Source organism: Populus nigra, chromosome 3 (genome assembly GCF_951802175.1).
Source record: "Populus nigra chromosome 3, ddPopNigr1.1, whole genome shotgun sequence".
Taxonomy (NCBI): Eukaryota; Viridiplantae; Streptophyta; class Magnoliopsida; order Malpighiales; family Salicaceae; genus Populus; species Populus nigra.
This window is the reverse complement of record NC_084854.1, coordinates 2,634,537-2,749,629: the sequence shown is the minus strand read 5'-3', so window position 1 is coordinate 2,749,629 and position 115,093 is coordinate 2,634,537. Positions and strand designations below refer to the sequence as shown.

The 115,093-nt window shown below is 34.3% G+C and overlaps 15 protein-coding genes across 27 annotated transcripts; 6 read left to right on the top strand and 9 right to left on the bottom strand.

The window, feature by feature from the left end:
- Positions 1–7,690: 7,690 nt before the first annotated feature.
- On the top strand, positions 7,691–10,011 carry LOC133689758 (FCS-Like Zinc finger 10-like). Its single transcript, XM_062109775.1, has 3 exons — positions 7,691–7,892; positions 8,375–9,499; positions 9,587–10,011. Exons 2-3 carry the CDS (start codon positions 8,418–8,420, stop codon positions 9,738–9,740), a joined length of 1,236 nt encoding a protein of 411 aa, XP_061965759.1. The 5' UTR covers positions 7,691–7,892; positions 8,375–8,417; the 3' UTR covers positions 9,741–10,011.
- Positions 10,012–11,979: 1,968 nt separating this feature from the next.
- Positions 11,980–14,766, bottom strand: LOC133688314 (pentatricopeptide repeat-containing protein At3g62890-like). The gene has a single exon (XM_062107748.1). The coding sequence runs from the start codon at positions 14,764–14,766 to the stop codon at positions 12,058–12,060; it is 2,709 nt and encodes a 902-aa protein (XP_061963732.1). The 3' UTR covers positions 11,980–12,057.
- A 403-nt stretch (positions 14,767–15,169) lies between these two features.
- Positions 15,170–20,869, bottom strand: LOC133689759 (probable E3 ubiquitin-protein ligase RZFP34). Of its 2 annotated transcripts, XM_062109776.1 has the most exons (12): positions 18,810–20,869; positions 18,130–18,689; positions 17,957–18,044; positions 17,780–17,839; positions 17,638–17,670; positions 17,233–17,310; positions 16,993–17,036; positions 16,628–16,668; positions 16,424–16,506; positions 16,209–16,300; positions 16,000–16,111; positions 15,170–15,871 (listed from the first exon to the last, which is right to left on the bottom strand). In XM_062109776.1, exons 2-12 carry the CDS (start codon positions 18,288–18,290, stop codon positions 15,761–15,763), a joined length of 903 nt encoding a protein of 300 aa, XP_061965760.1. In that variant the 5' UTR covers positions 18,291–18,689; positions 18,810–20,869; the 3' UTR covers positions 15,170–15,760. The 2 variants fall into 2 exon arrangements, with proteins under 2 accessions (XP_061965760.1, XP_061965761.1); XM_062109777.1 differs by having other exon boundaries at positions 18,130–20,869.
- A 7,313-nt stretch (positions 20,870–28,182) lies between these two features.
- LOC133689572 (leucine-rich repeat extensin-like protein 3) lies at positions 28,183–30,650 on the top strand. The gene has a single exon (XM_062109481.1). The coding sequence runs from the start codon at positions 28,598–28,600 to the stop codon at positions 30,239–30,241; it is 1,644 nt and encodes a 547-aa protein (XP_061965465.1). The 5' UTR covers positions 28,183–28,597; the 3' UTR covers positions 30,242–30,650.
- A 1,018-nt stretch (positions 30,651–31,668) lies between these two features.
- On the bottom strand, positions 31,669–39,437 carry LOC133689571 (uncharacterized). Of its 5 annotated transcripts, XM_062109477.1 has the most exons (11): positions 39,262–39,433; positions 39,070–39,149; positions 38,199–38,470; positions 37,201–37,861; positions 36,523–36,722; positions 36,186–36,430; positions 34,776–35,431; positions 34,526–34,687; positions 34,207–34,276; positions 34,014–34,102; positions 31,669–32,234 (listed from the first exon to the last, which is right to left on the bottom strand). In XM_062109477.1, exons 2-8 carry the CDS (start codon positions 39,088–39,090, stop codon positions 34,655–34,657), a joined length of 2,088 nt encoding a protein of 695 aa, XP_061965461.1. In that variant the 5' UTR covers positions 39,091–39,149; positions 39,262–39,433; the 3' UTR covers positions 31,669–32,234; positions 34,014–34,102; positions 34,207–34,276; positions 34,526–34,654. The 5 variants fall into 5 exon arrangements, with proteins under 5 accessions (XP_061965461.1, XP_061965460.1, XP_061965463.1 ...); XM_062109476.1 differs by having other exon boundaries at positions 34,526–35,431; positions 39,262–39,435; XM_062109479.1 differs by lacking the exon at positions 38,199–38,470 and having other exon boundaries at positions 34,526–35,431; positions 39,262–39,437.
- Positions 39,438–42,871: 3,434 nt separating this feature from the next.
- LOC133689274 (molybdate transporter 1-like) lies at positions 42,872–44,605 on the bottom strand. Its single transcript, XM_062109080.1, has one exon. It carries the CDS (start codon positions 44,531–44,533, stop codon positions 43,127–43,129), a length of 1,407 nt encoding a protein of 468 aa, XP_061965064.1. The 5' UTR covers positions 44,534–44,605; the 3' UTR covers positions 42,872–43,126.
- Positions 44,606–50,507: 5,902 nt separating this feature from the next.
- Positions 50,508–52,214, top strand: LOC133688113 (molybdate transporter 1). Its single transcript, XM_062107502.1, has one exon. The coding sequence runs from the start codon at positions 50,604–50,606 to the stop codon at positions 51,975–51,977; it is 1,374 nt and encodes a 457-aa protein (XP_061963486.1). The 5' UTR covers positions 50,508–50,603; the 3' UTR covers positions 51,978–52,214.
- A 3,148-nt stretch (positions 52,215–55,362) lies between these two features.
- LOC133689106 (probable ADP-ribosylation factor GTPase-activating protein AGD14) lies at positions 55,363–61,629 on the bottom strand. Of its 5 annotated transcripts, none has more exons than XM_062108848.1 (14): positions 61,338–61,629; positions 61,206–61,267; positions 61,006–61,093; positions 60,863–60,924; positions 60,560–60,656; positions 59,868–60,347; positions 58,579–59,421; positions 57,917–58,081; positions 57,731–57,838; positions 57,556–57,639; positions 56,829–56,922; positions 56,705–56,750; positions 55,912–56,216; positions 55,363–55,837 (listed from the first exon to the last, which is right to left on the bottom strand). In XM_062108848.1, the coding sequence occupies exons 1-13, from the start codon at positions 61,434–61,436 to the stop codon at positions 56,078–56,080; spliced, it is 2,367 nt and encodes a 788-aa protein (XP_061964832.1). In that variant the 5' UTR covers positions 61,437–61,629; the 3' UTR covers positions 55,363–55,837; positions 55,912–56,077. The 5 variants fall into 5 exon arrangements, with proteins under 5 accessions (XP_061964832.1, XP_061964831.1, XP_061964833.1 ...); XM_062108847.1 differs by having other exon boundaries at positions 55,363–55,814; XM_062108849.1 differs by having other exon boundaries at positions 55,363–55,814; positions 57,571–57,639.
- A 4,489-nt stretch (positions 61,630–66,118) lies between these two features.
- Positions 66,119–73,732, bottom strand: LOC133688569 (uncharacterized). Its single transcript, XM_062108088.1, has 5 exons — positions 73,492–73,732; positions 70,694–73,331; positions 68,750–70,306; positions 67,565–67,820; positions 66,119–67,471 (listed from the first exon to the last, which is right to left on the bottom strand). Exons 2-5 carry the CDS (start codon positions 73,268–73,270, stop codon positions 66,894–66,896), a joined length of 4,968 nt encoding a protein of 1,655 aa, XP_061964072.1. The 5' UTR covers positions 73,271–73,331; positions 73,492–73,732; the 3' UTR covers positions 66,119–66,893.
- A 2,746-nt stretch (positions 73,733–76,478) lies between these two features.
- LOC133688968 (uncharacterized) lies at positions 76,479–79,659 on the top strand. Its single transcript, XM_062108644.1, has 3 exons — positions 76,479–77,315; positions 78,082–78,334; positions 78,975–79,659. Exons 1-3 carry the CDS (start codon positions 76,980–76,982, stop codon positions 79,352–79,354), a joined length of 969 nt encoding a protein of 322 aa, XP_061964628.1. The 5' UTR covers positions 76,479–76,979; the 3' UTR covers positions 79,355–79,659.
- A 3,191-nt stretch (positions 79,660–82,850) lies between these two features.
- Positions 82,851–85,991, bottom strand: LOC133688969 (psbP domain-containing protein 5, chloroplastic). Its single transcript, XM_062108645.1, has 11 exons — positions 85,837–85,991; positions 85,580–85,752; positions 85,292–85,400; positions 84,773–84,822; positions 84,598–84,665; positions 84,408–84,506; positions 83,807–83,866; positions 83,613–83,672; positions 83,474–83,528; positions 83,214–83,263; positions 82,851–83,098 (listed from the first exon to the last, which is right to left on the bottom strand). Exons 1-11 carry the CDS (start codon positions 85,896–85,898, stop codon positions 83,000–83,002), a joined length of 885 nt encoding a protein of 294 aa, XP_061964629.1. The 5' UTR covers positions 85,899–85,991; the 3' UTR covers positions 82,851–82,999.
- Positions 85,992–86,855: 864 nt separating this feature from the next.
- LOC133687977 (polyadenylate-binding protein-interacting protein 5-like) lies at positions 86,856–89,260 on the top strand. Of its 2 annotated transcripts, XM_062107340.1 has the most exons (4): positions 86,856–87,027; positions 87,216–87,259; positions 87,498–87,941; positions 88,750–89,260. In XM_062107340.1, exons 3-4 carry the CDS (start codon positions 87,525–87,527, stop codon positions 88,915–88,917), a joined length of 585 nt encoding a protein of 194 aa, XP_061963324.1. In that variant the 5' UTR covers positions 86,856–87,027; positions 87,216–87,259; positions 87,498–87,524; the 3' UTR covers positions 88,918–89,260. The 2 variants fall into 2 exon arrangements, with proteins under 2 accessions (XP_061963324.1, XP_061963323.1); XM_062107339.1 differs by lacking the exon at positions 87,216–87,259 and having other exon boundaries at positions 86,862–87,027.
- A 2,938-nt stretch (positions 89,261–92,198) lies between these two features.
- Positions 92,199–94,834, top strand: LOC133688901 (uncharacterized). The gene is made up of 3 exons (XM_062108544.1): positions 92,199–92,747; positions 93,260–93,666; positions 94,136–94,834. Exons 1-3 carry the CDS (start codon positions 92,583–92,585, stop codon positions 94,572–94,574), a joined length of 1,011 nt encoding a protein of 336 aa, XP_061964528.1. The 5' UTR covers positions 92,199–92,582; the 3' UTR covers positions 94,575–94,834.
- A 1,053-nt stretch (positions 94,835–95,887) lies between these two features.
- Positions 95,888–102,688, bottom strand: LOC133688633 (uncharacterized). Of its 3 annotated transcripts, none has more exons than XM_062108193.1 (6): positions 102,531–102,678; positions 101,733–101,927; positions 98,379–100,572; positions 98,010–98,130; positions 97,162–97,221; positions 95,888–97,072 (listed from the first exon to the last, which is right to left on the bottom strand). In XM_062108193.1, the coding sequence occupies exons 3-6, from the start codon at positions 100,535–100,537 to the stop codon at positions 96,092–96,094; spliced, it is 3,321 nt and encodes a 1,106-aa protein (XP_061964177.1). In that variant the 5' UTR covers positions 100,538–100,572; positions 101,733–101,927; positions 102,531–102,678; the 3' UTR covers positions 95,888–96,091. The 3 variants fall into 3 exon arrangements, with proteins under 3 accessions (XP_061964177.1, XP_061964178.1, XP_061964176.1); XM_062108194.1 differs by having other exon boundaries at positions 101,733–101,902; XM_062108192.1 differs by lacking the exon at positions 101,733–101,927 and having other exon boundaries at positions 102,531–102,688.
- A 3,566-nt stretch (positions 102,689–106,254) lies between these two features.
- On the bottom strand, positions 106,255–110,235 carry LOC133690148 (E3 ubiquitin-protein ligase At1g63170). The gene is made up of 5 exons (XM_062110359.1): positions 110,036–110,235; positions 108,514–109,331; positions 107,145–107,270; positions 106,774–107,059; positions 106,255–106,640 (listed from the first exon to the last, which is right to left on the bottom strand). Exons 2-5 carry the CDS (start codon positions 109,170–109,172, stop codon positions 106,422–106,424), a joined length of 1,290 nt encoding a protein of 429 aa, XP_061966343.1. The 5' UTR covers positions 109,173–109,331; positions 110,036–110,235; the 3' UTR covers positions 106,255–106,421.
- Between the last annotated feature and the right edge of the window lie 4,858 nt (positions 110,236–115,093).

Below are 115,093 nucleotides of genomic sequence, written 5' to 3'. Positions count from 1 at the left end.
AGTCATTTCAAACAGAGTAGTAAATGCGATGACGTGTCGTCAATTGGATTGTGTTGACAGCATATTAATTAATTGTTTTTACTTTTTAGAAGGTAATTTCCATCCCGGTCAAAATAACACGTTGTTTGTGTTAAAAATTTGAAAAAAATATATATTTTATCTGCAAATAATATGCTTTCACGTGTTTTTATTTATTACTTTTTTAAAAATAAAAATAAAAAACTAGCAAAAGTGGCGCATCACTTTAATTTGATGATTTGAGAAATCAAAATAGAAAATCAAGGATCGAGCTGAATTTAATCAATAGTTTAGATATCATTTTATCAATAAACTTGTTTTTCTGTGAAATATTGCTTGGAATCACGCCATAAATAATAAAAAAAATAAGCATGCACAACAAGTAATTATACAAGAGAGAAGTTTTCTTGTGTATGAACTGTTTTACAGTATGGTAAAAATAATTTTTGACTGCTTAGGTGTTGTGAATGAATTAAATTGCTCATGGGATATCCAGTGTTTAATTAGATTCATTTAAAAAAAACATAGTTTTTTTTTTAAAAAAATAGTAACATATACAAAAGGTAGATAAACTAAATTATTATATCACTAAAACACATAATCTAAATTATTTATTATGCGTATATTACTGCTTTATATAATTATATATACAAGGTACAAGTTTAGTATTGTGATATTTTTATGGTTACATTGTTAATTTTTTTAAAAAAAATATAATTTATAGTTATTTATCAAATCTAAATTTTAAAAATAAAAACTTATTTAAAATAATAACAGTTCGAACAACACCGTACCGCAGCCTCGAACAAACCCTCAAGAAATTGTACTAGAATGCAAGTTGCATCACCATTTTCTTACCCCCTGACCATCCAGTGTAAGCCACGTAGGTCCAAAGACATTTGGTGGCATCGCCACGAAAAAAGAGAGAGGAGCAATTTCCTAGCACGGAGAAAAGGTAAAGCAAACCGTCGATGACCGGTCCATTTCAAGGGAATCTTCAGCTAACACCCGTTGGATTTTACCGGGATGCGAGAGCGAGACACACACGTGCCAGTTAATCTCCGCGCACCCCCAGAATCATGAAAAGCTGAGTCACGGAATACGACAAAAAAGGACAGTGCCTCAAAGTTTAAAAGGGTTAAGGGAAATGCATCAAATGATAACTTCTAGTTAGATTTTAACTCTGGTTAGGTTAACTAATCTTGATGGTGTGGCAGGGAAGATACCCATACCAGGCTCCTCTGCGCTCATGCTCACGGTCCAAAATGGACTCGGAGTCGGCGACCATCACCCATGACTAACAGTAAAAAAAAACAGAAAGTAAAATTACCAATCTCTACTTGATGGAATTGACAGTAACCTTTGTTTTAAAATAAGAAACAAGAAATGAGTAATTCTAGTTTTATTAAAAAATAGCTCTCCCTGATTTTTAATATTGATAAATGGTAAAATATTTGCACGCACCGTTTTTGGACACCATAACTAATTCACCATTATTTTGAATACTTGATTATCATCTAAATAAAAAGTTTTATAAATAAGTTTAATTAATCTCGGTTTAGTGATTCATCAGTCTATATCAAGTTTTATATCAAAGTAAATTGAAAATTAATCTAATTAAATCCAATAGACTCTAAAGATCGGTCCAATTTAAATGAAAACTAATTTAAATTATAATTATTTATAATTTTGTAAGTAATATCATATCATATGACTTGGATCGGGTAATAAATCGGGCTGGAGTCGTCAACACGTATCACATGTATCAGATATTTCAAGGAATAATTTTGGTATTGTTTTCTAGTTGAATAATTAAGCAATCATTTTCGATGAAATTAGAACTCGCTTGCTGGACGGCGGGTTTGGTTTGGACCTTAGCCCTCTTCTCGATCCTGAAAGAAAGGAGAGGACGCGAATGATGTTGATGACTTACACTGCTAGTTATGTTTTAACTCTAGTTAAGTTAATCAACCTTGATGACGTGGCACTCGAAAGGGACCAACCAATTATGTTGTTGCAGCTAGCTGACGGCGTTAACTGTCCAGCGTCCTGGTTTGGAAATATTACTACGAGGTCTAGCGGATTGTTTTGCTCGGCGAGCGGAGCGCTTCTTGTCCGTCTGTTGAACCCAGTTGACTATATTGCCCTGCATTGATGTCTACCTTTCGGTGCTATAAATGCTAAATATTGATAGACAAGTCATGGACTTTTGTTGGATAAAAAATTTGGAGGAAAGTGATGGAAAACGAACTGAATTGGTTGTATCTAATTCTTGTCGCATTGTTTTTTATAGATTATTAATTTATGGATGTGCTGTGCAGTATGAAATGTAGTTTCTCAATTTAATAGTGATTAATGAACAAAACTTAATTGACAAAAAATTAGTATTTGTTCAAGTCAACGAAAACACATACCAATCATTTAACACAGATCACCAATTAGATCTTTTCTTGATAGAGTTCTAGCATAGTTGACCCTTCGGTGATTTTTTTAAAAAAATATTGGATCCTGTAAAACGATTTATTAATAATTTGATTTTGATTGTTAGAAACGTAAATTCTATAACTTGGTAATCATTTTTTAATTTCAATATATAATAGTTTGTGATGGTTGGTGAACAAAGCATACTATCTCAAAAAAAAAACTTGATAAGAAAATCAAGATTATTTATAAAATAAGAAAAAAAAAATCATTTGATGCAAACATACAATTCATATCTACCTATTTTGTAACTCCACCCCACTAGCAAGATATTGTCTGATTTGACCCACGGGCCTCACGGATTTGTTTTTGGCAAGCCATGCACGACCTCAAAACATATTTTACTAGTCAATGTAAGTATGCTCATATAAAACCCTCTCTCAAGTCCTCACCCCCCGATATGAAATATTACAATTCATCCCTTTAAGGAGCTCGACGACTCCGTCGGCACCATTGAACAACCAGTGAGCTAGGCTCTAATACCAAATGTAACACCCCGCCCCACTAGCAAGATATTGTTCGCTTTGGCCCACGGGTCTCACAGATTTGTTCTTGGCAGCCATGTATAGGCCTAAAACGAGTCCTACTGGTCAAGGTAAGCATACTCATATAAGGCCCTCCCACAAGTCCTCACCCACCGATGTGAGATATTACATGTTTTATATAAGAGTTTAGATAGTTAATAAACTAGTTAATTGGTTTGCGCTACGTCGTAGATTTGATCCCATTTTTTTAGATATAATAAATAATATTAAGAGTGTTATAATTATTTGATAGTTTAATTAAACGCGTGAAAACATGTAAATCTTAAAACCATTTGGCTTGACCACTTGCTTTGATCGAGTTTCTAATCAGATCACGTTATACCTAATCAATATGAATCAGTTGACTTCACGGATTTAAAAGCAACTTGAACGGGTGATAAGAGCATGACTTAGCTTATATATAAAAAAACATCAGGATGGATATATTATTTTAGGTATCGAGACAAAAACATGTTGGATGAACTTTGTCATCCCATGACTTGGTTCATGAAATCAATTGGGTTGAATTGAAAAAAATAAATAAAATATTTTTTTAAATTATTATCGATATTAATTAAAAAAACAAAGTAATGTGGGATAACAATCATGCCCTTAAAGTCAAGCTTTAAGAGTTAAATAAAAAAATACCTCAGATCCAAATTAAAGTGTTGTTTTACTTTCAAGGGCGTTATAATAATTAATTTTTCAAAAATATATAAAAAGATAGCAGTAACCTCTATCAATTATAAAATGGCTAATCCACAACAATCAAAGGATGACATGTATAAAAGTTTCCGTAGGAAAAAACAATAAATTTACCGTTTCAATTCATAGTAATTGACATGAGCAAATTTTTTGAACCTGAGTTAAAATTTTAAATTTGCAACTTATAAAATTACAGACCCTGGTTGAATTAAGAAGTTCAATTATCAACTAATTTAATGTCAAGTGATGAAATTGAAAGAAAAAAATCCCAAGCTAAAAAAACTTACCAGAAAGAAAAAAACAGCAATAAAAAACTAGCGTTAGGTGTGAATTTAAAAACTAGCGTAAAACATGTAAAAAACTAGCGTAAAACATGAAAGAATAAAAAAAATGAAGGGGTTGAAATAGAAAAATAAAATAAATTTAAAAACTATCTCAAGTAAAAAATTAAAATTAAAATAACAAAGATCATATCCGACAAGCTGAAAGATTAAATGGGGATAAAATTGAAAATAAAATCAAACACGAGAAGTTGACTACAACAAAAACAAACAGGTTAAAAAAGAGGGATGAAATCAAAAGAAAAATAACTTAAATGAATGATCTTTAAATTTGGAGGGTTAGGTGTGAATTTTAAGGAGAAAAGAAAAAAAAAAGGGAGAAATAAAAGATCACCAACATCGCACCGGAGATCTATTAACTGCATGCGCCACACGAGGAGGAAGAGGAGGCCAAAACAAATTAAATGACATAGTGGAGTGATAGTTTTGACCATTGAGGTTAGTCATATTTATTGTCCAAAAGCTTTTTTATTTTTTTTATTTATGAAAATACCACATTGCCTCAATAATCAAAAGATTATTATGAAAAAAACCATTATAGATTGACAAATGAGCCCCTTTGGTTAAGCTTTTGAAAAATTGATTATTATAGTAAGAGAGTCATTATGCAACCAAAAACATGAAATATAAAAAAACTCTTAGACCATAATTTTTTTTGTTTTTAAGGGCAATAAAGTGATTTTATTGCATAAAAAATCAATAAAAAGACTGATATGATCATAAAAAATTATAGAATAAAAAATAAACCAATTGAAAATATTATTTTACCATTTAAAAAACAATTTATCATGATTTTTCAGAGCAAAATCATCAATTCATTATTATAATCCACGGTAAATCAAAGCATACATTCAAAGCACCGGAGATCTATTAACTGCATGCGCCACATGGGAAGAAAGGGGGGCCAAAACAAATTAAATGACATAGTGGAGTGATAATTTTGACTATTAAGGTTAGTAACATTTATCGTCCAAAAGCTTTTTTATTTTTCTTATTTATGAAAATATCACATTGCCTTAACAATCAAAAGATTATGATGAAAAAATCATTGGAGATTGACAAATGAGCCCCTTTGGTTAAGCTTTTGAAAAATTGATTATTATAGTAAGAGAGTTATTATGCAACCAAAAACATGAAACATAAAAAAAATCTTAGACCATAATTTTTTTTTTGTTTTCAAGGGCAATAAAGTGATTTTATTGTATAAAAATAATAAAAAGACTGATATGATCATAAAAAATTATAGAATAACAAATAAACCAATTAAAAATATCATTTTACCCTTTAAAAAACAATTTATCATGATTTTTCATAGCAAAATCATCAATTTATTATTATAATCCACGGTAAATCAAAACATATATTCAACCCCCCTCCTTTTAATATATAAAATCAACACATGAAAAAGGTTCAAACTAGACAAGCTATGATGCGAGTTTTAAAACATGTATAATACTTGACAAGACATGATAATAAATTATGTCAAATTAATCTAAAATTTTACAACAACATGAATTAATATGATATAATTTACTCGAAACTATATATAAATAAAAAAATAAATAAATTTGACTGATCTCGAAAGGCTATGTTCTCGCACAAGTAAGAACACCTCTTAAATGAAAAAACAATATAATTTCACAGTTTATAAATCTTACCAAAAAATTTATATTAACAAAATAAATACAATAATTTCGATAAAAATCCCTGGAAGAGAAAAAAAACAATTTAAATTAAGCGACAAAGGTGTCAATATTGAGCTGAGTTGACCAAAACTTAACTATTATCATTCCATTATTCAAAATATGCAGAGTGAAAAACAAGTCTTGTCCACTCGTCGAAGACAAGTGTTATTCTTCCATCAACAACAAGATTCGGAGGGTAGATCAGTCACGAGATTTCAACTACTGTACCATTTCCACACCTATACTGCCTAGTTAACTCAGCCCAACTAACCGCAGTTAATTGCCGTTACCGTCTGTCAGTTTTCATAAAGATAGCAAGTCAGCCTTGTCGTCTAGTGACGAGTTGCCCAAGAAGGGTAAACATGTAACTGAACTATTTTCCTTTGCAATGTCTCCTTCTTGTTGTTACTTCAGCATATATTCCCTCCAATAGCTTCCTTCCAACGATACTCAGGGCACCCTCATGATCTACCCACGCCTGATCACCACAGTAAAAAAAACATTTAACCATCACCTTTCCTTGTTTATATTTCCTGCCTCACTTCAATCAATTTCTTCTCCTAAAAGCTTACATGTGTGTTTTTTTTAAATATATAATAGAATTATATATACTTAATATAAAATATTATATATTTTATCCTGTATATATCTATAGAATCAGCGACAACAAAATTTAAAATACTTTTTATAAATAAGTTAATCAAACATGAATATATTATATTTATAAAAAAATATAATTATCTAAACTATATTTCATAGAATTATTTTTCACGTTGTTTTCCTTCTTTCCTTGAAAAGAAAAGGAATATATATACGTATTAGATTCAATCCCAGATTTACATCAAGGAACTAGAAGTGTGTGATCCATCTTTACATAAAGGCAAGAATAGTTAATGGTTGTAAAACATGACTCTATCGTGCACTTAATTTAATTATTTTTATAAAAAATATTAAAACATTGTTATTTTAATAATAATAAAAAAAATGGATTGAGAGCTAGACAAGTAATGATTCAAATTAATATTTATTTGTTTTTATATTTTAAAAGTATTTTTAAATAAGTTTAAACTTTTTTTATTTACTTTAAATTAATATATTTTTGGTGTTTTTAGATAATTTAAGAAATAATTAAAAAAATAAAAAAATATTATTTTAACATGTTTATAACTAAAAAATACTTTAAAAAACAACCATTATTTCAAATAATTTCTTAACCATGTTAATACATCAACCCAAATTTATTTTTAACTTAATAATTTTTTTTTTAATTTAAACTTTTTTAAAATCTTGTATAATTAGGTTCTGAACCGGAGATTATCGTATCAATCTGGGTTTTATGACTATACTTAAAAGTATTTGAATCATTAACCAAAACCAATACGAATGCCCGTTCACAACACTAATTACTCCTACTTTTTTAAAGTCAAAGACTGTCAAAAGCTTAATCACAAATCAATTCATGGAATCATTACAGTGAGAAAAAGGTATTAATTTATTCAACGAGGCATTCATAGTGACACGAAAAAAGGAAACAAAATGGGGTAAAAATGGTGCAGAAGTGGCAAAATATGACAGGTAAAAAAACAAAAAAAAAGTGTATAACTACGAACTGGAAAAGCAGTTGGTAGGGCAGGAGAGCCAGAGGATGGCAGAGAGAAAGAAATCTGGGGGCTAATACAGTATTTGCATACATATGGAAGAGAGAGAAAATAATATATATATATATATATATATATATATATATATATATTTTAGAGAGAATGTAATGGTGTACGAAAGTATTTGATTGGAGGATGGAGATTTTTTTAAAATATTTTTTATTTTTTAATATCAATGTATTAAAATATAAAAAATTAATTTAAAATATTTTTTTCTAAAAAAAACACGGTTGTAACGGAAAAAACACTGCATAAATAAGTGGAATGGAGTATTTTAGAAGCTCACTCAGCTTTGCTGATTTTGAGGCCTGAGAGAGAGAGAGAGAGAGAGATAAAGGAGTGTTGTGCAAGTTTCAATAGTATACAAATGAACACCCCTAGAAATTGACAAAAACCTATATTTTTCTGTTCACCGCTCTGTGTCTTTTCTTTAAAACATCACCTGTCTGTGGTTTATAGAGGAAGAAAAGGAGAGCTCAGGTGTGCTTTCTCTTCAGGGCTTTGAACATGATGATGATGCGTTGTGTTTTCCTTTTCTTGTTTAAGTTTTAATGTTCATTTGGACAAAGTTGATTTCATGATCATGTCCTTGTGCACTGCTGGGAGGTTTTTAACGCGTTGATGAGGTTTTTTCCATCTGGGTTCCCTTTCTTTGAGTGGTTTTGATCGTGGGAGCAGAGTTTTGCTTAGAATATGCTGTATAATCTTCAATGTGGGATTTTGTTATTCTTAGTCTTCTGTTTTGGCAATTGTTGATGTGGTTATTTTGGGATTTTTGAGGTTTCATTTACTAGAAAGATCTTTCCTTTTGATGTCCATGGAAGTTTTTTTTTCCTTTACACCCTCAATGCAGCTTATTAAATGATTTCTTGTTGATTCAATTACATAATAAATTTCATGATGATTGTAATTTGGTTATGAATATAGTCGTAATTGCTAGAAATCTGTTTTTCTTGGTGCAGATAAAGTGGGGATTTTGGTGTTTCCAAGAAGGGTTTTGAGGTGATGTTGAGGAAGAGAACCAGGTCGCTCCAGAAAGATCAACAAATGGGTCAGTTGACAATGTCTGATTCTGGTTCCGAGTCACATTTCCAGTCTGATAACATGGGGCACAATAACAAAGCTAACTCCTTTTTCACTGTCCCTGGCCTGTTTGTTGGGTCAAGTCTTAAGGGTTTATCAGATTGTGATTCTGTTAGGAGTCCAACATCTCCTCTAGATTTTAGGATGTTTTCGAATATAGGAAATCCCAGTAAGTCCCCCAGGTCATCTCATGGCGGGCAACGGAAGAGCTGGGATTGTAATAAAGTAGGTTTGAGCATTGTAGATTCACTTGATGATGATGGGAAAGGATCCGGCAAGGTCCTCCGATCATCGGAGAGTAAGAACATTCTTTTTGGACCCCGAGTACGAAGTAAAACCCCAAACTTTCAATCCCGTACTGATTCTTTTCAAGCACCGAAGTCTTTGCCAAGAAATTTTGCAATTTTCCCTCGTACCCCTACCAAATCTCCCCTTCTAAAGGGCAGCTCTGATGTTCTTTTTGAAATTGGAGAAGATCCATCAGATTCAGAGCCCTTTGGAAAGATCCGGTCATGTTCATTGGACTCTTGCAGGTCATTTTCATCCCTGTCTCGGTTGGCTGGCCAGAACTCAAAAGCAAGTTCTGGGAATTTTTGCTTCGATAACGTAACTACCCGAGGCGAATGTCCTCAATTATTTGGAGGAAGCCCAAATTCAAACAACTTTTCGAACACAAATTTGACTTTTACCCCAATGTCGGTTAACTCTGGCAACGGATTCATCGGTTCTCTCTCTGCAAGTGAGATTGAGCTTTCTGAGGATTATACATGTGTGATTTCACATGGTCCCAACCCGAAAACAACTCATATTTACGGTGACTGCATTTTGGAATGTCAATCTAATGACTTGAGTAATTTTGGCAAGAACGAAGCAAAGGAGATTGGATTGCCCCAGGTTGTTACTTGCTCAAAAATCCCAGGTTCATTTCCCTCCAAAGTTTTCTTGAGCTTCTGTTACTATTGCAACAAGAAATTGGATGAGGGAAAAGACATTTACATATACAGGTTTGTGCCAGTTATCTGTAAGCCTTTTTTATTCTGCCATTTCTAATCACTGAAGGATGTTGATTGGGTCGAATTAATTTCATGCAGAGGCGAGAAAGCATTCTGCAGTTTGAGTTGCCGTTCAGAGGAGATCATGATCGATGAAGAGTTGGAGAATACCACCCATAAATCTTCCGAGTGTGTTCTCATGTCAGGCGAAGGGGAGGGGCTTTTCGAAACTGGCATCATTGATGCTCCATGATGCCCATGATCAGTGAAACTAATGCGGAGGTAGACGCCCCTGATCATCTGTTTTCAAAGAGCTGTTTATGTGCATCTCTTAGCAGCCATGGATGATCGTTTTGTACATTGTTCCCTTCGATGTTTGTGTTTCACCATTCATGGCCATAACCAATGGCTCTCATTTGGCTAGTTGTTGCTTTCCATAATCCAGGCTTGTATTGCCTTACAATTCATGTAAAACTGTTGCAGCTGATTTTTATAGCTGCTCGATTTGATTCTTCCTTCTTTAACCTCCATTGCAGCACAAGTTATCGTCTAAGCCTGCAAGCTCAACAAGTTTTTGACTGAATATATAAGATTCTACGTATTATATACTGCATATTATTTCCATAGTCGATTGCATACACTATTTAGCATTACTGCTGTTTGGTTATGACGGAGAGGCTGCATCTCAGATCTTTTGATAGGAGGACACTAATGCCAATTGCACCGTGGAAGTGCGCATCAAGATTCGCCAGTACTCTTCACAAGAGGAGTGCCCACCTTGGAAAAGATGAGGTACTAGATCTGTTGTGATCCCATATTACAAAAGTTTCCCCAGGCTTCTGATGTAAGCTTTCATGGCTATGTGATTTGACGTTCTCCACAAATCTGAAGTTCATTTTGAATAGTTCTTGCTTGGCAACTAGTTATGTCCAAAAGCAATGGGGGGACCTCTCACTGTTACGAGATGTTTCTCGTGATTCCTGTTGGTCTCCCATGGTTTTATTTAGCAAGGAATTTTATCTTGAAATTGAAGGTTGGAGACGTGGACTACGATCGAGAGGTTTGAGCGGGTTATGGGTAGTAGTGTTTGTTTTTTGAAGAGATATTTTTAAATATATTATAATAATATATATTTTTTAAAAAATATTTTTAATATCAATATACATAAAATAAAAAAAATTAATTTTAAAATTAAAAAAATTAAAATTTAATTAAATACCCTTTGGAACTTGGGCTGGGGAGTGTAGTCAATGATATTTTTTTTATTTTTTTAAAATTATTTTGTATTCAAATGTGTTTTCTAGCAATATTATCTAAATTAGAAATACTAATACTAATATACTTTTATATTATATATTAACATATCCTGATATATTATTTCCCATGTAAATATATTAGTAATTTATTATTTTTTAATAATATTATATTTTAAAGTGTTTTATTAATATTATTGTTTATATATATATACAAGAATAATGAAGTATTGTATCATTTTAATTTTTTGTTTTTTCATGGAAAGTGTTTTTTAATTTCTTAAACCGAAAACATTTTTCTTTATTTAAAGCTTTTGTTTTTTTTTTACTAGAAAGTGAATCTCCCGGACATATTTTCAACGGTATAGCACCAAACAGGAAAAAACCAGGAAAAAAAAAACTTTCTAACAAACGAACAAGCAAATTCCAGGCATCCAAATGCAATGGTGCTGGAATTGTGGACAGTGTAAGCTCCATCACCTAACCCTTCATTGCTGCATAAGAACGGAGAATAGAGCTGACAGTGACATAGTAAAAGATTAAGTGTTCTATGAGGAAGCCCTAACTTCCATGTGCTGCTATTACTGTGGTCCACCAAGACAATTACAGAAGACAATCTACAGGATTTCCTTTCGGCGATTCCTCACTTTCCATACAATGTCGAGTCGGGCAGCTCCCAACGCTTCATTTATTATTTTTTCCTACTTCTATGTTACTTTGACCGCAGTCACTTGTAATACTTGGGGAAGAAGGGAGCTACATTCTGATTTAGAGCTTTCTGCAAATTCCCCACAAACGATAAGTAATCTTTACCATGTATAATCAAGTCCTCTGCTTCATCAGGCAATGCCTTGTCTTCTCCGAGTTCAAGGTTTTAGGAATTCTTTGGCAAACTCATGAAATCCATGATATAGAAATTTAGTAGAGTTAGAATTATTTTGCATGAACTTTACCACCTTATTAGAGATAAAAAGACATGTCTTTTCTCTACTGCCTCCGATGTATTATGGTATCAGAAAGTACAAGAAAGCGTCTTAACTCGATAATGGCACGGCTCCTACCCAGGCGATCTCTACTTTTTTGAGCTTTAGAAAAGCAACTTCTCTTAAATTCCCCCGTCTCTTGTCAATTTTGATTCAGTTGAATGGCGAGCAACCAGACTATCTCTCTACCTCAAACCTGTCATTTTTAACTACGAGTATGCTTCAATCCTCTCTCTTTTTTTTTTGTAACAAAGTATAATTCAATTTTAGATCTTTCTGAAATTACGAGTGTGCAATTTGTGTTTATAATTTACAACAGATCACAGACTTCCTGTCACCAGTAATCTTTACAGGAGCAATGTCCATCCGTGAATCTATGAAATCTATAATTATCCCTAATAACTATTTCTCTATCATAGGCCTGGGATATGAGTTTCATAACCGAGTGACAATCTCTACACATTCGAACACTATTCACAACCCGGATTGGAGAGTTTTCTTGGTTGTTTATAAGACCAAATGCGACGGCCAATCTTTCGCTATGTTGAGATGTGGTATCTGATAGTTCCTGTTTCACGAGTAATCTTCTCTCTATGTCTTGTAACAGGCAGAGAACGTCTGCAGATACAAGGTTTGAGGCGACAAATTCATGAACTACTCCATTTTGTTCTATGATAGCGAAACCTGCTTGCTTCGGTACTCCCGTCTCATGTAGCTTTGTTCTCACCTTGCTCACATCATCCCATCTGCCTGCATCTGCATATATATTCGAAAGAAGTACATGAGCACCATCATTTGTAGGGTCTTTCTCTATGAGCTGTTTAAATGCATGCTCTGCTAATTCCACATTGTGGTGACTTCTGCATGCTCTTATTAAGGAACTCCATATAGAGACATCTGGTTCTATTGGCATTCTTTCAATGAACTTGACTGTTTCTTCCAAGTGTCCAACTCGACCCAGGAGATCAACCATACAGCCATAATGATGAATCGTTGGAATGATATTATAGAAACTTCTCATTTTGTTGAAATATTTGTAGCCTTCATCAACTAAACCTCCATGGCTACAAGCAGCTAGAAGAGCTATGAAAGTGACATGATCTGGTTTTACTCCTCTTTCCTCCATTTCCAAGTATAGATCTATTGCTTCCAGGGCTTGCCCCTCCATGGCATATGCTGCTATCATTGCAGTCCAAACAAATACGTTCTTCTCAATTATTTGAGTAAAGATCTCATAGGCCATTTCAACACACCCACATTTCCCATACATGTCAATCAAGGCAGTTCCCAACATAGCATCTATACCAATTTCATTCTTCTCTATGTACACATTAACCCAGATGCCATGATTCAGGGCTCCAACTTTAGCACAAGATGAAAGCAAACTGATCAAAGTTGTCTTGTCAGGTTTTACATTTGAACTCTGCATCTTGCAGAAAATCTCAAATGATTCATTAACCAGACCATGTTTTACATAAGAATTGACCATAGTGTTACAAGAAACTATATCCTTCTCTGGAATCTTATTGAAGAAGTCTCTTGCCTTATCAACACCTCCACTTCGGCAAAAGCCATCCAACATTGAATTCCATGATGCTGCACTTTTACAAGGCAACTGCTCAAATGTTCTGAGAGCTTCATCAAGTTTCCCACATTTTGCATACAAGTCCAACAGGGCATTCCCAAGAAACCCATCCACAATCATTCCATATGTCACGATAAAGGCATGGACAGATCTTCCTAAATCAAAGTCTTCTAAATGAACACAGGCTGAAAGTACTGTCACAAGAGCAACCTCATCCGGGATCACATTTTCAAACCTCATTTGTTGAAACAACTCTAAACTTTCACAATAATACCCACCTTGAACATAACCAGACATCATCGTGGTCCACGATACCAAGCTTCTCTCATTCATCTTGTCAAACAGTTGCCTAGCCTTATCAATCTTATTAGACTTCACATACCCACTAACCAAAGTAGTCCACAGAACAACATCAACCTCGGATTCATCACATCTACTCAAAAGACCATGCGCTTCGTCCATTTTCCCACACTTAGAATACATGTCTACTAAACAATTCAACAAACTCCCTCTAATCCATAGCTTATTATCAACAATGTAAAGATGCAATCTTTTTCCCATTTCCAAATCCTTCAATTTAGCACATGTTGAAACCAAGCTAACCATTGTTATCTCATCTGGTAAAACCCCACTAACCAACATTTCATCAAATAAATCCAACGCTTCCCTATACATTCCCTTCAAAACATAACAAGAAATCATGGTATTCCAACTAATAACATCTCTGTGGGTCATTTTCTCAAACAGCTGGCATACTTCCTTCAATTTCCCACACTTTGAGTACAAACCCATCAAATTGTTGTTCAAAGACTTATTTCTTCCAAACCCACGTTTCAAAATTCTCCCATGAACTTCACTTCCCAATTTAACATCGAAATTCTTACAACAAGCATGAATCAAGAAGTGAAAAGTGGAAATATCTAACAACACACCTTGAGTTACCATGTGATAATAACCCACCAAAACTTCTTGTGGACAACCTTCTTTAAGCTTGTTTTCTAAAAGGGTATTCCAAATTATGGATTCTGGTTCATGGGAATAGCTTAAAATCTGATGCGCACAATCAAGATTATTGACAGAGAGTAAAAAGGCAAGAACTTGACTCGTTATTTCAGGGTCATGGATGAGATTTGCGGTGATCAAATGGGCATGAATTGGTGAAAATTCTCTAATATTTGAACAAGATTTTAACAAATTTATGATCCAATGTGGTCTTAAAACTGAGTGGGATGTTTTGGGATTTAGCGTTGGTGGCTTGTGTATAGAGGGAGAGAGAGATGAGAAGAAGATATTTGGAAGAGTTAGTGCTGTGGCCATGGTTTGATGGAAGACGTTGCTTCCCTCCTTTTTTTGAACGATATTGTTGATATTGGATTGTGCTATTGAATTTACAGTTATGGCCCATTTAAGTGTGAAGCAAAGAGCACCAAGCCCATAATAATAGGTCTGGGCTCTCATAATTACGCTGGGCTATAACGTTTAATTTGTTGTTGTTATTATTTTATAAAATGGTATCTTTAGCATTATGCGAGTTTCAGACAGGATCTATTATTTTTAATTTCCAAGACTAGATGAATAAATAAATGGAAAAATCTTACTATATTCAAGACAGAACCCGTGACATCCTATAAATTATAACTAGATTTTATTAATTAATATATCACGCCCAATTATATCATCATTCTACCCTCCATTTAAACAACTATAAGAAATCACTAATTTTATCTTGTTTCTCTCCTCTCTTCTTGGAACCTCTCAATTTTTCAAAAAAAGAAACATATCCGAACATGAGCTATGAGGCGATGATATAGGGCGATGACGTGGCATGCTAGTAAATGAAACAAACCAGTAATTTGCAGGATACCACATAAAATATCTCTGATACGTAGATGAAACCTCTCAGTGAAAATGGCAATGAAAATCACAGGCAAACCGCTTTCCATTTTCATGCAAGTTGGAAGCGGAAGATGATACCGGAGCCTATTTCAGCTGTACACACGATACTTTCAGGCGCAACACTCTCACACCATCACAACAATCCCACACGAGACAACTATCTACTATCTGCTTGCTGCACCGGACCATGATGATCTACAGCACCTTCCGACACGACATAACTACGACCCTTTCATTTTCCCTATAAACATCTGCTAACAAAATACAAGGAAGAGGACACTTTATTCGCATGACCACCACTTTGACTGGTGGTTTCTTGAGCACGTCATTCAATTGGGGGAGGATAAAAGGAAGACAAAATGATCAGGAAAGCGAACGGGGAAAGAAAAGCGAAAACACAAGCCCTCCACAGGATCTCAGATCCTTCCACATCCATGGATATATATATATATATACATATACATGGATCGAGATGCAATTTTATTGCTTTCAGCATATAAGTCTTCATCATCACCGTTGTTTGTTTTTCTAGCTGCGTTGTCCTTGCAGCCACTTCTCAGCTTCTTGTTTGACGAGTATTATAGGACTTGCAGTTCATGCATTTCTGAGCTACTACATGGAATTGCACTTCTGAGGACTTTCCACAATCATTGCAAAGGATCCAAACCTGCAGAACAGTAATATCACCAGTATTAGTAAATTTAGCAAACAGTAAGCCGGGGGGGAGTCACCTTAGGAAAATCTGACAATCAAAGCCTCAGATCTCAGCACATGATTTTAATGGGTTCTACTAACCATTTTATTCAGGTAAGATTCTGGCATTGGTGTGGCTGCAATTTCCATGTCGAATTTCTCCCATACCTTAGACATATCACAAACTGACTTCGAGCAAAGAGGGCAAGCATATCTGTAACAGTAACAAGTAAAAATATTGTGTGAATTTCCAAACGGTTAAAGAAACACACTAGATACCCACTGGAAAAGGCTGCTGGAAGGAAACTCACTGATAATGATCCCTCATTTCCTTTAAGCAGCTCTTGTGAATGGTGTGTCCACATGGCAAGACAGTCACATCATATCTCGACTCAAATAAAAACTGCAAACCATTTGAAACACAACATCAGCTAGGCCCCAGTCACTATAGACCCAAAAAAAAATGATTCTCAATCACAAGGAACAAACCATAACACAGAATAAAAGTTATAATCTATATCCAAACCTCAAAGCACACAGGGCAGTCATGATGCATCGCGCCCTCTACACAGGGGTGGCTATTCTTCAGAAGATTCGAGTAGCAGCAGCCTTCATGGTTGATAGTACACCAAGAATACAGGAAAACGTCATCAAGTTAGTTGAGTTGTAAGCACCCATACAATTCCAATCTAAAACTAGAACTAGTAATGACAGGAGAATTGTAGCTTACCACATTTGTAACAATGGAAGAAATTCTCAGGTCCTCCAATTCTGCCAAAGCACACAGTACATGCCAGTCAGATAAACATAATTAAATCGAGCTAGAGAGAGAGGCAAAAATGTACAAGCAGAGAAGCATAGTTACATAAGTGAGGTTAGTGAAAGAATGAAAAGATGTGTGAAGGATATGACTATCTGAAAATTACTGAGCTTTCAGGTGATACGGACCTTTTCCTTTTATTATCAAGGAAAGTCCTCAATGAAGTTAGATAATTTAATCAATAGTTTAGTGAAATAAACTTGGTCAGAAGCTCCCAGCATTATTATCTCATCAATATGTTCAAAAGGAAAACCAAACAGCATAAACAAGTATACCTGCAAATCCCACAGCCATCACAATGATACTGTTTCTTAGATGTCTGCAACAGAAGCAAACAAATTTGATTTGAGTTAGCAAGTTCATCTCAACAACTTACGAGACAGAAAAGATATGCAGAATCCTATAACAAGCACAATCTCATTATAGCACACTATACTGAAAGCTGGATGCTGCCAAATTAATCCCTTCATTTCATGGTTAACCAAGCTACTAAGGATGTGACGTTAACCACTTACATCATCATCAAACAGCTTGCAAGTCTCACAGAAGTACTTTCCCATGCACACACCACAGTTGATACAAACTTGTTGAACCTAGCCATCACAGAAAACAAGTGAAACATGAGTTGAGTAGCCAAATGCTAATTAATAGCACAGGATGAAAACATAGAATAAAAAGAACTGCCTTAACTTCAGGTTTAGGGAAATTTTTTATCTATTAACTACTATAGCAATAACATAAAGCATGACTATCCAATTTTGACTTCTAAGGTTTCCTATCATCAGCCTTTGTTCCTCTTCCTAGATTTTCTCAATTTAACAGTGACATTTACAAGTTGCAAGCTTGGGATCAGAGGTCAGAATTGGTCTGCTAATGAGAAAAACTTGATGCAACACCAATAATACAAAAACTTAACTCACCTCTTGTTCAGTGCCACAAAGCGAGCATATCACCTGAAAAAACACAAAAGGAGCGCTTTAGCAGATTAAATGGTAATATAACAATGAAGATTTACTGCAAGAAGTCACAACGGCATGATCAAAGAGAAAGGAACATGGCTACCTGTTTGACTTCATGGCGTGGCATGTCATGTCTATGCTTCTGATCAACATTGATATTGTTCTGCCCACCAAATATAACAGATCAGCACGTGTTCAAAATCACCAAAACATATTGAGCAAATTATCAGCTCGAGCAACATGATCAAATACATAGCAATTTTAAATAAAAAAAACTCACCTTCGCCTCGTTATGACAATGACGGCAATCAAATACTTCGTTACAGCAAGGTGCTCTGATGCGGCACCTTCTCCGATAGTGCAGGCATCTGATGACAGAGCACGTCATATTAAGCAAGTATAATGGCAAAAAACTATTAAACTTTGCTAGGCAAACAGGGAACAGACCCATACCCATATTCCATTAATCCTTTATCTAGTATTTGAGGAGTTTCCACATTCATTGATTCTTCTGAGAAGATGAAATCTTCATTAAAATGCTGTGAGCATGAGCCCATCTGTTGAAATAGTCTGAATTCTTGAGGATCAAAACTCTTAATATCTACTTCTGCCATGGCAATATCTTCAGGCAATAATAACAACTATTGAGAAGTTGGCAAATAAACCTGGAACACCTGCGCATTGAAACAAATTTAGAAAAGATTCTAAAACTTCAGAAGGCATATTTAGCACCCGATCAAGCCACCAAACACCCCATGAGCTTTCTTGTACACGTCTGCAGATCAATTGAAATCAGCAACAACATAATCCAACTAACGCTGAACAGCTCCAAAGTCCAATCACCAATACTCCAAGAGAAGAATCATCAAAACAAGAAGATATATAAGTACAACTACAATGCAGCATTCAGGAACTCCAGAGCCTTCAGCCATTAGTAAGAATAGCATTGCATGACCACTCGATTCCTTGAAGAAGTCCCAGAACCAAAGTCCAGTTACTCTGGACATGGCAACCTATGGTAAAAGCAATACATCACACAATCAAACGTGTTCTGAAAAGGAAAAAAAAGACGGGGAAACAGTGAGAGAGTGAAGAAATGGGTTATTTTGATTGTCCATCAAGGACAGGCCTACCTCAAATAGCAACTCTGAAACCCAGTCTCCTCTGAGAATTGAACTTACCAAAACTTAAAAAGAAATTCTATCATCAGCACATCAGAGGTTTCCCTCTTGTCAAAGAAAGCCCATTTGAATCTCAGCCGCTCCCTCTCTATCTAAATCATGACCAGGAGAATTATAACTTTAGGGGACAAACCATGAAGGAAACTTGCTCCTCTAATTACCAATTTCCCCAGACAAAATAGCACGCCTTTCTCCAGACTAAGGTCACTGACACTCCCAGGTCCAAGGTATAAACAAGGTTGAAAAATAGGAGAAACAAATTATCAATTCCTATTGCCCATGTTTCCATAGATGATAAATGAAACAGGGAAACAATCACTAACTTCTTCTGTAAACAATCTCGAATTCTGTTGGATGAAAAGAGAGTAGATGTGGAAGTTCTGAGCATGGTGGCTGGTGAAAGGATGACATGACAGACCTAGCTCTAACTGTGGAAGGAAGATTCACTGGTGAAACCATAATCATTATTTCAGTTATTAAGTGTTTCAACCCCCTGCTTCATTGTATGTTTATGTTTAGAAACACGAGAAACAAACAAGTAGCTCTTTGTGCTTAGCTTACATCCCCAACGCTGGTCAAGATGGCATTGTCCACGAAGAACAGAGTATAAAAAGACCTAACTTTATGCAGGTACCTACCAAACTTGAGCACATGAACACCTGCAATTTCGGGCATATCCTGCAGAAAATCCCTAAATATAATGCCACCCCAACCCTTCACTGCACAACTTCAGGATTACAGAAAGGACCCTAATATACACCGACTTCTCCACCCTCAAGATTTCTGAACTCCACTCACATCATTCCTGTAAAACTCCCGAGTAACAAAATGCTAAAAAATAGCAGAAATTACAAAAGAGCCAACACTGTTCTAAGCTACATCCCTCCAACAAAATCTTGGAAAGTTAGTCCTATGTTTAGTTAGATATCTTCCAAAAAAGGGAGAACATGATATGAAAAATCCATTTCTTTTCTTTTCCATCAAAATTTGAATCAGTTCACGGCAACCTCAATCTAACACCAAACTATAGACCTAAACTACCTTAAAAACAGTTAAATAAGAATGCCACATACCCCCATACAGAAGTCAGAACCTCTCTAAGTTAGAAACTCTCCCCGGGACTTCCGCCTTAAGAATCTTTAGTTTTGTACGTGTAACATTAGTAATCACAAACAGCTCATCGGACAGTTCATTTCACGTTAATTCAAAGGGAGCTCTGAAATCCGCAGAACAGTTGACGAATAATCCACGGAAAAACAATAAATTTCCGCCGATTTTTAACATCCACTTCTGTGGATTCAAGGTCTCCCTAACGAAAAAAATATAAAATTCCACAAGCACTTCCTTTCTCAAAATTCAATAGACAACTACACCTATCTAACCACCAACATCCTCAAGCAAAAAATACATTTCACATAAAAAATACAAACAACAAACATCACCATGCATCATTTAAGCAAAATAATAGACGAGCAATAAAATCACAAAACTTTTTCTACGTGATTAACATCACATAAGGACACGTCACAATACACAGACAAAAAAAAATGAAAAACAAATTCTAACATTAAAACCTCACGTTTCCCGGTAACCTCAAACATTAAACGTAATCACATTTTCCGTTTCTTGCACTCAATTTTCTTAGAAACCAGACAAAACTTAAATTACGTCTATATGATTATTTTAGCACGTACCTCACAAAAATTAAGCTACGATATAAACAAACAGGATTAAAAGAGAATATTATCAAATTGAGTGAAATTTTTAATCAGAAAAACGAACTTTCACCGCCGATCCGAAGTTTCGGTGGTTTTAACGGTAAGATTCGATTGTTGTTCTCGGAGCTCCGTTCAAAAATCTCCTTAAATCTCGTGTTATTTCTTAGAGAGTGTGCGTGATGAGGAGAGAATATGAGAGAGATTTGAACCGGAGTCTGGTTTTTATAGGGCGAGAAATTCGGGTTATGAGAGGAGAGATTCGAGAGAGCTCGAAATTTTTTGAAAGTGAAAGCTGTGTCCCTCTGGTTCTTCTTTTATTGACTGTTGACAGGCAAGGGCACAGAATTACGTAAACAACCCTTGATACTCTAAAATATCTTGCATTTTTTGATCTGATAAAGTGGCTGGGTTATGGTACAACTGCATCTACGCAAATATATTCCTTGCTCGCCTTGATCATTATTGACTTTATCTATGGGATCATCAGTAATCATTGTTGACCTGTGCTGATAAAAAAATAAGAAAAAAAATATGTTTATGGACATTTGGATTTGATATTTAGGGCTGTATGGAAAAGTATAAAAAATATAATAAAATAATGTTTTTTAATTTTAAAAATTTTAATTTTAATTTTAACATCAAAACGATCAAAATATATTAAAAATTTAATTTAAAACAAAATAAATTCAAAAACACAATTATACTGTGATAACAAAAGAACTTAATAAATGAGTAAATCATCATCAAGGGGTTTCTTTAATAGCATTATTTTGCTGGGAGGGCGTTACATTTTATCTTGATGCATTTTAAAAATATATTTTTTATTTTTTGAAGGTTTTGATATATCAATGTTATAAATAAAAAAACAATTTTAATATATTTTAAAATGAAAAATATTTTTTAAAAGTACAGATATATAGGTAAATAAAATTGTTGAGTCATTATTTTAAAAGAACAAAAGGATATTGAGTTTATTTTATGGTTATACCTTACAATTACGTAATTATGATGAATCTTTTTAATAGTTTATTTGAATTATTAGGAAAAAGACCTTCGTTTAAATGCCATTCATTGCTAATAATGACTGTGTATTTTGTGAGATGGCAACAAATTAATGGTTTGTGAGTTGTTACTTCATGTATAACGAACCCTCTAATACTATTTTCAAAAACATGCCAATCATTGTTACACGATTATTAAAAGCCTGTTTTTTTTAAAAAAATATTTTTTTAATTTTTATTTTTGTGATTTTAAATTATTTTAATATATTAATATTAAAAATAAAAATAAAAATAAATTATTTTAATATATTTTTAAATTAAAAATATTTTAAAAATTAAATGCTAAAACGATATTAAACCAACTATAAATGAAGAAGGCTACGGTACTTACAGTGAGCATGCTCCATAGAAGTTTTCTCCGAACAGATAAGGCGGTCACGTGTAAAATAGGTCCTTTTCGGAGAAGAGAAAGGTATGATCATCTTGTGAAGTGAAATCAACGGTCGGCGTGTGAGACAAGGATAGACCTTAGCGTGATGTGATCATAGCTCTCTCTCTTTTGGAGACAAGTCAAAGCCCATCCCCTGTCACCGAGTTTGTCTTAAATCTTTTATGGTTGACACGTGTTCGGTCGGCGGGCAGACTGGGTCAGGATTTAGGCTAGGATGACGTGGATAGATTAGACTGGTATTAACAAAATATCTTTGACTATCTGTCACGTGAATTGCAAAATTGGAGAAAATGGCATCATGCTTATCCCTAAACCAAAAAAATAAAATAAAATGAATTTGATAGGTATCCTTGAATGTTAAAGGATAGATTTTCGTGCCTGAAAAATTTATACAGACTACGAGTACATGATGTGGAGGGTAAGATCTTGTAAATCCAAGCCAAAGCGGATTGAACATACGTGGAAATGTTAGTCACGTGATAATAGCAGGATACTCACCGTATTTTGAAGTAATATTTAAGTACATTGTATATTATTTTCATGGTTGGTGAGAAAAATAACTAAAATATCTAAGATATTCGTTAAAACTGATTTAAAATGAATTTTTAAAATAAATTATATTTAAAAAAATAGTATTTAAAACCAATAAATTAAGTTGAGAAAACAAATTAAAAAACACAGACTATTTATAATCAAATTGAATCAAACAACTCATTTTTTTTTATCTAAAATATAATCAAAACTTTAATGAAAAAGGTAAAAAAAAAAACTCTTCCTGACTTATTTAATTTTAACAAATATAAAGCCAAATCAATTAATCAGATATTATTTTAATTTGATTCGGTTCAATCCATAGTTTGAAGAAAAATATTGTTGAAACCAAATTATTTGAATCAGTGCTCACTCCTATCCACGTTCGCTGTTGTTTTTTAAAATTTGAAGTCTGTATATTTTTTTATATATATAAAGATTTGTTCAGGGCCCGCTAAAAGAGAGACTAATTCGTCCTGATGCATATAAACCAGTGAAAAAATTAATATACTACGTAGTTATTAGATAGATAGGCGATAGTTTTTAATATTATAATAGTTATTAATTTAAACCATGTAATTAGTTTAGATAGAGGGTTAAGACTTTTCAACTGCAATATGCTGGTTACACATGTGTTTATATATATATATATATATATATATAAACAAACTAGCTAATATAAGATGTTTTTTTAATTAAAATGATAATATTTAAAAAATAAATAAATTAAAAGTTGAATTTTAAAATAATCAAATAAAATCAACCATGTTAATGAATCAACTCAAGTCTTTGAACATGTAGAGTGAATTTTTTCCTTCTTCTAGTTGATCTATAACTAAACCAATTCAGGTATCCAATCAGCTGATTACAAGTCAATCTATCGTGTTAGCCTGGTTTTACAACTAATATAATGTTTTTGAAGGGCATTAAGGTGTTTACCGTCTGGAAACCACCGCGCCCGGTGGAGATAATGACATTGTTTTCTTTTAAATCCGTGTACGTGGCAAATGTGTGACCGAAAGCTTGATACATCAGTCTCAAATTATTGCACAAAAATCAGTGCTAATTATTAAGCTAATCATTCTCCTCGACCATTCAAGTTTTTAAACACGGGAGTAAATGATACGTGGCATTAGATGTCATCATCGAAACCTTCAACACTGGCCTTGACCCATAATTAAGCAATGGTACGTGGCACCATGCTTGTTGTCGAGAAAACGTTAACCTTAATCACGAGCAATTAATTGATCACGTTCAATGCACGAATTAGTTTCGGGTGCATGCTACAATGTTGTTTTGTGCAAAAAGTTTTTACGGGGATAAAGCTGTAATTATTGAATATTTATAACAATAAAATTATAAAAAACAATTAATAGAAAGAGAATTATTTTATTTTTGTAATAAAACTAAATATAATTTTCTCTCTCTTATATTACAGGTACCTATTAGTTATAGTTTTACCACTATAAATTTTTTCATCATACATTGATCGAGAGCTCAAAAGATATTTTTCAATCCAAGAATATATTATCCTTGTAATATGCGAGGAGAGAATTGAGAAAAAAAAACATCGAAAACATAATATAATTGATTACAATATCACTAATATAATAAAAATAATTTTGATAAAATAAATTCAATAATATTAAGCAAGATCACCAACATTAATCCGGGTTATATAATTCTAAAACCTCTTATAATTCAACACGTGGTTGTTGGAAGCTTAGGTATAAATATATTGGTTAAGGTATTATTTGAGATTGTGATGCATGATATTTTTTAAAATATTTTTAATTTAAAAATATATTAAAATATTTATTTCTTTACAGTGTTCACATGTTAAAACAAATAAAGAATACTACAAATATTAATTTAAAACTTTAAAAATTTAGAAAAATCAGTCTAACCACGCTGTAAATTATCACCAAACCAATTATCACTTGTTATTGCTCTTGCTTCTTGTTTTTTTTTTTTTGAACTTCCTTTTAATTTTCATCTCGAGCCTTTCCATTTTTTTATTCATCTCAAAAGTTTTTTTTTTCTTCTAATTCTGTGGGCATATGCATCCATGTGATGAAATTAAAATTTTGAATTAATAATATCTAACGATGACAATGTTACGGGTACATGGATTTGACACGTAAAAGCGAGCTCCTTGCCACTGCTGATGTTTTTGGCAACTTGTTTGTCCCGTTGCCTTAGATGGGTGTTTGAGAAATAAAAGCCACGTGTCATACTTTTAATGGCGAGGCATTTAAAGAATCCAGCAGCGTTTTACAGTAACGAACAGCATTGTAGTTCAATGAAAAAGAATCTGCGGTGCTGAAAAAACGAAGAGGCAGGAGGCAAGTAATAAATATTAATCTTGTGCAGGACAAGCATTCAATTTGAAGACGAAGAGTTGTAGCAGTTCACCTGTCAATTTGACAGAGAGGAGACCGGCCGGCGGAGGAGTGGCCACCCCATGTATTGTCCGTGAACCAATGTCTTTAACTCGATCGCTGGTGTATGACTTTGCCCTCTGCGTCGATAATTATGATCCATAACTGTCTCTCGGACATTGATTTAACCTTTTTTTTTTAGATCAATTTTTGTTGTGATCACAATTTATATAAAAAATTCATTTTTTTAATATTAAAAACTATTTTTGAGTCTAAAAATATTCATACATTGCCTTGCATGTTTTTAAATTCCAATTTAAGTTTAAATTTGTTTTAATGTCAAAGAGTTGCACTTCATTCTTGTATTTAAATTTTTAACATGAGATGATATTTTAACAAAATATTAAAGTTTTAATATAGTTTTTAAATCTAATTTAGCTTATCAAATAAACCTAGTGCCCCGTCAATCCGAGGTATGGCTAGAGCTGAGTTTGCTCCTGAACCTCTCAAAGAGATGTTTCACTTGAAACTTGCCTCATGATTGTTTTTTTAAACAACATTCATATTTTTATAAAAAATCTAAAATAATATCATTTAATTAAAAAACTCAATACATTTGAATCCACTTTTTAATTTTAATTTGTGAGTTGATATTTCCATCTACAAACTCAGGTCTTATATCAGGTCATGAAACAAGCTAGGTCTTGTAATTATGAATTACAATGATAAAGTTATTAATAATTCGAATTTGATTAATTTTTTTATCTAATAAAATTAAGCATAAAATGATAGTGAATTTATATAAGTTTAAAATTGAAATAAAATCTTAATTAAAATGATATATTAAAGAGTGATACAAAGTTATTTTTAAAGAATCGTCATTTTTAAAGGCTCTTTCAATGACTTAAACTTCCACCTTAATTCTTCATTTGCATATACCAATTACTCCATCCTTAATCATATACTCAACCAAAATCTGAATCTAACGAAGACAAATGGGCTTCTCATCTTATACTTATTAGCAGACAGGCCCAGCCCACATTATGGTGAAGACAAGTCCAAGTCGACGACGTATTGTAGCCAATTATTGGGCCACGAACACAATTCGCTAGGCTCATGGCCTCACTCACACAAATATGCGATATCCCAAAGCCCAAAACTCTAACTGATTCACTGAGCCCAAGACCAAGAGGAAGAGAATTGATTGGATGGTCACGAGCGATGCGGTGAACCCGGAGCAGAATGGGGGGTGTCCCTTGCCGGTCTGCCCCCTGTGCCGCTCTGCCTATACATAGGATAGGCGCCGACGGTTCAGCCCTGAGAGACGTTAAAGCTTTTGGGCCCACACCTCACATGTCTATGTCGCTCGCATACTTTGTCATTTTCTTGGATCCCCACCACTGCTATCCCTTCAAATGTTACGTCACCGATATTTTTCTCAGGTGGGGTAGTGCTCAGGCCTGCAAGTTAGCCGGTGCCCCTCGCGTTGTCCAGGAGCCTGATGACCTCACGATTCGTTATTATGGTTAACATCCTTTATTTATTTATTTTAATTGTAGCAATGATCTGTTACCGGGAAATAATGTTTTGACCTTTAAAAATGTCACTTGAGGGATTGGTTTTATGATTTAAGAGGTATGATCCAATTTTGATTGAAACAGGTTCCCCCATGGATATATGTTGTTTTTTTTTTTCATGTTGGTGTAATTTGTAAATTAACGAAAAAAATAAAATTTTTAATCTATGTAGAAAAAAACACTTCTTAATTGTCTATAAATATAAGTTTTTATTATGTAATAAATTAAGTAAAAATTATAATAGATGAGCTCGAGTACCTGATGAAATATTAAATTAAAATTAAATTTTTTTGTTTAAATCTAACTATATTTAATTTTGTTTAATAAAAATTCAGTTACTCAAAATTTATCTTATATTGCTTTATTTTACTCGTGCCGATAAATTCAGAAATAAATATAATAAAAAGAGATTAATTTTAAGTTTCGGGTACATAAAATATAATTTTAAAAATTATCAAAACCCAATAAATAAATAAAATAAATGAAATGAGCTACAAATTCTGACACATTTTTCTCGTCAAAACGGCACTCCTATATCTAATCAGCAGCTTAACACAGAAAGAGAGGGTTAAATAAGAGGTTGAACTGGTAGATGAGGGGAGGAAGAAGCGGCAACTGCCCATAAAAGAAGTTGTCCGGCAAATGCTGCTGTACTAACTGACTCGTCTGACCGAGAAATTGTAGCCTTACAAATACTAGAAGACTTGCTTGCTTCTATGTTCTATCAATTCATATGCCTACCCCTCTAATTTAAGAGCCTATATAGAGTAGGGCCTACAACCCCTCTCCTAAATTTGGTCCCTCTTGAAAGGAATATATATATACACACACACACACATTAAAAACTGTTCACAAATGCGATGATTGTTTGAATTCCAATTTTAGGGTTCGAAACAAAGTTCATATGTGGATAGGATAATGTTGTGAAGGAAAAATGTGATGCTTGTTTGAAGTCCTGTTATGGGGTTAGTGACTAATGTGTGTTTGTTAATGCATTATATTATATGAAAAATATTTACTTATTTAAAAATATATTAAAATAATATTTTTTCAAGTTTTTTTTAATATTAATACATTAAAATTATTAAAAATATCTAAAAACATTAATTTAATATCTTTTCATAAAACATCTTGATACACAATATTATTTTTTTTGGTTTAACGTGGATGTCCAGGCTAACTTGCGCGCACCTCAACTATTATTTTCATAAAACATCTTGATGCATAGTATTATTAAATAGTTTGTTATGTGTTTAGTAGTACAATAAATGTACTTTTGTAAAAAAAAATTCAATAAAAAATAATATTTTTTTAATATATATATTTTTTATTTTTAACATTAACATAATAAAACCATATAAAAAGAGTGAATTTAATATTTTTTTAAAGTAAAAGAGCATTTTAAAACACAAATTAAACCGCATAAACAAACGTATTATTTGAACTAAAATATTGTTAGGTGAAGCAATATAGTTAAATCATCCATCCTTTTAATAAGTGGATGGAAGAAAAAATTAATCTAACGCGTACCAATATTAAAATTAATTCCCAAAAACAGTGTTTAATTTGGGACGACTATTTCAAGGTGAGACATTTACCATGGTGGGTCTTGAATCCTTTTAATATATAACAACCGACAGCAAGATATCATACTCGCAAATTTCAAGAAAAGAACCTCCTCAGAGTCATTACCTGTAAGAGCACCAACCTGTTAGGCTGTTAGTTTTCGTGGGGTTTTTAGTCATGGCCAGAAAATAGAGCCGAGTCATCGTGAGAAAGAAGCACCAAGAAATTTGTTATTAAAACTAGGAAGGAAGCTTGTTCATTCATTCATACCTCACACTGGCCTCTCTCTTGTGACTAGCTAGTAGTGTTTATTGTTCCCGCTGCCTTCAAAAGCACTCTCAAATCTATACAAAATCTCCCCCCTCAAAATCTCTTCCTCCATTGCCACCTCTCTTGCCCTTTGTCTCTCTAAATCTTGAAGAAATAATAATAAAAAAAACTAGAAGAGACAGAGACAGAGAGAGGATCCCGTTTTATATTAAAGAAAAAGATCCATACATGTTCACTGGTGTCTGATGAAGGCAAAGACTCACATTCTTCCATTCTTTGCCACCCTCACTCTCATTTGCCTGACCACTGCCCAAAACCACTCTTTTTCTAGCAATGCTGGCCCTAGAGACTTACAAACAATACATATTAAGCAGAGCCAAAGACAGCTTTTACATTACAGAGAGGAACTTGATATAGAAGATGAGTACCTGATGTTACCAGCTTGCCTCAAATTCGACAACCCTAGACTCAGAAGTGCCTACATTGCACTCCAAGCATGGAAACTAGCCATCATCTCGGACCCATTGAACCTCACATCCAACTGGGTGGGATCCGACGTTTGCAACTACACTGGTGTCTTCTGTGCCACATCTCTCGACAATTCGTCGATTCAAACCGTTGCTGGGATTGATCTAAATCATGGCGACATGGCAGGGCACTTGGTTGCAGAGCTCGGACTCCTGACGGACATTGCCTTGTTTCACGTTAACTCCAACAGATTCTGTGGGAAAGTACCAAAATCTTTCGAGAAACTAAAACTACTCCACGAGCTGGATCTAAGCAACAATCGTTTTGCGGGCAGGTTTCCTTACGTTGTTCTTGATCTTCCAAAGCTCAAGTATCTTGATCTTCGATTTAATGAGTTTGAAGGTGATTTGCCGAAAGAACTGTTTGACAAGGATCTCGACGCGATATTCATAAACCACAACAGGTTTGCTCTTGAATTACCTGATAATTTTGGTAACTCGCCGGTTTCTGTTATTGTTCTTGCAAATAATAAATTCCACGGGTGTTTTCCGACAAGTTTGGTTAACATGTCTAAGACCCTAAATGAAGTGATTCTCATGAACAATGGCTTGCGCTCGTGTTTACCTAGGGAGATAGGATTGCTTAAGAAGGTGACAGTTTTTGATGCGAGTAATAACAAACTCTTCGGTTCTTTGCCTGACAACATCGGAGAAATGGAGGGTCTAGAACTGCTAAATGTGGCACATAATATGCTGTCAGGAAATATCCCTGGTAGCGTGTGTTTGCTTCCACATCTGAAGAACTTTAGTTATGCTTATAACTTCTTCACTGGTGAACCACCAGCGTGTTTGGATTTGGAAAATTTTGATGATGGCAGGAATTGTTTGAGGAACAGGCCCAAACAGAGATCAACATTGCAATGTAAAGTGTTCTTGTCTAGGCCAGTTAAGTGTGAGGATTTTAAATGTCACAAGTTCGATCCTTCTCCACCGCCCCCACCTGTTACTTCACCCCCACCCCCACCTTCACCAGCTCCTCCATCAGCATTACCCTCACCACCCCCTCCATCATCAATGCCGCCGCCACCCCCAATACATCCGCCTCCCCCCTTCTACTCCCCACCACCCCCGCCAAACCCACCTCCACCACCTCCACTACCTCCTATTTATCAATCACCCCCTCCGCCACCCCCTCCAAATTCATCACCACCACCTCCCTCATGTGCAGAATCCCCTCCACCTCCATCACCTCCACCATGCCATGAGCAACCGCCTCCACCATCACCTCCAGTTCAATACTTGCCGCCTCCACCTCCTCCAGTTTATAATTCACCGCCTCCACCAACTCCAGTGTATAATGGTCCATTGCCACCTATTAGTGGAATACCTTACGCATCACCACCACCTCCACCGCTCTACTAAATTGATGATTCTTTTTAGATATTTCTCCTTTCACCAGCCCTGGAAGATCACAATTACTTGCCTTGTATTCTTGGTAACAAGGGGATGAGACCGGACCCATTTTATAGCAATCATCCAAGAATTGTTTCACATAATTGCATGTAGCAGAATTCAAGTTTAAAAGACATTTGGAGATAGAAAAGAACAGAAGGAAAAGAAGTGTGCAAGAAGATCAAGTTTCCTTGTATTTTTATAATTGAATTGCCATGCTTGTTTTTGAGTAGTTAATAAGATGAATGATGTAGAGAGAAACAGTAGGTTTGCAGGGATTGTAATTACATGTATGAGATTCATCTTAGCTATTTATATGTGCTTTCCAATGGAAAGATCTGATGTCTACTTCAATGTCATTGTTTATTCTGTTCTTATATTTCTAGCTTCTGGTCACCTACGTTTTCAGTACACAGCAACCTCATCTCCCTGGGGTTTCTGCTTCCCTCTACTTCTAAACTCATTCATGATTCACCATATGGTGAAAGGAGCAAGAAAAACCTTGCCAGTCGCCACCTTATAGTTTCAGGTTCAGTTCCAGTCAAATAATACATGCAAATATCTTTTCATGCTAATTTGGCTAATCAAATGAGTGCAATAGATTTCAGGTTCACTCTTTGAAACGTAAAAACTAATCCAATGATAATCAAAGCTTCCTCAGAGTCTTCTATTTTCACCGCTATATCACTTGAAAGTTGCGGTTTGGGTTTCTAGCTACAGTAGCACATTTTCACTTAAAATTTAGATATACTACATGAGTTGTATTAGCTATAAGATGAAAGCAAAACCATGAAAAGCTACCATAACATGACAAGAATGATACCTAAGAAGATTTCTGTGGGTACACTAAAATCTTAGATTTGGTCCTACTGTATATACATTTCTCAATAGCTCCAGTCATATCTTCTCCATCAACCTAGAAGATGTTCCCTTTCAATGATGCGTATGGGATTCTCTGTTTTACAATTGTATCTTCCATTCCACCTTCCCAAAAGTTACTGTTGCCTTTTGTTTTTGGTGGTTCGTGGCTTAAAACGCTTAAAGGTGTGGAAATCATGCCAATAACTCATCGAGCTACCCATGATAAGATCCTTTCATCTAATTATCACAAGATATACATGTGAGACCCTTTTTCATATGAAAATCTGGAAAGATGAGAAAGGTCTCTATCGTCTGTGGCCAACACATTCATCACGGGAATTTTAAAAACTCACTCTCTAATCTGCCTACTGGTCTTCCATGCTTACTATGTTCTAGCAAGACAATTAATGAAACACCTGCCAGGTAATATAACACAAGAAGCAATGGCCCTAATCTAATAACTGTCCCGTGTTGCTACTGTCTGTTCGCATTCACAACTCATGATCTAAAGTGGGGTCTTTGATGGTTGAGCAAGCTTTAGCCACAACATTTTAGACCAGCTTAAATTTCCGTGACATCAACATGAAGCAGTTTTTCAAGTAATGACATGGTTGCCAGACAAGGTAACAGTTATGCTACAACGATAATTTGTGCAGTGAAATGGAGAAACTAAATAGTTAGTCCTAGAAATAACCTGACTTACTTTACAGCCACAACATCTTAGACCACCTTTAAATCTCCATGGCACCAACACGAAACAGTTTTTCAAATAATGACATGGTTGCCAGATAAGATAACAGTTCTGCTCCAATGATCATTTGTGCAGTGAAATAGAGAAACTACAAAGGAAGTCCTTGCAAAAACCTGACTTGCATCCTGTCGTTACTTTTTTGCAAGTACCTTGTTGTTTCAAGGAATCTGGAAATTACAAGGATCAATTTGAAGAGAGAATAAAGTGTACACTAGATTTGTAGTTCATGTGGCCTTCCTAAAAAGCAACATGTCACGAGAAAATATACAGTTGAACTAACAGTTTAGTAAGGATATCACCTAAGATTAGATTTCTTATCCACATCAGCACATGATCCTGGGGTAACACCTCCTGGAGAAACAAAATTATTTCTTTTTATATCTGGGTCTGAATCTGAAGCAGGAAAGACTGAAAGAATAAATGATCCATACTAAGAAATATTGAAATAAGATCCTTATGGCTGGTAACTTCATCTATGTCCATCTTATTACACTTGAAGAACCATTTAAGATTTTAATGCATTACACCAACAGAAAATCTTGTTCCCTAGTTGCCCAGTCATGAAAACAGTAACATGACTCTTACCCCTTTTTTTGGCAAGTAGAATGTGCTTTCTCCCAAAATTAATCCCATTAACAAAAAACTAAAGGAGGAGGGTGTTTTACCATACGGTCCATACCCCTCCTCACATCACAATATTAACCGGAATAGTTTTTTTTTTTAATTTTATTTTTAATATATGTTTTCTTTTTTAAATTTCAATTTCATTCTTCAACATTAAATTTACCGGGGATTGGGCTTTGTACTTTTTTCAATTTACTTTTATGAGGTTATCTTGAACTTATGACTTGAACCACGGGTTTCACAGGTTGACTCGATTGACTCAAGTATTTTTTTCTTTTTTCTAATTGACTTTTTTTTCTTCTCAATTTCTTTCTTCAACATTAAGTTGATTGAGAATTAGACTTCGTGATTTATTTCAGTCTTCTTTCTATGAGGTTATCTCCATCTCATAACTCAGGTTAATCTTGGTTGACTCGAGTTGTCTTTTGTATGTTTTTCTAATCGATTTTTTTTTCAATTAGGTTGATTAAGAATTGAACTTCATAATTTGTTTTAATTTGCTTTCTACTGAGTTATCCCGATCTCATTATCCGGGTCATGAATTTGATAGGATAACCCAGGTTGACTTTGATAATTTTTTTGGAATTTTTTTAATTGATTTTTTTTTAATTTCATCCTTTAACATTGAGTTTATTGAAAATTAAGCTTTGTAATTTGTTTTAATTTTCTTTCTATAGGGTTATCATGATTTCATGATTTGATATGCAAATTGACAAGTTAACCCAAGTTGACCCGGATCAATCCAATATCTTGTCATCTCATTGTTTATTAAAAAATCTCATCTTAAATATTTATTTTGGGTCAAACTACGTTTTTATCTGTCATTTGAGTCGCCTTTAGACCCGTCAACGCGGTCAACACGATCGAGTCACATTGAATCAATTCTCACATTGTTTAATTTTTTTTTTCTACTAAAAAAAACATTAGCAATGCTTCGAATTTTTTTTTATATTAAAAATTTTTTGATCAGACCCACAATGTAGTGCAAGCCAAATGATACAATACCAACTAAAAATCTTGCACCTTCTCACCTTAAGAAAGCCCTTAGATTTGTTTTCAAGATTAAAAGGGTGATTGGGATCGTGGTTGGACCGTGGTTTTGAAAAATTTTGATTTTTTTTTAGCTTCAAATTATTATTATTTTTTGTATTTTTAAATTGTTTTAATGTGTTGATGTTAAAAATAATTTTTTTAAAAAAAACTTTATTTTGATATATTTTCAAGCGAAAAACACTTTGAAAAACAGCTTCTACCGGAAATCATAATATTTTTGAAACATCTTTGGTAACGGCATCCGCATTAAAAACTTTTGTCCATATTTGTCTTTTAAGGTCAGCTTTTCCTGTTCATTTTTTATGTATGAAAATGAAAAGGGGGAGAAACACCCAATTTATTAATTATTGAAGAATTTGTATCTCCCTTGATTTTCCTTCTTCTAGAACCTATCGATTATGCAGAATAAAAAAGAAAAATCACACTACAATCACACACACACACAGAACTTACTAGCTAAAGATGACTCCACTTTATTTTGCTTGTTTTCCGGCAAGATTTGCTTATATCAAACCATGAAACAGGGCGTCAACACAGGCCATCTGTGAGACAAATGCAGTTAGAAACGATGAGAGACAAAAAAATGTTATCAAGACAGAAAACTAAGACATCATGCATCATATGAATATGCCTGTAGAGCTATTACCTTCTGCCAACTCACAGGTAAATATCCAACACTAAAACCAGGCAACCATGGATCCCACATAATACATTCCCTAAATCAGAGAGACGAAAAATGTTAGCTTGATGGAAAAACAAACAAATTCATAAACAAAGAATTATTCAGGGGCCAAACTCATCAAGACAGAACAATGAACAGGTTCAACAGCTGAACTCAACAAAATCTGAATTAACATAACTATTTCTCTTTTCCTATTGTTTTCGGTTTCTTTTTTTCTTCCCTGGCTATCAAAGTAATATACTAAGAATGTTCAATGATTAGTATTTAAGGAAATAAAATGTACCTTCACAGGCAAAAACCCTGTGTTTCATGAATGCAAGTTTTGAACTTGCCAAAGCAAGCCGGTGCAAGTTCTGACTTGTTCTGAAGTTAGCTTGCCAGCAGATCAAAGGACATAACTTCATGTTCTCATTTAAAACCTTGGCCAAATGGAAAAGCCTTCAAGCTGGAAAAAAAGGAAAAAAAAGTGCCCTATCACCTTTCCAGTAGCTCAATCAATGAAGATGTGGGAAAAGCAGAAGACTATCTCCTACTTGAGAGTTCATTTCAGGTGGTGATGGCTGGAGTAACCCATTATTAGACAACTCTTCCAAACCTTTGATATCCTGTTGCAAGCGGCTAACACGCAAAATCGCATGCTCAAGAACCAGAGGATCATCGGGGGGGTTCTGCAGAAGGGTAAGCAAGGCCTGGCGATAAACTTGAGATGCCAATAATGGCCTTGCAACCTGTCGATTTTTACATAAAATTGCCACCTTGATGACATGCTTACAGAGATTTCCCTGTCTTGACCAGGGACAGTCACAGAGGGCGAACTCAGAACCAGGGTTCCAAATTGTATATGCCAGACTTCTATTGGTCTGGGAGATCACTTTCGCAAGCTGTAGATTTTGTTCATCCAATATCACATCGACATCAGGGATGTGCAGGGCCTGATACCAAGCATTAGTTAAGAAAGACTTGTCCCTTACATTTGTGAAATACCCAGTCTCTGCACTGTATTGATTTAACCAATATAACGAGTGGAATTCAGTTGTCAAAGTGTGGATCAACCAGTCAATTCTTGTATAGGAATTAGCATATTGCTGATCGAAAAGCTTGGATTTCAACCTTAAGTGGTAGGATTCAATTGCAGCCAGGGGCTCCGCACTGGCTACAGGGAGAGACCTTATGCTATTAATCCACAACTCTGCAACACAAGAAGGCAGGTTAAAACAAGCATCTAATATTAAAAGTTACAGCTATGAATTGTTTTGAATGAATAATACAGGCTTTTAATTTCATCTTCAGTAGCTATATGGAGGAGCTGAATGACAATGAACATGACGCTGTTATAGAATGAATCAGTGCAGAAGTTATCACTTCTCCGTTATTTGCATATTTAAATAGCTGATGTTTTACATCAAGGTCATTGTATAATAGCTGTTTGCTAATATACATGTTATTTCTAAATCTTCCACTTTTTTCTTCTATTATATCCCCACTTATACATAATGAATAATTTAGCCAAACTAGCTATCATTTGCAAACCAAGTTAGAATTTATTAATAACTACATCATAAGATGTCATATGAATAACGTGTCACATTTGGAAGACTTACATAAGAACAATGTTCTGTGTTGTTCTTCAATATGCAGCTGTTATTTCAATCATGGTTAAAAATCTTTCTTTCCAATATTCCTTTTTTCTACGTGTAATTGCCTCCCATTTTTTAGCACCAAATGAATAAATAAAGAAAATCCCTATTTCATTACAGAAATTATTATGAGATCAAAGTTGGGAATAAATATTATCCTATTTCAACAATGCATGTTTACATGTGAAATTAGATGGTTGAAATATAACATGGCAAAAAAAATTACATTATAAAGATTCCTCCAAGAAACAAGGAGAAGGCTTTTATTCTCAGACAAGTAGAATAATGCATAAGAGAAACATATACCTATATATGGCAACCATCTCCTCTTGAAATAATCCATAAAGATACATTGGTCAACATATACTTGCATGAACTCTTCAACTGCATTATCAGCATTTGGCCCACTTCTTGTAGAATACAAAATCCAACCCAAGTGCTTAAACATCTCTCGCTGGACATCAATGTTGCAGCATTTCTTTAAAAGACTTCTCATCCAAGCACGGCGAACATGCCAAGCACATAATAGGAACCGGCATTGGAAAGCCTCTCTGCATTTAAAAAACCACGAAGGAATTTAGATTCCCCATTGAAAGTTAGGGTCAAGTAGAAGAAATTGACAGTCCCTGCCAAAAAAATTTACCTTATGAAAGAAATATCAAAAGAAGGATCATCCACTAAAAAGGCATTAGGCCTCCATCTTGGGTCCTTGCTTCGGATTCTTTCAGCCAAAGAGCCAATCCATTTGTGGATATCTTGAGTAACAAATGAGGAGGCAACGATCCAAGCAACCGGAATTGCATTTTGAGACGAGTCAAAAACCAGTAAAGTACACAGGGGATACTGCAATGGAGAAAATTACCATTGAATTGCTATTGAATTAATACCTATAACACCTTTTCATATTCCACAGTATAGCAATTCAATTCTTCCTCAACTTTTAGCCCAAATAATTTCTAATCATGATGTTTGGTCCATTTAAATGATCTAATCCACACTATATTGATGAATTTGAAGGTCACAAGTATAAAATAAAGGCCCTTGAACAATTGTGTTCCTTGAATTGTGGTCTTGGAAGGAAGAATTTGGAGACTTAGAGCTTTAGGATTTTTACATAAAACTGCTGCTCTCAAGACTGGATTTTGGTTGCAAGCCCAAGCCTAGAATGATCCAAATTTTTGCAATCATAAGATATTTGATGCTAAAATGTGTCAACCACCAATATTTACGAAGAAAATTTCTGAATCCTTGAAATTTTTGCATGCCAGCGGCTTAACACATGACCATGAAGAATCAAAGAGTTCTTAAATGAACAAATTACCTTAAGTTTCTTCAAGCCAAATGTAGAATGAGAAGCTACCGAACCACTATGTCCATAACGGATCATCTGCTGCAGCTGCCAATCTGTCTGTATCCCCAGAATAAAAGGTTCTGTGCTTGACATATCTTGGAAGAAAAAAACATGCTTCTGGTGGCGCTGCACCCACATCTTTACACTGAATTCATCATCTGCATGCAATTTGTAAGATGAATTACGAACAATCCTCTCCATGTTGCGAACATCATTCCGAGTGAGCAAATCATCTCGGTTGAGGGGGCCACCATGCCCCTGCACCACCTCTGCATGATGCTGGATTATATTGTCCAAAGATATTCCAATATATAGCAAAGACATCACTTTCTGGCGCAATTCTTCTGAAATCCTTGGAGCATACATAGCTCTTGTCCCCACAGCATCCACATCAAGTATCCCATGACATGGGGCCCCTGTTTTATCTACATGTTTTCTCTGATTATATATGATAAGAGCAAGGAAGGGGCGAGTGTATAAGCGTTTTACAGTGAAATGGCAAAGGCAACCTCTCATCATGTGACGCCTCCCGGGTCTGCTTCCCTTCCCAGTCGCAGGTTTGGTGTGAGAACCATCCCCCATAGTGGACTCACTATCTCGATAATCTTCAGGACCATATGAACACCAATATCTGAAAGATAACTTTCATAATGCATTACTTGGATTAAACTACAAGGGATCTTCAAGACATGCATCAATTCCCGGTGACATAATTAACTTTTATCATTTAAAATATTCTCTTTGAATGTTTGTCCATTTAGTGGTAAATAAACATTCATTTTGCGAAACATTCACCTTTAAAACAGACAAAAAGAGCCATCCTTTAAGGAGCTCTTGGCAGAGAGCACATTTCAGAGAACAAAAACCAAGAACAATCATTTACACACTGGCGTTCATAATTCATTCGTCATAAAACCCAAAAAAGAAGAAGGTGCCTTGTATAGCACTGCACGAATTTATGAACATACAGTGTATATTCAAGATAGCCATCGACCCTTGGTTTGCTGATGCTCCCTTCAGATCTCTTCCTTCTAGACTCAATTCGAAAGCTAGCAGGACATTCTGCATTTGAAGATTCTCCTTTTACAAAATCATCCACTCTAGCAAAAGGGATTAGGGCAATATCATCGCCACCTTGTCGACCACCTTCTACTTTCTCCCACTTTATATGAGCAGCAGAAAACTCTGCACAAGGAGGATCTTGTACTGGAAGACTAAGAATGTCCTCCATTCTTGGCATCTGTCAATTTAAGACCCCCAAAAAAAGTAAAAAAAAAAAAAAAAAACACATTACGTTGCAGTAAATCCAATTCAAGGATCACTACACACTGTACAGCCCTTTTCTTTCACATTCTCACAAACACTTTGCAATGAAAAATATTTATTTTTCTTCTTTTTTCTATAAAAGAAGTTATTTTATTGATCAAAAGCAACAAGAAGGACCTAACCCCACTACAAAAGCAAGAATCATTATCAGATTACATAAGCAGTCTAATGAAGGATTAAGATTACACGTGCATGGTGGTGGCCTAGTGGTAAGAGCTTGGAACTAAGGAGTTTGCTCCCTCTTAGGTCTCAGGTTCAAACCCTATGGCTGCTCATATGATGGCCACTGGAGGCTTACATGGTCGTTAACTTCAGGGCCCGTGGGATTAGTCGAGGTGCGCGCAAGCTGGCCCGGACACCCACGATAATCAAAAAAAAAAAAAAAAAAAAAAAAAGATTACACGTGCATGGAGTTAAGTACACTATTTTCATTGAATAAACAAAATACAAATCAACAAATGAGAATTAGAGTGAAAACAAATACAGAAAAATCAAAGGTGTAGTCAAAATCACCTTTGGTTCATGGCCCTTCATGCTCTTTTTAAAGCTTGAAATGAAACTAAGCTTTAGCTCACTGTTAATCTATTATGTCTCTGCAAATGGATAAAGTCCATTGCTTTAAGATAAGAGAAGCACTAACAAGAGGAACTTGAAAGACCCAGAAAGCAGAATTGGAAGAGGAAGTGAGATAGTAAAGCAAATTACCTCTCAAAGCCTTGGTTTTCCTTACAATTCCAGGAGCTCTCCCTCCTCCTCTGAATCTCTCCCTCTCCCTCTCTATTAGTGTTTGTACTTTGTACAGTGAAAGCTTTTGTAATGATTGAACAAGATGTCAGCAAACGACATGATGTTCACTCGTATGCATGGCATGTTCATGTAGCCAAAAAAAGAAGGAAGACGAAAGACGAGCCGTCTATACGTCAGGGTTGAGACGACTTCAAAGACTTGTTTTGTTTTGTTCTATCCTGGACAACAATCTCATCTATTTAGATTTGTCCAACGTACGAAATTCACATAACATCAAGCACTTAATCAACACTTTGTTGTAGGAGTTTGTGCATGTCATGGTGTGATGCAAATAAAAATATAATTATCGTTTTATATCATAAAAATACAATAAGTTATTAATCTTCATCCAGTACATAACATGATTTATAAATTGAATGAATTAACTTATATTAATTTGAAATAATATCATTTTAAGATTCTTTTAAAATAATTAAACTAAATTTTAATTAAATCATATATTAATCCATCAAATTAATTAGGTGAATATTCATCTAATTTAGAAAGTGTTTTGACGATTGTTTTTTAAAATATTTTTTTAAAAAATATTAAAATAATATATATTTTTTATTTTTTAAAATTATTTTTTACATCAAATCATTAAACCTGTTAAGAAAATAAAATAAGAATTTCAAAATTTTAGAAAATACAGTCGTGTTTCTAAACAACACATTGAATTGAAACATGAGCATATGCCAGCAACATACTTTTCCTTTTGTTATTAATAATTTTTTCCTCTGTGCTAACACTTTGCGCTGTTTAGAAAAAAAGATTGTAAAGTAAAGGGATAAATTACAAAAACTCTAAACGACGTGGTATAAATACGGTGCATGTGTGCACTATTCATCTTCTCGTATTTTATGGTAGATTTATTATTCAAAAAAAAAATTTGGTTATTAAACTTTTATTTTGAACAATAATATCCTTTAGGGCACAATTAAAAAATAATTAAATCAAATTTATTGATTAATGATATAATTAAAAGATAAAAGTAAAAAAAGCACCACAACAGGTGATGCTTTCAAAATTATCACAAAAAAATTTCTGTAATTTTAAAACTTTACAAATTATACATGTTTGATCCCTTAATAGTTTTTTAATTTTATTTTTTAGTTCATGGTTTGAGATAAAAGAAAGAGAACATCGAATTTTAACGGTAATGAGAAAAAATCGATGTAAACATCGATTTTAAGCCACCAAAATAGTTGATATTGGTGTCAAAATATTTTATTTAGTGAGAGGAGTTCAACTTATGTGTTTTTTCATTTTGAAATTACCTTAAAAACCAAATATAAGCTCTAGAAGAGTTTTTGTTTCAAGTTAATTTTAGATCTTTGTTTTTTTTTGTTTTGTTTTTTAGGGGCATTTATGGGTTTTCAATGTGTTTAGATTCCTTTCTAGGTGTTTTTGTTCAAATTTTGGTCGAAATAATTTGGAATAAAAAAGCATAAACCTTGTTTTTTCAGCCAACACAATAATCGTAATCTAGAAAATATTAGGCGATATGTTGGCTTGAATTTTTTTTCAAAAAGTATTGGGGCGGACGACATGTTTTCCGCCACAATTGATTTTGTTTCTAAAAAAACATGCCTTTTCTAAATTGGTCACGCTCTAGCCTGACCTCTTTTTTTTTTTAATTTTGTTTATTTAAAAAAAAATCATGTTAGTTTTTAAATGTTTTTTTAAATAACCTTTTAATTTATTTTGAAATTAATCCCTCTTTTCTTAGATTTTTAATTTTTTGTATTTAGTTTTTTTTAAATTGTGATTTTTTTGTAAAATATTTTTGTATGTATTTAATTTTTGAAGAAATTATTCTAATTCATTTATATTTTTTTATGTTGTATATAATTGAACTTTATTTTTAAAGATGAAAAATATTTATTTTTAAATAATATATCTAATAAGTGAAACTTTGTTGTGTATTTTTTTCATATGATTTTATGTGTGTATTTTTTCTATTATCATTTAATTAAATAAAAAAATAATTTTAATAAACCAATTTATTGAATATAATCAGGTCAATGAACCATATTACAATATCAAATATCTTGATTTACATCCGTCTTCTAACTCATATATATATATATATATATAGTTATTGTTAATGATTTTTTTTCTATTTATTAATACAAACAATTATTAATTTATTTAATTAGATGTGTTAATAATTTTTTTAATTTACATATAATGTTATTTATGTAAAACAACATATTGCAAATACTTATATATTTAATTTTTTGATTGAAAAAAAATATCAGCCCGTGATAAAGCGGGAATCAAATATCTTATATAGTGGCTTGAAGACCATTGTGTCATTGATGGATAGTTTTTAGGTAATTTTTGTGGCTCTATTTAGCCGTCATAGACTGATAGGTGATGTATTATCATCTGTGTGTAATGAAAGTGAAAACTTTCTGCAGTCACTATCCTCGGAAAAGACCCATGGACAATCATTATCCTGTATCCTAAGGATTGAAACTGCAAGTCTTGCTATAGTTTATTAAAATAAGTAATAATTAAAATTATATTCTTATATAGTTCCAGGATATTTTCAGTATAATCATATCAATCTGGATAGAAAAACTTGAGATAAAAACATATTAAAAAAATTGACTATTTTATAAGAATATAATAAATATATTTAGAAATATAAAAGCATATCAAAGACTTAACCAGTTATATAAAAATAAATTGAATCATTTCTTCAAAAAATAATTAAAAATTTTATTTTTTTATGCACATTTTTGTTTGCCATCAATGCTAAGATAATTGAATATTATTATTTAACTCCTCTCCTTGAAACTTTCATCCTGAACTATAATATTATCTGTGGTGCAATTGGATCAAATTCTTTTGGATGTAAAAAAAATATCAATTATTGTTAATGTATTTTTAATAATAAAAATTTATTTGATATGATATGGTTCACTTAGTAGGTTTAATTAAAGACAACTCAGATAACAAATAAAAATATAATTGAATTTAAAAAATTCAAGATTTTATTTTTAAAAAAATATTAAAATAATAACATATAAGATTAACTTAAATCAACTCAGATTAACTTTTGAAATCTATTTTTTAGTTCATAAGATTTTGATAAATTTATAAAAAATCAAATAAAAAAATTATTAAATCTAATTTTCAATCAACCTGATATCAAAAAATAAAATTAAAAAGAGATTATTAAAAAAATAAACCAACTTATAAAATATAAATTACAAGACTTGAATAGCATCATAAAATAAAATATAAATTTATATAAATTATAAAACTCAATGATGAGCTATCAATGCACTAACTAGCATCATTACAGGAAGGCAAGGGCAAGTGTGCCAGTAACAATAACTAAAGGAGGGTGTACTGGGAAATGATATCATGCATGCTCTCATATTTTGTTATTCAAGTGGGTTTTTTTTAATAATTTTGGTAACTTTGAAGGATATTTTGGATTTTCCGGTGATGTTCAGTATCAGAGAAGAGAGCGAACCACTGAAGGTGGGAGGGAGGATCATCTGACTCGTAAAGATATGTCAAATCAGCATAATTTTAGAGTATAAGCTACTGCCTGCTGCGCATTACAATTTGATATCAATATATTAAAACTGAAGGATGGAGAAGAGAATATCGTCACCCTTTTCAATGGAGGCACTGAACTTGATGAAATATTCTAATTAGTTGCCTGCTCCAAGAGGTTCAGTTCAGGCACGAACAAGAGCATTTCCAATTAGGGAGAGGAGTCCAATATGAAAACTGCAGAACTGAAACACTGAGTTACACGCATCTATACAGCAGGACATGGCTGCTCTTTTCGCCAGTTTCTCAAATGAAGAAGCACATGCGCAATCATTCCACAAACAAAGCCAAGTGATGCGCTTGAACCCACCAGTGAAACCGCAGCGCATATAAGCATCACAAAGGATTCCTCCTTTGTGTTCATGTCCCTTGAAGCCAAAGCCAACTCAATTCCAGCAAATAACAGCAACACCCCCAAGACCCCAACAGGAAATTGTTTCAAAACCATCACTAAAGAACTTCCTAAAACCAAACCCAGTAGCATTTTTGCTGCCCCGAGAAGTGCCACACACCCTCCACTCCTGCCGCCGAACTTGTACTGCCCAGCCAGTCCACCTGCGCCATGGCAGCATGGCATGGCGCCGAACCAACACCCCACTATGTTCATCATCCCTACAGATACCGAAACGGAGGAGGCCGAGAAATCCTTTCCCGGAAACAGATCGGATGACAACTTGCACACAGCAATAACAGAATTTAGAACTGATAGAGGGAGCTGGGGAATTGTACCCTTGATAAAACCTTGTTTCCAAGCATGCTTAGAAATCTTCACAACTTCAATGGAAGATGGTCCAAACTTAAAACCCTTCACCACTCCAGGCCTTCTTATAAATGCCAAAATCACACCCAACAAGAAAACCATAAAAGCAGAAGGAAGTGAGGCTACAATCTGCCTCGGCCCCTTCCTCATAGGCCTTTCTCTACCATCCAAATTAATGTCATCGCCATCTCTTTCACTACCCTCCTCACCAGCACCATTGACAACAATAACAAAACAAGCACAAACAATAGCCAGAACCAAACCATCTACACCTAACCACTGCCTATCACCACTAGACTTTGACTTGGAAAAATCTTGTACTTTCCTGATATACTTGACCGCAGTCATGGCAAATGATAACCCTTGTGAAAGCTGAATTCCTCTAACAACGGGTAGTGGGATTAGCTTATAAACAAGCTGCATCAAACCCGTGACACCTAAAAGTAACAAAATCCCACCAGTACATATCCCTGCTGCCATGATTTCTGGCACACCAAATTCTGCACTATTTGATATAGCCACAGCAGCTATCGATTTCATTGGCTGGACTGGCATTGGCACACCATAGATTGCCCCGGTAAGAATGTTGTATATGCCAGTGAATATTAATGTTGTCCCTAAATTAAGATCAACGGATAATGTTAAGGCCAGTACTATTGGTATGTACGTACCTAAATCCCCCATGGCACCATTAAGCTCTGCCCATATTTTGGATCGAAAGACAAGGTTGTCTCTCACTTTGAAGACCACATTCGATAGAAACCTTGATCTGGGTGCTTGAGCTTGGATGTCTTGAAGAGGTATTTGGTTGACGGAGGACTCCATTGTTTGTAATTGCAAGGCTGCAGTGATCATCTCTAATGTGCTGTTTTATAGGCTATACTAGTAAGCTGAACTGTAACGAAAGTCAAATACAGGAATGCAACAGCGACCTTTTGCATCTTGATTGGCCGTTAAAAAGTGAGAGAAATATGCCGCCAGTAGTGACTTAAAGGCATCTTCCCTCCTTGTCTCCTCCTCTTATTTTCACCTCTAGTCAAATTGATCCCTCTATAATATATTGTTCCAAATTAAGCCCTCCACTGTAAATTAAAAGCGATTATAAACCCTCCACGATGGACCTCTATTGATTAAGTTGATAAATGGCACCAGATATGAAAATAAAATTAAGAATAAATAACAATTATTTTCACAAAAAGAATCAATAAATATAATATTTTATACACAGTGCATGGCTGAGTTTGAAAAAGACGTAACTTAGCTAGAATGCTGCGAATTCGTTGGTATTTACTTCGTATTCCCATCTAGTTAGCATGTTGGATTTGAAAGCAACACAGCACATGGTTTAGAAGATTTGCAAAAGTGAGTCTACCCAAATGCATAAATGATCTCATAAGATGCTGGTCGAGCTGCCAATATCGACGCTGGAGGTTGTGGGCTATGAGGTTTTGGTTACACTTGGTTTGATGGAACTGATCTGTGTTACAGCTCCTATAGTTTTAAAACTGCGGGATAATATTCAAATCATAAGCTGAAAGGTTAGTTAGTCTGCATTAATTTATTTTTTAAAAGAATTAAAATGATATCATTTTAGTAAAAAATATTAAAAAATATTAACAATTTTTTTAGCGGATTTTATCCAGATCGACCAGTTAACACAGTTTTTGATTGATTTAGATCACGTTAATCTTTTTTTTTTATCATAATCTTGAATCAGTCCAAATCTCGATTCAGTCGAGTCTCGAATTAACTCACTAAGCTATGTCGATCATAGGTCATTCATATACATATATATTTTGATGATAATAATAATAGAAAATTTAGATTAATAATATGTTTGATTGAAAATAAATTTTAAATATGTTTATACAAACATTATAATGAATGATTTTATGAATAAATCAAGAAGAAGTTCAAGAAAGAATCATAATAAAGACTTAGAAAATAAATATTAATTTTAGTGATTTATGTAAATCTTATATCTGATCTTAATAGCATAAAATTAAAATAAATACACATGCTTTACTATACATATATTTAAAATGATTGATACAAAATTAAAAACGATTCTAAAACTCCATTTAGGTTAAAATTAATAAATATAAAATTATGTATAAACTAATTGATCGTTTGACTTGATTAAATTTTTTTGATTGACTGTTTGTTGATCTATAATGAATATCTGGAAATTCTAATTTATTACTTGAGGTTTTATGTTAATTTTAAAAAATTAATTAAGGACTTTCATATAGTCTAAAGGCTTTTAATCTATAATTCCATCCAAATTATACCAGAAAAGGACATCATTTTTGCTAAATGATTCTAACAAAATATTTTAATTAGAAAATTAGAATAGTTTATTAATAAAATAGATATAAAAATAATTTGAATGTAAAATTGATGATATCTTTGATGATTTTTAATATATTTAATGTCTGCTTAAAAAAATCACAGAAGTGCAGTCACCATACATCTATCCAATATAAAACCTGGTTGATTCGTTCTCGCAGATAAAACCCTCCTCAGCCAGGACCGCCTCCTTTTCTCTGACATTGACGGAATTCCTTGAAGAATATGCCTCGGGTCGTCATTTTTGTTAGCCCACCCGTCTAATCAATTTAATTTCCTTGAAAAAAATTAAAATAATTTCCTTGAAAGCGGCTTGCTTTTAAAGAACTTTACTTTCGTTGCAAGATTAGAGCATCTTGATTTGTTATTTGTTTAATCGAGTAACATGCTAAGCTAAGAAAATATAATGATCAGAATATTACTCTTGTAAAATTCAGATTTATTCGATAAATTGACTCAGTAAAACTTGAATTAATTTAAATTAAAAAGATAAAAATATTATTATCTAATGATCCGGTCAAAACAAACTCTCAATTAATTATTTTTTTAAAATGTGGTTTTAGTCAAAATACCATAATTTTGATACTTCAAAAAAAATATTGGAGTCGACTGTGCCGCCCATGACTCAAGTCGACTTCTTCAATAATTTGTGATCTAGAAGGAATTCCTTCAAGAACATGCCTTGAGTTGTCATTTCTGTTCCACTTTGGCAATCAATCCATGTAATCAATTTAGTGCATGAATGATATTGTATTTTCAATTGTATTTTAGTGAGTTTTAATTAATATAATTTTTAGTATTTTTTTAATGATTTTTACCTTTTAATTTTAAAAATTTTATAAACAATTTTAAAAAATATATTTTGATATATTTTTAAATTAAAAATATTTAAAAAATATTATTAATAAAGAGTCACTAATTCCCTTGAAAGCAGCTTACTTTAATGAACGTTTCTTTAGTAGCAAGATTTAGAGCATTTTGAGATGTTTTGGGATCGGGTTAAAGCATAGGTCATCCATGACTATATTAATTTGTATATTCATTTGATTTCTTTTCTAGAATTTATCAAATTATCCTTTTACTATATTAATTTGATTTAATCTATTCATATATTATTTTTTTATTTATTATGTTTATTAACTATATTATATTTTCTTAGCTCAATACATCTCAGTTAAATACTTAATAAATCACAACTATTTTAATATTCCTGTTAGCTTTGTTATCACATGTCATAAAATAATCATAATTTGTTATTTTTTTAATCGAGCAACATATTAAGCTAAGAAAATATAATGGTCAAAATAATATAAGGATCGTTGTTGTGAAACCCGGCTCAGCCTGTCGGGTTGATCCAGGACTCGACTAACCTAAAATATAAATTGATTTGTATTAAAGAAAAAAAAAATATGTTAACCCGGTTAAAATCTCGAGTTGACTCGCTGACCCAGTTAAAAAAATCGCTTTGCTCCTCTTATTTTTTAAATTATAACTTTTCATTCCTTTAATATTTTAAATTTTTAATTGTGGTGCAAAACTTTGTTTTTTTTTTAAATCTTAGTCTTTGGTTTGAAAGAAAAGAGAAAAAGTCACAAGATTTTAACGGTAGATAGAGAAAGTTTCGATTGACACCGATTTAGCCCATGAAAATGGTTAATATTGGTATCAATGGGTTCCATTCTATGAGGGGAGTCTCACCTAGATGTTCTTTCGCCTTTCTTATTGACTAAAATGATAGATCTAAGTTTTTTAAAAAAATTATTGTGGGTTGATTTTTGGTTTATGGATTGATTTTTGAGTTATTTGAGGTCATATATGGATTTATCAATGTGTAAAAGGTGTTTTTAGTAAAAAAAAAAGAATTAAAAAATAAATTTCTAGGTCAAAAAACCATAAACCTTGATTTTTCGACCACCATTATTGCTGAAATCCGGGGAAAAGAGGCAACACATTGCCTAACTTTATTGTTTTTCAAAGATTTTTGGGCTAGATGACATGTCATCCGCCCCATTTTCAAATAAAAAAAATTAAGGATCCGGGAAGGCAAGCTTACCTTTGTTGGTTCGCGCACATGCCTTTCTCAAAATGGGCTAGACATGCGGGTTTGGCTTGCCAAGCCCAACAACACTTAACCTCTTTCTTCTTTTTCCTTTTTTTTTTCTATTTTTTTGAGTTGATGCTTGATTTGAAAAAATAAAATCTTATTTTATTGATTCAAACCAATTACAACTTTAAGGATCTAATTTCAAACTAAAACAAATATTCAACTTATTTTTTCTATGAAATAACATGTATATCTCATCTTCCCGACTCGATCTTTGGTCGGGGTAAATATATTTATTATTATTTATTAGAATATATAATTTTTGATTTTTTTATTGAACACACATGTAAACTTTAACAATGACAACACCTTTTTTGCATTGAGAAAACAAAATGCTCCATCTCGTAGCGTAGCGCGGAGAAACACACTATTAGTGATCAATATAGTACAAGGACCACTATTGTAAAACCATGATTTTCCCGGTGAGCCAACCCACGACTCGGCTAGCCCATAACCCAATCGACTTGGGGTCTGGATTGTTCTTGGTTAAAGAAAAAAGAAAAAAAAACTTGATTGACTCAGGCAAAACCATCTTTAACCTATTGATATTTTTCTTGTCAAAACAATATTGTCTTGATCATTTAAAAAATATTTTTTTGGGTGAACCCTCCAAACCCGTGACCCGAGCTTTGTTCCGGGTCAACCATCTGGTTGATTTTCACAACTATGATAAATACAAATTAAACCAAATAGATGTGTTTGGTTTTGTGTTATAACCTACTTTTCAAGTGATTTTAGTTTACTTTTCCCCTGTTCTGATGTCAAAAATTAAAATTTTAAAAAATATTATTTTAATATATTTTCAATTAAAAAATACTTTACACTATAATACCAAACACACACGTAATATAAAGACAATTTGGTGTTTTAACTTTCACATAATATAAAGACAATTTGGTGTTTTAACTTTCTTTTTATATATGTGTGTGTGTTATGTGACAATCATAAATGTTTGATAAAGAAATTAATATATTTAAAGGCATGATAGATTATAAAAAAATATATATTTGGACCTCCTATTAGTGGTGAAAGATATTTCTCTCTGATAGAAAATATAGTGATAAAGACATAGATACATAGAAGATAAGATAGATAAAAAAATAAAGATAAAATTATATTTGATAGTGATATATAAGACAAAATGATTGTCTCTGTATCATGTTTGGTTATAGTAGACAAAACATAATAAAATATATTTTATTCTTAACATATATTGTTATCAAACTTATATGTTTTAAAAAATAATTAGATTTATTTTTACTCTATTTTATAGTGAGTGTTAAAATTAATAATATTATAATAATCTTAGTTATAAAATTAGGATTGACTTGATGGGTTAACTTGGGGTCTGGATCGGTCTGAGTTAAAGAAAAAATAGAGGAAAAATTAACTTGACCTGACCAAGTCAAAAATCCAGGTCAACCCAGGATAAAACACATGTTAAAAACCTATTAATTTTTTTGGAAAAAAATTGGTCAAGACAAGGTTGTTGTGATTTTTTTTTTTAAAAAATTGGGTTCGCTGGGTTGACCCTCCTAGTTCGTGACCCAAACCTTTTCTCGTATCGACTCCCAAGTTGAGTTTTAAACAATAATAATAATTACTTTTATCCATTCGTTGACTCAGTCAAACCATATTGACCCTCTTGACTTGTGACCTAGGTCTTGTCCTGGTTAAACCTCAAGTCAGATTTTAAAACTATGATAATAACAATTTTTATCCTTACATTGATCCAAGTCAACCCTCTTGATTCGTGATTCGGGCCTTACCCCAGGTTGACCCCTGAATTAATTTTTAAAACTATGATAATAACCATTTTTATTTTATGTTGATTTTCCTAACATGTGACTCAAATTTTATCCTAGGTCAACCCCGAGTCAGATATGAAAACTATAATAATAACCATTTTTATTTTTATATTGACATGAGTCAATGGTCAACAACACTCATGACCTAGGTCTTATCCTAGGTTGACTTTCGAGTCAGGTTTTTAAATTATAATAATAACTACTTTTAATTTTATATTAACCCGGATCATCTCGACACGTGACCCTATCCTCGACTAGTGATCTAGATTTTACTCCAGATTAACCCCTAAGTTGAATTTTTAACACTATAATAATAACAATTTTATCCTAACATGTCTTAACTAAATAATTTTGAAATTATTTTTTTATAAAATTATTTTTAAAATAAAAAATATCATTTTTATAGATTTATCATTTATCCTTTTTACCTATTTTGAAAAGTAAAAAAAATTACCTTCAAAATTATTCTAAAAGCAAATATATTTTTATATTCTTATTTCTGTCTTTTTCAATTAAATATATTTTTCTCTCTACTGTTACTCGTGAATATAACCGAAGGCTACAGAGGGTCAAATAATGCAATTGCTTTATAGCCATTAAACCAATATCAAAACGAAAAGCCAGATTTCAATACAGAGACCTTGCAAATACACAAGAAACAACAATGGAGTCCCCAAGTTACCACATGCCTCTTCGTGATACACCAACTCAAGCACCCAGATCAAGATTTCCATCAAATATAGTCCACAAAGTGAGAGACAACCTTGTCTTTCGATCCAAATGGGCAGAACTTAATGGTGCCATGGGGGATCTAGGTACGTACATACCAATCGTACTGGCCTTAACATTATCCGTTGACCTTAATTTAGGGACAACATTAATATTCACTGGCATATACAACATTGTTACTGGGGCAATCTATGGTGTTCCAATGCCAGTCCAGCCAATGAAATCGATAGCAGCTGTGGCTATATCAAATAGTGCAGAATTTGGCGTGCCCGAAATTATGGCAGCAGGATTATGTACTGGTGGGATTTTGTTCCTTTTAGGTGTTACAGGTTTGATGCAGCTTGTTTATAAGTTGATTCCATTGTCTGTTGTTAGGGGAATTCAGCTTTCACAAGGGTTATCATTTGCCATGTCTGCTGTGAAGTATATTAGGAAAGTACAAGACTTTTCCAAGTCAAAGTCTGGTGGTGATAGGCACTGGTTAGGGTTAGATGGTCTGGTTCTGGCTATTGTTTGTGCTTGTTTTGTTATTGTTGTTAACGGTGCTGGTGAGGAGGGTAGTGAAGGAGAGGGTGATGACATTGATTTAGGTGGTGGAGAGAGGCCTAGGAAGAGGGGGCTGAAGCAAATGGTAGCCTTACTTCCTTCTGCTTTTATGGTTTTCTTGTTGGGTGTGATTTTGGCATTTATAAGAAGGCCTGGAGTGGTGCATGATTTTAAGTTTGGACCATCTTCTATCGAGGCAGTGAAAATTTCTAAGCATGCTTGGAAAGAAGGGTTTGTCAAGGGTACAATTCCTCAGCTCCCTCTATCAGTATTAAATTCTGTTATTGCTGTGTGCAACTTGTCATCTGATCTGTTTCCAGGAAAGGATTTCTCGGCATCCTCGGTTTCAGTGTCTGTAGGGCTGATGAATTTAGTGGGATGTTGGTTTGGTGCCATGCCATGTTGCCATGGTGCAGGAGGACTGGCTGGGCAGTACAAGTTTGGAGGTAGGAGTGGAGGTTGTGTGGCACTACTTGGAGCAGCCAAATTGGTTTTGGGTTTGGTTTTAGGAAGTTCTTTAGTGATGGTTTTGAACCAATTCCCTGTAGCAGTCCTAGGGGTGTTGCTATTGTTTGCTGGAATTGAGTTGGCTATGGCCTCAAGAGACATGAATACGAAGGAGGAAGCTTTTGTGATGCTTATATGCACTGCGGTTTCAATAATGGGTTCAAGTGCAGCACTTGGCTTTTTGTGTGGGATTGCTGTGCATCTGCTTCTTAAAGTTAGAAACTGGCATAACAACCAGCCATGTTCAACAGTTTAGTGTAATGGAATTCCATGGCAATCTCAAGATCCATGAGTGAGTTTTGTGAATAGTTAAAAATGTACTGGAGTATTAGTTCCCCAACTGGTTTGAGATTGTTGTCGATTGGAGTATTGGATTTCCTACCTATGCTATGTCAATATCTTTTATTTTGTGAATTATCAGTAACACCTTTTTACTCTCTTGTATTGCAGTACTTACTGTCTAACTTGAAATAATGTACATAGATGTTACGCATTGGATGTCTGTTGTAAAATAGCCAAATGGTTCACTGAGTCATTCTTGATCACATTTGTTAGATCCTTGCCGTTATAGCCAAACTGTGATTGATGCCCGCTGCGCTTTGTCTTCCACCAGATTTTAGGACAGGCACAAGCTGAAAGAAGCTTCTAACTCCTTGTGTTATAGATCTCACACGATTTCATGTTTTTTTCTTCGTTGTATTTCTTAATTACGAACATCTGAAAGGAGCCTGGCCCAGTGGAGTATATAAACCATAACATCAACCTGTAAGATATGACAACATTCACCTGGTGATCAGAAAAGAAACAAAGAGAGAGATCAATAACGATGACTATGGATAAATTCCATGATTCCAGCTATCTAACTTCGTCCTAAATGGTCAGTTACCCATCTCTTCAAGGGGAGGAAGGTAGATTTTTGTCCTGAAAACTTTAAGAGGCTATAACCGAATTACAAACTTTTTATCTATCCAAATGGATTTCCTCCCCTTTAAGGGAGCGAACTTGGGAAGCTGGGGAGCAAGTATCTGCTGATTAGTTTTCGAGTCATATTCAATGATCTAGAACGGACTCCTCCAAATCCGAAGTCACCGATCTTGGGAAATTCTTATACTTTGATCCAAGTATTGAAGCTCACAACACGCTTTATGAGCTAGTCGGGAAAGGGCTTTACTACTTATCCCATTTCTGAGATTTTTAGAGTATGTTTGATGTAATTGTGTTTTTTATTTGAAAATATATTAAAATAATATATATTTTTATTTTTTTAAAATTATTTTTGATATCAGTATATTAAAATAATCTAAAAATATTAAAAAATATTAATTTAAAACAAATAAAATAAAATAATTTTTTTTAAAAAAATAACAAACAGGACGAATACACAGTTCATTTGAATTTGGACATATTCTAAAAGAAAAACTGGACTTATTACTTGAAATGTATATACAGAGAAACTCTCTGACTTAGAAAGGACGCAGCTACATGATAAAGAATATGACTCAAGGGGTTAAGTGAGATGGTGATTGGATGAAGGTGCTGTTGAGGCTCAAGGCTGAGGGAGATGGTGAAGAGAGGAGATGCTGGGAGTAGGGGGAGCGGCTGCGCAGAGAGGGGCAGAGGGTTGTGTGTAAAAGAGACAAGGGAGAGAGGGGCTAGGGTTTAATTTCAGGATTTATACTGAGTTTACATATATTGTCGTTTTGATTCGGTTCGGTTTTTCCTGAATTGATCCGAAGACAGCAAGTGCGGAAGAATGCGAAGAGCTTCAACAGAAAAACATGTCTTTATATGCTTGTGTTCCTTTGTCATTAGATTGATGTTTTGCTCCTCGACAAACCTCATCCTCTGCAGCAGAAAAATCTTGGTGATCTTCTGCTTCCACTCTTTCTTTATCTCTCAAGTTAAATCCAGTTTTTTGCTAGAATTATTATATATTAATGAAAAACAAACAAGGAGCTCTGGGGTTCAAGAGAATATAGCAATGCCATGTTGAATGTTAAACACACTTCTTGACTGGCAATGGTGCTTTGAGCCTTCCATCAAAGTTATTTCTCAAATGGACAAAGATTTAAGACTAGAAGAGTCAGCATTGCATTTCCACTCAAGTTTCTATAAGCCTACAACCATTGATTGAATAAAATACGAAGTTCATCTAGGTTACACAACGTTTATTGGACTCCATCAGAACTGGATTTCTGCATTCTGATAATAAAACAAGTTACACTGATTTTGCAGGCCAGGTTGCTTGAGCTGACAAAAATAATTCTGAGAATCACTCCGAACAACCTGAGTGTACTGTCAAAGATCTCAATCACAAGAATCTTCGCAAGAAGTGACAAGTTTTGGGCATCAGACAGTGCAGAGCTGCTTCCTAATATACCCATCCACAATCAGTTTCCAAGACAGAAAACGAAAAGCATATATCATCAGACATGAAGACAAAGGAGGATTCCTTTGTGATGCTCGTATGAACTGCTGTTCGTTCAAGTGCAGCACTTCGCTTTCTATGGATTTTTTTATTAAAAAAATAGCATTTTTTTTTTATAAAAAAAACTGGCAATATAACACATAAAAAGAAATAACATGATATGTACATGTTGCAATTAAAAAACATGTCATCCAAACCTATTGTTATTAAAAAAGTGATATTCCAAAAAAATTTATAAAATAAGTTACATAAATTACATTAGATAGTTGGGATAAAAAAAAAAAAAAAAGAGATTGCATTGGCATACATCATTGATACTATTAAAAAATCTCAATAAAATAAATTTATCGTCACTAAAAAGAACCACCAATTATGACTAGTGTGTGCCACACTTGACGCCCAAAAAATGTATATACTCTTAATAATGGAGTGTGCCACATTCCCATCATTGCTGGTGACTTTCTTGGTGGCATTTGATTCATCTTGTTGAAATCTTTCTGATGGTATCGCTAGTGCCATAATCAGAGTTTTGATATGTTTCTGAGTTTTTTTTTTATCTCTCCTCATTGTAATTTATGAAGAGAAATGAGAGATAAAAAAAATAAAAATAAAAGAAAGAGATTTCGAAGACATAATAAAGCTCTGATTATAATACCGCTAATATTATTAGAAAGATTTTAATAAGACAAATTCAATAACATCAAAAAAATGATCAAAGGTGATCATAATGGACCATATTTGTTGTTCAAAGATATTGAGTGGTGCTAAAAACAAGTGAGCCACCGGATAACAAATATAACTCACTCAAGTCATTGATAATGATATTTCTTGATGTCATTGAATTCATCTCGTCCAGATTTTTTTAATGACATTAATGATGTCATAATTAAAGTTTCAATATGAGAATTTTTTTTTTATTAATTTTTTTTCTCTTTCCTCTTTTTATCATAATTTGTGCATCTCATAATTTTTTTTGAATTGTTGCATTTTTAAAATAACAAGTTTGAATGTCAAGATTTCTTATTGAGATATATATAAATTATGTTATTTTACCTTTTATATTTTTCAAACTATGTTAATTTAGTATTTTTTTTAAAGAAATTGTGCTAATAAGCAAAAATACCCCTTTCTACGAGGGATTGCTGTGCTGGTGCTACTAAGAAGCTTGCTTAAAGACCAGCCATGCTAAACATTATAGCTTCATGGAACTCAATGGCAATCTCAAGATCCATGAGTGAGTTCTGTGAATTATTGAAAGTGCATTGGAATATTAGATCCCTGACTAGTTTGGGATTAAGGCTTTACTATCAGTTATACCTTTTCACTCGTATTCTACTTTTTATTTTCTAACTTCAAATAACACAAGATGTTCCACATCAGATATTTTTTAGAACATAGCCAAATGATTCACTAAGACATTCTTGTTCACATTTGTTAGATCCTTGCCATTATAGCCAAAATGCGATTGATGGCTGCTCTCCGTTTGTCTTCAACGAATCCTATGACAATCACAGGCTGAAAGAGGCTTCTAACTCCTTGTGTTATAGATCAGAAGTAGATTGCAGGAACTACTACGATTTCATGTTTTTCCTTGGTTGTATTTCTTAATTAACTAATATCTGAAAGGAGCTCGCTTCAGTAGAGTATATAGACCATATCATCAACCTGTAGGAGATGGCAGCATTCACCTGGTGAGCAGAAATGAAACAAGAGATCGGTTAATGATGATGACTAAGATAAATACATGATTCTGGAAATGTACCTTAGTCCAAAATGGTCAGTTCTATGCTCTTTTGTAGCTGTTTATGATCATCCTCTTGGCCAGAGGTGCAGAAGACGATGTCATACAGCCAGTTTGTTCCCATTTGATCTTCAACAGCAGGGAAGGTAGATTTTTGTCCTGAAAACTTTTGAACTTTGAACCTTTTCTATCCAAATGGATTTCCTCCCTTTAAACGAAGAGAATTTGAGGAGGTTGGGAGCAAGTATCCACCGGTTGGTTGTTGAGCCATATTCAAAGACCCAAAAGGAACTCCCTCACTGCCAAAGTCGCAAGGCCCATGTGGTCTGAAACAATATTCATAAGAGCATCAATTATTTCTATTCCATGTGAGAGGATTTATCATCATTTGCAATAGAACTTAATCATGCATGTATAAAGAGAGCAGACAAAGCATTATGCTTGTTATCTATGCATAAGCAAAATACTGTTTTGGATGTCTTTGATGTGGAAAATGCGTATGTGATTGCCATGGCCACCCCATATTTTCAATGAAGAGGGTGCCTTGTAGGATAATCTTTTGAATAACATCATCGCGCTTTATAAAGACCATGAAACTTTGAAACAGTTTATGAATCCTGTTTCTCGCTGACTTTTGACTCCCCCCCTCCCATCCTACCAGTCATTTGGGAAGTTAGTTCTTCAAGAGCCAATAAGCAAATGAACCCAAATGACATGGTGAAATCTGGTGAACTGAATAATAAAGATGACAAAATGGTGAAAAGAAAGTATTTTGATAGAAAATGACAAGACTGAGGAGATCAGAGAATGTTACCTGGAATGAGGCAAATTCGTGTCTGCTTGTTGTCCCATGTATCCACCTAAGATATAGCAATCGAATATGAGCACCAGATGGGTGTTAATTATCAGTAATTGAAGATACACAGAAGTGAATTTACCATAAGGCATGGCTGATGCAAAGGACAGGGAATGTGGAGGCATTGCAGAAGTATGCACTGGGAGAGTACCATGCAAATTTCCCATGGAAGGAAACTACATCAAAAGAGTGTATTTTTAGAAATTTTCACAAGAGGCTTATGCTTTCATTACAAAATTGAGCTCGGGAGAAACAAAAAGGCTCTGTGACAGCTCTGAACAAGAACAAAAACATTGCTTGCAGTGGATATGTTTTCTAACCTTGCAACAGACCTTGATGTTGATGATAGAACACATCCAGGTTCATAGCATGGCTACAAATATTATTCTATGCAAATTGCTTCTTGTATATGTTATAAGTATTGGTGAATTCATCATGATCGAAGAACTAATATTAGGATATACAACTCCATTGTTGACTCACGACATGTGAAATTTAATTGCATTTCCGTTGGCTTCTTGAACCATATTTTTCAATCTGCAAACTTGTTTTAATGCTAATCAAAGAAAAACTCGAGGACCCCATTACTTGGCCCTGGTGTGAGTTAGATACACATCGAAAGTGTACAAAGACACATGATATGTCCAAGTCATGGAGATTGGAGAAGAACTCAAAAAGGCCTATATAACCGCAGTTTGATCTTATAAAGGTATGCAAGATAGCAAGAGCTAAATATAAACATAGCAGAAAAGAGAAAAGGTAGGATAAGGGTAAAGCATGATAAATATCAGTTTGAGTGTTGTACATACTGATAGGGGTTGTACCGAAGTGGTGTCGCCGTTAAGATCAAATGGGTTTGTTGATTTTGCTATGTTGGGAAATGCTGGCACAGGCTTTGAGAGAACCCAATAAAGGTCATCAGCATCTATTTGTTCCACTTAGGCAAAATCAATCAATACAATTATGATTTGGTGAATAACATACCATTGCATTAGGATAATACTGCATGTTGAATCCCATGCCATAAGGTGGACAAATTTGACAACCTGGTATTGGGTCTGGAGCTGGTGAATAAGTTCCAGTAAAAAGGTCCTGCAGAAAATTTAATAGATACCATTAGAAGAATTTGAGAAACAGGAGATACTGACACCATGTAAGCAAGCCAGTCACCGCTGGAAGTTCCTTTCTTCCACTAGACTTTGTTTCTGATGGAAGAGGCTGGGATTGAGCTTCGGAATTGGATTCTTGGGCTGGTTTTGAGACATCTTGAGAAAGGTATTCACCAAGGAAATCTGGAGATCCCTGAGAAATATGAACATTTGATGAAGTCCACAGCTGAAAATTTGAAGAACAAGCAAAAAAGTCAAAAAATAAATATACTTGACATTACCATCCCCACATAGGCATATATGCATGATGTATGTGAGACATAGAAAAATAGGACATTTTTTTTAAGAAGAGAACATAACAAACTTAAAACAATAAAATGGATAGAGAAAAAATAAAATACGGCAACCATTTTAATTGCACTCGTATTAATTATCAATTATCTGAGCCAAATTTTGGAGTCGTTATTTAATTGAACAACGGATCTGGAAAATGATCATCAGAGGTGGCCTGTGGGGACGAAGGCGAAGTTACAGTTTACATATTTGAGACACAGAAGTTCATCTGTGGATACTCCAGAACAGTCTTATATCTTTTGAATAGATTTTTTAAAATAAAAATGAAGAAGAAGAAGAAGAAAAAGAAAAAAAAACGTTGGACTCTGGAATAACATGGCTCTAGATGTTCCTCAAAATCCTAAACTCAAGATCAAGTCCAAAACTAACCTGATCATTTACCACTCCAGCTGGTGTATTAGTAGCCTGTTGTCCAGCAGAGCTACTATCAACAGGCTGTTGTTGCTGCATGGTGGATATCTGTTGCCCGTCAAGAACCTCGAAAGTTGAGTCACGACTGTTAAGTGCAGCTAGTGGAGGAACTCCATTAGAAGGTTGTGCTGGCAAAGAATTATTTGAAGGTATTGTGGATGCATCAACAGCATCAACTAGTGTTACTATCTCCTCAACATGCACAGCTGGGCTGATCCCAGATGCAGTTGATGTCTGCACCACAGGTGCAGCTGGTGAAATACTTCCCACAGGCATTGTGCCTCCAGACACAGCTGTAGAAGCACCAGCGCTACAGGGAAGTGCTGACATCTGCTCCACAGGTACAGTTTGTGAAACACTTGCAGCAGGCATGTTCCCTCCAGATGCAATTGCAGAAGCAACAGCACTACTTTGTAATGTTAACATCTGCCCCGAAGGCCCAGCTGCTGAAGCACCACTACTCATGATTATATTTTCTCCAGATGCAGCTGATGATGGATTATCATTGATTGGTATTTCAGAAGCATTGTCAGAAGGAATTACTGAGGGAGCCAACTCCATCAGTAAAAATTCCAAAGTATTTTGTTTTGGGGCTGGAAGTGCGTTCTTCTTTCCAGAGGAGTCATGCGAGGAGCAGTTGCCACCTTCACTGGACAGAAGATTCTCCTGAGCAGGAAGTGCTGCGGTAGCATCAGAGGACTTGGAATTGGAATTTAAATCAACCGAGCTTTCTGAATTGTGACTTATCTGTTGCATAGGATTCCCATCAGCAGATTCCATGGGGCCAGAAGAATGGGGCATCTGCAATGAGGAACGCTATGAATTTCATAGGACTAGAAAGTACATAGTCTGCAAGAACTGACAGTAAATATCCAATTGTGATTTGCTGAAATTACAAAATACAAGTTTGTAAAACTTCAACTTATGCACGAATTTTGATATATAATTGTTTCTAGAGCATGTGGAATTTCATGATCATTTCACCAGCATTACTTGTCTTTGGAAATAAACCTTCAATAGAGAAGGTGAGAAAATCCATATAAGTTAAATGATGACAGTCTAACAACAATTGCAACGCTGCATATTTCATCTCAACAAGTTCTGCCAGTGCAGCTTGCATGTTGTATATGCCACCTTACCTCATTCCCCCGAAGAATTGACCGGAATGGTTTAATAAAGATTCTGGTACATAAGTAAGCATACTCAGCCATTCTATAGTTACCGGATCACTTTAGAAATTACCACACCTGATTGTGCGCAGAACCATCTGCATCCTTCATGTTCGGTGCTTTAGAATGCTCACCAACCTGTAGAGGTGGAATATTCCCCCCTAGAATATGTTTGAGAGGGCGTACCACAGGGGCATGGGACCCTGACTGGTGCATGTCCTTTTGAATGTCAGATAACTTGTTCCCAAACCTGGACTCTCTGTGAGCAAACGGGTGGACACCAGACTGCCTGCTACTTCGTATTCCATCATCTCGAAACCTGTCATCAACAACCTCAAAGCGAACAGGACTTTTCATAAAACCTCCATATCTTGAATTTTCTTGGGAATAACGAGGACTTCTTCTTTCATCATAATAATATTTGATTGTCTTGTCATCAGCTCTTCCACTAAAACCAGATCTTTCACTCCGCCCATGTCTATCTTCATAGTTTGGACTTCTAGATCCACCAGAATATAAAACAGCCCACCTGTTCTCACCAGAGTCCTCCTTGTCATTCTGCATAATAGCAACAAGAACCTTTGACAAATTACAGTAAATTTAATTGGATCACACTCCAGACTTGCTGCTATTCCCAAGATTCCAGTTCATGTGGTCCAAATTATTCAATTCACTGTTTTTAACATTACATTCCGATAAACGTTGACCAAAATTTTGCAAGACAAGAAATTGTTTATCTGTAATCAGTATCTATCTTTAGAGAGATTTACCAATCTCAGCCGTGGGAGTTTCTCGTGACTTTTCTCACCAGTGTATCTTCTATCCACATAAACATGCTTGATAAAATCTCGAACCTTTTGTTGATTACTAGAAGCAAAAAGTTAAATTATCAGAACACATTACTAAAAAATTCCCCGCTACCAAAAAAAAAAAAGGAATTCCCATTTCCAAGCACAGTCACACCCATGAATGTGCAATCTTGTGCTTTCCTTCCACAGTAAGGATCACACAATCATGTCACTCGTAAACAAGCCTAGCACTTCTCTTAAACATAAGCATATCGCCATAACCACCTGCTATCAGGAAGCTGATTGCGCTGCGGATTCCACTCCTTCAAAAAAATTTGTCTCGCTCTCTATCAAAAACATAGAGGAAAAAATTAGCAAAATTTACTGAGATCGTTAGCTATCAAGTAGTATTCAATTTCATGCACAACCTCATTCCCTCCTGCTTGAAGAGCACTAACTTCTTCCGCGTTAAATTTCGCCATCGAAATTGATTTAACTCTATGCGTAAATTCCCGACTAGAAAAATTAATCAAAATTAATTCATATCTCATACTTAAATAACACAAAATTCAATACATTAAAAAATTAAGAAAAAGATTAAAAAAAAGCAAAATAAAAATATACTTACTGAATTCCACTACAATTTTTGCAAACAAAGGTGAAGAAAGTTGTGCAGACATATTGTGGTCCCTAAAAAAAACAAAAAACAAATAAATAAATAAATAAAAAGACGATTTCAATTAGAGAGGAGGGAAATTACCAAGCTATTGCAATTAACGCAACGAATATTCTCAGGAATTTTAAGAAGACCGCGAATTATCTTCCCAATTCTCTCCTCTTCTTTGTTTTTCTTCGTCATTTTCTTTTTCTGATCGTGAAACGGCACTGGATGATTAAGCAAGAAGGGATGATTGATTGAAACCGAAGCGTCGAGAGAATGTGAGAGAATTTGAAGAAGAGAAAACCTAGAAATGGAAATTGGTGATGGGAAAACATAAGAGAAAATTAGTGGAGAGAAATTTGTGGAGGGAAAATAGCCGAGAGAGACGCTTTGGTCGCTGGTTTCTATGGCCGTTGAGAGTTTTTGCGGATTTAAATTTAAAATTCGTGGGTTTGGTCTTAATGGGCCAGATAGGGATGGGAATTAGGTCCGATATAGCGAATAACAGTCTTAGCCCACAACAGGTGAATATGTAATTAAATGCAATTTTATGGTTATTTTCTTTCTTTCTCTCTGTTCACGAGTCGCCATTTCGTTTAATCTGTAATTTTTGGTCATAAAAATTTTAAATGTTATCCAAGATAGAGAAATATTTCAGAAATTATTTTATTTCTAACCAAAATAAATAATTAAAAAAAAACGAGGTCGTTTTAGTTGTAAAAATTGTTTTTTGTAATATTTAATTAAACGTGGAGGAGGTTTCTCCAAATATTCCAATATAGTAGAAAATATATTTTTGTCCATTTCAAGATATCTGAAATTCTCATAATTCACCCTTTTATTGTATACAAAATGTTTCAGATATGAAATCATATAAAGCTGGGCCCACCGTGCTAACAGCCGTCTTTGTACAACCACCAGGTCTCCTCATACTATGACATACTTTTGTTTATACCTTGCCCTTCATCTTTCTTTTATTCATTTTTTTTTTCTTTCAATCCTAATTTGCTATTGTTTTGTTGTTTTAGCTGGGTTGTTATTAAATTCTATTGATTCATTAAGTCAATTTGGGTAAAAATAGATTGAAAAACAAGTTTTTTTTTTTATAAAAACAAAATATAAGTTTTTTTTTTTTACTACTATAATATCTGAAATCTTGGCAAATTAGACAACGCGTCGTCTCCCTCAACATGTGATGTGTCGCTTGATTTTTTTTTCTAATTCTTTTTTAAATCAATGATTTTTTCATATGGTTTTTTTCTCTAAATGTTTTTTATATTTATATTAATACTCGTTCTCTCTTTTATTTTGTTAAGAAGATATCTTTTAAAAGACGATTTTTTTTGTTATGCATTTAAATTTTGATGATTTTTTCTAATTCATCTATAATTTTTTTTTTTATCTTTTGTACTAATGAACTTTATAATAAAAAAAAATATTTTCAACAAATATTTCTAATATATGCATCCTTGCATAGTATTTTTTTTTCTTTTATTTTATTCAGTCAATTTAATTTTTGTCTTTATTTCTATTATTGTTTGCTTGAATAAAAAAATTATTTTAAAAAATAAACTTAGCAAACACAACTGGGTAAATGTCCCATCTTTTGAGATTAAATATTTTGATCTACATATGTCTATCAATTTTTCTATTTTTATTTCTAGTTATCGTTTATGGTTTTTTTTTTCATTTATTAACATATATAGTTCTTGATTTATCTGATTACTTGTAAGTATAAATTTTTTTATTCTCACTTGAGTTTATTTTAACTACAAAAAGGTGAAAAAGTCTATGTATATAATTTTTTTATTTGAAAAAAAAATATCTGACCTGCAGCAAAACATGTGTTAAATATATAGTAAAAACTAAAGGGTGTGGGGAAACCATTGTCCACCTACACTCATTGCAATGTGGATTACAATAGTAATCCACAGTGTTTTGCTTTTTTTTTTTTATTTGTTTTATTGAATTTTTGTTTCAAATTTATTTTTATCAATTTCATCTTTAAATATATGAGTGGTCGAGAATTTGACTTCATAATTTGTTTCCTTTTACTTTGTATTTCTATAAGGTTAATGTGGTTTGCAGGTTTGTCAAGCAACTCGGGTTTTCCTGGTTTACGAGTTTGGCGAGGTATCTTTCTTTTTTTAATTGAATTTAACTTTTTTATAGTTTATTTTTTCTCATATAGTTAAAAAAAAATAGTATTCTAGAAAAGTTATGTTATTAAACTTATAAAGTAACCAAAATTAAATGGTGTAGGGAAATCATTGTTCATCCATATCTATTGCATTGTGGATTACAGTGTTTTGCTTCTTCTTCTTTTTTTGTTATGATTTTTTTTTGTCATTTTCATCTTTAAATATGGGGGTGGTTAAGAATTTTGTTTCATAATTTATTTCTTTTTATTTTGTCTTTCTATAAGATTAGCGTGGTTTATGTATTTATTACGGTAATCCAGGTTGCCCCAATTTACTGGTTTGGTGGGGCGTTTTTTTTTTATTGAACTTGACTTTTTTTTATTATCTATTTTTTTTTCTCATATGGTTTTTTTAAAATAGTTTTAGAGAAAAGTCATGTCATTAAATTTTATAAAATTCATGGACCTATTCACAAGTTTGATTGGTTGACCTAGTTCGTGGGTTTGGCGAGTTTAACTTTTTTTTTGTTTTTTATTTTATTTTTGATATTAGGTTAATTGTGAATTCAATTTTATAATTAGTTTCATTTTATTTTCTATGAGGTTATCGTAGTCTAAAAAAATCTAGGTATTAGGTTAGTGTTTGATTTTACTATTGTCTATTTTTGTTATCATATAGTTAAACAAAAAATAGTTTCAAAAGGAAAAATTATAATCTTAATGGCATCCATAACTCAATTTACAGGTTTGACGTGCTAGCTCAAGTTACTCGATTTATAAGTTTGACGAGTTTACCCACTAACAAAATATGTTTTTGTTTGTCCTTTAATTATTTTTACTTATTTTTTTATTTCATCATCAATATTAAATTGGTTAAAAAATAAACTACATAATTTATTTTTGTTTGCTTTCTATAAGGTTATCATTGTCTCAAATAAGTGTTTATTTTCAGGTCGTTGTTTGATTTTATGAATTTCTATTTTTATCATAAAATAAAATAAAATAAAAATAATTTATAAAAAAATTATTAAACCCAATAGATCTGACCCGGGTTACAAGAGGACTGAGGTCAAACCAATATGTCATTGTCTCAATATTTTTTAAAAAATTGTCGTCTTGAATGAAATTTTTTTTAAAAGCTAAGTCATGTTTTACTTACCATCAAGGTTATATTTGAACCTATAAAATCAATTTCATTTAAGTCAGGCTAGCTCTCACAAAGTTTAATTCAAAACTCAAGTTAAACTGAGAGCTAAATTGTAAGGTTTCAAAATTAATCTGTTTCATCAGCTTTGATAACAATAAAAAAAAATCTTTGTACTTTTAACATTTATTTTTATATTTTTTTAAAAAATTAATCTGATCCATGACAGAACACGAGTCCATTAACTAGGTTTTTTTTTATTATTATTAACATGGATGTCTGGACCAGCTTGCACACACCATATAAGCCTACAATGGCCTTGAGATTTGTGAGACTCGAACTGATGACTTATAGGAAGCAAATTTAGGATCCAACTAGTTTTTATTCTATAGGATATTGGGAGTGCATTGAAACATCCTGATATGCTACAAATAATCTCCAAAGCTACTACAACACTGTTAGTTATACTTTAAATTCAATTTTCCTCGAGTAAAAACTAGAAATAACAGCAAATTGGATCAAAATAACCATCCCAATTTCCGGTTTTTGTGTTTGATTTATTAGTTTGCTTTATTTAAATGAAAGCCTGGTTGAGGTTAGTGGTTGAAGGCAGTAAGATTCGACTTACTAACCAGCCTCATGTCCATCAGAGAAGCAAGATGGAAACAGAAATAAAAGCAGGAGAGTAGTCTCATTAACGATTCACGTCAAGCATATGCGGCATGTACTGTCCTTAATGGCAATGAGCTTGTCAAACATGGGATCAATCACAGTCAACAACATAGAACAGAGATTATTGATCCAATCAGACTTTACAGCAGGCGTACAAAATCCTCATTGATGTTCGTGGAAGAAGTACAAAAGTTTCAAATCAAAATTATCCTGATCCGAGTATCAAGCGACCATAGAATGGGACGGATCACAAAGACTTTCCACGAAACTAATGGGAAAAATAACCAGGCCAAGTTTCATATAGATGATGTCCATGCATGCTTGGAATTCACTTAAACCCTTGGAGGCGTGAGGAGGCGGTCCTTGCCAGAGAGCCTCGTGCCAACCTTGAATCACAAAACGCACTCTTCTCCTTTATCAGAGAAACAATAGCAAAGTCTGGAGTCTGGAATTGCTAAACTTCAGAATTTACAAATTGCAACTAAAACAACAACAATCAAAGAATTTTGCATGGTGAAGACAGACTTTGAATATGTGAAAGCAGCAACAAGTGACTGAGCTGACAGGCATTACTATACCCCCACCCACGACGGATCACCATATCCTCAGAAAAACATTTCAATTGCAGAACATTTCTATATCACCATCAGATGTCGCAACCACACTACCAAAAGGAAACTCGCAATCATGACTCCACCAACAAAACACTCTTGTCCGTCACATTATAAAATATCAAAGTGCACTTGAAACAAGTCTATGACACTGTTAAGTTTAGCTGTTCAAACACATATTTACAACACATTTTCTGTCAGCTATATTTTTAGGTTTCTCTGTTGGCTTTCAGGCCATATACAAAATAGTTATTTGAGTTGGTTTCTTTCCCATGAAAAGACGCACATGACTAGAGGAGAGTGACCGCCGAGGTGAAGAGCCCATGAACTTCTGCGTGTTTATTTATTGCTTAAATAACAAAATATTAACAAGAACATGAAAGGCCACAAACTTTCCAACTCTCTCTGTTACTCAAGGAATCTAACTAAATATTGACAAGGATTTGAAACAATGATCCAGAAATAAATTATACACCTCTAATGAATCTCTATAAAAGATTATAAGAAATTACTTACAGAATTTTTCCTCCTCTACTTTCATGGATAACGCATTCTGTTGATACATATCAATCTAGTGAATGCTCCAATATTGAATCAGATGGGAACTTGTAAGTCGAATCCAGGGGTGTCGTATTATTTCGGCCAACTGCTACTTTGTTATCATGGTTAAGGAAAAAAAACAAAAAGAAAAGGAAACAAAAATCTGTACAAAGATCCACAGCCAAAACTCCACACACCCCTTTACCAGCAGGATCTGTGCAGGTAAACCAGCTACCACGAATAAAAAAAAGAGTGGGTAAAAGACCTGGAAAGTTGCTAACCAAAACTGCCAGATTGATGAAAGGTTAATGCGGCAGAGGCAAACAAAAAAAAAAACCTTTCTCCCCTCTAAATGTCACAGCACTCCTGTTAGAAACCCACTGGAGAGGCTAATGACAAAAAGTCACTGCCACTGATAAAAGAAACACCAGACTGTTCCAGCAAAAACAATGTGAAGTCTATAACTGAATTCTTTGGATTCAGAGGATGCAGACTGCAAGCTGAAGGGGCTGGCAAATTCGTATCAACTCATATGTGGTTTTTTCATTCTACCCATCACCATTTACGTCCTCAGAAGAAGCTTTTATCGCCTCAGCATTCATTAGAGCAACCACAGCCTTGTGAATTGCAAGATCTGCCCTGTAAAGCAATCTTTGTGCCCTTTCTCTCTTGATATTAGCCATATTGAGTGCATGCTTAGCTGCACCAGAAGCATCACGCAACCTGAATTCATCAAGATCTGAACCATTTAACTGTTCAAGGCCATGTCTCACATTAAAATCTATCTGGTGATGCTGCCGACTAGGCCAGTCAGAGAAACTTGCATTCCACCGATGAAATCCATTTCCCTGATCCATCATTCTCTGGTTATATAAAGCAGCCATCTGAGTACCATAGGGAGACACACAGGTCCCAAGTTTCTTTGACTTGGTCCTGCGAAGTTTCTGGAGATGATTTCTATCATACCTATCACCTGTCATTGAGAAATATCCAGGGGCACAAGCATCTTGTGGTGAGAAGAACCTGGGTGATATCCGAGGCAATGGGGAATCATCAAAAGATTCATTGATATGTACTGGATATATAGTCTTTTCATCTCCAGAAGCAAAGCCATTTATTCTTCTTCCTAGGAAAACAAATATAATATGATTAAGGTGAAAGTTGAGAAGCACATTAAGGAATGGAAATGGAGAAAATATCAATGGGTAAAAAAAGTTACCATAAGGATGAAAGCCATCATGATCTCCTGCAAAAGCATTGCTTTTTCCAGCAACTGAAAATTTCCTGTGTGACCTTTGTTTTGATCCCTTGTTAGGCACTTCCAAACCCCGAGGTTTCAAACAGAAAGCATACATGGGTGGCTTGTCTTCGAGTGCAACCTTCCCATGGCATCCACTAGGGAGGCTTGTGCTGCTTCTTTCCCTTGCTTGCTCCCACTCCCGCAATTGCTGCTGATACCTTTCCCAGAGTGGTGGCTGCATAAAAAGCATAGTTGCACATCTTGTCATGCCAAAAAATATGTTTAACAGAAAACATATCAGCATATAAATGGCGCATACAAGAACACAGCATATTAAAAGATAAACCAAGTTTGACAAAGTTACATGCTGGACCATAAGATTAGAGAACTGCCTGGTCAAATTGAAGTAAAATGATACATTTTTTATTCCATTAATACAGATGTGAATAGTGGTCATGCAACAGTTGGTCATTGAATAATTCAACAGAAGACTAAACTCTCAGTCCATTAATACAGATGTGAATGGTGGAAACAATAGGTTCCTCTCTGTGCACGTTACAGTTTTATCTTTCCCTTTGAAACTCTCTCCGGGCTCATTTATCCCAGCTGTTTTTTTTTCTAGACCCTATATCATAGGTATATATGCTGCTTCATCAATATTTAGCTCCTTTCCTAAGCTAATATGTAACTTGACTGGGATTATTTAATCAAGACAAATGAGCTGAGATTTTTTACTAGACCATAAATCATAGGTCCATATGCTGCTTCATCAATATTTAGCTCCTGATTTAAGCTAACATGTAACTTGACTAGGATTATTTATCAAGAAACTTGTCCTTCATCTAATTCTTACTCATCTGTTTCAATGAGTACTTGAACAACCAAACTATAGCTCCAAAGGCTCCTTTAGACCAAACTTGTCTTGTTTCCTCCCTTTTAAATTCATACAAGCATGACTTTTCTTCATATCTTGGATTTATAAAATATAATGCTTTATTGTTAACAACCTCAAGATCATGCTTATTTCATCAGAACCAAATACTTAAACTTCTACCAAGAAAACAGGCAAATCTTCATAACCTTATGCTGAACCAAAAATTATGTCAACCAGAGCTCAAACACAAAAAAAAATAACAGAAAATAAACAGCAATTTCAGAAGTTACCTGGAGATGACGGATCAGAGGCATTCTCTTCCTCTGCCTCTTATGCTGCCAATATTCATGGATGATTTTGATGGCTCCTGTGGGCCCAATTCCAGCCATAAGTTTCATTATTTCATCAGATGTAAACTGGTCCCGCTGTTGAGAATATGCAGCCTTCTCAAACATGTCCATCGCCTTCTCAAAAATTTCTTCTGAAATCTGCCGTGAACTACTGTTGACTTCTGAAGAACTTCGATTTTTCAGCATCCACTTTTCATCATCACTATCCATATCATATAGCACCCTTGATGGATTCAAAGCCAACTCCACATCTGTTTCAAGCTGCCGAAAGTACTTAAAACCCCGGAAAAATGGTGCTTCTATTCCATTATCATCATTTTCCTCTATCAGGCAGACCCCAGGAATAGGAATGTTTTTAAATGATGCAGCTCGCATGTTCCGATTGTAGCATTCTTCATGCATCTCTTTAAAAAGAACCCACTGACTCCTATCAGGAAATTCCAATGTCCATTCTTTTCCTCCTTTCCACATCATAGCATGTGTAAACCGATTTGTTGACCCAGTTTGCAGAAACTGATGTGCCTTGTATGAATACTTTGTAGTTCCTGAAAGCTTAATACCAAGCCTCCACTCATTATGATCGAAAAGCTCTAGTACAACCTGCACCCCACATTCTCTCCATCCTTTGTCGCCATTTGTAATCAACACATTTGCATCACAAGACAACAACTCTAAGTTTCTTTCAGAACCCCTGGAAATGTCTGAAGTCCTCTTCTCAGTGGCTGTCCTGATTCGTTTATGTGAAAACCCTTTCTGCTGTTGTCCTCTATTCCTCGGGCTGTAATCAAAACCTCCTAAAGGCAATGCATAAGAAACATGTGTCCGTGGCTTCTTAGGTCCATTACCAAAATTGTTTTGAAGAAAGTCAGTCCTTCCATCAGACCACCCAAAAGATGCAGAACTACTTCTATTTCGATACCAGGTACTTCTGCGAGCAGTAGGGTTTGGGCTGGGAATAATGCCACCATTCATATTCCATGACAGATCAGAGGACCGTTGAACACTGCGTAATTCCTTATTAACATGCTGGTTCAAATTAACTGATGGAATTTCAACCGTAATACCCTTCAGAAGAGTACTAGAACCAGGATCAGTCTCATCAACTGTTTGTGACTCTGGTTTAGCACGAGATATGCATCCATCAAAGTCAGCACCCATCAACAAAGCTTTAAAATCATTACCAGGAGTACCATCTAAATATTCTTTGGAGCAGTCCTCTACACTAGAACAGCTGTCAGCCAGCAAACCACTCGATTTTTCTGGATGCTCTATTGAATCGTGATCCAGAAAGTTAATGTGCATCATACTATGTTCCATAAGCATCTTCAGATGCAAACCCAAAAAGAAAGTAGGAGCAGCAGTAAAAGAAAGCGCAAATGAAGGTAAATATCTGTGATTTTTATCAGACTTAGAAGAAGACAGATTAGAATTAACACAAGTAGATTCTCTGGAGAACCCCACGAGACCGATGCTCTGTCTAGACCTCCTATGCAAGACCTGTTCAACAGTAAATATCATGGCAGTTAATAACAATCCTAAAAGAAAAAAAAAACACCGTGCAGCCATTCAGAATTGCAGTGCAAAGGATTGCACAGCTGTCCCAAACAAGGGTAACTATGCTGCAGCAATTGGTCTCATCAGATTAATGATTACAATAATCAAAACAAAAATGAACATAAAATAATGTAAGAGGACAAAAAAAAGCCACACGATTTGTACATTAAGAAATGGAAAAAAAGCAGGCACGTATGTAGAGAATAAGAGAAAACACAGAGGGAAAAACATCACGAAAAGGAATTTATTTTCCAAGGAAAAATCTGGAAGCAAAAGTAAAAGCTGCAAGTCATCTTCAAAAGCATATTTAACTATGTAAGGTTAAAGTACCTTATTTAAGGTGGCATCACTGCAGGCCCAAGGACTAAGGAGCTGATTCATTCCACATTGCAAGGCCTTCACATTATCATAAGTGCATTCAGACAGAGGTAATTGCCTAGAAAGCAAGCAATGCTTTTTGAGCTTATGGTCCAGGTATATCCACTTTGAATTCTCTACTTCAGAGAAGTTGTAGAATGCAAAGGCAAACTGCTTTCTGAAATCTTGAATGCAAGAGAATTTGAACCTGATTGAAGTTATTGGCAACTGGAAGCCAGCACATTTCCCCTGCTGCTCATTAGGTTGATAAAATATTGTCAAGACCAGGAAAACAAAAGCTACAGCCTCTTTCAAGCAACCTTCAAACAGGAGAAACCTCAATCCAACCCCATTATCGACAAAAAGCATCTCTAAATGAATCCTTGGCCATGTAGTCATAAGCATACCATACTGAAGCAGTGCCATAGCATGGATCAACCAAACAATTTCTGAGCCAAATGAGTAGTGAAGGGGGACAGAAGGCAATAGGAAGCTTAACTTGAACCTGAACCATCTTGGTTCTATGGCAGAAATATTTAATCTCAACAACCCTGCTTTATTAGTTGACCATAAAGGATCAAAAGCATCCAACATATCCAAATCCTCATCAGGATTCAATCTTCCAAGAGAAGTATCGTGCTCTTCCAAAGCCTCAGAATTAACAGTATGACGCACCAGAGATCTAACAGATTCTGCTACACTAGCAGAAATATGAACACCCTTGGATTCATGACGCAACACATTGCTTGTCTCGCGGAACCGCTTCCTGTAATAAACAATAGGGAGCTTACTACCTTTGGGGTAAACAGGCTTCTCCATCACAGGCAAACCACTCCTTCCATCAGTGGCGACACTCTCTGATGAAGCAGAATTACTACATAACTTAACTCTATCCCTGTTTAGGGAAGACAGTGGTGTCCTAGTAGAAGATAGATAAGAAGTTTTCTGTTTCTTCAAGGCACAAAGAGGAGAAGATTTGACTCTATGAGTAGATCGAGCCAACCACGAGATGATAGGCTCTGAGTCCATATAAGCCCCTTCATAGCTATCATCCTCTGTCATCAGGTCCCTCTTTTCTTTTCTAGACATCAGTTTTTCCTTTCCCCCATTGGAGCACTTGTTTCTTGTCACTGACCTTTTCCTTCTAGTCTTAGCTGGAACTTCACAAGGGAGAAGCAAGAGTTTAAATCTTTCATTTTGGAGATTAATCCATTCCTCATCCCGGTCATCATATTTTACATGATGAAGCTTCCTATCTTTGTCATAGTCACCAACAAGACCATGATACCAACTCTGGTCCAAAGGCCAAAAGACCTTTATTCTCCGGTTGAGAACCCAATGTGCATCCAAGTCCCCAGATAAAATTTCATAATAATGGCGCCGTTTCCTCGTGTTACCCTTCTCTTTGTTCTGTTTCCTAGGTCGTAATACTCTACCATCAGTATCAACAGATGATGATTCAGATCCAGAGACATAGCTAGACTCACAAGCAGCAAATTCTTGGAAACCATCTTTAGATGGTGAGGCTGAGGCTTTGCTGTTTGAAGAAAAACCCGTGCAGCTTGGATCAAATCGTGATGATAGCATCATTGCTGCATTCTCTTCAAGATTCTCCTCATCCTCATCGTGCAAAACATCACTGATCTTTATAGAAGCATCAACTGATGGGTCAGCCTCCTTGGTTCTTTTCTTGTTAGACACCATATCCTTTTTTTTCCTACTCCGCTTCCTCAGTGACTTTTTCAGAGATGAATCCCCATTATTAACAACGAAAGGGCAATTGTCAGACTTCTTCAACGATGAATCTCTTTTTGTAGCAACTGAATGACCATCATGCCCGTCTTCTTCCTTCAAATGCCTACTTGCATCCAATTCACCATTTCTATTTTCTTTCAAATCATCAGAACCTTTCTTCTGTTTAGCCTTTGAATGCTCAACCTGCTTAGCTTTACCTTCACCAGTTAACTTGCTAGCCTGATCCACATCACCCACTACACTAACCAATATCACCACTGCCTTCGACTCCTGACTGCCATTCTCAACCCCTTTACCCTCATCTTCACCAGTTAACTTATCAGCCTGGTCAGCATTGCCCACTTCCCTGCCAAACCCTCTTGCCAGCTTGCCCCCTTCACTACCATTGTCCACCTTCCTTCGCCCCACAAAACCCCGTTTTCGCCTAGGAATTTTAACAGCCCCGTCTTCCAAGGGTAACAAAGCACCACTAAACCCATTACTATCAGCCAGTCTCTGAATCAACCCAGTCCTCGGGTCCTTCAAACCTAAACTCAAACTCCCATTATACACTTCCTTTAAACTCTTACTATAGCTACTGTTAACACTCTTAAAACTACTAATGCAAACCTCCTTTCTACTCTTCTTGTTTTTATGTCCCTTCTCATCATCACCTATACCACCACCCTTCCGCTTCAAATTATTACTATTTTGATACCATTTTGAATTTTTAGTTTCATAGAGACTCTTGAGATCCAAGGATCTCGACTTCTTAGGAATTCCCACTCCATGAGACTTTCCTACTCTATTTTCCATCAATCCAAACACCAAAAACCAAAACCCCTTATTTTCAAATCCCAATCATGCATTTTCAGATCTGTAAAAAAAACAAAAACCACACCAAATGACCAAAATTACCCTCTAAATTACCAAAATTCAAGCATTAGCACATCAAACAAAACAATCAAGGCCTTATTATCACGAACTAACCCAGAATTGACCAAATAACATCCAAAGGCACAAAATCAAAAAGGTACCTGGATTGAAATACTGCGAGAATTCGATTTCTCGAGAGAAATATGAAGATCACGTGCATGGAACATGGATCAGTATGTGAATCTATGAATTGCGAATTAAAACCCTAACCGAATTGTTGAATTTAGTCACTAATTTTTCGATAATTTGAGGGATTTGTTTTTTGGTTAACGTGGGAAACAGAGAGGAGCTAGGGTTTCTTTAGGTTTCACGAGAAGAGGGGTTTTGATTCGAAAATAAAAAGAAAATAAAATTAAAATAGTGACAAGAATAGAAAATATTTCCAGTCCTTTCGATTATGCTACGTGGAATAATGCGAAACGTCAGATACTAAACCCTCAATTATTTATCATCCGTACGATTAATAAATAAAATCGGCGGTGAAGATGAGCTGTTTGACACGTGGAGAGGTAGGATTTTAAATTGGTGAGAGAGGAGCGGTAGTTAAGCGGCTCGGTTTTTGCTAGATTTGTATATTTTCGCAAGATAAAACTAATAGCTTTAATTTACTATTCCTTTTATCTGTTTGTCAACTATTCTTCGTGTCTTTTATATAAGCTTATTTATTTATTTTTGTATTTTAAAAATATTTTTAATGTATTAATATCAAAAATAAATTTTAAAAATAAAAAAATATTATTAATCAAAGACACTTTAAAAAGTATTCCTTAACACAGTATAAACTCAAAATATCGAGAACGCCATCAGGATTTTTTTTTTATTTATGAGGCGCCATTAAGGAAACTAGAGAGCTAACGCAAAGGAGAAAATAGGTGGATGTGTACTCTCCTCTCGCTTAATTGGAGTGAAGCGTGGATTTGATGGAGGAAGAGCTTGAAGCCTTGATTGGATAGAAGAGGTTGAGGCTGGAAGAGCCAGATACGTGGATTATGTATTCCGGGAAAATAAGTGGAATGCTTTTGCTTATACGTGGATTAGAAATAAAGGTTGTTAGTTCTGTTGCGGTTCAAGTTTTGCTTCTCCGAAGTTTAGATCTTTCCTGTTAGAACAATTTTCCTATAATTTAATTTTAATTTTAAATTAAATAAAAAATTAGATCGAAAAATTTTAAAATTAACCCATAAACTGAGTTTAATAACAACAACAAACAACTTTCTATAATCCAGACATGTTTTATTTTTATTTTTACGTTTAGTTTTATTTTTTTATTTGAGCTGTAACGCATCACGACCTTATTTATATACTAGTTTCTTACCAGCTAAAGAAAACAACACACAATTCGTCCACCATGATTATTTATTTTGTTCAGCTGCCACAATAATTCCGGTGTTAATTATCACTGATAATGCTGGTGACGTTTCAAGACATTGTATTGAATACTTACTTGAAGCAATAACTTGACAAAAGGATGCAACTATAAAACTCGGTACTTATTACGTGTGTGATTTTGTTTATTTTTATATTTTTAAAGTATTTTTAAAAATTTAAATTTTTTTAAATTAATATTTTTTAGTGTTTTAAAATTATTTTGATATGTTGATATTAATAATATTTTTTAAAATATAAAAAAATATTATTTTAATATATTTTCAAGTGAAAAATATTTTCAAAAATAATCGTAATTATATTTTTAAATATAAAATAGTGTGGATATGTTCCATGATAAATGGATATTAAACTATTTTATAAAAAAAAGCATAAAAATTGTACATCCAGAGGGAGAAAAAATGAAAGAAAAGATGACAAGGATTTAGAAATGAATGACAACAAACCCAAGGGATTAAAAGCACCTTGGTATTTTGAAAACTAACAGAAAAGAAACAAGCTAGTAACTGTTCTTTAAAACGACGACGTGATTATTTTTCTTAATTACTTATCACCGTTAAAATTAAATACTTCCACTTTAAAAAGCTCATTTTCTCTCTCTTAGATGTACTAAAAACTAGAAAATCACTCTCGCGCATTACGTGGGAAACACTAACAATTAACAAACGTAACATGGGCATCAAACTCTAAATATAAATTTAAGGTTTATCTTATTGGGCAGAAATGGAGCGCATAAATTCAGTTCAAGAAAACAAAATACAATGATAGATTATAAACATTATTTATAATTAAGAAGGAGTCGATATTAATATTCAAAAAGAAAAAATATCATAAATTAGGTATTAAATAAAATTTAAAAAGAAAAAAAAATAGATGAAAAAGAGCATATCTAATATTTAAAAAATATAGATAATAAGCAGGGATTATATAATATACAGTAACCGATTTTATTAAAAAAATATCTCGACATTAAAGTTTTATTGCCTTTTTTTATAGGATTTTGTGTTATATAGATATGAATTTCTTTATATTATTGATTTTTTAAAATAATAAACATTTTTGTTTTATAAAATCCTTGAATAAATGCAAGTGTTGACGAATCAGCATCGTTTAAATACGTGCCTTTGAACAGATGAATATTTTTATCATAAATACATAGAAAAGAATATCCAAAATTCAATAAAATGACCTTCTAAGGAGTTTTTGAAAATAATTTTCTTAGTCGACATTCTGAGTGTAATTTCTCATTTTGCTCGTTTTTCCCCCTATAATCCTGGCTATGGAAACCGTTATAAAGAGTGTTTAGCTCAAGTTAAATTTATAATTAAATCAAATAAAAATAATAAATATTAAATTGATAAAATTTCATGGCACAACCAGATTTTCAATAACATGATTGATCTAATTAAATATATATATTTTTAAAGATAATAAAACAATATTGTTTTAATAAAAATAATTAATTAATTTGATCCAATCATCCACTCATTAATCAAATGATTCAATAATCTAGATAATTTCTTGGCCCGTTACTGTAAAAAAATAACAGGAGTAAAGTAATTATTTTCCTACCATATCTACTATATTTTTCGTCAAATCCCCAGCACGACGCCGTTCTCTCAAACTACTAACTGTAAATAAAAGATTTATCAAGGGCAAGCGTTCCGAAAAAATAAACTCTATAAATTCCACCCTTCCTCTCGTCCTCCTTCCTCTCATAACGTTATCTAATAAAGCCACTACAGCAGCGACAAGCCCTACCTCCTCTCTTTCCTTTCACATGCAAATCAAATATCCGTTCAAACCCTAATTCAAAATATTCTCTCACCGCCACCGCCGCCGCCGCCGCCGCCGCCGCTCATTTTCCGCCATATCCGCCTCTCATCGGAACTTTATCTCTCTCGATTTCCACAAAGAAACCCTAATTTTTGTATAACAATTGCCACGAAAACCGAAGTTTAATTTTAACGATTTGGTTTTTTAATCGATTTGTCGATAAGTATAAATTATCACTTAATAATTTTGTTTTTTTTTGTTAAATCTTAATTTTACATTTTATCTTGTAATTTATCTGATCTTTCATTTATTGAAACCCTAGGAATTTGTCGTCGTCGTCGTTCTTTGTCCATACGATTTTCACAAATTTCGAGTTTAGTCCCTGAAATTTCTGCGAATTTACAGTTTTGTCCCTAAGTTGGTAATCATGGCGGGTGGAGGAAGCAGGAGAGATGAGGGATCGTTGGTGATTAACAGCACGAACGTGTTTGCTGCGCTTGAGACATTGAGGAAGAAGAAGAAATCTGATAAGGAGCGTGTAGGTTCGAAGAGTGGGAAAGGGGGTTCTAAGAGTGGGAAAGAGCAGCAATCGAAGGAGCCTGATCCGGAAGTTTTTTGGGCCCCGGCAAAACTTACTGCTAAATCTTGGGCTGATGTTGACGACGAAGATGACGATGATTATTATGCTACGACGGCACCGCCTCCATCTGTTTGGGGGTCCTCGGACCAGCAGCAGAGTGAGGAGAAATCTGCCCATGTAGAGGTGAGAGGATGGATTTAAATGTCTTATGTATGTACACGTGTGGGTAATTATTGGTTTGGATTCAAGGGTTCTTGATAATTTGAATGGTGATTATTATGGCGTGGATGATAGATTGATATGCATCCTTGGCACGATTTTATTATGCTTAGGAGTTGTATGCTACATGTGATTGATTTATGTGCTTTATTGATAGGGAGTTGCTATTAGTTTTGTTAATCCAATCCCATTTGCTATATTAGTCTGCGAGTCTGTTAGTTTTATTTGCAATGCTCAAGTTTTTTGTTGTAATGATAGGATTTTTGATTGTGTGTTGTACATACCATGTGATTACATGGTGATCCTGGCATGGTAATTACATATGGGCTGTTATGATTTTCTTTCCAAATTGGCTGGGTTCTATGTTACTATTTTATTTTTTTACTTTTTGAAAGGAATAGAAAAGGTACATCTGCAGAGAAAAAAAATTAAGACATGAATGCTCTGTGGAAGACTAGCCATTATATCCTAAAATATGATTTCAACCTGAGGCTGGAGAGGAGTTGCAGAAAATTAATGGGAAGGCTGAATTATTGTGACAGCGCAAACCCTGGATCATTTTTTTATACTTGTGTCGCACTTGAACTGTTTTTGTTTTAAAATCTTGATAGGTTACTATTTATTTGTCTTCCACAATCCCCATAGAACGGAAAGAACTTTGCAAATGGTTTATGAAAACTTCAACATTTGCTGGCATGCACTGATTGCTTTTTTTTTTTGTGGGTTGCAGGAAAGTGAGAGTGAAGAAGATATTTTGGATGAAGGTGATGATGATGTAGAGGAAGAACATGACCATGAACCAGAGGCAGTACACCCTGAGCCAGTGGCGAAGAAGACCCCTGAAGTTCCTCTGCCACCCAAGGAGACAGAAAGACAACTTTCTAAGAAGGAAAGAAAGAAGAAGGAACTTGCAGAGCTTGAGGCCCTTCTTGCGGATTTTGGAGTTGCTCAGAAAGATAGCAATGGCCAAGATGAGTCACTTGGTAATTCCATTTATATGACAAAAGCCCAAAAGTTTGTCCGTGGTGCCGATCACGGATGTTTAATTGGCATAGAAGTTTAAAATCAGTTGATGCATTATGTTTCTTTAGATAATAGCAATGACCTAGACAAGCACATGAAACTTGTTGTTACGTGCCAAAGCTTTATCTTCCAAGGTTTCTGGTTGTTTGCATGCTAAAAGTGTTTATTCAACGCTCTCTTATAGTTTGAGCATTATACTTTACTCATTCATTGATAGTATTCTTTGCTTCAATAATACATGTTGTAGTTGAAACTTGGATAGTTGGATCATATTTGCTCTAGACAAGTCAAAATGTACATTCTAACCACTTAATGCATCGTCAGGTTTGCTGCAATTTAGCTGATAATCAATGTGCCCATGCGCACTGCTTCCATGTCCCTCATGCTTAACTTTTGGTTTCAAATTGTTTCATAATTTTACCCTTCTACTTTGTATTGGTATAGAGAGGTATTTTTGTTGTTTCTTCCAGTTTTTGCTAGGACCACGGAAGTGTAAAGTGCAGTTGTTCCCTATTATTTTGTAGCCAGATGTTTAGCCTTAAATACGCGTCTGGTGTTGAATCTCCTCTGAGAAAGAGTTCTTTTTACTTGCATCTGCAGATGCTGCACAGGAGAAGAAAGATGGGGAGACTCATGAAGAGGGAGATAAGAAGGAAAATGTCGCTGGAGAGTCCAAAAACGCCAAGAAGAAGAAAAAGAAGGACAAGTCAGCAAAGGAGCCCCAAGATCAGCCCACCAATTCAGAAGCCAATAACAGGCCAGAAGAAGCTGCTGGAGCGGAGCATGCGGAGGAGGATGCTTCTGCTGTTGACATGAAAGAACGACTAAAGAGGATGGCATCTGCAAAGAAGAAGAAGTCTAGTAAAGAGATGGATGGGGGTGCCAAAGCTGCTGCTCAAGAGGCTGCTGCAAGAAGTGCAAGGCTAGCTGCAGCCAAGAAGAAAGAGAAGAATCATTACAACCAGCAGCCAGTGCGGTAAAATGCCCATTTCATTTGGCACACATATATGGACATGTGTTTCTTGTTGTTCATATACCAATGCAAAATAAACAGTGGGCACTAGGCTCTGGCTTCGTGAAAGGTGACTTTCTAGTTGTATTGCTTTGGACAGCAAAAAAAAAAAAAAAAAGCATCCTCTTTGGCGTTTTGGATCTTATCTTTGCTCTGATGTCATGGAAAACATAGTTTTGGCAGTTTTGTTAATTGAAATTCTTCACTGGACGGGTAGTTGAACTTGAATTCTGTGTAATGCAGCCCTTTGAAATCTAAGTCTTTTCTTGTTGATGGATGAGCGCAAAGTGATTTACGGCTTATTTAAAAGTATGAAAATATATGTTGAAAAGAGCATAGGCTTATGGTGGTGAGATAAACTTGATATTTGCTAATTTGCTCTCTGCAAGCTGCATTTGGTACTTTCTGTGATACATTTTTGCTTCCTTCACTGGGGGTATGTATGCATTTGTCAAAACTTGGAAGGCTGGATCAGGTTCAGGTTGCTGGTGGGAGGTCTGGTAGAATGTTGGACTGTGTTGCTGCTCTGATGCAAATGAGATTCAGGCAAAGTTGGGTTGAAAAGAGAATAAGCTTGCTGCGTGAACTTTACTAAAACTCAAGATGGCTTTTGCTTTACCTTGTCCAGCATCTAAAATTGGCACATATGCTTCTGATACCATGCATACAATCCAAGCGTGGTCAATAGCAGCAATAAGTTATACGCCAAGTTCAATGGTATTTATGGAGTATCAAGGTGAAGTTCATGATACAATGGTAATGCTATTTTATTTATTTATTTATTATTATTATTATCATCACTTAGTAAAGTAATTATTAAATTACAAAAAGATAGTTTTTTCCATGCAATAAGTGAAACTACTTAAAAAATATTGCATTTTTATTTATTACGGAGTGGTAACAAAGTATTTTTGAATTGTATTATGATACTAATAATCATGAAATTATTAGTTAAATTATTAATCAATAAAACAAATTATTATAATACGATATAAAAAATATTTAATATTCTATATCTTAAAAGCACTATAATTATATCATAATATAATTATAACATCTTCAAATCGTCAAAGGTTTTCATCTATCATTGTCAATATCCAATCTTTTGTTTTGGTTGGAAATTGAAAGCTTGTGCTCTCGCAACAAAAGAAAATTAAAAACTTAGCATATTTTAAAAGAAAATATGTGCACAGAAAAATAGAACACGGGAGGATTATTGACAATATTGAAATTCTCTCTTTCGTTCTTTCATTCAAATTACTTAGAAAACAGATTTTAGAGTTAATCTTTAATTTGCCCTTGTCTTCATCTATATTTTCATTTTCTAAAAGCGGGTTTTGATTATTTTTTGGTTTATTTTAGGATTGGGATGCCTAGTCAGTCTGCATGGTGATTTATTTGGTGATTTTGAGATTGTACAGTGATAATAATTTATTTTTAACATTAGAACAATTTAAAATCATAATAAAATAATTTAAACAAAAATTTTTAAATTTTTTTTGAAAACATTAATTACCACAAAAGCAGTATAGAAGTTTCTTGGGCCCCATCAAAAGAGTTACCATTCTGCCAAGAAACTGCTTAAAAGAAGATGATGAGCTTAAAATTTAACAGCCCGTTTCTCGGGATTCCGGTTATTGCCCCGTTAAATGGTCGGAACCGTCCCAATTCTCTGTATTCGGGAAGAGGGCAGTTATCGAAAAGAGGTTTTCGGAAATGTATTTGTGTGAAAAAACATAGTGATTGGGTTGCTCAAGCTATTAGGCTCTTGCATTTTTGTGGAAAGGATGTAGAGTTAGTAAGGAATGCAAACGGGTAGGGGGTGGAGTGTGTGAAAGAGTCGTTTGTGCAAAGTAAGGCTCTGTGTGGAAAGGTTTGAAATCCAAAAGGTGCTCTAACATTTGAAAATGGTGATGTTGCAGCTCAAGTGAGTAACTATCCTCTTGTAGTTAAATATTTCTCATGCAGTAGTTGCGCTCTGTTTTCTTTAGTTTGTTCCTGGTTTTTACACATAATTATATTGACGTTGATCTTTCCGATTTCAGGTGAGGCTTAAGCGAGAGCATTTAAATGTAGCAAAATTTGAGCCCGAGTATGGACTGGATCCAATGCTAGACTTAGTTTTGGTTGGATCGGAGTGGCAATTGAAGATTCAAAGCTGTGCCAGCAATTGACAGGACAAACTGATCCCACGTTCCATAGAACAAGATGCCCTCTCACCAACTGAGGTCACATGTGAGTTTTTTCATCCACTCTGTCAACCACTACAGATGAGCTTGTACGTATCAGAACGTCCATGGTTGAAAGGTCTAGATACTGTAATTGTGAATGGATGGATCATATACATCTCACATGTTCTCCGTTTCGTGTATTATTAACTAGTAAGGTAGGAAGAGATCAAGAATAGCTAGCGCGTGCACATCATATCTGTTATCCAGGGTCTTGTTTGCTGTTGCAAGTTGTGGATTGAAATGTTTTCTCGAGGCAATCTAGTGTTAGTTTTCCTTTCACACAGGCTGCTGGGGTATTCGAGAGTCAATTGGCAGAGTCCATATCGGAGGGTGATGGCTAGCTTGCATTTAAGAAGCTTGCAACTGCAACACTAGAACAATTGATGCCAAGAATAGAAGGGAAGGGAGAGTTTGGCCACGCCGGATGGAGGCTAGTCTACGCCCCGGATTCCTAGTTTACTTTCTGTTGATCCTACAATTAATCCTCTTAAATCTCTGGCCAGTATTATTTCATTTGGTTCAGAGGTTGAGGCTCAGCTTGGGAAACGTCTTCAGGTTATCTCAGTCCTTCTCTTACCCCCCCCCCCCCTACTTATATATTAAAAAAGCTTTTCAATAATCTCTTTTGGATTGCTATTCGATCATGTAATAAGTAATAATGAGAATGAAAGAGGCTCAAAAAGGTTACCTGTTCATTTAGATGTGGTTTTGAGATGCCCCAGCTTGGTCCTTTATTAATGGCCATCTAATATCTAAAAGTCATCTAAAGCATTCGTCTTGTTCTTTCTACTTTTTTCAGGCCTCCGTTGTAAGGCAGATGAAGGCCTCTGAAATGGCTACGCAATGGACCCTGCTCTACCATCTTACCAGCCGTTTGCGAGTGCTCCTGCAATCTGCTGCTTCCAAACGGCTCCTTTTTGAATATTATGTTAAACAGTTAATAAAAAATCAATGAAATCAAATCTAGGCACGATCGAGATTCTTGACAGACACATGTTCTTGGGCTGTCGATATCAGTTCTGTCGAAAGACTTGAAACAACTGACGTGCATGAATGGCATGTATATGGCTATTTTCTGGAGCAACGATGCCCTCCCCCCCCGGATGAAATTCCATGGTGTTTTACGATGCTTATCAATAGCAACCTCTAGTATAGCATCCGACTGAATGTCACATAATCATTCCTCCCGGGACAGAGGAACCTATTTAGTTGGTGACATTAACCCCACAGAGATAACAAAACCCAGTTTGTGATTATGAATTCAACAAAATCATGCAACGAAAGAATAATACAGATGACTAAATTTTCCCTGAAACTTTACACTTATTGAATTGACAAGAAAAAAGGAGTGAGATATTATAAATGAATAAGATGAAAGCTTGTCACCAAAATCTCCATGGATCCTTGTATGGAGGTACATAGTCCCCTGTGGGAGGGAGAAGGCGGAACGAGGCCACAGTTTTTTCCAAGTAAGGCCCCATCTGCAGCACAGGAAATGATATCTTGTTTAGGCTTAATTCAATGAATAAAACAATACAGGCATGTATCTGCAGAATGACGAGTTCAACTCAATACAGACACAAGAGAGCTGTATACCTTGTCCCACTGCTTGCTTAGAGTTGAAGCACTTAGAGAGTACAAATACCCTGCAATTGAGTTGAACTGTAAGTTCGGAAAAAAAGTAGAACCACGAAATATACTCCAGATTTCAAACAAGAAGAAGAAATGACGTGGATACAGGTTCTCCTGGTGAATAGTCATCAGTTGACATTTAGTGTTATTGAGCGGAGAAAAGAAACTAGTATTGGAATATATTTTCATGCAACTGTTTGCTTTAAAAAAAAGAGGCTCCCTACCATCTCGTTCAGCTGTTGAAGCAATGTAGCGTCGGAAAAGATTTGATTCTTGAGCCTACAAATTCCCATGCAAACTATCAACAACAGAGAGCTGTAGCAGATATTTCAAAAGAATCCTGCTAAGGAAGGGAGAACTTACATTTTTGGTGGGTGACTTGCGTACAATATATTCATAAAACCAGTACGGCTCACCATCAATCTGGAAAAAAAATGCCACATAACTCGTGCAGCTATACAAGATAAAACATAAATGGAAATACAGGAATATATGTTTCTGTATGTAGCATTCCCAATATGGAATTCTACAAAATACAAAAAGGTTTCAAAATTTACTTCATTAGCATGTGCATCAAGAATTGAACTCTCAGACAAACGTTGAGTTGAAGTGACTCGCTGCAAAAGAAATAATGAAGCATGTTAAACCAGCATTACTTCATTCAAGGAGTTAAGCTTTCAGAAGAAATGGAGTCCAAGAAGCACAAAGAGAGGTCATGGCCAGTCCCGTCCACGATGACAAGGCTTCTCAGATAACAACCCTGTTCACCAAGAAAGCCTCTCTATAGGATTCAACAGAAATCTTGTGTTGGCTCTATCATCTATGATCCGACAAACCTCTACAGATACAATTTTTTGCCATTTGTTTTCTGCAAAAACATCTACGGACCCATGTTTGCAGTGCAATGAATTTCTAAGGTTGCTAGGACAATGGAAATTATTTTGTAGAACTCAGTTTCGCACAAATGCAGGTCTTGTGTGAGATTTGAGAAGATGATTCTTATTATAAGAAAAATTTATTATTTAATATAAGATTCAAACTTATGTTTTAATTCTGCACCTATTCTGTTTTTGTCACAGTGGTCCGGAAAATCCATCAGATATGTATGTCAAACTGAGGACCTCTTAAATCGTAGTAAGAGATGCTAAGACATATTACCAGTGAAGACTTGTCAGACAAAACAGAATCAGCAACATCTTTTGCAGCCCAGGTACTCTTGTCTTTAGATTTTACAAACTGAAGATTTGGAGGACCTATCTGAATCAAAGTAATAAAATCATAATCCTTGAAAAAAACAACCTCATCAGACATTCCATCTAGCTAGAATAAGGTCAAATGGAATTGTTACCGAAACAGAGAGGATGAGGTTATCGATGATGTCAACGCGCTCGGACACAATGCGCAGGCGTGCATCAGCTGTATCAAGTTCAAAACAATATAAGCACGAATAAATGTGTTTTTTAAAAGGGCATGTAATAGTTCATGTTCTCTCATCCCTCATATAGCAAATTAACTGAACTTACGGGACAGTGGTGCAGCTGATGAGTAGCGTTCAGGTTTTCTGGATTCCACCCTTTAATAAGCAAATCACTAATAAAGTTATGTTCCCATAATTTCCAAGGACACACCATAGCAATAAAGAGAAGCAAAATTGCAGACAGAACACCAAATAAATGTAGTCGTAAGACTTGTCAACATTTCGAACACATTTGAATTATGGAATTACTGTTAAAGAGAGAAACCCAATTAAAATGGCTCCCTCTCAGAGTGAACTTGGTAGCAAAACCGTTCGCCGGGGAACATTTTTCTAGATTGTCCAATTTTTTCAGGTATATGAATGTCTATGGATGCTCAAATCCTTTATTAATATATTCCAATTCACATTTGCCTCCAGCAACATAATCATCCAATTCATGAAAAAATACTTCTTCACTTGGAATTGCAGTCAAAACACACAGATAAAAGAAAACATATTAAACAACACGCAGACCTAATGCACTGCTTCAGACTATACTGAATAGCACTTGGATTCAAACACCTACCATTTGAAGAGGAACTTCTTAGATGGCAATTCCGCTGGATATGAATAAGTATAGGCGTTTATTTCATCAACCACTGAAGTCATTTTCAGATCTTCCTCAGCAAGTATCCCTATAAAGAACTAGAAAAATCAGTGAAATTCAAGCATTTTCAAGGTATTATATATGTCTCACAAGTCCAAAGCAAGCACAACAAGAAAGGCAGTGTATCAGCTCTTTCTACACCACTCAAATCATAAAATCAATCATCTCAAACAAAAAGATTAAGGTTTCATTGAAGCTCAAGCTCACCTGAAGATGGAAAGGCAATGGATAATGAAGAAGAGAGACCAAAAAGCACCAAGTCCCTTCTACAAAACCCATTTTGTAAACTGGGATCTGAAGAAGAACAAGCACATGAACATGCCATAATCTTCTCTTTTAATTTACATTTCTTCTGGCTTAACAAGATTCTACTTTGGTTCCTGAAATGAAAACCACATCAAAGCATGGCCCATGTTAAAGAACCAAAGAAAAAGACATGGATGGTGTAGAATTGAGAACAGTACCTAAAGAAAGGATTGTGGTGATGGGCTGTGAAGGGTGAAGGAGAACAAAGAGCCATTGCCATTGCCGTGGTCTCTTCCTTCTTCCACTATTATGAGCTTACCTCATCCACTTCACATTTCAGTTTCCTCTTTATAAACTGGAAAGTTAACTGTAAACCAGTCCTCCAATTGTGAAAAATACTTTTCAGTATAGAAACTATAAGAGTACGCAATTTTAAACCCAACTATTACTGAAATGACAATCTAGTCCTCAAGATGTTACAATGCTAAGGAAAAATCACAGATTTCATGAACCCAACATATAATTGCATATAATCTCATTGAAATCCAAATATTTTTGTGGTAAAAAGTATTATTTAAAATTATTTAGCATTTTTTTTCCTTCAAAAATTATTTTTAAAAAAAATAAAAAATATCGGGTTCTATATTGATTTATCAATAATTTACTTAGATTAAAATATATCATATTATTTTTTTGATAAAAATTATAAAAATAAGTAAATATTTTTTAACTTTATGTTCTTTTGAACCCAAAATCTATAGCATCTTTATAGATTATATTACGAATATTATTCTAATTTAATATTTGTTCCAAGATTTTCAATGTGTAAATTATCTACAAATAGGAGATTTAATCACATTAGCATTTGAAATTGATTTACTTTCTTTAATAGGAATCAACAAAGCCTATCATTCATAGATTGAGAGTAAATTGACGGAATATAAACAATGGATTTGATTGGTAGGCTAGTGATAGTTAAAAGGTCAAAAACAACTAATTTTTAGTTTTAAGGATTCAATTGAGATACATCCAATACTTTAGTAACCAATTCGTAGTTAGCCCTAAATTAAGTGGCGAAACACTGAATTACTAAATTAACCAATCAAAGCGCTCTTCATTTAGCTAATTTACTCGATAAAACGACACCCTTTCCTCTCTGCCGCTAAACAACTGATGGCGTTTAAAAGGTATAAACCTTGCAACGGTTACAAAATAACGGAAGCTAAACGGACCTCAAAATGTCATCTATAACGGCAGTATCTGAAAAAATTAAAACCTTTATTAAGAAGGAGCTCGCTGATTCTTCTCTCAATCATTTCTCTCTTTCTCTTTCATCTCAAAACAAAAAATTAGGGTTTCTTTGCTTCCAAGATACTTTCCAATTTTGCTTCCGCGATCGATTATTCCAGGTAAACTATCTAAAAAATATATCCTTAATCATTGTGGTTGACATCAAGATCATCAATTCGATATTTTTCTTGCTGAACTCCGCTTAGTTTTGTTCTTTCTTAATTTTGATTTTTTTATTTATTTCTAAAGGTATTTTTATTTGTGTAGATGTTTTATTTGTATTTATTTTTTTATTTAATTGATTTAGGTAAAAAGTAGTTGAAATTCGCTTATTCAAGAAGAATTGATTAGGTATGGTTGTTAGTTATCTATTTTAATTGTCGTTGTGATCCTTAATTTTTATTTTATTTATTTTTTTGAACGAGATCCTTCTTGTTTTGTTTTCTTTCTTTATGGAAAGATTTTATGAGCTCTTTTTTTGTGATGTACCGTATTTGACGGTAAGGGCTTTGTTTCATTTTTTTTAGGTTTTGAATCAAGCAGTAATTTCTTGATAATGGCGGGTTTTTTTATTTGTTGTTATGAACAGTTGTGATTTGCATACTGAACTAAGGAAATGAAGCCCGGAGGATTCTCTACTTTGAACCCATATGCAGCAGCGTATATTCCTCTTTCTAAAAGGGATTCAGCTGATAGAATTGAAAATCCAGGATGGACTGTGCAGGGTGGGAATCCAAATGTGTGGTATGGGTCTGCCAAGCATAATGCACAGATTAGGCAAAATGATAAAGGACCGATTTCTGTTCCTGAAATTTCTATGCTGAAGAGTCAGTCTGGGTATGGTTCTTATGGCTCGTCATCACAGAATTCATATGAGATGACAGGGAAGCAGATTGTGGATGAAGAATTTGAAATGGACTTGGAATATCTTCGGATCAATTTTCCTGGCATATCTGATGAGTCCCTCACTGGTGTCTATATGGCTAACAAAGGTGACATAGATGCTGCTATTGACATGTTAAACCAACTTGAGGTAAATTTTCTTACAAACTGTTTCGTGGTATACAGATTTGTTTATAGGCATAAAAACTGAAGAGGAATAGGACGAGGCCAATTTAATGTGTTAAATTTGTGTTTTGTGTGTGCTATGAGCCATTTTGTGATGCTTTAATTCCTTTTGTTGCTGTTCTTTCTTGTTCTTTATCTTTTGTCATGTGGCATTATATTTTGGTTAACTCTAGACTTCTTTTCCTTTTTTCCTCTCTCTTCTGTTCTAACTTCTAATGTCAGTTCTTGGTTGTAATTTTTGCAAGAATTATTTGATTTGTTATGATTTTAGATTGTTCACAAGTTTAGCTTGCTTTCTTCACTATTTCATAAATGTGAGTTGATAAAATACACGATTTGCTTTATGTGCAAAGTTAGTGGGATTATCTTATATGCAATTGCTTTTCTCGGCTTACATTTCTGAATTCTGAGTGAAGGATTTCAAAATGTCTAGTCTGCATGTTCATTAACTTGAGGGGTTGTCCCTTGTTTTGGTGAATGCACATTTACATATACAGAATCTCTTGTAAATTGGTCTAAATTCGTTGAATTTTGCATATTTATTTTGGTGTGCTGTTTTGATCATTGAGAGTTAAGTGGTGAACTACAAGGCAGCTTTTGGCCTGTGCTATATAACCTGCTGATAATGTGATTTTTTGACAATTCCAGTATGCTGAAAAAGAACATAGTAGAAATTGCATTTTGGATCAGTATTTTGGTTTTCTAAATTTGATTCCTACCTCATTTCATCTTTCCACTTTTTGGGTCATCCTAATATGTTGGTTCTCATGCAGTTTGACACTCTTGAGTCTTCTGGAAACCTTCCAGACACCTTGGATATTGGGGATGTTTATGAACCCGGGCCTTCAGCTGAGGCTTCATCTGTGAAACCGAAGACTGTTGTGGATGAAGCCAGTGCCTCATCTGGCTCCTCGGCCCCAGACACAGCGGTTGCCACCTGATTAACTTGTGATCTGTTCAGTTGTTTTCTTTGGCCTTTCTTTTTGGTTTTCTGAAAGAAAAGTATATGATTAGGGCATCTTTCTTTTGAGATGGGAGACATGCATTTAACATAATGGCTTGGTTGTGGGTGTATAGTCCTCAGATAGGTGCTTCTTCCAAATATCCCCTTTTTTGTCTCCGGGTTCTGCTATAAATTGAAGGCCCCTTGAGCGGTTTCACAAATTACAGGTTTCTGGAATTGAAGTGATAAATGCTTCTTGACAATATCTGTTATTTTGAATTAGTATGCTATATGGTGTAAAGATCACCCTGATGTCAAAATGGTTTGGGGTTGCATGTAAAGCTTGATTATATGATGGTTTGGCAGCTTTTCATACTGTTCAAGTTATACTGTTACGACTTACGACCACCCCCCCCCCCCCCCCATTAGAGTACATTTTTAAGAGAGGTTGATACCCCTTTCGTTTCAAAAAATGCCGGGTGAGTCTTTTTAATGAATTTTGCTAGCAATTGAAACGAAGGAGATGTTTGTTGTTTCATTGGATTGCTTGTTCATGGAGGAAGTCAACAGGATCTTCTCATTGACAAGGAGAAATGATGTTCATTTGATTTATCCGGTGAACTTGCTTTGTGAATACTGGAGTCTTTTTGGGCATGAAAAAAAGAAGAGCGGAGTTATTCATCAGATGGTCAAGACCGACCTGCTCCGATCACTGTTGGTGGCTACTATGGAATTGCAAGGATAGTGAGGATAATAATATCTTGTTTTTACGGGGTCTGGTTATGCTTCTTAAAAAATTGATTTTTTTTTTAAAAAAATTATTATTGTTATATATATTTTTTTATTGTTTTAATATGCTAATTTAAAATAAAAGGTATTTTAAAAAGCAACGGAGATTACCTCAAATTTGCCAATGCCAGTTTTAAGAGTTGCCAAAGGTTGAGGACATAGAGGTCCCATCTGTTTCTGGTGTCGTGAGCTTGGGCCTGCTTTCAATTATTTTACTGCAAGTGAGGTAAGAACTAGTATGATTTAACCAGCGATTGAACTGATAGTTAAAATTGGTGATGAGCATTGCTAAAACACCCAAACAAATTCGGTACCAAATAGATCACCACCTAATCATAAAATCAACTTTTCTCCATGTTTGCTTGGATTTTAAATTTATTTCTTATTTTAAAATCATGAAAAAAAAGAAGAGTGGACTTAGTCATCTGATGTGATGTTATGTTTCTCATTATTTTATTTTTCTAGAGATCCATACGAGAGCACCGAGAGTTTATATGGTATTATAGTGATTGTTGTTTTAAAAATGTTTTTTATTTTGAAATATATTAAAATATTTTTTTATAAAAATTGTTTTTGATATTAACAAATATCTAAAAACACTAAAAAAATTATTTTAAAAAATAAAAACATAATTGTTTTTTGTAAAAATACTTTTCAACCGGAAAAATAAATGGGATCTTGATCTAAAACAAATTGAAATTCAACCGGGTTTATAAGTTAGGATATAAATTGAAAAAAAAAAGAGAATGATAATTTGTTTCTTAATCTAAAATTTAGATAATGGTTATCTACTTAAAATTGAATATTAAAAAAAGATTATACTGCTTCAAAACAATAATTGTGATTAGATTAAGAAAATAGTTAAAATTTCCAATATTAGAAAGACACAAGTTTAGTTGATAAACTACTCCTGCTTAATATTATATCAAGTAATTAAATTTAAACAAGAAGGGTTTGGAAGAAAAGAGGTGGAAGGTGCTGTTTATCAACCATGAAAAAATTGCAAGCAATGTCTAAAATACATAAATTATATATTTTACTTCATGTAAATTCACCAACTTTCAACTTTGGCTCCTATACATTATTATTTTTTTCCAAAAATTACTCCATGGATTATAAGAATTTCAGTATGGCCCTTAATCTTTAAATAGCTATGGCAGCTTCTCTCTCTTTTTTTTCAATAATTACTCTATTAATCGTTAAATATATTTAATTCCACATTGGTATATTTGACAACTATTTAAAGATGATAATTTGGATATATATCATTTAGTATCGTAGACCATTACAATAAACTTATAATAAGCTTATTGTAAAGGGAAAAAAATGGAGAGAGTTGCATTCATACATATATATAGAACATGCTATAATATTTCAAAAAACTCTAAAATAACTCAAAAAATAAAAAAGTCATACCACAATTAGTTGCCTTTAGCTATTTGATGAAAAAGGACCTAATTGAATTTTTTTTGAAAGATCTAAGATTGATGCTAGAAAATCTTAACTCTAAGAATTGAAGCAGGAATTATGGAATCAACAAGGACTAGAATATATTTTAGACTATCAAAAAAGGAGGGTAAGGAGAATTTGTTTTGGATAAATTTGGCGATTAACACCCAAAACATAATTAAATACCAAAATAACACAAGACAATCCATTTCTCATCAATAAATCAATATAATGTCTACTAGATATCTAATTCATTGTAAATTAATTTAATTTCAAGAAAATACTAAATTCATGAACTTATCAACAATTCAATAAAACATCTAATTTATCATAATTCAATTATATTTATGTTCTATTGCATAAACATGTATATATTTAACTATATTATTAGTCGATTCTAACAATATATACAAGATCTCTAATTTGATAACTTAACCTAAATTAAACACAACACATAATTAATTGAAATAATTAATTCATTATTAATTCAACTTATTTTCATATTTAACTATATCAAATAAAATCTAATTGAATGTATTTTTAATTAATTTATCATTGATTTACAAACCCTAAATTCACTAGAAATCCTAAATTCAATCTAAATAATTATTTGATTTCAACCAAATTAAATATAAACTAATAGCAATATAGTATGTTTACCTTACTGATAGAACTATAAGAATGGCTGGGGCAATGATGGTGGCTGTAGAATAAATGATGGATTTTCAATACAAAAACATTAAAGGATGCTTAGAGACTATGATGTATTTGATTTTTAATTGATTTAAAGGCAAAATCTAAGTGTTTGACGGGATTTTTAAGAAAAAAATGTTTTTCAGTGTTAGAATAATAATATTATATGTTTAATTTAATCTTTAATTTAAATTTTAATTAATATCCCACTTCAAAAATACAACAAAATTACATGTAATTTCACTTGTTCTTATTTTTTTGTTCAAGCGGTATCATTCCGTTAAATTACGAAGTTTATTGTGCTAATTAAGACCAAACACCGAAACATGCACGACCGTCTTTCATTACAGATGTTCCGTTACTTTCGGTTATTAAAATCCTCCATGACCATCAGACACAAGACACGGTCCAAAGACCTTTCCCAAAAAGATTCAGCTTCTTCTTCTCTGTACCCACAAAGACACAAATCTAAAATCTTGCTACACATTTTCTCTTATTGTCAAATAATTTGACAATGCTGTTGTTAATATAGTTCAAAGACAGATTTCTTTGGTTTTTTTCTCTTTTTTTTTGGAGAAGAAGTAGTTTAGATGGATATACAGTTTGATTAAAGGAATGGTTTTGGTGATCTGGGCATGGGGTAAAAAGATCGGTGATTAGACCTAGTAGGTGATATAGGTAGATTCTTGGATTGTTTTGGAGAAAAGATTGTTGGGTTATTGAAAGAAGAAAATGGGGGTTGATTACCATAACATATTGAAGGTTAACAGGAATGCAACAGATGATGATCTAAAGAAGGCATATAGAAGATTGGCAATGAAATGGCATCCTGATAAGAACCCCGCTACCAAGAAAGAAGCTGAAGCCAAATTCAAGGAGATCTCCGAGGCTTATGAGGCATGTTTGATTTTTCTTTCCCTTGAAATTCTATTTTGTACTATTTATTGTGCTTTTTAAAAAAAACCTGGGATCTTTTTACTTTGTGTTTATCTGGAATGCAATGTGAAATTTAGGATTCATGGTTACTGTTGTGGAATGGTAAGAGAGAAGAATCAAATACATACATGCATATGTATGAATGCATGTATGTATGTTTAAATCCAAATCTTTTCAGATTTATACATTATGTATTTTCTTGTTATCGCGTGCTGTATTCCAAAGAAACGGACTCAAAAAAGAAATGTACTGGAAGAGAAGAATCAAAATATGCATTTGCTTGTTAAATTTTTTTGCCAAGATAAGTACTTGATAATTTCATTTACTTGGGAAATTGTTGCATTGACTTTTGTGTTTATTGCATTGGATTGCTTTTGGACTGATGATAATAAAGAAAAAAAATTCAAGTCAAGGACAGTGAATTACTATCTGTGGTTACGTTGCCTGGGATTTTGATATATTTGTGAATTCAGGTCTTGAGTGACCCACAAAAAAGAGAAATTTATGACCAGTGTGGTGAAGAAGGATTAAAAGACGCACCACCATCTGGCGGTGGTGGCTTCCCTTTCGGAAATGGTAGTGGTGGTGGGTCAAATGGTTTCAATCCTAGGAAGGCAGAGGATATCTTTGCAGAAATCTTTGGAAGCAGTCCTTTTGGATTTGGATCAACAGGACCTGGTAAATCCATGAGGTTCCAGTCGGATGGAGGGTTGTTTGGTGGATTTAGCAGTAGTGATACTCCTTTTCGAACATTCAGTGAGGGGACCGCGCCAAGGAAACCACCACCAGTAGAGAGCAAATTGCCTTGCAGCCTCGAGGAACTGTATACTGGATCAACAAGGAAAATGAAGATATCAAGAACTGTAGTTGATGCCCATGGGTATGTTTATTTATTTCTCTAACCAAACACATTCAGTTTCCCTCCTTTTCTTTCCATTTGGTGTCTTGATATGTAGTTCAAAATCAACTTCTTTGACCTGGTGGATGAATCATATTCCTTGTGTGCTAATGGTTGTGGATAGTGTGATGATTGATTAATTACTTGGTTAGGAGCCTTGCCAAAACCTTTGACCACTGTTTACATACAATTATCTGCAAATTCTTCTACCATGAAAAACGTTGTCATGATTTGCCTCATTTACATGAAAAGATTGCTTGATCAGATTATTCTATATGCCTCTGTAGATTCCGAACTTCTTGATTACTCAAACTTGCTTTATGCTCATACTACCTCTAAGTCTTTATATGCTGCTGATGTTGTGTCTTTTTCACACACGAATCCCCATTATAGAACTAGAATTGCAACAACCTTTTTTTTTCTGATTGTAATTGAATATGAAACTCCGCAGGCGACAAGTGCAAGAAACAGAGATATTAACCATTGATGTGAAGCCAGGGTGGAAGAAGGGAACAAAGATTACATTCCCAGATAAAGGAAATGAACGGCAGAATCAGCTTCCAGCAGATCTTGTGTTTATAATTGATGAGAAACCTCAGACCACATACAAGAGAGATGGAAATGATCTTACTATCAACCATAAGGTGACCCTAGCCGAAGCACTAGGAGGGACAACAGTAAACCTCACCACACTTGACAGCCGGAATCTATCAATTCCTGTACATGATATAGTGAGCCCTGGCTATGAGCTTGTTGTGGCCATGGAAGGTATGCCAATAGCAAAGGAGCCAGGTAATTGGGGCGATTTGAGGATCAAATTTGAAGTGAAGTTCCCAACAAGATTAGCACCAGAACAACGAGCAGGACTCAAGCGTGTATTAGGGGGTTAAAGATTGATCAAATTTATATATCTAGTAGCCATTATGTTGAGCTAAATGCTGAAGCCAATGCTGTTTCCATTTCAACGGGTTGTCTTTTTGCTCTCCTTGTATTTATAGACCCTTTAAATCAGCACCTATAGGAACCCAGTAGAAGTACTGTAATTATTACGGTCCTTTTCAGTCATTACTGGCTGGTCCACGCAACTGATTTTCTGTATTTATTTATTTATTTATTTATGACAGAAGAAGGGGTATACCTACATGTATCATATTGTTTCTCCTTGTATTCCTTCACTAGACGACCGCGTTATGTATTTTTCTTTTGCACTTTTGCCTTTCCTTTTTGTGTTTGCATATCCTTCTGCTGGGTGATTCTCTTCCAACAAGGAGGAGGACAACGTGGTCCCAATATAATGTTGGTGTTTATGATTTTAATCTTTAATGTGGGAAAACTCTTAGTATCGTCCTAAGCTTTCCTAGAAGGCTAGCAGTTTCGTTGTTGCTCCTTCTTTGTTTACCACAACAGTCTTAATGGAATCTTTCAGAAAAAAGCATGGGTTATGCTTCTGCACCACCATCTCCTACTTTAAGCATCTCCTTCAAGTGCAGTGATAATCTTATGTCGACGTAAACCAAATTCAGTTCTGAAAGATTAGGGAGAATTATGGACGTTGATCATCCTTTACAGTCAACGTTTACTAAACAGTTCACTTCCCAGATATCCACCAGGGATCTAACTCATCTTCTCATGCTAGGTTTTCGTGGGTTCTCAAGATCTATATTATTGCAGAGCCATGAAAAACTTTTTTTGGCAGAAGATGAAAACAGCAAAATACAAGAGCAGCAAAAACCATGGTTTCTATTGATTGACCAAAAAGATGAAGAGAGCAGTTCTAAAATAGCCATTTATCAAACACGATGTGCCTCCTTTGACTTAGCCAGAAGCCCCTTATCGCTTCCACTGAAGAGAAAATCATGCATGTGGTTGCTTCTTGGCATAGAGAGGAGAGAAGAGCAAGGAAATTTCAGTCTACCACTGTTTCCTAAGTTTGTTTCATCTGGAAAGCACCAGTAGTAATTGTAGTCTACATATATTTTATAACCAGAGAAGACTAATACATACGCCTTCGATCAGCGAGAGGGGAAGAGGGAGAGCATGACGGGCTGAAACATAAAATTTCCACAGAAGATACAGAAAGAATCTGGAATCTCCTTATCATAATCAGACATTATCAGCATGAAACATCTGGATTCATTAACTTTTCTGTTCCAGAGCAAGTTCGTTTTTAAAAAAGCTAAACCCCATAATTACATGAGAATCATTTTTGTGATGGAGCTCAAGGAGCCAATATGTGAGGCTCTTCAATTGATCTAATTAACGGCTAATATCTGCAAGGGTAGCATTCTAACTTTAATTTGCCCTAGAAAATTTAACTACAATAGCGACGAATAAAAGAAAATTGTGGTTAAAAAACCATAGAGACGGATAACAGAATGAGAAACGCTAACATTTACAATACAAGAAATCAAAAGCCTCTACTTTTAGGGGCATCTCTGCGCCAAGCCTGCCCGGGTGAACCATACGCTTGCCCTCCACTAGATTGATAGGCAGGATGGCCATGGGGAACAGGCTGAGGAGCCACCCAGGCGCCTTGCTGCAAAGAGGGGGCAAGATTTTGTTGACCATGCATCATATTCACTTGAGGCATGGCTGGAGATGTTCCTAATGGTGCCATTGTCTGATGTGCCGTTTGCTGCGCCATGTGGGCTCTTAGAACAGGCTGCTGCACACCATGCACATGGGTTGACTGAGGGTGTGTACGATGATGTTGGGTTTCTTCAGGGTGCCACTCTGGCATATCATCATCGTCATCGTCATCATCATTCCATGGCTGCATTGGTGGAACATTAGTTTTAGGTTGGCCATATCTGTGTACAAGCTCCCTCAAATCTACGGGACGAGATGGGGTCTGGGGATATGGTGAATTGAGAGGGGGCATTCCCGATCCCCTACTTGGATTTTGGTTTGAAAACTGCGACCTTGATACCATAGAGTTACTAGAAAAGTTGAACTCAGGTAAATCATCCTCATCCCGGCCAGCTGGTGGGCCAAACCCAGGAGGCACATCATCATCGTCTTCATCAGGTTGGGGGTTGGGATAGGCTCCGCTACGAGGAGGCAGGGGATGTTTTGATGCAATATTCACATTCATATTAGTGTCCTTTTCTTGGTGCTTCCTAGAAGTGAAGTGTTGTTGCTTTTTTGAGCTGTGTTTATGGTGTGATGCAGAGGTGGGTGATATTGTTGACGTTATTTGAGCTTTTCTCCATACAATAACACCAATTAGACCATTATCAACAGCATTAAGGGCCTCAAGTTGGTCCTTTGGGAGGACCTTGATGAGCCTTTCACGTGTCTTTAAATGAGGTGGGCATAAATAAAGTTCCACTCCATGAGCAGGCTCAGCAAAACCCACTCTCTCATCCAAAACATAGGAATCCGCCACCTGCAGCAGGCAATTTCAGCCACAACTTTACAACTGAGAAAACCAGCTGAAGAGTGATCAAAGGCAACAGAACTTTTCACGTTTCTTACCTCTCTCAGACTTTCCCTCTCACTTTCCGTGGACCCCTCCTTGCAAACGAAGTGCACGACCTGCAAGAGCAAGAGACAATTTATTTAGCAACATGAGAAAGTAAACGAGGCCTTTTCAAGTTAAGCTAGAATAAAAAAAGATATATATAGATGCTCCCTATGGCATCAGATTTCATGGGCAAAAGGGGGTGCCAGACACTGACAAGATTCAACCATGCTGTGGCTATATCAAATTCAGTAGTTAATGGACTCCAAATATATTTTATGTTCCATCAATATATCCCGAGTACAAGAGTATTATGGATCTGCTAAGATTTCTGGGAAGATCTCCTAACCAAGCAATGGCATCCGTTAAATGAATATTCCAGGATGATTTAGCATCTTTGCACTCTTTCCTTTGGAAAAGGGAAAGAAAAGCTTATCCCTGTTCGTTCTCATCCAGCAGGCAACAAATGAAAGCAACTATCTTTTAAGCATAGTTTTACTGAGAAACGCTAAAAACTAAACTAGTTATTGTTTGCTGGAGACTTGAGAACCAACGGCAAGTGGCGTTTCACTGATTCTGCAACTTTTTTGCCCATATTATTTGTCCCAGTAACTAACTTTATTCGGCAATTGAAAAATCAAATAATAGGAGGTAAAATTTTGGTTATTCCTTTATATAAACTTTTATCAAGCCATCCAATCAAACAAATTCTTATTAAGATGTCGTTCACCACAAATGTAACGGCCAAATGCTGCAGAAACAGTTGAGTGGGATTAATAAGCAGGGATAGAAAAATATCCCCCTTTTCTGGACAAAAGTAGCATAACTGAAATTTAGTACAGCAAAAAGAAACTTGAGATACCATAACAGCACGACTTCGGGACATCGGAAGCTCCTGGAGGAACTTCTCAAATGCATCAAGTCTGACTCTCCCTTTGACCTCAACGAAGCCAGACCACTCTTTTGCAGATGTTTTGTCACCACTGCAGCAAGAAAATCAGATCAGCAAAAAGTAACAAGCTTCACAATGACCACCACATAATTCATTAGAAACACTACCCATCCAGTGTAATGCATGCTTGGACAGCGGGAAATTACAGGTTTTATTTCGTATGTAGTGACCCCATAAAATATGATGAGAGACAATTTCAATGCTATATCTGTATCACAAGCAAAAGTTTAATAGGCAACTGCATATATGCTATTAATGCTAGGTTACAAAAACACAAACCTTTTAAAGATGCCAATAACCGAGGCCATGATGGAAATACTCAGCTGAAGTAAGCCTTCCCAGACATGTTCCCCCTTGGATAAACCAACAGAGGGTGTCGTTTCTGATTCTACATGAATGTTGACGGATTTCCCATTAGCTTCAGGTGATGTGTTAGTTACCTCGACATTATCAGATTTTTCTGCAGTGCTGCCAACCAGATCCTTTGCAGTTGCAGCAGGAGACTTAGCTTCTGACACATCCTGTGAGCCATCATTGTTGGAGCTGGGTGTTGCTTTTCCCGCATCCAAGGGTAAATTTTCAAATGGTGGTTCAGAATCAAGGGATTCCATGAATTCATCTAGAGAGACAATTGGAGGAAGAAAGTCCGCATCCTTCAATACATCATCCACCATAAGTCCTTGCATCAAATCGGTCCCTTCACTTGAAGGAATTGTAAGCGTATATGAACCCTTCTTGTCTTCTAAATTTCTCTTGTCATCAGCAGCATTCACTTTGTCTTTCATTTGATCAGATTTGGAAAGCGGAGAGGCTTCCTTCTCTTCTGATTTTGGTGGCGTCTGCGTAAATGAACTTGACCCAACAGCAACCTCCATTGTGACACTATCTTGTTCAACTTCAACTTGAAACTCACCCTTGTGAGTTTTCTTCACCAAACGTCTGATATCAACATCTGAATCAGGCAAAACCACCATTTGAGCAAGCTCCTCTGCTTTTGCCATCCGCCATTCTGAAAGCTCCTTGGATGCAAGTTCCTCCGCGGTCATAGAGCAGAGCCGCCCTGGAGTAATCTCTCCTGACATAACTTTTTCTCTCAGTTCCGGATTACTACGATCCTTCAAATTGAACAATAGAGACCTGCCCTTCTCCTTGTACTTCTTGTTCACTCCTCCAAATAACTTGAAGAGTTCTGCTTCAATTTCAGAAGCCAAAAATTGGGGATCCTGGATTAGTTTTCCAATATCTTTGCTGATATGCTTCTGGCCTTGCTGTGTTTCAGCAGTTTCAATCTCCTTTTTCTCTGCCATCTCTGCATCAGGTTCCAATACCCAGGACAATCCATTTCCCTGCAACAAATCATCTTTTACAAAAAAGCTGTCACTAAATGAAACATCCTCATCACGGAAAATGACACTGGATTGTAATCCCTGTCCATCATGGTTTGAGGTCTGTGTTGAATAACCAGCATTTCCATTAGTGTTCGAAGTTTCCTGAGATGTCTTTGGGCCATCAGAATGGTTTTGGGTAAAAGAATCGTCCTTAGTGGGCAAGGATTCCTTGGGCTCATCAGACATATGGTCAACAGTACCAGCAGCACCAGGGGTTTGTACCATAGGTTGAGTCTCTTCGTGTTTCTGTGCTTGAGCACTTGCAGCCTCACCTTCAGAGTTCTTTCCAGAACTTAAGGTTTTATCCTTCTGTTGAGAAACCAGAGCCAGTGCATCTGCTAGTGATTGCCTTAGCTTGGACCTCACAGAATCAGTCTCGTTGCGAGCCCTTGAAAATGGCAGCATCTGTCCAGTTTGATTTTTCTGAACTGGTGATTGCTGTGGTCCAGCTTTACTAGAAGCTGGCCTCTTAGATGGTGCTTGAGGACGATTTGTCCCAGAAGTATTTGGTGCTGGAGTTGGCAGCAACCACGGCCTATGTTCCATTTGCGCTACCCGCTTGGGAGGCATTGATAACTTCTGTGACATAGAATTGTTGGATGAAGGTTCCATTGGGGCCTTTCGCTTGCTCAATAGTGATGGCTGCTGTGATCCAGAAGAATGAAACATGGTATCCATGTCTCCCAGTTGCCTCTTAGGTAAGAATTTCTCAGGTATCAAATTGTATGCGCGTGGTTCCATATGTCTTGTTTGCATATTTGGTACAGAGAAATTCTTCAAAGCATTGTTATTAGACATAGGCTCTGACAACTGTACTTGGTTGCTTGATATTGACATCTGCTGTGATAGTGCGTCAGTTGAACTTTGTCCCAGTCCCATCCGTCCCATTTGCATGTCCGGCATGGACATCTGTTGTAATGCAGGATCATGTATTCTGGATTCCATCAACCCCATTTGCATTGATGAGTCCAACTTGTTTGAAATGTGTTCCAGCTGACCCATTTGGATGCTCTGTACTGATAATTGCTGTGATACTAGATTGTTGGACATGCTAGGAAATCAGCATAAAAGGAGTGCAAAAGTCACTGCAATACAAAGCAGTCACTATTAGTTCCTCAACTTAAGACTGATAAAAGTCAATGTTACATGTCTAGATCATTCAGAATAGAGACATCAAGGTTCCAAGAAAAAAAGATCACGTGAAATATTTAGATCTACATCTTTTTACTACAATAAAATGTCACTCCAACAGGCACGAGTGCCAATAACCTACATGACTTGTTTTTGGACGGTAAGCTGCAAGGAATCTTCAAATGTGTTTTCATCACTTGGTGGTGGAATGCCATTGCAAATAATTACTCTTATGAAAAGTACATGATTCAGAGAATCAGAGTCATGTATAATGGCATCCCACAGTAACAAGGAAAACGGAGTAATTTTGTTTGGAATTCTCAGAAGAGAAACATGGATTTTGAAGATGATTTCTTGAAAAAATTAGCATTTTAAATGTCACAAAAATCCTTTTCAATTAAATATCAACTTTTAATCTCAAAAGCATTGCCATCTCTAAAATCAGTACTGACACATTTTACATAATTTACCAAGATTTCTTGTCTGAGTGAGCTCTCAGAACCAATTAGACTTCATCCAACTTTTTAGCTGATGAAATTATATTTCTTAAATGAACAGGTGTTGAACAGGAAGTCAGTCATCTGGCACGATAACTCTTTTTTGAAGGTTACAACTAATGAAATTTTTACACAAATGACATTCTGTACTCTATATTCTTTGCCATAGCACACAGCAATGGCTGGTTTGAAATAAAATTAATAATCCAAAGCTCTACGTCGATTGGCCACAATAAGAGGATTACAAGGAACCACTATAGCTAGTAAAAACGATCAGAAATTCAAGTAAAATACAGCTTTCCTTTGAAAATTTTCCAGCTTTAAACCTCTCCTTTTATTTATTTGAAATTTATCAGCAATGCTGAAGTGATTTAATTTTACACAAAGATGACTGCAATGATTCATTTCATCTTTTGATCACCACACATGGCTTGTTCATTCATATCAAAGAGATTGTGCGAATGTACAGCTATTAGACACACAACGACAGCATGTAAGCCGCATGCACAAGCACATGCCCATTTATCGACTACCAAATTTCCACAAGTATCAATTATTTATAGAGATAAAACTGCAAAAACCCAAAGAAATGTATTGAAATATAGATGAATCCATACAAAATGAGAAGCCATCGCCAAGTGCAAATCCCATCTAAGCAGGGTTCCAAGAGGGTGTGTTCTTGATACAGTCTCAACCTTCAGCACTTTTGCATGAAGTGGCTGCTCTCAAGACTTCACCCATGAACTTGCAAAACACACTTAGAATTGGCATCCCAGTGATTTTACCACTGCACCGCACAATGATTCCCATATCTTACAAACATGATAAAAAAAATCCACCAATCAAAAAAAGAAAAAAACTTTCCATATAATGGGCAAGTTCAAGGTAATTTTTTATAAGAGGAGATGCCACCCACAAGTTATAAAACCGCATGCAACATATTTGTTACGGTTACACTATAAAATTAGTCTCATTAAATAAAAAAAGGAAAGAAATCAGTACCAGAAAATCACATATCGACGAAAGAAACAAAAAGCTCAGTAAACTCTTATTATATCGAAATACCCTCAAAAAACAGCAAATTTCAATTCTAGTTAAACAATTATACAGAAACATTCAACATCAGAAAACCAAAAAAAAACTAATTAAAAATCTAATTAACTGTCTCAAATTTTCCAATCAGGTCAAAGGAATGAAGTAATCAACAAATTCGATTGGTAATCCCTAATTAAATTCACGCATCCACACAAAAAAAAGCAATCAAACTCGAATCAAGCTAATAACACATTTCTACAGTATACTCAAAACCCTAATTTCACATCAAAAGGCACCGATTCGCCTCTCGTGAAGCATAAAACGCATGCAAAGGGGGTATTGATTTCCGCTAATAGTGATGCAGCGGTAGTGAGTTCTACCTGATAAGAGAATCGCGCGAACTCAGTGAGTCAGAGAGAGAGACGGCAATATATAGAGAGAAAGGCTTTGGCTTTTAACTATAGAGAAAGAGAGAGAGATGAATAGAAACCCTAGAAAGCTAATCTGAAGAAGATAAATACGGAAGGCAATGAGTTTTGTAGTGACTTTTTATATTTTTTCTAGAAAGAGCTTAGGATGACACGTGGATTTTTCTATGTGATATAATGAGACCTCCTTAGAGCAACTCCAAGGGGTCTACTAAATTGGAAAAAGCGAAAAATTAATAAATATTATTTTAATTTTTTTATGTTTGTTTTATGTGTTTAAAAAGAAGTACTTAAATAAAATATCAAAAAATATTATTATTATATATTTTTTAAAAAAATAAAATCAATAAAATAAAGCTAATAAAAAAATAAATTGTACTTATACTATTTAAAATATTATTTTATCAATTTAACATAATATCTTTTCTTGAAAATGCTCATATTCACGTGATAATGACCTTCATTTCTTTTGGTGAATTATATTGATTGCATTGGTTTTTATTGAAATTATATTGATTACTGTTGTTTTTTTTTAATTGTGTAAGCCTACCATTATTTTTTAAAAAAATATATATATTATAAAAAAGAAAGTACTTTCACAATATTCTTTATCAACAAAAAAAAAACAGGAGAAAGTAATTATTGAAATAGTATTTTGTTTTATTTTTATTTTTATTAAATTTCAATTTTATGTTTTAATGTTTTATTTATTGAAGATTCAGTTCTTGTAAATTTTTTTCAATCTACTTTAACAAGGTTGTCTTGGACACATTATTTGTACCGTGGATTTGATAAATAGTTGACATGGTTTTTTTTTTTTTATTGTGTTTTTTTTTCAATATCATCATTCAACATTATATTAATTGAAAATTAGACTTTATAATTTCATTATACTTTATTTTTATGAGGTTATCTTCATCTCATGACTTAGATCACGATTTTAATAGATTAACCATGGTTGACTAAAGTTGTTTTTTTGTGTATTTTTTTAGTAAGTATTTTTTTCAATTTCATTTTCAATGCTCGGTTGATTGTGAATTGGATTTCATGATTTGTTTTAATTTTTTTTCTATTGGGTTGTCCTAATCTCATGACCCGCGTCGCAAGTTTGACAGGTTGACTCAGGTTATTTTTTTTGTTTTTTTAATTGATTTTTACAATTTCATCATTCAATATTGGGTTTTTTGAAATTTTGCTTCATAATTTGTTTTGATTTGTTTCTACATAGTTATCATGGTCCCATAACTCATTATGTGAATTGGTAAGTTGATCTAAGTCGATTCAATATGTTGTCTTTTTAATATTTATACAAAAAAAATCTCATCTTAAATATTTAATTTTAGTTAAACTATATTTTCATTGATCATCCAGGTTGTTTTTTGACCAACCAAGGAGATTGAATCACATCATATCAATCTAAATGGTTTAAATTTTTTTATATTAAAAGAACATTAGCAACACTTATATATTTTTTATATTAAAAATATTAATCTGACCCGCAATATAATTCAGACCAATGATATAGTAACTTAATATCTTAAATAAACAATTGTCTTAAGACAAATAAAAAAACAATTTAAAATAAAGAGAATTGTAATAATATTTTTAAATGGATCCCATATAAAAATATTTAGCTCGTTAAATCACTTGGGTCATCCAAAATAGTGGCCAGGCTCACCTAGTAGAGTCTCTTTACAGGTAAGGGTACGAAACAATTTTAATTTACAAATCAATAATTATAATTTAATTAACACTAAAAAAAATAAAAGAGTAGGGGAATATATGTTACCATTCTTTACAAAGTATTATTCACTATAATAGTTTTTTTTCTTTTTCTTATTCTTTTTTTTTTATTTTATTTTCAATTTCACTTCTAACTTTTAATGTTAGGTTTATTGGGGATTGAACTTTTATACTTTTTTTAATTTATTTTTGATGAGGTTATTTTAGGTTCATAATCTAAACCATGAATTTAATAAGTTAACTTAATTAAGTAGATTTTTTATCCCTTTTTTTAACTGATTTTTTTTCAATTTTATCATTTAACATTAGGTTGATAAGGGGTTAGACTTCATTATTTATCTTGATTTGCTTGTTGTGATATTATCCTCGTTTCATGACCTGGGTCATGGGTTTGGCAGGTCAACCTTGGCTGACTCTAGTTATTTTTATATCATTTTTAATCAATTGTTTTATAAAATTTCATCTTTTAACACTTGGTTGATTGAAAATTGAGTTTTGTAATTTGTTTCAATTTATTTTATATTGAGTTATCTTAGTCTCATAACCCAGATCGTAAGTTTAATATGTTAACCTAAGTTGACTCGAGCTATTTTTTTGGGTTCTTTTTTTATTAGTTTTTATTTTCAATTTCACCGTTCAACATTGAGTTTATTGGAAATTAAACTTCACAGTTTGTTTTGATTTACTTTCTATGAAATTATCATGATCCAATGACTCGATACGTGGATTGACAAGTTAACCAGGGTTGACTCAAATCGATTCAATATATTGTCGTCTCAATGTTTATAAAAAAAAATATCATTTTAAACATTTATCGTGCGTGAAACTATATTTTAATCGGTCATTTGAGTTGTATTTGAACCTACCAAAGAGACCGAGTCATATCAAATCAATTTTCACACAATTTTTTTTCTACTATAAAAAAAATTAGCAACGTCTAGACCTTTTTTTATGTTGAAAAATATGACCCTACCCACAACATATGCAGGTCAGTAGTTTAGTAAAACACTAAAGAGTGTAGGTTTTTCACTATGCACTCACCATTATAGATCCTCTCACATGCATTTTATTGTGGATCTATTGTTCAAAATTTTAATTTTTTCAGTTTCATTCTTAAATTTTTTTTCCCGCAAGTGTATTTTTTTTAAACGGGATGACATGTCATCCATTTTAATTGCAATAAAAAAATGATATAGGCACATGAGCCTTACAAAACAGGTCCAACTAGTTGGCTTGATTTCTATACCCAACAACAACACTTAGTCTTTTTTCTCATTTTTTCTATTTTTAAAATTATTGCTTTTAACATGTTTTTTTCTCAAATTTATCTTTTATTTATATTTAAATTAAATTAATACCCCCTTTATTTTATTTTTTGCTTATATAATCTCTTTTAAATTAGTTATTTTATATGTATTTTTTTTTTTAGATTTTTTGTCTTTTGAATAGATGAAATTAATTTTTTAAAATAAAAAATATTTATTTTCATATTATGCAACCAAGTCTCATAAATTTTAAACGGTAAACTGGCCGACGAATTTAATAATACTGTTTGTGACAGTCTTGGGATAACGCATCTTGATTGTGTTGCAACAAATTAACAATCCATGCCGACAAAATAGTAAGTGGCTGCACTGTCAAATCCATGCGGATATATCATTGCCCTCAAGCTTGTATTAGCTAGAAAATCTTCAATCCACAATAATATAAACAAACAGAACTCAAATCAACAGATCCAAGTGAGTTAACTCAGCTTTCAGTATTATAATTGGAAAGTTGTTCGAATTTTTGTTGCAAGATAGAATAGTACTACTCAGTGGTTGGGCTGTTTCGTAAACCATTGAAGAGATTGTCTGATCTAAGAAATTAAAGGAAAGGAGACAAGGAGGAGAAGCAAAAGCAGAGACATGCCAAATGGCAATTGTTTCAACTCTTTTGGTGGCTAAAGGGCAAACTGGAAAGAGAGTGCCACACCGATTCTTAAAAGAGATTTTTGATCCATGAGATTCATAAAAAGAGAAGAATGAAAATAATTTTTACAGCATAGTCAAAATCGTAATTATTTATGTATGATATTACTATTTTGTGTTATATAGAGGATCAAAACACTGCACCAGCCCCGTTTTCGACTCGTCTCTGGCTAGAACTTAACCCAGAGAGAGAACCTAAAAGACTTTCACCGACCTCACTCTTGCAAAGAGGACATGATGCATTGATCTTCAGCCACTTATCTACACACTCCTTGTGAAAGAAATGAGAACATGGCAGCTCCCTCAGCTCGTCATTGTTTGCAAATTTTGCCAAACAAATGCAGCAAACCTGTCACAGTTACAACATTAAATCATCAGTATTGATGTCAATAACAAGACCTGAGACAATGCACCATGAATATCACAACCAAGTATCTCAGAGGATCACAACAAGAATCCTCCAAGAATCTGAAAGCACTCACTGCATCTTCTCCCGAGATCACTCGTTCCTTTTCTGTTCCTGCAGCCACGACCCCACCATCACTAGCTCCTGCACTGCTATCCTCACCATTTCTATTTTTAATTAACTTAAACTTGTATGTTGGCAAGGCATCAATTGATTCAGTTGTGGCTCCCCTTGTCTGTGCCAGATCCTCTCTAAATCCAAGAACAGAAATTATACAAGGCAAGCAACAGCAGATTGTTGCACACAGAATGAAGGGCATAGCGTATCCGATACAGCTAAATGTAAGAAACACTATACATAACCTGCAATGTAAAAGGATGCAAAAATGAGGGTGAGCTCTCTCGGATGCCAGGTAGGAAAGGAGTGATGAATACAACATGACAATACCTGTACAAGTTTGGAGCCTCCTCAGCAGATGAGTGGCCTCCAAATATCCACACATTGCCAACCACAAACCAAACTGCGAAAAAGCAATCCAAAGCCATTTTGAAGTATTCCACCAAAACCTTGAGTCTGCAAGCAAAAACTATATTTGGAACCAGACATTTGTATGTTCAAATAAATTAAAGAAATTCGCTTTTTATTCATCAAAGGTTTCAATGACTGGCACAGAAATCAAAGCCAGGAGAAACCAAAGCATATCATGCTGAAAAAATAAAACACGCAATCCAAAGACCACTTCTCAAACAGCTGGTACACATGTGTGTTTGGTAATGCAGTGCAGGTGCTTTTATAAATGTGCGTTTGGACTGAAAAAAATCAAATTGATGCTTTTTTCAAGTTCTTTTCTATGTTTTCAGCATTAGCATATCAGAATCATCCAAAAGCATCAAATTGATGCCTTTACAGCCCAAATGCACTTTGAAAAGCACTTTCAAATGCAGTGTAGATGCATTACCCAAGACTACCTAAATAAAAGGCCAGTTAAAGATCAACCTAAAACAGGTAATCATTTTGAACTGAAAAAATGGTTGCTGTCAAAGAAGCACTGGAAAATCAGAAAAGGGCTAAGATGCAAATTCCCCGAGTCAAATTTCAACACCAATATGAATATAACACCAAACCCAAACCCAGCTGGTTTTTAAAAATTGACTTAAAGCCTAAGTGCTATAATTTCTCAACCTTGATGTCAACTATTTCAAAATAGAAATATCCATCCTTGCACCATCTCCACAAAAAGGAGGAAAATAGAAAGTTGGAATGCTTGCCATCAAACAAAAAAAAAGATTGAGATCAAGAAAAGAATTAGGAAAATCTGTATGTATCCATGTCTATTTGAAATATAGTAAGGGTAAAGGCCAAAGGATGAGACTGTCTCCATATTCTCTTTCCCAGGACCCACTTTGGAATGAACATAACTAGATAATTCCCATTATCTTTAAAAAATCATCTAAGAGTGGGCCAGTACGGATGGAAGATCAAAACCAACTTCATCATACCCAATGCATTACATGGGTGTCCAAACATTAAGTTAGCTTTTGTTACCAAATAATGTCCATACCCCTTCAAAGAAACATTGAACCTAGCATGGACTCCTAGCCCATGTAATGCAGCTACGTGCTGGGTTTGCACGAAGCTCCAACTGCAAAGTGCAAAGTAGCAAAAAATTGCATAAAACCAAACAAACTGGATGACACTGTAACCTTGTACATGCAATTGGACAGGACAAATTCATTTATCCAACATTGAAAATATAGTGTATCTGAGCAATATATGTTTTGAAGAGAAAAATGACAATTACAATGAGAAGTCATACCTTGCATTTAGTACTGCATTTTGGCTGCCTCTAGGTGAAGTAGTGGCAGATCGGCGATCATCGCTTTCTGAATTCCTACTGACTGATAGAGAAAATGGTCCCGCAGGAACATTAATATGTGCAGAACCCTGATGATTTTGAGCTGAGTCTTGCTCCAAAGACTGGTTACGATAACGATAGCGCCAGTAAAGAAGTGGCAGGGTTGCAACACATCCTGATGCATAACCAACAATCCATGCAAACAATGGTGCATGTGGATGTTCATGTCTCGACACAGACAAAACAACAATAGACGCAACAATCTGGCTCAGCGTGAGAACTAATTCAACAGAAATCCATAAACCTGAGTTCAAAGGACTCCTGCGTCGACGAGCTTCTCCTCTCCTTATTAATGAGGAGCTCCGAGAGTTTGTTCCATTAGACAAAGATGTTGAAGGCTGAGTACTGGGTGCTCTCACACCACTTGAAGGTCTGTCCTCATGTGATGATGCTTCCAACCCACTTGAAATTCTATCATGAGATGGTGACCCAGGAACCTCAATGTTTCTTGGTATGTCAATAATATGCGCACTACTGTTAAGATTCTCTGGCCGCTCCATTAACAATGGGAAAGTGTCAGTCTGACTTTCAGAATGTAGTTCCGTTGAGGGAACATCCATCTAAGTCCACAACACAGCTAAAAATGACGAAAGCATAGAATCACCAGGACAAAATTACAGCTTCAGTCTCCACTCCTGTCCCGAGATTTAACAAAGATATCCTACTGAAACTTAAATTACTACACACCACAAGCAGCAGATAATTTAACAATCCCGATTCTGTTGAACAAGAAAAACACAACGGTATCAGCATCAAGTATTTCTTAGCTGAGAAGGCTTAGCAACTCATTAATTCAACACAGAAAATTCAAGCCGCAATCCAAACATCCTAAGAAACCACTTGGCCCAGCTAACTAACTTAAATCATGAAAAGTCAAATGACCCAAAATTCTTAACTTCTATCTTCATGCGTTTTCTTCAAAACCCAAATATTAAAGATCAAAAACTTGTGCTTTCGACCACCAAAAAACGCTAATGCCGAACCTTTTCTTCCAAAAAATGAAAGATCAAAACTTTCAATCAGTTACCTGTTCAAGAACCCAGAACAACACCGACCCCACATTTAGTATCCAATTAAGTACTCAATTACCATAAATTCTATCTCAACCATGTAAATTGTATTAAAAACTAAATAAAAATTTCGCTAGATTTATTTATTTTTTAAAGTAACTTTCCCATCAATCCAGTTTCTTTGATTAATTCACTCAATTTTCTCAATAACCACACAGATTATTTAATATCATTAACCATTAATTAATCTAAAACAAGACAAATTTACCGCTTCCAAACAAATCCCCAATTATGACAAAAAAAAAACCTAATTTTCAAAAAGGTTGACTAATCACGAGGAGTGATCAAGTAGATACCGAAAAGAAGTTGAGAACGGCACGCTTTTTGGAGGAAGAGAGAAGATCGTAACGTACCAGATGGAATTGGAGCTGAAGAGGAGAAGAAAGACGAGAACGGTGTCGCTTTGGTGCAGAGAGTGAGAGAGAGAGAGCTGGTAGCTTTGATATTTTTTAAAAAATAAAAGGAGAGAGAAACGAAAAGATAAAGAGTCAGCTTTGGACCTCCATTGCTTCCCTACCTTGTCTGAGAATATTTTATGTTTTTTTTTTATTATTATTTATTTATTGAGGAAACGAATTTCTTCTTTTTGTTCGTTTCTTTTCTTTTGAAGAGATATTCCATGAATCAATGGGGGACTTCGTCGTGAGTAAAGTATTTATTTTGCCCTTATAGTTTATTAAATGTTTCATTTTGACCTCTATAGTTTGAAAAGTATTTCAATTTCAACCACCCTATTAGCAGCTTAACGATACCCTAAAGCATGTGAGGTTTCAAGTTCCCAGGTCCCTTCATTTGTCAATATTAGAGTATCAAATCCATCGTAACAAGAACTTTATTTATTATCCTCAATAAAATGCATGTTCTTATTCAATACTAGATACAATTCAATACCAATATATATTACAAGAATAAATATTTTAATTTTAGTTATTTTTTTATTAAGTATTAATTTATTTAATTAGATGTATGTATAAACATTTTAGTTTCTGATTAATAATTTTTTTATATCTAATAATGTGTTGAAAAAGACTGTATATTCATTTTTTTAATGAAAAAAAATATTTGAATCAACATGAGTTAACTTATTAGTATAGGATTGGGATAACCCCAGGTGAACGAAAGTGAAAAAAAAAGCATGGGGACCAGTTAAAAAAAGACAAGTGTTGAAGAAAAAAATTAAAAATAAATCAATTTTATAAAATAACCTAAAAAGATCAAAATAAACATGTGTTAGTATTTGAAACCTGTGATCTTGGCCACGGGGTTGGGACTTGCCCATGGAATAGAAGAAAAAGTCTCAACAAAAAAATATTAAATGGTAAAATTAGGAAAAACACAATAAAATACATAAAAATAAAAATAAAATAATGGCAACCGCATTTAACATGAAAATAAATTAAAAATCAAATGATGAGAGATAAAAATTAAATTTAAATTTTAATTGGTAAAGGGTTAAAAAATCAAAATAATAAAAACTAAATGACATGGACAAAATCAAAGAAAAAAATTGTTAGCACGCTTTTATTATCATTATGAAAGATGGTATTTGATTGTCGAATGCTATCGTACGCATCATTTAAATGGTGTTAGCAATGTTTACTGGCTGAAGCGGACATGGCATGCACCAACTATCTTTTTTTTTGTTAATATTTTATATATACAAAAAGATCAAATCACCCGTTGACTATCCTAGGTATAACAAAAAAGCAAGGGGTAAAAGATGAAAAAACCCTTGCAAATAATTTTTACTTTTTTCTAGATCAAGGGCAATTAAATAATTTTATTATGTATAAAAAAATAAAATCTCCATGGAGCTTATCCACTTACTTGATTGTATCATAAAAAATATTGTGAAAATATCAAAAATTCTATGAGTAATTTAGTTATTTTATCGTGAATAAAAAGGTTAAAAATACAAAAAGAAAAGGAAGCCTTAGCATCAACATTTTTTAAAAATGATTAAAAAATAATAAAATCATTTTAATACGCATAAAAAACAGGAAAAGACCGATTCACCCCATGAATACTATAATAACCAATAGATCCATGTGAAAAAACCAAAATACCTTAATACATGGTAAGGTTTTGAATTTATTTTGAGAAAGATAAAGCATGCAAAACATTATAGATTGTTACAATATTTCACTCTTGTATTTTTTAGATTTACTTATAATAATAAATGATGTTATATCTCATTGGTATTTTGAATTGTGATGTGTGATGAATCGTGTTGTAAGCAAATTATAAGTTGTTGAGTTCTTGATGTATATATATCTAAAGATTATTTTAATAGTTTGTGACTTGTTTGTTTTATTTGTTTTTTTATATATATATATAACATCAAAGTATTGATTGATATCAATTAAACAGAAAACTCTTAGTAAAGACTAGATGATTGATTCACGTTACGCTGTTGGTCAAATTAATTTTTTCTTGAATATAAAAAAAATGCTTAAATGTTGTTGGTGTTTTTTTTTTTGTAGTGGGGAAAAAATTAAACTGTGTGAGGGTTTACCCGATGTAACTCGATTGACTTTGTTAATCTAAAAACAAATCATACAACCTGTGAGAACAATATTTGATTAGATAAAATTTTAAGATGATATATTTTTTTAATATTAAAATAACATGTTAAATTGACATAGGACAACACGGTCAACGTGTCAAATTTTGTACCTGAATTACGAGACCATAATAACCCTATAAAAAGCAAATCAAAATAAATTATAAAGCCTAATTCCTAATTAACCCAGTATTGAATAATAAAATTAAAAAAAATCAATTAAAAAATGACCTAAAAAGACAACTTGAGTTAACATGTTAAACTCGTAACCCGGGTCACAGGATCGAGATAACCACATGAAAAGTAAATCGAAAAAAATTATGAATTTTAATCCCCAACTAGTCTAATATTAAATAATGATATTAAAAAAGAAATCAATTAAAAAAGTACAAAAAACAACATGAGTTAATCTACCAAACTCATGATCTGGGTTGTCAAACTAACATAACCTTATAAAAAAATAACATTATTTAATTTGGGTTAACCTATTAAATCCACGACTCTAGTCTTGAGTCCGAGATAACTCCATGGAGAGAAAGTCAAAACAAATTATAAAATGAGTTAATCATTGAACACTATTCTCTGGTTATGAGACTATGATAATATAATGAAAAAACAATATGAATAAAATCATGAAACCTGATTCTCAATCAAACACAATATTAATTGATAAAATTGAAGAAAAAAAAAGTCAACTAACAAAAAAAGAGAGCAAAAATGAGTCAATTGGGTTAACCTACCAAACCCATGACCTGAGTAATAAAACAAGGACAACCCAATAAAAACAAGTCCAATGTTGAAGGACCCGTGACTCGGGTCACGAGACCGATACAGCTTCTTAGAAAAAATATAAAAAAAAACAACCTAATTTAACCAGGGTTAAAATGTCAAAACCTGTGATCTTATTCGTGAAACTGAGATATTCTCATAAAAAGCATATCAAAATGGATTATGAAATTCAATTCTCAACTAACATAATATTGAATGATAAAATTAAAAAAATAAATCAATTAAATAAAAGACAATAAAAAAACTTGAGTCAACTTAGGTTGACCTGTCAAGCACCATTCTTGGGTCACGAGAACAAGATAACATAATGAAAAGTAAACAAAACAAATTATGAAGTTTAATTCTCAATCAAATCAAGATTAAATAACAAAATTAAAAAAAAATCTGAATCAATCGAGTTAACTCGTCAAACTTAGGATTCGTGTCATGAGAGTGTGGTAACTAAATATAAAAAAATATAATATTAAATGATAAAATTAAACAAAACAACATTGATAAAAAAAACAAAACAAAGCACTATTCTAATTAATAGTGCTTTGTGAGGAGGAGTAGTTAATGAAATTAGGATAACCTAATGAAAAGTAAATAAAACAAATTATGAAATTTAATTCTTATTCAAATGAATATTAAAAGATGAATTTGAAAAACAAACAATGAAATACATCATAATCTTTTAGCTTATAGTTAAATTAAGGACAGTCATTGTTGTATCATTCTTGTGTGCGTGTATTTCAAATGGAAACAAGAAAATCGAACACGACTTATTCTGGATATGACCAATTTCAGGATGATTTCAGCATACCAAACTAAATTTATTTAGCTGTCTATTATGCAAGTTGTTCACGTCAAGATTTGTATATTTCCAAGAAGATAATTTACTCGTGGTTTTTCATAGGATTTCAACCTTGTATAGTAACATGGAGAGCATACTCACCTACCAATTAAACTAAATATCTAAAAGCAAGAAAAATTTAATATAAAATATAAAATAATATTAAAAATATGAATATCTTTTATTAAAAAAAATTTATTGACTAATACGGTATCCATCGTTCAAAAGAAAAATCAAAATTATCATTATATAAATTTTAAAAATTGACATAGTACTCGATATTATTAAATTACAGACACCTGTCTTGATTGTCATGCCGTGACAACTATTTAAATTCATAGCATATTTAGCACTATTTATTTATTCCAAAAAATATTGTTTAAACCTCATTAGAAGGTCAAAATTGTAACAATGAATTCATGATTAACAAGGCAATGTTCAGGCTGGTACCGAGATACTCTGAAGTTCAAAGGATCAAATTGAAACATTTGTGTAACTATAAGGTGTGAAAGTTACTTTGGCCCTTTACTTGCCGTATCTTATAATTACTACCTTATTAATATTTCACCAGTTTTTGTCGAATAAGTATCAATTTTTTATGCTACTTGCTATCACCGGACAGGGTTTCTCTCCGGTGCTGCGTGTCAGGTACTTAGAGCCAGGTATCCAGCACCGCGCCATGTCATCGTCCCTTGCCGTTGATTCCTTCTTGACGCGGTAATATTTGGACATGTGTTGCGCAACTTTACACTTTTATCCTTAATCTTTTCCTTTTGTTGCTTTTTAGGCCCACTCGCCAATTTTGAATTTCAATACACTCGTTTTTTTTTTCGTGTTCATGTCATGGCATGGAATTCATGCTTCCTTCACGCATAGTTGACATGAAATATCATCAATATTGTACTTGTATTTTAGCAAAATTACGAGGGATTGTGGTATATGTTATTTTTTTTTAATTTTAAAATATATTAAAATAATATATTTTTAAAAATTTTATTTTTAATATTATCTCATTAAAAAAATAAAAAAACTAAAAATAGTATCTTAAAGTTAAAAAAATCTTAAAAGCACGGTTGTATCGCAAAAATAAACATGACATTCGATGTTTAGCTTGGTATCTAATTTAATGTTATATTAAGACTGCGTTTATTTTTAAATTAATTAGAGAGCTAATCCGGTTAAATTCAAGTAACCTGAAAGTTAATATATGATCCGAATAACCTTATC

What these genes read in the sequence shown, in the direction of transcription:
- LOC133688968 (XM_062108644.1), top strand. Translation starts at nt 76,980, where the DNA reads ATGGCGGGTGGAGGAAGCAGGAGAGATGAGGGATCGTTGGTGATTAAC. An exon ending in AGAAATCTGCCCATGTAGAG is followed by an intron (nt 77,316 to 78,081) that starts GTGAGAGGATGG and finishes TGTGGGTTGCAG; the next exon opens with GAAAGTGAGAGTGAAGAAGA. An exon ending in TGGCCAAGATGAGTCACTTG is followed by an intron (nt 78,335 to 78,974) that starts GTAATTCCATTT and finishes TTGCATCTGCAG; the next exon opens with ATGCTGCACAGGAGAAGAAA.
- LOC133688569 (XM_062108088.1), bottom strand. Translation starts at nt 73,270, where the DNA reads ATGGAAAATAGAGTAGGAAAGTCTCATGGAGTGGGAATTCCTAAGAAG. An exon ending in CTCTGATCCGTCATCTCCAG is followed by an intron (nt 67,821 to 68,749) that starts GTAACTTCTGAA and finishes CTTTTTATGCAG; the next exon opens with CCACCACTCTGGGAAAGGTA. An exon ending in TGATGGCTTTCATCCTTATG is followed by an intron (nt 67,472 to 67,564) that starts GTAACTTTTTTT and finishes TTGTTTTCCTAG; the next exon opens with GAAGAAGAATAAATGGCTTT.
- LOC133688901 (XM_062108544.1), top strand. Translation starts at nt 92,583, where the DNA reads ATGGGGGTTGATTACCATAACATATTGAAGGTTAACAGGAATGCAACA. An exon ending in AGATCTCCGAGGCTTATGAG is followed by an intron (nt 92,748 to 93,259) that starts GCATGTTTGATT and finishes TTGTGAATTCAG; the next exon opens with GTCTTGAGTGACCCACAAAA. An exon ending in ACTGTAGTTGATGCCCATGG is followed by an intron (nt 93,667 to 94,135) that starts GTATGTTTATTT and finishes GAAACTCCGCAG; the next exon opens with GCGACAAGTGCAAGAAACAG.
- LOC133689571 (XM_062109476.1), bottom strand. Translation starts at nt 39,090, where the DNA reads ATGAAGGGCCATGAACCAAAG. An exon ending in TTGGCTTGAAGAAACTTAAG is followed by an intron (nt 36,723 to 37,200) that starts GTAATTTGTTCA and finishes TCTCCATTGCAG; the next exon opens with TATCCCCTGTGTACTTTACT. An exon ending in GAGATGGTTGCCATATATAG is followed by an intron (nt 35,432 to 36,185) that starts GTATATGTTTCT and finishes CTTGTGTTGCAG; the next exon opens with AGTTGTGGATTAATAGCATA.
- LOC133689106 (XM_062108848.1), bottom strand. Translation starts at nt 61,436, where the DNA reads ATGACGAAGAAAAACAAAGAAGAGGAGAGAATTGGGAAGATAATTCGC. An exon ending in AACTCCCACGGCTGAGATTG is followed by an intron (nt 60,348 to 60,559) that starts GTAAATCTCTCT and finishes GCTATTATGCAG; the next exon opens with AATGACAAGGAGGACTCTGG. An exon ending in CTTCGGTACAACCCCTATCA is followed by an intron (nt 56,923 to 57,555) that starts GTATGTACAACA and finishes CTTTTGATGTAG; the next exon opens with TTTCCTTCCATGGGAAATTT.
- LOC133688113 (XM_062107502.1), top strand. Translation starts at nt 50,604, where the DNA reads ATGGAGTCCCCAAGTTACCACATGCCTCTTCGTGATACACCAACTCAA.
- LOC133688633 (XM_062108192.1), bottom strand. Translation starts at nt 100,537, where the DNA reads ATGTCCAACAATCTAGTATCACAGCAATTATCAGTACAGAGCATCCAA. An exon ending in GTTATTGGCATCTTTAAAAG is followed by an intron (nt 98,131 to 98,378) that starts GTTTGTGTTTTT and finishes TTCTTGCTGCAG; the next exon opens with TGGTGACAAAACATCTGCAA. An exon ending in AGAGGGAAAGTCTGAGAGAG is followed by an intron (nt 97,073 to 97,161) that starts GTAAGAAACGTG and finishes TGCCTGCTGCAG; the next exon opens with GTGGCGGATTCCTATGTTTT.
- LOC133689759 (XM_062109777.1), bottom strand. Translation starts at nt 18,290, where the DNA reads ATGGCAGAAGTAGATATTAAGAGTTTTGATCCTCAAGAATTCAGACTA. An exon ending in ATTGTCATAACGAGGCGAAG is followed by an intron (nt 17,840 to 17,956) that starts GTGAGTTTTTTT and finishes TTTGGTGGGCAG; the next exon opens with AACAATATCAATGTTGATCA. An exon ending in GCAAGCTGTTTGATGATGAT is followed by an intron (nt 17,037 to 17,232) that starts GTAAGTGGTTAA and finishes CTTCTGTTGCAG; the next exon opens with ACATCTAAGAAACAGTATCA.
- LOC133690148 (XM_062110359.1), bottom strand. Translation starts at nt 109,172, where the DNA reads ATGGATGTTCCCTCAACGGAACTACATTCTGAAAGTCAGACTGACACT. An exon ending in AATGCAGTACTAAATGCAAG is followed by an intron (nt 107,271 to 108,513) that starts GTATGACTTCTC and finishes TTTTGCTTGCAG; the next exon opens with ACTCAAGGTTTTGGTGGAAT. An exon ending in TGATCTCGGGAGAAGATGCA is followed by an intron (nt 106,641 to 106,773) that starts GTGAGTGCTTTC and finishes TAACTGTGACAG; the next exon opens with GTTTGCTGCATTTGTTTGGC.
- LOC133688969 (XM_062108645.1), bottom strand. Translation starts at nt 85,898, where the DNA reads ATGGCAATGGCTCTTTGTTCTCCTTCACCCTTCACAGCCCATCACCAC. An exon ending in CACCACAATCCTTTCTTTAG is followed by an intron (nt 85,753 to 85,836) that starts GTACTGTTCTCA and finishes TTTTCATTTCAG; the next exon opens with GAACCAAAGTAGAATCTTGT. An exon ending in TTGATGCACATGCTAATGAA is followed by an intron (nt 83,673 to 83,806) that starts GTAAATTTTGAA and finishes TTTTTTTTCCAG; the next exon opens with ATTGATGGTGAGCCGTACTG.
- LOC133689572 (XM_062109481.1), top strand. Translation starts at nt 28,598, where the DNA reads ATGAAGGCAAAGACTCACATTCTTCCATTCTTTGCCACCCTCACTCTC.
- LOC133688314 (XM_062107748.1), bottom strand. Translation starts at nt 14,766, where the DNA reads ATGAGAGCCCAGACCTATTATTATGGGCTTGGTGCTCTTTGCTTCACA.
- LOC133689758 (XM_062109775.1), top strand. Translation starts at nt 8,418, where the DNA reads ATGTTGAGGAAGAGAACCAGGTCGCTCCAGAAAGATCAACAAATGGGT. An exon ending in AAAGACATTTACATATACAG is followed by an intron (nt 9,500 to 9,586) that starts GTTTGTGCCAGT and finishes AATTTCATGCAG; the next exon opens with AGGCGAGAAAGCATTCTGCA.
- LOC133689274 (XM_062109080.1), bottom strand. Translation starts at nt 44,533, where the DNA reads ATGATCACTGCAGCCTTGCAATTACAAACAATGGAGTCCTCCGTCAAC.
- LOC133687977 (XM_062107340.1), top strand. Translation starts at nt 87,525, where the DNA reads ATGAAGCCCGGAGGATTCTCTACTTTGAACCCATATGCAGCAGCGTAT. An exon ending in ACATGTTAAACCAACTTGAG is followed by an intron (nt 87,942 to 88,749) that starts GTAAATTTTCTT and finishes GTTCTCATGCAG; the next exon opens with TTTGACACTCTTGAGTCTTC.